Source organism: Cotesia glomerata, linkage group LG1 (genome assembly GCF_020080835.1).
Source record: "Cotesia glomerata isolate CgM1 linkage group LG1, MPM_Cglom_v2.3, whole genome shotgun sequence".
NCBI lineage: Eukaryota > Metazoa > Arthropoda > Insecta > Hymenoptera > Braconidae > Cotesia > Cotesia glomerata.
In genome coordinates this window covers 10,082,117-10,220,952 of record NC_058158.1, presented here as the reverse complement: position 1 = coordinate 10,220,952, position 138,836 = coordinate 10,082,117, and the positions used below count along the sequence as shown (strand labels likewise).

Sequence of the window (138,836 nt, the reverse complement as noted above, 5' to 3'; positions counted from 1 at the left end):
AAAATTTTGTCTAATAGATAAATCGATTAACTTCATTTTAAACTTCATTTAATTACCTTCAATTTAAGCTATTATTCGTCTAGTTTTGATTTTTTTTAATTAATTCCGGGATTTTGAAAAAATTTCTTAATGAACGTATTTCGGCTCTTTTTCTTTAAATAATTTTTAAAGCGTAAAAGATTGCTTAAATCTATTAAATTTCACACAATTATTTTCAATTTAAGTTTTGATACTTTTTTCAATTTATTTCGTAGTTAGAAAAATTAAAAAAAAAAACCAAGAATAAATTAATTTTTAGCTCTACATCGTCAAATAACTTTCATTTATTACAAATCCTATTTTTTAAGTAGATTTTTTTGAATGTTTATTTTAATTATTTAGTTATTTGCAAAAATATAATAAAAAATAAATTTTAGGACATTAATGCCTCTTTTTTTTAATTAAAAAATATTTTATTTTAAAATTCCGGTCTCTGTTTGAATGACTTGTAACGTAATAAAGCCATTAATTACCTCTTGCACTTAGAATAAAAGATTAGCATTTTAATTGATTGTTGACTTGCAGTTACGGGATATTTATTATTTACTACAAATTGTATGAATATTCTAATTAACTCGCTCACCATTCACTGTTTTGTCGGCAATAAATTATTTCATACGAGTGTTAGACAAGTCAACAATTATCTACTTTTTTTATTCTTCTGTTTGATGATTAATTGATTTTAAAGATTGTAAATTATTAATATTCAAATAAGTGACTCTTATTTTCTGCTATTTTTATTTTTTAAATGTTTAATGACTTAAAAAAAATTATTCTATTTATTTTCTAAATATTGGAGGATTAAATGCAGACTTTACTTTACGATAAACTCGGAATAATTTATCATAAAAATTTTATGAACATCTTAAAATATTTCACGTAAAAAATCTAATCATACTTTTTATTAATGTTAACTAATAAAAAATTTTAATTAGCTTGTTTTTATTAAAAATTTTTTTTAAATTGAAGGATAAACTTTTAAAAGGGTAAATTAATTATTTTTGAGTATAAAAAATCTTTTTTTAATTATAAAAAAAAATAAAATAAAGATTTATGGGATTACTTTTGATTATATAAATAATTTTTGCGGCAATTTATTTTATAATTAAGATGTATAGCGCACAGAATATCTTTGTAAATTTCTTAAGAATAAATGATAAAGTCTGACAATGAGAAGAAGTTTTAAATAGACAGGCCAGTGAAAGGCCAAGGCGATGACGATGAGTTACAATAAAATGTCATATCACGTGAAATTACAGTCGCGTGTTAGAGTTATACGGGACAAATTAGAAGCAACCTAATCAACTGTTATTACCACTTGCAATGTCTACAAAAGCCTGTGTGAAATAATCCTCCCGAGAAATTATGCAAATAAAAATTACTGACAAGTGTCAGCTCCTGAGCTCAAGACCACCTACTCATAGATCTATCTCTCCATCTCAATACAAATTAGTCTCAGCTTTCGTTAATTTACAATGATCTAATGTAATTTCTCTTTGATGGGGGTATATAAAATAAAGAAAAAGAGTTTACCTCTGTGACGAGAGTGCTGTCGTAGTCTCGCTTATCGTAACTCCACCCGTAGATGCACTTGGTGACGGGCCAGTCCCTTTTGCTGACGGGGGTGGGAAATTGCGCGGTCGAAATCCCGTCGTTCGCCAAATAGTTTACTTGGTGCAGCCATTCTTCTATTATCGAGGTGTAATTTACGTCGTACATAAAACACCTTGAGTACTGACGCTTGCCGTCTGATCTTACAGTGTAGGGTAACGATAACGCCTTACGTTCGTCTAGTGTCATGTAACTTGTTACATTTTCTAGCTCTGGTATCCTGCACCAATGATCTGGTGTTGCACTTACAAATACCTTAAATTTTTTATAATTTATTCTAATTATTATTATTATCCATATACTGCAGGGTAATTATACACTGATAAAAGGATTTATTAACTATTAATAATTTAATTTATTTAAAGCCAATTATTTAATTTATTAAATTTTAATAAATATTTTTTTCTCACCTCCGGGCGGAAAACGTCAATTTTCCTCCCGCTGCGCTAAACGAAAATACCGCTTTCCGCCTCCGTCGAGGAGAAAAATAGTATACACACCACGGGCAGTAAATAAGAAAGCCTCAGATCACATGTTTATTGACCTCGGCTTCGCCTCGGACAACAATTACATGTGATCTGAGACATTTCTTATTTTACTGCCCTAGGTGTGTAATATACTATTAACATTCAATAAATATTTATTTAGGAGGAAAGTACATTTATTAATAGTTAATAAATATTTTTTTGCTCGACGGGCAGAAAGCGTCAACTTTCGGCCCGCTGCGCTAAGCGAAGTTGCCGCTTTCCGCCTTCGTCGGACAAAAAAATAGTATACACTCCACGGGAAGTAAATAAGAAAGCCTCAGATCACATGTTTGTTGACCTCGGCTTCGCCTCGGACAACAATTACATGTGATCTGAGACATTTCTTACTTTACTTCCCTAGGTGTGTAATATACTATTTGCTCGACGGGCAGAAAGCGTCAACTTTCGGCCCGCTGCGCTAAGCGAAGTTGCCGCTTCCTGCCTTCGTCGAGCAAAAAAATAGTATACACTCCACGGGAAGTAAATAAGAAAGCCTCAGATCACATGTTTGTTGACCTCGGCTTCGCCTCGGCCAACAATTACATGTGATCTGAGACATTTCTTATTTTACTTCCCTAGGTGTGTAATATACTATTGTTGAGTGAATTTGTTTCGCTTGCAATATCATATGATATGAAGATTGCTTATAAACAAAAATCATTTTTATAAATTATTTGCATTAATTATATTACATTATAATAACGTTTATTGTAAAATACCAAATTCTATCACAGCTCATAATTATCTTTTATATTTTTAAATATTAAAAACGTTTATTTATTTAGTGAATTTAATTATTATCACGTATTCTAGCTGTAGGGTTATAAAAAGTGTCAAAAGAAAATTGCTATTTTTGCTTTTTATTTTAAATAAATATTTGTTAACAGTTAACAAATATTCATGAACCATTAATAAATATTTATTAACAGTTAATAAACTGTACTTAATAATCACTTATTAACTGTTAATAAATATTTGTTAACTGTTAACAAATATTTATTAACATTTAATAAATCGTATTTAATAAATAATTTATTAAATCCTATGATGTTAAAAAATCATTTATTAACAGTTAATAAAGTTTATTAAATATAAACAAATCCTTCTATCAGTGTATCATGTATGACAATTAATTTTTGATTCATGACAAACATATTTGGAATGCACTGCCAGCTAAAACTGTGGCTGTAGATAATTTTATTAAATTTAAAAAATCACTTTTTTCAAAATTATAATTAATAATTATAATTTGCAATTACCATTTTGATCTCATTTAAAATATTATTAAATTTCAAAGAACCAAATCAGGATATAGTAGACCTAATATAATAAATAATAATAATAGACTAAATAATAAATAATATAATAATAGTAGACCTTATAATAAATTTATGTTTTTCTTTTTATTTATTCCAATTTACAAAGTTTCGTCAGCATAATTCTAACTATCAGATAACTTATGTGTAAAATATACTAAAATTAATTAAAATAATTACAATGAACTTATTAAAACATTGTAAAAATTCAAACAAAAAATACCTTAAAATATTTCCAGAAAATACAAACAATAGTTATGGTCAAAAAATATTTTTAAAAATTGACAATTAACGTTGTAAATTGGAATAAATAAAAAGAGAAACATAAATTTATTTGGTCTACTATATCCTGATTTGGTTCTTTTAAATTTAATATTATTTTCTATTAATTTAACAATGTTGAATTATGACTAAATTATTTCTTTATTATTAAATCATCTATCTGTATTTCATTAAAATTTTATATTAAATTTATTTGTAAACCTTTAATTAATTAATTAATTTGTTTCTGAGTTATATTATCTTAATATCTTAAAAAATTTTCATCTAGTGTTACTAGAACCAAAAATGCGCTTATAAAAAAAATTGTACTTGTATTTTTAAATTTTTTGCTCCAAAAATTGAACTTTTAAAAATAAACATTGAAAACTTTCAAAAATTCGATCAATTATTTAATAAATTTTCTTTTGTTTTTAATTTTGAAATTTTAGCACCCTAAGAGTCTATTTTATAAAAATTAAAAATTTTTATAACTAAAATTAAAGAGATTCAATTTTTAAAGCAAAAAATTATAAAAGAAAAATAAATTTTCTTTTTTTTTTTCATTAAATTTAAACATTACTAACATTCATTTTTTTTTGACGCAATGATATAAAATTTTTTATACTATTTTTTTTTTATAATTTTTATTTTTAATTCATCCAATAAATTTGAAAAGTTTTAGAATTAATGAAAAAAATTTTTTTTTTTAAATTTTAAGTAAACAAAAATTTGTATAAAAATAAATAAATCGATAGTAAACAAAGCTTACCCATAATAAAAATAATTAGCATACCGGTTCGATAAAACACCGATAGCGTATAATAATTACATCTATTAAAAGGAAAACGACGAGCTAACAGTCAACAGTTATTATAAATTCGTCAATAACCCAACATAAAATTTTTTAATAATTTAGTGCTTAATTAAAATTGATTGAAAAGATAAAAAATAAAATAAATTACCTGAGAGAAGGCCAAGAAAGCCGCAGGTAGCGTAGCCGGTATGCATAAGAGATAGTACATAATATTTTGATATCGGCCCTTCTCACCGACATGCACCAAGACCTCATCAAAGTCTATGGAGCTCATTGTTCCAGGGCGAGAGGTAAGTGTGCTCTCGTCACATTTAACGACAGGTCGCTTATTGAATCTTGTCTCATCCTCCTACCAACTTGTCACTAACTTTTCACTTCTTTCTTTCATTTATTAACCAACTTATTCTTCAAATTCTAAATCCTATGTTGTCACTTTTAAAAATAATTAAATGCAGCAAAGTTTATCAAGCCTCGGAAGACCGTCACAGCTTATATTAGTGCTTGAATCCCTATCAGTACTTAAATTGGATCCTACACTGCTAATATAAGGTGAAGGTGTTTAATCAATCTTTAAACTATTATTTAATACTTTAAGAAACAGCATGTTGTAATTTTACTCAACTTTATAATTAATTAATTAATTAATTAATTAACTAATAAATGCACTCGCGATTGACAAACATTTTTTCTTAAAATAATTTATTAAAATCTCAAAAATAATTTAATTTCTCGTCCGCTTCCACATCAACTTTATTATTAAAGCGTTCTTGACGCTCACTTTTATTATTAATTACTGTGTAAAATATTAAAAAATAGTTAAATGCACTTTAATTGTTAATTGTCAATAAAATAACTTCTCACATATTTAAAATTTGAAATTTTATCACGTGTCAACCATTGTTGTCGGTCGTTTTTAAATTATTCGTTGTTTTTATCATTTTTTAAGTTTTAATTTATTTTTATTTTTTTTTTCTATTAAATATTAAAAATAATTTTATAAATAATCAGAGTTTGGGCGAAGTGGAGCTGCTACGGTCCGGGCTCATCGGATGGGAGTGAAGGCTCTGTAACATAACGCGCGAGAATCTCAAGTTAACTGAGAAGAGCGCTTTTAGAGAGTTGCTTTGGAGCTAAATAGTACCGAGTACAGAGCACAGAGATATGACGTGATGCGACTTGCACTATCGGCAACTAAACACTTACTGTAAGACTTTCGTTAATTTTAATTGTATTATTGCTTTTAGATTTGGTTATTTGTACTCGCTACTATTTACATTCTTATATTGTCTTATCAGGTATTACTACAAATATTATTCATATTTACTCCTACTAGATTTATATTAATTTTATATCTCTGCTTTTATGTATACTCATAAGTCATATTGGAGATTTCAATGATTTCATTTGCGTATTCTATTCCTTACTTCCTTCTGTTTGTACAACGGCTTTTCTATTTATTTTATTTTATTTTTAATTTTTTTTTCTCGGGAAAAATTATGAAAAATTTTTAAAATTCAAGAAAATTATCGTATAGTAGAATTTTGCTTTTTATTTAGAAATTTTGAGTAAATATCAATGCTAAAATTTTTTATCATTTTTTATTTTTTTTCTTATTTATTAAATATTAAAAAAAAATTAATTTTATTCGAGAAAAAATTTTTTTAATCAAGAAAATGATTTTAAAGAGTTTAATTATTTTAAATAAAATAAAATTCTCAAAAAATAAACAATTTTTGTTGGTTTAAAAAATGTGAAAGGAAAAAAAAAATTTCGATAGATTTTTTGCCTTCAAAAGTTGGAAAAAATTTTGGCTTTTTTTTATCTTTTTTTGATGTTTTTGATATATATATATATATATATATTTTTTTTTTAAGTACATAAAAAATGAAAAATTAAAAAAAACAGTTGAATATTAAAATTTTCTAAAAAATTTATGAATTTTTTTGAAAATTTGTTAAAATTGTGATAATAAATTTTTTTTTTAAGTTCATTTTTTTTATGTATTTTTCAAAAAAAAATTTATCAATAAAATTAAATAGAAATTTGGTTCAAAAAAATGAAAATGAAGTTAGCTGAAATTTCAAAATTTTTAGAAATGTTTTTATTGAAAAATTTTCAATTAAACAATTAAAAAAAATTTTTCAAATGTAAAAAACTTGAAAAACTACAAGTGCAATTTTTTAGAAATATTTTTTTAGTTGTAATTTAATTAAAAAAAAAAAATGAAAAATTTTCAGACGTCTGCTAACTTCAGTGTCATTCAAAAAAATGAAAATTAAAATGTTGGACCCCATTTGTAAATAATTACCTAAAATTTCTTCTCTTGAATAAAATAAATTTTTTTAATGTGAAGAAAAATTTTATTTTTTAATTTTGTTAATAAATTTTTCTAGAGAATTATTTAAAAAAATTATCTTAAGGTTGAACATTAAAATTTAAAAATTAATTATTAATAAATTGATAAATAAAAAAGAAAACTAATAATAAAATCTTAAAATTAAATTTATTTCGTTTAAAATAAACGATTACAAATTGAGCTTTAAAATTTTAGTGTATAAACCTTTGAAGCTAAGGTAAAGTGATGAAGGTAACGACTGGAATAAATTTTCCGTAGTGATGATCAAAGAATTACAAATATGGATTACTAGTAGTAAAAGTGTGACGTACAAGCGGCGGTGAATATCCGTGCTTGATATACTCCAACCACGGTGTCTTATCGTACTCATAAAGATCCACGAAAGCTAAGACACTAGCGAATAAAATTTATCTTAGCCTGAACTTCTAAGTCTCTAGTCTCTACAATGCTCTTGATATCGTAAATAATAATCAAGCGAGCTTTTATTACTCGAAACAACAGCGTTGACGTAAATTAGCGCATAATAAAAAAGTATAATAATAAGTAACCGTGAGATAGAATAAGACAAAGAAGGACATGCTCTGATTTCTCATGTGTGGGATAAGAGAGCAAAGCCGGTCCCTCTATTTACGTCATTGACGCGGTGGCGCGTGCCCAAACGTCATACAAATATGCGGATTGGAAAATAAATAACAAATATAATAATTATAAAAAAAAAACTAGAATTTTTATTGATAAAAAATTGCAAGCTTAGTTCGATAAATTTATAATTATTTATTAAGACTGCAGCAATTTATTTGAATTATTGATAAATAAGTTCAAGAATTAAAAAAAAAGCGTAATCTTATGACCTTGCTAATTGATTTTGTCACAAGAATGAACAATGTTGCTTCTCATCGCGTTTGAGCTGATTATTAAATCTTCGTATCACTTGATTGGGATTCTTCAGAAAACCGCTTAGTTTTTATTGCCATTTTTATTTTTATTTGTTTCGATTAAAATTATTAACAAGAGTGTCTGTTTTAATCGCAATAAAAAATAGTAATTGCAACGAGACACGATAAGAGATGGTATAAAATTAAGTGCTTTTAAGTAATGAGCATGTAGGATTAATTATAGTCATAGTATCTGATAACTAATTCTTACTCAATGTCGCTTGAGTAATTTCTTTAAAATTTTAATCATTTATTTTGATTTATTTCTCTGCAATTTTTTTCAATCATAATTCGTGGAAATTATTCTGATAATTATAGTATTGATCCGACATTTATGTAATTGATTTTAAAGCACACTGATAGAAAGATTTGATTGTATTTAATAAGCTTTATTAACTGTTAATAAATTATTTTTTAACATCATAGGATTTAATAAATATTTATTAATGGCTAATGAATATTTGTTCTAACAAATATTTATTTAAAATAAAAAGCAATTTTTTATTGATACTTTTTATTACTCTATAGCTGATGATAATAATTAAATTAACTGAATAACATTTTTAATATTTAAAAATATAAAAGATAATTATAAGCTGTGATATAATTTAGTATTTTACAATAAAAGTTATTATAATGTAATATAATTAATGCAAATAATTTATAAAGATGATTTTTGTTAAATAAATACTTATTAACTATTAATAAATGTACTTTCCTCCCAAATAAATATTTATTGAATGTTAAAAAATACTTATTAAAATTTAATAAATTAAATAATTATCTTAAAATAAATTAAATTATTAATAGTTAATAAATCCTTCTATCAGTGGACAGTTTCTGAAGAGAAGAGAATACAAATGATTTTTTATGCGAGAGCATTTGTATCGGTCAGTATCTTTTAAATAATTTTCCGGGTTAATTTAATTTTTCTTTGTGGTGAGAAATGATTTTATTGTTGGTTGATTGAATTATTTAAGAAGGTTGAAGGTTTTATTCAATAATTACTTTGACTAATTTTCAATTTTAACGCCCTATTCTGGGGGATTAATGATGTTAAATGAGGTTTTAATTATTTTAAATGAAATTTTTTGAAGATTATTGTTGAAAAATTACTCTATTTAAATGTAATAAATATTAATTAAATTAAAAAAAATATATGTTGCTTATATCAATGCTTTTTTCTTATGAAAAAAATTCAGTACAAATTTTTTATGTAAAATTTGAATTAAAAGGATTAATTTTGAAATTTAAATCTTAATTTTTAGTCCTATTTTTTTTTCAGTATTTTTGCATTGTTTAAAATCTTAATTAAAAAAATTTATAATTTTTTTTTCAACAAAAAAATAAAATTATAAGTGTAAAATTTTTCCTATAAGGAAAATTTAATAAATTTTTTTAACAAAAAAATAAAATTTTTCCTGTAAGAAAAATTTAATAAATCTTTATTACTTAAAATTTTAAATATTTATTTATAAGTTTATTTGTACTTGATATAAATTCTAAGTAGGAAAAATAACAATAAAAAATAACGGATCCATAATGTTGATTATACAGCAATAAAAGTAACTTTAGATTGTTATTACAAGGCCCTTACGTCCATTTTCGTATCTCGGTCACGTGTACGTCTTTTTATTAACGATCTTCTTGCAATTGCCATTGTGACGTCACAGAGTACAATTTTGTAATAAAATTCGTAACTTAAAATCTATATTAAAATTCTTCCTAAAAAAAAGAAACCAAAAAAAAAAAATCTTACCACTCAAAACTGCGGATCAAAATTCCATCTCTTGGCAAACATTTTCACGTCACCTCACAAAAATACAATAATTATTTTCGCTTTCACTGAAATTGTTTACTCTATAAACTTTATCCTTGCAATTTCTTAATATAAACAATATTGATTGAATATATTTATGGTAATTACGTTAACAAAGTGTAATTATTTTGAACGAGCGCGAATATTAGCCGGGGTAAAGCGGCACTCGGAAGTTCGGTCGTAGTCACGGGCACTCTTCAACGAATCAATCGAATCACTGCAACCTCCGACATCCGGCTTCAGTGCGCGGGTTAATACATCATTTCTTTTATTAATTCCCAGTATATTAATAATAAATAAAATTTAATTATAAATAAATATTCACATTATAAATTATAAATTAATTCAAAAGTAAAAATGAAATTTAAATAATAAGGGATTATTAATTAGTTAAAGAAGAAATAAAAAATAAATTAAATATTTATGAGCCGATCAAAATAATTTTTTAAATAAAAATAGACGCGGCAAAAAGAAGAATTTTCACTGAGGAAGAATATTGAAGTTGTAAAAAATAAAAATGCAATAACTATGAGCTATAGTATGTAGGTGTAACAAGTGTTACCCATGGCAATACAAACTGAAACTGAAACTGAATATAAAACAACGTGCTGGGGCCTACGATCTCCTGTACTGTCCTCACATCTATCATTACATTTTAAGGTCTCCCTTCTCCATTCTTCTCTCACTCCCTCATCACTCTCTATTTCATTTTTTTACGTCTCTTATCTCTTCGCGTCCCTCATTGTCCCTTATATGTACGATCCGATGTACCTACCTATACTTTACTAGTACAGATATGAGATGTAGGCACCACTCTCATCACAGTCACCAGACTATTAATAAGGGGTTCTTCAATACTCAACGACGTAACTTGTGTCGTGTACACGTCATACAATCTTTGCTGATTTATTTCTACACTGTTTATTATTATCATTTAAGTATTTACCAAAGTATTCAATAAAACCCTGCTAGTTTGACCTTAAGGGCTTTCTCGGGGTTGATTGCTTCTAATTTGCGTTTATAGAATTTTTTTGGCTTTTGCTTTTTTATGGAGTGAAAAAAAAAATTCTTCTATTAATAATTCATATTTTTTAAAAATAAAAATCGTATTTTTTTATCTGAAAAATTGGCCGAATTAATGAAATAATTTTTATTTAATTCAACTAAAATTTAATTTAAAAATATTTATTTTATTAACTTTTAAAAAATTATAAAAAATTAATTAAATTGTACAATTTTTATTTACATGACTTTGTTAAGGATTTTTATAAATACACGGAGAGAAATTTATAGGAACCTTTCCAAAAATTATGGAAATTATTCCTATAATAAAATGATCATTATAGGTATCAATCCCATGCTCATTATGGGAACCATACCCATAATTTATTGGAAACATTCCTATACAATAATGGAATAGCTTCAATATATCGTGTAACTAATGCAAAAAGGGCGCATAGTTTTGTTTTTTATCACCAATCGACTAGTTGACATATTCTTCGTCGAAAAATCAAGCATTGATTTCCTAAAGCTAAAAGGGCGTATGTCTCTAATTATGCGCCCTTTTAGCTTTAGGAATTTGAAAACTTTATGACTTAAAGCTAAAAGGGCTTATAAATTTTTTTTCTAAATAATTCATTAAAATTCTCTTTTTTAGCCTAAAAATTAAAAAAAAAAACGGTAGATTCACACGAAAGAGGCGTATTCTAACTCAACATACATTCTTTTAAAATTACAATTAAAAATATTTTTAAAAAATTGCAAAATATGCGTGATTGTATTAATTTATTTTTTATTTGAAAATTATTTCAATCCCATTAGTTTTCGATTAATTCAACTATCCATTGCTTGTATAAAAATAGTTAAAAATGATTATTTTTTCAATATTGTTTAAGTACTTAAAAACAGCCGATCCCCTCTTTTTCGCACGTCGCACTCACTGCAAGAAACGGTATTATCCTCGGTATATTCATGATTATAAAGCTATTGAAATTTTATGTTTTTCTTTTAAACAAATGAGAATTATGAAAAAAACACCCTGCTATACGAAATAGATAATTAAAAAATCTATTACGTAGCAGGGCGTTTTTTTCAAAATTCTTCTTTGTCTAGAAGAGAAATATAAAGCTGCAATCGTACGCGAAAAGAACAAGATGACACTGGATATCATCCCGGATTATACTGAGTAAAAAAAAATTTCAGATAGTAGTTAGTATAATCCAGATTACAATGAGTATAATCCAGATATCACGCAGTATAATCTGGATTTTTCTAGCTACTATCTGAAATTTTTTTTCACCAGGCCGAAGTTTAGGATGTAACGCAGTTGCGAGGCTCAGCCTAACTTGGCTTCCTGATTAGGTTGCAGTTTGGAAACCAAATTCGCAACGAAGAATCCAAAACTAATTCTTTCTTGATTTTTAGCTTTTTTATTATCAAGCGAAAATTAATAATAACAAATGCTTATTCTCTTATCTTCTTTTACTATTTTAAGTATATATATTAAATTTAGGACTAAATTTTTTAAATATTTCATGGATAAAAAAAAAAATTCTTTGTTGCTTTTATTTAATATTATTTTTATTATTTAATTTTATTTTTTCTGTAATTTTTTTTTGTTTTTTGGAGCGTTTTTTAATGTGAAGAGCTTTTTTTGATTGGTAGATTTGATAAGTCAAAGGGGAAGGAGATGATGGAGGAGTTAGATACACTAATCACACATAACACTTAACTTTACTTCACACTCGCCTTAATAGTAATTATAATAAGTAATTATTAATTATTAAAAATCGTACATGTCAAACGCGAGACTCGAACACGGTACCCGACGCACGAGGGCCCTATACCATACCGCGACGCTACGCCGATGATGAGCGACCTCTTACTTCAAAATACTTATAAGCACAACCAATGTTCGGCTTGCCTAATTTAAAACAAATAAGATTCGAATTGGGCTAGCCTGAGTTCGAAAAGCCAAGTTCGCTCCAAACTAGCAAAACTCAGGTTATCGTTACTTGAAACCAGTTCGGCGTTCCCATGATATATCAGACTTAAGGAATCCATGAAACTTTCTTAGTTACGTTCAAATATGGCAAGCCAAACATTTCGTTCTGCCTACCTTAGTTTTTATGAGGTACAACCTAGGCAAGCCAAACTTGCCACGAATTGGTTTTTCGGCATATGCCTCATTGAAATTTCTAGCCGGGTACATGAGACACCATGTTTATATGTACAATACACAAATACTCTCATAAATACACACTTTTATATGTATAGAACTAAAAAGCTTAACCTTGGAAAGACTTAAAGCCAAATATCTTCTCCCACTCCGTTTTAGAGTACTTTGGCAAGAAACGCCGAAGTTCGTCAAACGTTTGGAATGCCTAACTTGCAGGAAATTATAAAATCCAAAGGTCTACGGAAGTTCTGTTTACCAAACTTAAAGGTAATTAGGGACATTTATGGCAAGCCAAACTTTGGCAAATCTTTGGTTCCCATATAAAATGAAGATTGGCCCGATACTGGGCCAAGACTGGTAACCGATCTTTAAGTATCGGCCGAGTATCGTGAAATATCGTTGGGCCAGGACTGGGCGAGCATCGGATGGTAACACCCAGCCGATATAGGTGACTGAACGTCGGCCGAGCATAGTAATCAAGCATTGGCCGAGCATCGGCCAAGCATAGGCAAAAAAATAAAACTTTAGATAAAATAATTAAAAAATTTTTTTCGTTGTTTATTTTGGAATTATTATTATTCTGAGGTGATGAACTACTAGATGATAGAAATTAATTCTGAAAAAATTCGGATGTGGAGGGATTTGAACCTGGTTCGTCTGCGTGGAAGTCTCGAGCGATGTCACGGGTGCTGCTAACTGGTCTGATTGTAATTTTCTTAGTTTAATCATTTCAATGTTCAACAATCAATTTTTCTCAGTATAATTAAATTAACTTGATTGTTGTTATGAATTTTTCTATTTATTTTATAATTGAACAATTTCTGAATTTTAATGATAAAAATAACTTCCCAGTTTTTAAAACTTCATTTTTTAAGCAAGAAATTCAAAATTAATTAAAAATAAATGATTTATTAGTACATACTAGTACATATTAGTTTATATTTTGGTTAAACGTTGATTTAAAAATTGAAAACAATAATACAACATAGTAATGACTAATACGTATTAATTGTTTTCAAGTGTAATAAACAATTAGCCAGAGGATTGGCCAAGCAATGGCTGATAATTAAATCACATACCATTACATTATAATAAATATCGTACGGTAGCCGATGGCTTACCTAGACTAGGCCAGTACAAATCGCCAATGCTTGGCCGAACATTAAAGCCGATGGTTTACCGAGGCTAGGCCGATACAAAACGCTGATACTTGGCCGAGCATTAGTAGCCGTGCCTTGGCCAATGAACGGAAATCGTTGAGCATCGGCAACTTTGTATGGGTTATCGTTACTTCCAGCTAGTCAGGCATTCCAAACGTTCGCCGAAGTTCGGCTTGCCATAGATGTCCCAAATTACATGCCAATCTTCGTTTTGCCTAACGTGGATTTAAGAAGGCGCAAATTAGGCTTGCCTAAGTTAGGCAAGCCAAACTTGCTCCTCATTAATTCTTCGGCATTCCTCACTGCAATTTTTAGTCGGGAGGGACCGGCTGTGAAGAAATTTTTTTTTTATTCATAAAACTTTTTTATTTTATGTCTTGTGAAGCTATTTATCAAAATTTTTCATAAAAACTTAAATTTTTTTTATGTACCTTTTTAGCTTTACGCATTACTTTTCTAAAAGCTAAAAGGGCGCATGTCTTGAGTTACGCCCTTTTAGCTTTAGTATACTCGAATTTTTTTTTTTTTACAGATCTTTGTGTTTCGAGTGATTTCAAGAAGAATGACAAAAAAAATTTTTTTAATGCGCCCTTTTAGCATGGATCTCTACTAAGCTGTAGCTATGCGCCCTTTTTGCATTAGTCACGTGATATCTTACTATTGATCACGTACACCATTGTTAACAAAATCGTATAAATACCAGGTAGACTTTTCATTTTTCGTTAGTCTATTCTTTACCAAGTGCACAAATTTTGAACTATCAAATTTTCTCCAGAAATTCAGAATAAATCAAAATGAATTTCAAAATTGTGTTGTGTATTGTTTTGTAGTCAATTTTAAGTTTTGTAATCAGTTCAGACGGAGCTAGAATGTTTTTCGACGATAGCTCAATGATTGCTCGAGGTTTTGGAAAATGATCTGCTGATGACATTTATGAGGTAAGGAGTTAATTCCTGCTAGAAAAAAATCTTTTTGATGACTTTAAAAAAATTCAAAAGATTTAATGAAATAAATTTTTTCAGGACTCTGTTTCCATTGAAGACCAAACACAAATGTTTGAATAATGAGTTCTATTTATAAAAATCCTCAACAAAATCATGTAAAGAAATTTTGTACAATTTAATAAATTTTTTATGACTTCTTAAAGTTCATAAAAAATATGAAATAAAATAAACATTTGAAAAAAAAATTTTTTTTGGTTCATTTTTTGTGCTGGTTTTATGTCTAATGATGATATTGATGAATTTTGGTCAAAATTATTTTAGACTATTTAATTATAAATTGTTGTAAATCAAATTGACTAGTTAAACTTTTTTATTGCTAATCTATTGTCTCAAGTAAATTTTTAACTTCCCGCTAAGAAAATCGAAGATTTTCAAAAATCGGGAAGTTATTGGTTTTACCCCGTTTTACAAAAATCGAGTTTTCATCAGATCTCGACGTTTGAGGGTCACAGGAAGCTTCCCTGACTATTCCCGTGAGGGTGTCACTATGTCTGTATGTATGTATGTATGTGTGTGTGTGTGTGTGTGTGTGTGTGTGTGTGTGTATGTAAGTATGTAAACCTCTCATAACTATTGAATGGCTCCACCGATTCGATCGCGGTTGGCGCCATTCGAAAGGGCTTGTCCAAACTTAGATTTTGGATACAATTTGGATCGATTCGGACCGATAGATTTCAAAAAATTTTAAAAAAACTGAAAAAAAAAATTTTTTTCAAAAGTAGTATTTTTGGAATAACTTTCGAACGGCTTTATCGATTAACTCCAAAAACTAATCAGCTTTTAACCTTGAAAAACCACGTCAATCGTCGCCAATCCGGTCAAAATCGGTTCATTCGTTCGAGAGATATCGTGCAGGAAAGAAAACCCAAAAAAGTGATTTTTCGGAATTACTCCAAAATTTCTAGTTTGATCAATATGAACTTAAAAATTTTTCATAAGGCTTAAAAAACTACGTCGAATGCCGCCAACCACGTGAAAATCGGTTCATTCATTCAAAAGTTATTGCGGTTTAAAAACTCAAAAAATAGTGTTTTATCAATCTTCTATCAAACTTTTGAGCTTGAAAAGCTCAAAAGCATAGAAAAGTTATCTTTTTGAGCTCGAAGAGCTCAAAAACGTCGTAAATGTAATTTTAAGCGCCCAGGTATGGAATTAGCGGGAAGTCGCAGGGATGGTCTTCAGGGTCAACCGTTTTCCTAATTTTTTTTTCAACAGTACTTGGAGTTGAAAATAGTTATGTTAAAGCACAAAACTCACTTTTCAATCTTCAAGTAAGTCGTATAAATCGTAAGTTAACTCAACATTTTTCTCAGTTTATTTACTTACCTCAGAATATTTAGCGTGAGGAAATTTTGAGTCTTCTAATTTTTTTTTAAATATCTAAAATAAATAAATATGAAGTTAAAAATGGTGCTTTGTATTTTTTTGCTATCAATTTTTCATTTCGTAATCAGTTCAAAAGGAGTTCATGTTTTTCATATAGATGCAGGCGATTTAACTGTTCGAAATTTTGGTAAATAATCTACAAATTATATTGACGAGGTAAAGAGATCTATTTTTCGTTTATTAACAGAAGATAAGTATTAAAAATTTTATCCAAAAATAATTTATTTTATTTTGTTTTAGAATAGTCCGTCAGACATATTAATTTCAGGCCCAAGTTATCCAATTATAAATTTAAAAATATGGCTTAGTTAAAAATCTAAAATATATAAATTTTAAAGTAACAATAAAAATATAAGAGTAGATTAAAATATAATTGTCAAAATTTATCGATAAAAAATGTTTAAAAAAATAAATTTTAAAAATAAAAATAATGATCGATAATTTTAATTTAAAAACATTTAGAAAACAACAATTTTCTATTATTAATAATAAATGTCATAGCACGCTGTTGCAATATTACCGAATTATATTTTCTCGCGATCTCTAGGAGCATCAGTACATTATCAACAGTAATTTTATTGCTCAATATAACTCCACAAACATCCTTTAATTTAACAAACATAAAATCACTAGCAGCATGAAATAACTGCAAAACAATATTATAATCATAGTGAGCTTTTTCCAGCCTACCGTGGTATAAAAAGATCATCAGTTCATTAATAACGTCTATTTCATATTCTCCCTCAAGATAAATGCGCCGATCCTTAGAATCTTCACTCGATTCAGCGGCCAAAATTTTTTCCGCAATTAACGGACTCTGGGACGCCAGTATAATTATATGAGCAGAAATTTCAATATCTTTTACGCAAATAATAATGTCACTGTACTCAGTTTTGCCATGAAATTTCCGTATGTCTTCAAACAAGTTCGGGGACAATAATTCATCTTTGAATCCGTACCAAATTACTGAACAAAGGATTTTAATCCGATATACATGGCTGTCTGGAGCTGTTAAATTACAAACATTCCAGTTATTTTTCTGGCAATCGTCAGTAGCAAAAGGGATCTGAATTTTGTCAAATTCAACAATATCCTTCCACTCAGAGACGTCTTTGATTATCGGCGGAATATCCGCGACTTTTAATTCGATAGTCGCTATTGCTGATTTTGTGTAAGTTTTCATGATTTTTAATTTCAGCAAAGTACTCGGAGAGTTTATTTCAGCAGAGATGCAAAAATTTAATCCGGGCGAAGATTTTATTTCATATAAATTGGAGCTCAGTTGTTTTTTTTCTGAGCTTATCAGCATATTCCACTCGTAAGTGGACTCATTATTCATTTTAATTATTTTATTTTTCGACTCCATTTTTAATTATTCCAAATTATAATTATTAATCTTCTGCGATTTTTTACCTGTTAATTAAAATATTATTAATTAATTAATTCTTTAATCTATAGTATTATTATTAAAGGCAGTATTTACTTGTTCGTTCAATTAAAACTGTTGATTTTTCGTATTTATCTGGTTAATAATAAGGTCCGAAGGTCAGATCTGAAAAACGATTGCAAAATTAGCTAAAAATGATTTTAAATTGAAAACTATAATTAATGTTGGTGCAGAAGTCATTTTGTAAAAAAAAAAATTGATTCAAGCTTAATTAAAAATTTTTTTACACTACTATTGATATAAATTATCTTAATGATAAATTTATTTCCGCTATGGTTTGTTTATTAAATTATCTTATTATTTTAAAGAACACTGTGTTACACAAACTGGCAGCTTATCATTGAAAACAATTATTCTGTAGTACAATATTGAACGTTATATTATTGATACCTTCTTTTTAAAAATATAAATGTTTTATCTATGGATCGATCTGATAAACTTTAAAAAAATTAATTGCCAATGTCAGCTGATTATTTTTATTAGAAATAATAATGATAATAATTCAGATTTATAAAATTTTAATTTAGAATTTTTGAAGTAATTTTTAAAATATATTTCAGAAGAATTTTGTTGGTAATTCTTGAGAAATAATAACTACTCAAATTTCAATGACTAATGAGGTTTATATTTGTTAGTAAAGTGTAATATGATATATATTATGACTTTTTTGATAAAAAAAAATGAATTAAAAAGTATTAGGAATAAAAAAATTTAAATATTTTTCACTGCTTTAAATTTATTCTCTTGTAAAGAATAAAAATTACTCGTAATTTTGATTTTTTTTCTAATCAAAATTTACTTGTCAATTTTTTTACTCCAAGCGAAAAATTAGCAATAAAATAAAATATCTAGGACTTAGAATCACAATACTTTATTTTTATTTTTATTATTAAAATAAAAAATTAATTCTTAATTAACAATTTAATAAATTAACTTACATGTGATCGTAGAATATTATTTTTGTAACTAGTTTTAATTATTATAAATTAAACACTGAATTTATATTTTTTATTTAAATAATTATTAATTAAACTTTTTCAAAATTATTTAGTTTTTAAGATAAACTCACGTTAGTTTTGATTTTAAATCACGATTAGCGAGTCAGAACTTATTTAGAAGAAAGCGCAACGAAGAATGGCCGGCCGGTGAGATTTGAATTACGTTTAAGTTCTCTGCAGATATCAGAAGAAGGGATGGAGAGCTAAATAAATAAATCTTGGAACAAACTACATTTTTTATAATAAAGACCATCTAAAAGAATTTTTTTTCAAAAATATTTCACTCATTTTAATAAAAAAAATCGAATACAATTTTAATGCTAATATTAGAAATGATAAAAAATATTTTTTATTCCACATTATTGAGAAATTGCCAATTGGATGAATGCAACTCTCTTTATGATTTATATACGATAAGCGTATCATTAAAATTCACAGCGCAAGTTTTAAAAATTTAATTTAATTTTTATTGCATTGAATAACAATGTTGCAAATTGTCAGTATGTTTTTAGTATTTATAATTTGTTTTTTTTTTTTTTAATTTAAACTGAGTGTTATTTTTTACGTCATGGAAAGCGCATTAAATATTGAATGTATAAGTATGAGGTTCTTGGAATGAAGTCGTAAAACGTGACGACCGAATGATGAAAATTAATTCTAATGTAAGAAGTCTTTTGTGGCTACAAGTAGAAAAAAATTAAGCGGCATTATTGATTATTATTTTTAAATAGTCTCGCAAAAGTATTTTTGCTTTGAGAATTTTTATAGTCATAATTTATGATGAAATTTTAAAAAAGTTAACAATGTATGTGAAGAATTTCACGCTTCGTTTTATTAGGATATTTTTTTTAGAATTTTTATTATTTAATGTCTTGAAAAGACAAAATAATGTAACCTTCTCGCTAAATTTAAAAATATTTTTATTAATTTTTATTTTAAAAATTATATTGACCAGCTTCGCTGGCAAAGTTGTAAGATTTCTAATTAAAAAATACTGACATAACAATATTTAATATATTTACTAATGGAGAATATTTAAAATACAATTACATTGTATTTTTTATTTGAAGTTTATTTGCAGTAAGAATAAAAAATTTAATTGTATTTGAAATTACCCAAAAATAAAAATAATCGGTATTTAATACTGAAACAAATTTAAAGTAAAAATAAAAAGTTTCAATTTAATGATGTGATAGGAAATACAAATAAAAAATACTCGATGATCAAATTACTTTAATGAAATTATAATTAATAATTCTATTTAACATTTCGATAACGTATTAATATTTTTCATTTTTATCCATCATAATATAGGAACTATTCCCATAAAAGAATGGAATAGTTCCAATAAGTTTGTGTGAATAGTTTATACATTATTATCGAAACTATTCTTAAAAAAGTATAGGAAGATTCTTATACTATAATATATATTATGAATAGAGAAGAACAATTTTGTATCCGGAATTTGTGCCTTTTCAAGGTTTCATGTCATTCTCAACGATAGTTGATTTCTATTAATAAGTATTGAGGCTGGACTCGAAAATGCTCTAGCTCAAGCTGCATAATTAAGAAATGACGGTGTATCTTGTGAACTATTGACACCTTTAAAGATATAAGCTCATCCCGATGTTACACTCACTAATACCTTTCATTTAAGTACCCACATCATTTTTTCATATATTTATATGTATTATATATATGTATATATGAAAAATATATCAAAATGCATATGGGCACTCAAATGAAAGCTCTTGATGAGTGTAACATTATAATGAGCTTATATCTATAAAAATGTCAATAGTTAAGAAAATACAGTGCAATTTAATTAATAAAAATAATTAAGAAATGACGTTGTATCTTGTGAACTATTGACTTTTTTAAAGATATAAGCTCATCCCGATATTACACTCATCGAGACCTTTCATTTGAGTACTCACATCAATTTTTCATATATTTATATATATTATATATATGTATATATGAAAAATATATCAAAATGCATGTGGGTACTCAAATGAAAGCTCTTGATGAGTGTAACATCATAACGAGCTTATATCTATAAAAATGTCAATAGTTAAAAAAGTACAGTGTAATTTAACAAATATCCTGTGAAATATTGACATTTTCAAGGATATAAGCTCACCCCATTACACTTATCGAGACCTTTCATTTGAGTACCCACATCATTTATTTATATATATATATATATATATATATATATATATATATGTAAAATATATCAAAAATGCATGTGGGTACTTAAATGAAGGCTCTTAATGAGTGTATCATCGAGATGAGTTTATATATCTAAAAATGTCAATAGTTAAGAAAGTACAGTGCAATTTAATATGTCATTATTTAATAAAGCATAATTTCACTTATTTTTAATTCGCAATTTTCGGTAGTCACATAGTGACTGCAGGTTGCTAGTAAAACTATTAATTGACATAATAGAAGAGGTTTTTCTCATGATATTAAAAAACTTTTGTGAACCTTTTGAGGCGGTAAATTTTTTTATGTACATTCGAGTATGGAGTTCTAAAAAAAAATAAATTGAATTAAAATAAATTTCGATAACGGCTACACTGATAAAAAAATTATCTTGACTCAAGAGCCAAAATCTTGAACCAAGAATACCATTTTAAAGAAAATTGTTTTCTTGAGTCAAGAGAATAAATTCTTGAAACAAGAAAATTTTCTTAGAACAAGAATAATTTCTTGACACAAGAATTTATTATCTTGACTCAAGAAAATCATTTTCTTCAAAATGGTATTCTTGGTTCAAGAGTTTGGCTCTTGAGTCAAGTCATTTTTTTTATCAGTGTACTGAGGTCAAGTATTATGAAAGCATTTTTTTAATATTTGTTTTCCTTAATTATTCAGGCCAGTAATATTTGATATTGGTAAATTCGTAAAATAAAAATAAAAAGTTACTAGTATTTTATTTGTTACTAAATAAAAAATAATGTTATACTTAATAATGGCAAGAATTCTAAGTAAAAATAAGATATATTTTTTATTTTTCTTTTTTTTAATTACTAATTCAAGTAATACTTAGTAATGAAGAACGAATGCATTAAAAAAAGTACTCAATATTTTCAACTCTGTTCGCTGGTGATGAATAAAATTCATTGTCAGCGAAGTAACGGAAATCGCTTCTGATTAGAGAGTCGCCGGGCTCCAGCCTAAACATCGTGAGAGCTGGACTCCGACGTCCATAATTTTACATCCTAATGAAGCCAACCTGGAGAATAAATAATAAAAATCGTTTAATTGAAAAAACCAAATTTTTTAGAACGTTACAATAAAAAACAAAAAAATTATTTAAGGTTTTTTTAATTGTATTTTTTTAGACTTTTCTAAGAAAATAACTTTTAATTTTGCTTATAGCGCGTTTACTGCAAATGTTTATGAAAATTAAGTTAGCCGACATTTAAAAATTTTTAGATTTTTTTTTTATTGAAAAAATGATTACAAAAAAATAAAAAAAAATTTTCACCTGTAAAAAACTTTAAAAACTGTAAGTGCAATTTTTTAAAAATTTTTTTCGTTCTAATTTAATCATTAAAAAAAAAATCAAAAAATTAAAATCGTCGGTTAACTTTAGTATTATCAAATGTTTAATGAATTTTTTTTTTTTAAATAGAAAGTATTTACATTTTTTAACAGTGATAATTATTTTCGCAAATTTATATAAACATTTTTTTAATAAAATAAGTTTATAAAAATTTTTAAATTCAAAAACTCGCGCGCTTATTGCGCCAACATGGCGATTCAAAATGGCGGCCAGTTTAATCTGCAAATAAGTCCTACAGTGTCACTGTGGTCAGTGTTTACATTTTTATACTGTTTACAGTCTCACAAAATTATAAAATTGTAAATAAAGTGTTAAAATGCAATAATTAACAATATAATAATTTTTAAAATTAACTTTTAATTAGTTTTTAATAAAAGAAGAAGTTTGTGTCAAAAAAATTAATTTTTTCCAACATAACCAACCTGTCAAATGTTAACAACAAATATTTACAACAAATTACACTTAAGTTAGCAGTCAGCTGACTATTTTTAATTTTATTTAACAAAAAGATTATTTAAAATATAATTACATTTTTAAATATTTAAAATTTCTAAATGTCAATTTTTTTTTCTCATTTTTTTGCTGTAATTTATTTGTTAAAAAAAATTTTTAATTATCAAATATCTGCTAAATTAAATGACATTAAAGTTAGCTGTCACTTGACCAATTTTTATTTTTATTTAATAATTAAATTAATTCTAAAAAATTTTATGATACTAAAGTTAGCCGACGTTTTTAATTATTCAATTTTTTTTTAATAATCAAATTGAAACAAAAAAATATTTTTAAAAAATTTCACTTACAGTTTTTCAAGTTTTTTACAAGTGACATTTATTAAAAATTTTTTTGTAATAATTTTTTCAATAAAAAAAAAATTTTTTAAATGTCTAACTTAATTCTCATAAAAATTATTGTTAAAAAATAGGATATTTAATTCTTTAAAAATTCTAAATGTCAATTTTTTTTTCCACAATTTATTTGTTAGAAAAATTTTAAAAAATTGTTAAACTTCAGCTAAATTAATTTTCATCTAAATTAATTTTAATTTACAACAATTAATAAATAAAAGAAAAAATGGATCCAGAACTCCAAAAAATGTATCAACTCCAGCCACTGACAGCTTCTTTATCAGACTTACAAGGAAAGTGCGCTTTCCAGCAGGCTTCTCCGAGGAAAAGACACCCCAGAATAGCAGAAATAAACTCCGGTGACAGACCAGGTATTTCTGCATTGACCAATCCTGACAAACGTCGCCGGGAGGAGCTTAGAATAAAATCCCGGGTGATTATTGACAGAACTAAGTACATAGAGCAGTGGCTGCAAGCTCACAAAAGTGTCCAAAAAAATAATTTAACCACTTCAAACTGCTCCTCGCCTTCCTCGGTGTCTTCGTCAATCGTCTACGAGTCGCCGCCTCAATTAATAAGAAGCTCCAAGAAGAACCAGCGGTCGCCGCTGAAAGATTGCAATCAGCTGAAACGATTCAAGTCCAATGATAGTAATAGTGAGAAACTTAACGCTCAAATTAGACTGAATTACTCACCAGTGAAGAATAAAGCCAAAGAAAACCAGATTATTAATAAATCATCTCCGAAAAAAGTCTCCAAACACAAGAAGAATATTGTTGATCAATATGAAGAAAATTTAAACATTGAATCTTGCTTGTCGCCGATTTCTGTCAACCCAGCTGATGACAGTCCTTTGGAGATTATGGAGCTTAATTCTCCAGCTCCTTCATCATTATTCCTGGAGTCTGTTCACAGTGACTGCAATTCGCCGCAGGTATGACATTAAAGTTAGCTATCACTTGACAATTTTTTTATTTTATTTAACAAAAAGATTTGTTCCAAAAAATATTTTTTAAAAATTGCATTTTTTATTTTTTAAAAATTTTTATGTCAATTTTTTTTGCCATAATTTATTTGTTATAAAATTTTTTTAATTATTAAACATGTGCTACATTAAATGACATTAAAGTAAGCAGTTACTTAACCATTTTTGAATTTTTTTTTAAACAAATATATTTTTTCCAAAAAATTATTTTTAAAAAATTGCATTTTTTATTTTTTTTAAATTTTTATGTCAATTTTTTTTTCTTATTTTTTTTACCATAATTTATTTCTTATAAAATTTTTTTAATTATTAAACATGTGCTACATTAAATGACATTAAAGTTAGCAGTTACTTAACCATTTGTTAATTTTTTTTAACAGAAAGATTTGTTTCAAAAAATATTTTTAAAAAATTGGATTTTTTATTTTTTTTTAATTTTTAGATGTCAATTTTTTTTTCTTATTTTTTTTGCAATAATTTATTTGTTATAAAATTTTTAAAATTATTAAATATGTGCTACATTAATTTTCATACTGCAGGTTGAAGAAATCCAGTCGATTTCCTCGCCTAGAATTACTCAAGAGTGCATCAACATTGATGAGTCTGACACCAGCGTGGTTTGCGAAGAGAACTTGCCAAATTTAGACCTGACTATTCTCAGTGACAGCAATAAAACAATCAGTGATCTCGTTGGAGATTTAGACGGGTCTCTGGTTGATATTGATGAAATCCAATCAGAGCATTCTCACTCGTGCCGGTCGCTTAATCACACTATTGACTCTGATGAAACTTTTTTTTCAGAGGTTGAAAATGCCGATCGCACAGTTGTTGCTAATAATATTGACTGTGATGAAAAATCTGAAGATGAACGGTATAAAAAAGTTTCAATCGATGAAGAAGATAGTCAGGTCAGTCATGTGTCTGAAAATGAGCTGGTGATCAGCGAATTTACTTCTCAGTCGGTTACCAATGCTGACAGCGCCAAGGAAGTGCTCAGTATTGAGGAGACTAGTGACTTGCAGGAGACAAAAATTGTAAAAATAAATTGTAAAATTATTGAAAATGAGCTTGTTGAAGAAATGAGCCACATGTCTTCTCAGAAGATCTCTCAGGATTATCTTACACCTCCTCCGGAGGTTCAAGCCAACTCGACAGACCTGGATAATATTATTAGCATCAGTGACTCGCCACCTTCCAGACAATCCTCTAGGATAGAACGTGATACTTTTGTCAGAACTGTTATTAAGAAAAAGAAGAAGAAGAAACCTAAAAAGTATTTCTTTTTAATTTTTAAATTCTGCATTTGAAAATGCTCTATCTCTAGATACATAATTAAGAAATGACCTTGTATCTTGTGAACTATTTACATTTTTAAACAAATAAGCTCATCCCGATGTTACACTCGTCAAGACCTTTCATTTGAGTACCCACATCAATTTTTCATATATTTTATATATTTATATATATGTATAAATGAAAAATATATGAAAATGCATGTGGGTACTTAAATGAAAGCTCTTGATGAGTGTAACATCGGGATGAGTTTATATCTTAAAAAATGTTAATAATTAAGAACTGACCTTGCTATCTTGTCAACTAATGATATTTTTGAAGATATAAGCTCATCCCGATGTTACACTCATCAAGACCTTTCATTTGAGTACCCACATCAATTTTTCATATATTTTATATATTTATATATAAATGTATATATGAAAAATATATGAAAATGTATGTGGATACTTAAATGAAAGCTCTTGATGAGTGTAACATCGGGATGAGTTTATATCTTAAAAAATGTTAATAATTAAGAACTGACCTTGCTATCTTGTCAACTAATGATATTTTTGAAGATATAAGCTCATCCCGATGTTACACTCATCAAGACCTTTCATTTGAGTACCCACATCAATTTTTCATATATTTTACATATTTATATATATATGTTTATATGAAAATGCATGTGGGTACTTAAATGAAAGCTCTTGATGAGTGTAACATCGGGATGAGTTTATATGTTAAAAAATGTTAATAATTAAGAACTGACCTTGTATCTTGTGAACTATTTACATTTTTAAACAAATAAGCTCATCCCGATGTTACACTCGTCAAGACCTTTCAGTTGAGTACCCACATCAATTTTTCATATATTTTATATATTTATATATATGTATATATGAAAAATATATGAAAATGCATGTGGGTACTCAAATAAAAGCTTTTGATGAGTGTAACATCGGGATGAGCTTATATCTTTAAAAACGTCAATAATCAAGAAAGTACAGTGCAATTTAACAAAAGTAATTATTTAATATAGCAAAATTTTAATTTTTTATAGCTCACAAGTCACGGCAGTCACATAGAGTGACTGCAAGGCTGCTAGTTTATTTTTTATAAGAATAAAAAAAATTGATAATCAACTAACTTTAGTATTGCTTTAAAAAATATTTAATATTAATTGTGATATTTTTTTTTTTTCCAGAGGATCGCTGGTTGAAAGATTGCAAACTCTTGTTTCAAGGAAGATATCTTCAATACGAATTTGGCGGCACCAGATGTCTCAAGATCATCTGAAGACCAATTCGCCGTGTGTTACTGTTCAGATAAATGAATGCACCTGGCGGTACAGCAGGTACATTATTGATGGACGGATTATTAAAGATGATAATGATTTAATTGGTAGATCTGTTAGAGAAAATTCCTTATTAGATAAAAGTGCGACTATTGATAGTAATAATAAAAATTTGTCAAGTTCGATTAAACTGCTGCTAGTTCCAGAGATAGTTGGTAAAATTAATTTTGAGGATAAAAATATTATTAAAGTATACCCACCGTGGGATATTGTTGACCCAAATGAGGTTTTTTTAAATATTTTTTATTTTATTGTCACTGTGGACTCTAATGTAACTAATCATGAAAATTTAGGGAGTAAAATGAAACTTGTAAAAGAATTTAAGTGTCCTTGTTTAAAGGAGAAGAAACTATCTGAAAGTTGTGAAGATAAATTTAAAAGTTCGAAAATTAATTTTATGCAATATTTATTCCAAAATTAATTATTTTAAACTGTTAATTTTATAAATTAGATATTTTTATATTGTTGATTTTGTAAAACTAAAAAATTTTTATATTTCACTTTTAATTTGTTATTTTACATAAATTTTGTTTAAAATTAATTACAAAATTTTAGGAAAATATTAGTTTCTTATAAGAAATTATCATGATAATTATTTTAATTAAATTTAGTTAATAAAAACATGTAAATATTTAATAATAAGTTTGTAAAATATGTTGAAATATATTTATTAATTAAAAAGTATTAAAATTTATTTATAATTATTATAATTTTTTATTATTTATTCATTTATTTATTATTCTTAGATCAAAATTGTATTTTTTAAAAATTGGCGCCAGAAATTTAAAAAAATGTTTCTGCGCATGCGCGAAAATCGAGATTTTCATTGGTCATTGCGAATTGCGCTCAAGTTGGATGCTGGCTTCAGATCAGTTGCGAGTTTCGAGTGAAAGTGATGTTAAAACTTAACAAATCTTGTGAATTATTAAATAATGACAGTTTTTAATTACATTTCAGTGTTAATATAAAATAAATAATATAAATAGTGTCAAATATTGAGTTTTAAGAGTGATAAATAATTTAATAAAACAAAGTTTGTGTTCATAAAATTTTTATTTTGTTTTTAGTGATCAACAATTGGATTTGACAAGTATTTTTGGCAGAAGTAAGTTAAAAAATTGTATTTATTTATTTATTTATATAATTATTGTTTTATATTTTTGAGTTTATTTTACATTTTTGTGACAAAAATAATTTATGAAAATAAAGTTAGCCGACATCTAAAAACTTTTATAATTTTTTTTATTAAAAAAATTGAAAAAAAATTTTTCATTTGTAAAAAAGTCCAAAAACTATAAGTTCAATTTTTTAAAAATATTTTTTAGTTCTAATTTAATAAATTAAGCAAAATCAAAAAATCAAAAATGTCGGCTCTTTATTATAATAAATAATTTTCATTTGAATTAATGTCGGTCAAAGCGAGCGCGTTCGCGCATCAGCCAGTAAGGCGAATTTTCGTGATTCCAATCAAACTAAACACATACATATGACATGACTCATATGTGTCTAAATCAGCTGACAGCTGACACAAGTGAATTACGTTCTAAACCTACAAAACAAATCAATTGTTTAGTGTTAATAAGTTATAAACTACATAAGATATTTTTTATTAATTTTAAAAACTGTAATTGCTTCTAAAAAGTAAGTAATAAAAAGTATATATTATTTTTCTGTACTGGGTAATTATCATAACCTTTATTTTTTATTTTAATTATATTTTTTTTAAGTTCTTTAAAATATTAATCATTAATAATAATTAGCTCGACTGTAATTTATTTCAAAATAAAAAATAATGTTTACTTGTGTATTAATTGATTAACTTGCCATTTTTTAAAAATAAATCAAAACTTGCCAGTTTTTAGGAACAATGTCGATAGCACAAGATCGTCCAGAACTTAATGAAGAAGTTAAATTATACAAAAATGCAAGAGAAAGAGAAAAGTATGACAATCAAGCTGACTTGTATGCAGTTGTCAACACTTTACAGAACTTGGAAAAAGCTTACATTCGTGATTGTGTCACTCCCAAAGAATATACAGCAGCTTGCAGTAAACTCCTGGTGCAATATCGAGCTGCTTTTAAACAGGTACAGGAATTAATTAATAAAATAGTAGACCTTAATTTAAACATAGAGCTTAATTTAAAAGTAGAGAATACTCTGAAAGTAACAGATACTTGATGATTTTTTTTTTTTTTCAATTAAAATACATTATAAAGAAAATTAAAAAAATTAGATGTAGAAAATTCGAAAAATCGTCAATGCAATTTTGGACTAATTTATTTTCTTAATAACAAAAAATAAAATAATCAAATGCTTGCTGATTAAAGTATTATAAGAAATGTCTTAGATTAGATAAGGGTAGAAGCTAATTATTGATTTAGTAGCTTTCAATTAAGATAAAATTAATATTTTAATGTAAATTTTGGATGAATAATTTTAAAAAGATTTTTGAATTTAATTAAAAAAAAATTTTTTTTTATATTTGAGCTACTTAATTATATACTTACAAGGTAAAAGTCCCAGTTATTAACACTTGCAATTTTATTTTAATTAAAAAAAAAAGCAAACTCCAATAAATTTATAAATACAATTTGTGAATTATAAATTTTTAGATGATTGTTTTTTTGAGAATATTTTATTTTTTTAATTAAAATAGAATTACAAGTGTCTAACAACTAGGCCAGTGTCAGTAACTGGGTCTTTTACCCTATGTTCAGTTTGATTATGAGCTTTAGGTATCTCACGACAGAGCTCAAGTTATTTATTTTGTCAACAGAAACTAAGTCCCCTAAAATTAACAATCACGTAGCAGGTTGTTAGTTTTAATTAATAAAATCAATAAATGACATTATACAAATTTATTCAGTACAAAAAACAATATTAACTAATATTTAAGTTCTCGTCCATATTCAAAATATTTTAAATAACTTAATCTTGAGAATTTGGACAATAAATAAAGATGTTAGATTATAAGAATTGCAATGGTTTACTGATTCATTTCAGCTTTATCAGGCGAACTAAAAATCAAAAAGTTTTAGTTAATACAAATATTTGGCATATAAAACAAAAATAAATAAAAATAACAATAGTTACTCCTGTTAACATCCTCGTCTAGTTTTTAAAAAGTCAACAAAATTAACTACTTAAATTTACAGGTGCAAAGTGATCAGTTTCCAACAATAGATGTCTTCGCAAAAACATATCGACTTGATTGCCCAGCAGCTCTTGAGAGAATAAAAGAAGACAGACCGATTACAATAAAAGATGACAAGGGAAACACATCAAAATGTATCGCTGATATTGTTTCTCTATTTATAACTCTGATGGATAAATTGCGCTTGGATATCAAAGCTATGGATGAACTCCATCCTGAGCTGCGTGATCTTGTCGATACGATGAATCGCTTGAGTATTTTACCGAGTGATTTTGACGGAAGACAGAGAGTCGCTGATTGGTTACAGACGTTGAACAATATGTCTGCTTCTGATGAATTGTCAGAGTCGCAAGTGCGACAATTAATATTTGATCTTGAAACTTCGTATAATGCATTCACTAAAGTCTTACATAATTCTTAAGAATAAAAAAAATTATTTTTTGTATTTTAAAATTATATTTTTAACCGATACTCAAAAATTTTCTGTAATTACTAATCACAATTTAAAATATTGAAATACAGTGAATAGAATCAGTAATTATCAGTCTTATTTTTATATAATTTGTAAGAGTACTTTGCTTTAAACTTGACATAAAAATTTTTTATCTGCAAATAAATCTTGGAAAGAAACTTTCTTTTAAGTTCTTGATAAAAAGTATTATTAAAAAATATTAATGGACGCTAAAAGTTACATTAGATTGCTTTAAATTAAAACGTTGTATCTGTCAACTTTTAAATTGCCCAATTAATAGTAGTTCAATATGATCGTACTTGTTATAAAACTTTATTGAAAAATTGTTTCAATTTAAAAGTGCTTTAATATTCAAATTAATGTATGTAAAATATTGATTGTATTAATAACAAGTCAGTATATATTTTATGAACTAAAAAGTTTTAATGCTTATTAATATTACATAACTTTTTGTTTAAAAAAAAATTTTTTTAATTATGACAATCACAATTTTTTTTAACAAGTTCTATAATTGAAGAGTTGAAGAGGACGACTCAGTAGAATTTTTTTTAGCTTTAATTTGATCATATTCAGAACCTAAGTATGTTTTTTTTATAAATACATAAAGCAAAGTTTTATTTAATATAATGAATTGAATTATTACTAGAAAAAAAAGTCAAATTAATCTAATTCATAATAGCCACCTTGCAGACACTATGTGAACTATAAATAAATATAATTTTGCTTTATTAAATAATGACTTTTGTTAAATTGCACTGTACTTTTTAAACTATTGGCGTTTTTAAAAATATAAGCTCATCCCGATGTTATACTCATCAAAAGCTTTCATTTGAGTACCCACATGCATTTTTGATATATTTTTCATATATACATATGTATAATATATATAAATATATGAAAAAATGATGTGGGTACTTAAATGAAAGGTCTTAATGAGTGTAACATCAGGATGAGCTTATATCTTTATAAATGTCAATAGTTGACAAGATAGCAAAGTTAGTTCTTAATTATTGACATTTTTTAAGATATAAGCTCATCCCGATGTTACACTCATCAAGAGCTTTCATTTGAGTACCCACATGCATTTTTGATATATTTTTCAAATATTCATATATATAATATATATAAATATATGAAAAATTGATGTGGGTATTCAAATGAAAGGTCTCGATGAGTGTAACATCGGAATGAGCTTATATTTTTACAATTTTCAATCGTTCACAAGATACAAGGTCGTTTCTTAATTATGTTAAATTGCACTGTATTTTCTTAACAATTGACATTTTTGAAGATATAAGCTCATCTTGATGTTACACTCATCAAGAGCTTTCATTTGAGTACCCACATGTATTTTGATATATTTTTCATATATATATATATATATATATATATATATATATATGCTATATATATATATATATATATAGCTATATATATATATATATATATATATATATATACATATATACATATATATATGTCGGAGTCACATTTTCAGGGGCGTCAGAATTCAGTGGGCTTGGCGGTGTCATATTTATTTATTGGACAATAATTTAAATATAACACTAACTCGTATAAACAATACAACAGCTACGGATATTCGTAATACAATAAATCGGATAATAACTAATTATCGAGATACAATTTTACAGTAAAGCGCTAGGCAATAAGTCTGAGAACGAATCCGGGGTCAGCAGGATGTATGCGGTCTTTACTTGATCAATGCTCAACGAGAACTACTCGTCTCAGTACCCTAAGTACTTCTTCTCTCAAAAAATATTTCGACAGCCCTCATTGTCTGTCGATATCTTTAACTGTATACTTATTACTTCTATCCTGTGACCTCGGCTACGTTTGGTGACCATTGTCACTCCGGACTCAAGCCCATCGCCATAACCATAAAAATTATAATCGGCTTAAGTTATAAATAATTATTAAATATTCTATGCTTTACAATTTTGCTTGAAACTAACAGACAAACTAAAATATTGGGAATTTCCCTATCTCTAGGAAAACCCAGCTCGATATTATCTCCGACACGGCCAACCTGACGATCACACGTCCTCGGGTGCATATCTAAATATTTTATTACAAGCCATGTCATTTCTTTTTTTTTTTTTTTTTTTTTTTTTTTTTTTTTTTTTTCTCATTAACATTTCTTTATTCAGAGGTTCATTCGAGCTACGAAAACTCTCGACTATCAAATCTAACAAACTTAGTTTCTTAAGGATGCCTTTTCAAAATTTCTACGATTTGTCTATCCCAGCGATCATGCAGGCTATATTCATCACCACCCCAGGTATAGACCCTTAGCACACAATGGTCTGCAACTGTATATCGCATACAGCAAAACTGTGTACTACCATAGTTACTCAACTATGTACACCAGTCTTCAAAACCTTTCCTACATTGTCAACCAATGACACATGTAGTACAACTTATAATTTTCTCCTCAGGCCCCCGCTACCTCACCAACTGCCCATCGCGCCCTGACAATCTTGGCAACCAAGATTGATTCAAATCACTCTGGATTCGCAGTTACGACTACAGCTTGGCGCAAGTAGTTTGACCCCCAGAAGCAAAATTTTTCTCATCGCCACCACATCATCTACTGCCCATCACACTCTGGCCAAACCACCATTGATTTGCCATTATGACCTACAGCCTGATGCACGTGGTGCGACTTTAAACAACTACCATTAGTGCTCAGTCTTCCCCCCCGGTGGTTTCTGACTCTGTCTCAGAGTCATTCTGAGAAACTTCCTGTTCATCACCTTCATGATCATCTGGTATATCCAATTCAATAGGAATATGACTTTCCGGCATTTTCCTCAAATTCTCGTGACTATATTTATAAGTCCTATTATTGTCTAATGACTTCAAAGTATACCGATCACCATCGAGAGTTTCCGCCACTACAAATGGACCTCTAAACTTAGGATCAAGCTTCGTTTGATTTATTTCTTCGTTCTTAATTAACACAAAATCTCCTACTTTAAATGGTTCAATTCTAGCTTTATTTTTATCAAATCTATACTTATCGTATTTAGCATTTATTTCTATATTCTCAATAGCTTTTTGTCGTACGTCAGAGATATCAATTTCTTTATCGTCTTGATCAACTATCATACCAAAAGGTCTAACTACTCTGCCAATTAGCATTTCTAACGGACTAGCTTTAGTAACTCGATTAGTAGTAAAATTAATTGCTAATTGAATTTCGTTTACAACTGCTTGCCAAGAGTTTACACTCGTTTCGGCTGCAATAAACATACTTTTTAGGGTACTCATTACGCATTCTACCTGGCCATTAGCTTGACTTGAACCCGTAGCTACGAGATGTAATTTTGAGTTTTATGAGATACAATACTCTTGAAATTCTTTACTTGTGAAACATCTACCTTGATCTGCAGTTATACGGGTCGGTGGGCCAAACAATGATATAGCATTTTTTAGAGCCTTAATAGTATTGACACTATCTATTTTTCGAGCATGGTATAATAAAACAAATTTAGTAAAAGCATCTATCAACACGACAACGTACTCTTTTGAATCGTTTTTTTTTTACCCGTTAATTTACCTGTGATATCCATGTGCACTGTATGCCAAGGGATGCTGGTCTTAGGAATAGGATGAAGCCCTGCTTGTACTTTGCCTTGAGCTTGACTTGGAAACTTTACAGGTATAACAGTTATCAATGAATTTACGAACATACTTCGTAATTCCTTCAAACTAATAATACTCGCAAACCTTGTCAAGTGTTTTCTCCCATCCTAAGTGCATAATTGACTCATGCACATGATTTATTACCGACTACCTAAAAGCACATGGAACAATAGGTAAACATAATGTTTTACCTCGCCTATGGATTTTTCGGTGGAATAATCCAGACTGTAATTCATAAGTCTTAGCTACATCGGGTGGCAACTCATCGTTTTCTAATTCTTTCACTATCATACTAATTTCAGAATCGCGACGTTGTTCAACTAAAAGCCAATTATCTGAAATTTCTGCCAGGTTAATATGTTTTTCTACAATTTTGTTTCGATTCGTACCTGGCTGTTTTATGATAGGATTTCGAGAGAAGAAGTCAGCGTGAGCCACACGCTCGCCCTCTCTGTAAACAATATCAAAATTAAAAGTCTGTAAGAAAGCCCACCATCGATGAACCCTTGGTGTTAGATCGGCTTTCTTCCGGGCAGCTTTTAACGAATTACAATCCGTTACAACTACAAACGATCATGCATGTAAATAATGACGGAAGTATTTAACGGCATTAAATACAGCTAACGTTTCCACTTCATACGAATGATACTTCGATTCAGCCGAGCTAGTCGCTTGACTCTAGTACTCTACAACTCGATTAGAACCATCTAACTTTTGCATTAATATGGCGCCATAGCCCTCGGAACTAGCGTCCGTATGCAGTTCAATAGGAAGATTTGGGTTAAAGATCATCAGCACCGGCTCGTTAGTCAATGCTGCGATTACCTTTCGACGAACGTTTTCATGGACTTCTGTCCACTCAATATCTCTTTTGGTACCTGAGGTCAGTCGATATAAGGGTCTCATTACCTGCGAGAACTTGGGAATAAATTTACGAAAGTAAGAAGAGAGACCGATGAATTGTCTCAACTGAGTCACTGTTTGGGGTGCAGGTAGCATGGTCAATGCTTCTATTTTACGGGAGTTAGGTCGAACCTCTCCAGCGGAAATCTCATATCCTAAGTATTGCACTGAAGTTCTGAGGAACGAACACTTAGAAAAATTGAATGAGAATCCGGCTTTGATAAGAATTTTAATAACTTTTCGGAGTCTTTCTAACGCTTCCTCGATTGTTGAGGCAATAACCATGATATCGTCTAGATACACGATAACCCATTGATAAGCGAGATCTCCAAGAGCTTTCATAACAGCTCGTTGAAAAACGGATGGTGCATTTTTCAGACCAAATGGCATGGTCAGATATTCGAACTGGCCATCAGGCGTGACAAACGCCGTTTTCTCAATGGACTCTGGATGGACAGGGATTTGGTGAAACCCGCTGGCCATGTCTAAGCACGTGAAATATTTTGCGTTAGAAAGTCGGGCTATCTGATCAGCAATAAGAGGTAGTAGAAATTTATCGTCAATAGTATTATCATTTAATGAGCGATAATCAACACATAGACGGTCTGAACCATCTTTCTTTTTAACCAACAATATAGGGCTGGCAAAAGGTGAACAGCTGGGACGTATAACATTTGCATTTAATAGTTCACCTATTCTTTCTCTTACTACCTGTCTTTCCTCAGCACTAAGACGATACGGTCGCCTTTGTACAGTTACATTAGGGTCAACTAAACGTATTTTAAGTTCCCCAGTATTAACCCGAGTATTTGGAAAACCTTGAATAAAAGAGTCGGTATGTTCCTTTAAAATTGAAATAAGTTTTTCTCTACTATCTTCATTTACATCCGCATCTACATTATTAAAATCAATCTTTCTATCGGACTCGACTTTATCGCATACATTAATCTTTTACTTTCAAATAGACTAAAACTATCTGCTGAGATATTTATATCAAATCCTTGACCAAGAATTTCACGACCAATCATAATGTCACATTTCAAATAATCATCAGGGATGACATGCAATAAAATCTCTAACGTATGGCCATTAATTACAATTTCAGACAAAATTTGTACAGTACTATTTACACCGACATTTCCAATGCCCTTTAAAATTATTAAATTATTTTTACGTTTACCCGCAAATTTAGCGGCAAAACTTTCTTTAATTAACGAGCATTCAGCTCCCGAATCAAACCAAAATGAAAACGACTCACCACGATGTATTAAGGAACCTGACGGAGCTGCCACTGTGCAGAAATCGATTCGCCGCTCTCTGAAGTCCTTGCTTCACTTAGTGCAATAACTAACGAACTACCTTCCAGAGGACGTTCCACTAAACACATATCCACTGTCGCGCACCAAGCACACGAATCCGCGTTTGAATTTTCTGGGTTAAATTTCGGTAGTAAAAATACTACGACTCGGTGACACTGATTTTGCCATAGCCTTTATTAGCTCCAATAAGACTTTTGTTTTGCATTTCCAAAAGCAGTTTAAATTGCTCAGAGGAAGATGCAGCAGATGATCCTGATCCCACTTCTGATGTCGGAGTCACATTTTCAGGGGCGTCAGAATTCAGTGGGCTTGGCGGTGTCATATTTATTTATTGGACAATAATTTAAATATAACACTAACTCGTATAAACAATACAACAGCTACGGATATTCGTAATACAATAAATCGGATAATAACTAATTATCGAGATACAATTTTACAGTAAAGCGCTAGGCAATAAGTCTGAGAACGAATCCGGGGTCAGCAGGATGTATGCGGTCTTTACTTGATCAATGCTCAACGAGAACTACTCGTCTCAGTACCCTAAGTACTTCTTCTCTCAAAAAATATTTCGACAGCCCTCATTGTCTGTCGATATCTTTAACTGTATACTTATTACTTCTATCCTGTGACCTCGGCTACGTTTGGTGACCATTGTCACTCCGGACTCAAGCCCATCGCCATAACCATAAAAATTATAATCGGCTTAAGTTATAAATAATTATTAAATATTCTATGCTTTACAATTTTGCTTGAAACTAACAGACAAACTAAAATATTGGGAATTTCCCTATCTCTAGGAAAACCCAGCTCGATATTATCTCCGACATATATATATATGAAAAATTGATGTGGGTACTCAAATGAAAGGTCTCGATGAGTGTAACATCGGGATGTGCTTATATTTTTACAATTATCAATCGTTCACAAGATACAAGGTCGTTTCTTAATTATGTTAAATTGCACTATACTTTTTTAGAAATTGACATTTTTGAAGATATAAGCTGATGAGCGATGCGATGTCATCGGGTTGCGATGTTATACTCATCAAGAGCTTTCATTTGAGTACCCACATGTATTTTGATATATTTTTCATATATACATATATATAGTACATATAAATATATGAAAAATCGATGTGGGTACTCAAATGAAAGGTCTTGATGAGTGTAACATCAGAATGAGCTTATATCTTTAAAAATGTCAATAGTTCACGAGATACAAGGTCATTTCTTAATTATGTATCTAGAGATAGAGCATTTTCGAATGCAGCCTAAGTACTTACCATCATAAATTAACTATTGGTGAGAATGATATGAAACCATGAAAAGGCACAACTCCAGGTCAAGACTTTTCCAACGATACCAAATTTAACACTAAAAACTCATTTTATCATAAAAATACATTAGCCACAAAATTTTGCTTATCCTTTTAATAATATAGATTATTTTCTATCTAGCGTTTGACACTTTTGTTAGAGTTTTTAATTGAGTTAGCGAAAACGAAAAATAAAAAAAAATGAACAGAAAACTAGTTTAGAGTTTGAGTGGAAAGGTGGGGTAATACATATATTGGCTGATTTTACAGTAGCGATTAAAAGTTTGACAGTATCGTTAAGGTAGTGGCTCAGGTGGTGCCTGAATTGGATATACATTGGAGCACTTTAGAAGCTATAGACCCGTGTAGGAGTTTATCGTGTATCTGAAAACAGGAGATGTGTAGCAGGCTCCTCTCGCCGGTTAATTTGCGTCAGAAGTGCAGGAGGGGACGGAGCAAGCCTTTGATGTTCCACGAGACGGACTTTTAGAATCGTATTTACGTGGCGGGTACCCGGTATGCAAATTGTGCGGAGGGTTAGAGGTAAAGTGAACCAGTGAACGAAGTCCTGGCATTCGTTTCCGGCACCATTACCCACCGTCTAATACGAGCCACGAAATACAATAACGGCTTGGAACTATTGACCAAACTAAACTAAATTAAAGCCAACTAAACCAACAACAACCAACTTCTCTCCTCTGGCTCCAGCTAGACAACTTACACACAACAGGCTCTGAGAATTGCTGACGACGGTTTTGTTGTAGCTTAAGGATTTGCATCGCACAAGAGTGTCAACCTTCTGCCTTTGATATGCACAATACTTATATTTAATGCATGTATTTACGTTTTAATTTTTTATTTCAATCACAAACACTCATACAATTGATACAAATATTTACATATTAGTTTCATTAGTTACTAGCAACCTTGCAGTCACTATGTGACTGCCGTGACTTGTGAACTGTAAATAAATAAAATTTTGCTTTATTAAATAATGACTTTTGTTAAATTGCTCTGTACTTTTTTAACTATTGACGTTTTTAAAGATATAAGTTCATCCCGATGTTACACTCATCAAGAGCTTTCATTTGAGTACCCACATGCATTTTTTATATATTTTTCATATATACATCGACGGTCTAATTAGCAATTTGTCTAACTCCTTATTTTTTAGAGGGTGATTTTTTAACATTTTGATGTAGCAATAATTCAATTATAAATTATTTGAATATATCAAACCTAAATATTATATCTCTATTAGATAATAATGATATTAAATGGTTTTTTAAAGTGATAATATATTTTGAACCAATTGTTTTTTTCGTACAAATAGAAGATTCTCTAAAATGGAGTTAGACAATTTGCTAATTAGAACGTCGATATATATAAACACTAGCAGGTCGCCCAGGCAACGCACGGGTATTCAACAAAAATGTTTAAATTAATTATGATGTAATATAGCCCATGTCGCCCGGGGATAGTGTAGCTTCCCAAAGGTGAAAAAATTTTTTAAATCGGTTCAGTAGTTTTGGAGACTATTCAATGTAAACAAACAAACAAATTTTTCCTCGTTATGATATTAGTATAGATTATTTTTAATTTAATATTTTTATTTTAAAATTAATGGTTTTGAGTTTTGATATTACGACACATAGGCTGAAAGATCTAATTCAAACTAATTCGCCGTAATTTGCGCAAATTCAGGCACAAATCAATTTTTTTTCAAATAATTTTATTTCTCACTGTATTAAAAAAACTTTCAAGAAAATGAAGACAGATATAGAAATAATAAATTTTAAATTTTTTCTTAAAAAAACTTCTTATATGAGTTTACATCTCAACGATAAGAGTCGAGCTTTAAAGATATCAAAGCAGTCTTTTGAGGCTTAGTCGGGTCAAGAGCTTTAAAAAATACTTCAGTATTTAGGTTGTGCTGTTCATTATATACAGCTAAAACTTGAACTATCGGACTACATTTTCATAACTGGGTCTAATTTTTTTCCAACAAACTAGTAATTTTTTTTTAACGATATTCAATATAATGAATCCAATATTTAATAAATTCTTCCAATTTCTGAGGTTTCAAGTTCTCTTTGAAAATTCAGCCGCTGACAATTCATCATAGGCGATACTAATTGCAAAGTTTCAAGCCACACGATATAAATTCTCGATCTTAACTTATAATTTCATTAAACATTAAATTTATCTTCTCGAAAGTGCTCCCTTCATACCGGAGTGTTAAATAATGCTCCCACATATTGCATTGAAGGAGTTTATTTTCGTTGTGCGTCAGTACATAGTTATCTCGCGGAAGTTTATATAATACAAGGCAGATAAGTGAATGGGTAATGCAAAGTGTAGATGGAGACAAACTTTTCATTACGCTAAATACATAGATACATAAAACATACAGATGTCGGGACACAGTAGGTATATATATGTCTGTATTAAACGAAAGAAAACTTATATGTCCCAAAAGACGTTACGCAAAATCCAGGGCTTGAGCCACCAGTCTATTTTCCAGCGATTTATTTATTGCCGGATATAGTCTCTCGCCTTGGGCAGTAATACTTTAGAGAAGAGAAAAGATTGAAAGTCCCAGGCGATTCGTAACCAGTAGCGACAGCGTTGGGAATTTAACGTACACTTTTTATTTGGTGAAACGAGGACACGGCAAATAATTTTTTTTTTCACCCATTTATTAATTTTTTTTTCTACCGAAAGTTTAATTTCAAAATTTTTTTTTCTTTCCGCATGAAATGTACAAAGAGATGTTTTAATATGCTTCGATAAATTTATAGAAAGGACACTAAAGTGGCTGGATAATAATCTTAAAAGTGGGAATCAAGCCAGGTCCACATTTGTTGGAGTTGGACACGATTTTTGGATGGTCCGCTCTCAAGACGTATTACCGAGAACACGCTGGAGATATCTGAAATTGATCCGGCAAGTCGAATAAAACGAGTACCATGCGGAAAATATAAAAGTGAAATATCGTTTTATATCTTCGATAGCTTTGCGGTATCCCTCAAGACCCAGAATCTCATATTTTTCCTTTTATTATTTCGCTTTTTTCTTTATTATGTATTTTTTTATCTTTCTTCCGGGTTTTTATCTGAGATTTCTTGTTTTATCGTAACATTTAATCTTTTTTTTTGCAAATTCTTCGGTATCAGCTTAATTTATTGATTAGATTGAAAATAATTAATTTTCTATCTAGAAAAACTAGCAACCTTGCAGTCGCATAGTGACTGCCGTGACTTGTGAACTACAAATAAATAAAATTTTACTTTATTAAATAATAAATTTTGTTAAATTGCACTGTACTTTCTCAAATATTGACATTTTTAAAGATATAAGTTCATCCCGATGTTACACTCATCAAGAGCTTTCATTTGAGTACCTACATGCATTTTTGATATATTTTTTATATATACATATATATAATATATATTTTAAAGTTATAAGCTCATCCCGATGTTACGCTCATCAAGAGCTTTCATTTGAGTACCCACATGCATTTTTGATATATTTTTCATATATACATATATATATAATATAAATAAATATATAAAAAATTTATGTGGGTACTCAAATGAAAGGTCTTGATGAGTGTAACATCGGGATGAGCTTATATCTTTAAAAATGTCAATAGTTCACAAGATACAAGGTCATTTCTTAATTATGTACCTAGAGATAAAACATTTTCGAATGCAGCCTAAATACTTATCATCATAAATTGACTATTGGTGAGAATAATATGAAACCATGAAAAGGCAAAACTCTAGGTCAAGACTTTTAATAATATAGATTACGAAAAACATTTTTTGGAGAAAAAATTAAATGAATAAAAAATAAAATATGTAAAGTAAAAACAAAAATATAAACACAAATCGTGTGGATATAAAAATGATAATATACGTAATGTAATCAAGCAATTTCCAGCAAAATTGAAATAATAACTAGAGTTGAAAGTGATGAAAAAATTGAAAAAATGAGATCTCTGGTGTCGGCACAATAACGACGTGACCTCTAGTGAATGTAGAATGCACCAAGTGGAATTTCCCTGTGTATGTCGCGTCGTCGCTTGAAGCTGGACAGTCTCTTTTCACCGCTACTCATCCCTTTCATTTCTTTTTATCCTATTTTTTTTTTCATTCATTTTTTATTTTAACCTTTTTTATCTCACTACACTTCCTCTTTACATCACTTATCTTTTTTTTATTTATTTATCATTATTTTTTTTCAATTCGCGTAGCTTAAAAAGCATATCGCAGCGTGTAGACGTGAGATGCCTTGGGAAAATGTTCGATACTCCGTGAAAAAGACAGACTGATAATAGCCCCCACATGTATATAAAAGAACGAGCCAATTTTCAGGACAGTCATTGGCATCGACAAAGCGCGTTATTGACGACCAAAAAAATTCACATTCGTGCCAAGAATCTATCCAGCATAATTTACACTTTACTAAAGCTTTTTTTTCGACATTACATTAGGAAAAAAGATTTTTTTCTCTTCATTCACTTGTTCATTCATTCCTTTTTTCTTATCAATCCATTTATACTCTTTTTTAGATTGTTATCGCCCTTGTCGATAGGATTTATTACTATTATTATTATTTTTAACTTCCCGCTGAGAAAATCGAAGATTTTCAAAAATCGGGAAGTTATTGTTTTCACCCCGTTTTGCAAAAATCGAGTTTTCATCAGACCTCGACGTTTGAAGGTCACAGGAAGCTTCCCTGATTATACCCGCGAGGTTGTCACTATGTCTGTATGTATGTATGTATGTATGTGTGCGTGTGCGCGCGCGCGCGCGCGTGTGTGTGTGTGTGTGTGTGTGTGTATGTATGTATGTATGTATGTATTTATTTAATATGCCAAGGCAATTAGCCGAATGGCAAAGGTTTGTACATAGTTTTATAAATTTTCACTTAGAATTTTAATACAAAGTAATAAACTTAGGTGTAGGTGTACATCAAAATCTTATTTATAAAATAACAATTATAATTTTATTTTAGATTTAACTTTTGTTTTAATTTAGATTTAAATTTGATTTAATAAATAACAATGTAATATTTATTCTAATCCACGTATTTAACAATATAATGGTAGTTGCTTTGACTAGTAAGTAACAATAGTTTGTAAGAATATTAGAATATATACAGAAGCCAACGTGAAGGTAATTTACTGAAAGTCAAGTTCCAAGAAATAGTCATAGATCTTTATTTTAAACACTTCTAGACTGCTTGCATTTGCAATTTCTGCAGGTAAATTTTGCCACAAACGTATTGTAGTTACTACAAATGAATTTTCAAGATAATTTGTAGAAAAATTTGGCAATTCAAAATTTACATTATTCGTTTTTATAGCTAATCTTTCAGAACGTCTAGCTTCATCTTCAACAAATAGTTCCCTAAGGTAACTAGGTTTTCCTGTTTGCAATAGTTTATAATAATAAGTGATTAAATAATATAGACGTCTTGACTTGTGTGTGTGTGACTCGCTTATAACTTTTGAACGACTGAACCGATCGGAACGTACTAAACGGCGTTCTAAAAAGTTCCCTCAAACTCAAATTTCCTGAGAATTTGAACCGATTCGGACCGATAGATTTTGAGGAATTTTGAAAAATCTAAAAAAAAATAAAAAAATCATTTTTGAAAGTGTTTTTTTTGGAATATCTTTTAAACGGCTCTATCGATCAACTTTAAAAACTAATCCATCCTTAAGCTCAAAAAACCACGCCGATCGTCGCTAATCCGGTCAAAATCGGTTGATTCGTTCGAGAGATATCGTGAATGAAAGAAAACTAAAAAAAGTGTTTTTTTGACATAACTTCGTCATTTCTTCTCGGATCGTTTATGATGATATAGAATAATTTCAGAGCTTAAAAAACCGCGTCGATCGCCGCCAAAAACGTGGAAATCGGTTGATTGGTTCGAGAGATATCCTCGATAAATATTTGGAAACAAGTGTTTTTTTTAACATAACTCCGACATTTTTTGAAATAACTTTTAAACGGCTGCACTAATCAATTTCAAAAACTAATCAGCCATAAGCATGAAAAAATTACGTCGATCGCCGTCAAGCCGGTCAAAATTTGCCAATTCGTTCAAGAAATATCATGCACGAAAGAAAACCAAAAAAAGTGTTTTTTTTGGAATTACTCCAAATTTCCTAGTTTTATCAATTCAAACTTGAAGATTCATGAAACTAAAAAAATTGCGTCAAATACTGCTAACCGCGTGAAAATCGGTTGATTCATTTAAAAGTTAGTGTGGTTTGAAAGTTTAAAAAATATTGTTCTATAATACTTCTATCAGACTTTTGAGCTCGAAGAGCTTAAAATAACACATAAATTGTATTTTTGAGCTCGAAGAGCTCAAAAATGTCATTAGTGCAGTTTTATGCACCTAGGTATGGAATTAGCGGGAAGTTGCACGGATGGCCTTCAGGGTCTACCGTTTTTCTAATTTTTTTTTTTTTTCATTTAATAGTTTAAGAATAAACAGAATTGCACAAAGGCTTTATTACTTCAGCAGAGTGATTGCGATACCGATCGACGAGCCAAAGGCTCCAGCGGTTAATTTCGATTCTCGATTTTACCCCAGGGAACTCATTCAGAGTCGCGGGTAAGCTGAAATAGCCGCGGGCAATAGTTGGTGCTCACACTCTGCCGGACAAAACCGAATATGTTTCCCTGGAGAAAACAAACTGATGCTACAGTAGTGTTCTATAAATGCCATACATTACTGCTGATGCCTATACATCCTGGTAATTCATGCTTTGACCGTCTGATTCTCACATTAGCACCATTTTTCAGTCACTAATTGATGGCTCATTCATATCATTGTTTAATTCCAAGTGAGTTGATGCACGGAAAAAAGTAAACTGTAATAAATAATAGTCGATTTATAAAAAGTAATGATCAACTGGAAACAATTACCATTTCAAACAGTAAAATCATGATTTTAACAATCACTCTATAATATTTATCATTTAAATACTACAATTTATTATTTACATGAAAGAAAATACTACTTCATACAGAAATATTCGCTATGTGAAAGTCCAAAATGTTAAAGGATAATAATTAAGAATTTTGACTTTGATATTTATCATTTCGTAGCTAAAAAATGATCGCATGATATGTAAAAAATATAAACTACAGTTACTAAATTTCTATACAAACAGCGTCAATATTTACAAAGTAAAATGGTAAATTTTAAACGCAACGCTAAAAATCAAACTATAATTATTGATGTTCTGGGATTGGTAACATATATATTTTAAGAGTAGAATTTTTACTGTTTCAAATGTTAAATTCTCCGAATGTAAGACCTTCCCCTTCTCCTAATAGTATGGACTATATATTGAAACGGCAATTTTTACTGTTTGAAACTGTAATTTTTTAAGATGAGAGAGTCGTTATTTACTATAGTGACAGCTACTAATCACATTTTCGATATTAAATTATAAATTGTGGCTTTTACACTTTTTACATTAAGTTTTGTAATATTTACATTTGTGCCACCTCGATGTCCGCTGTACTGTTTGAAACTATAAATATTAACCGGAGTCCGAGTGAATTCTACAGTTTACTTATTTCCATGTGGTTTTACTGATGAATAATTCTTAAGAAACATTTAAACTTTTCAAATAAAAAATCCAATTTAATAAAATCACGCAGAATAAATTGGTTTGTCGTGCAATTTTTTTCAACTACTGGTCGCTTTTTTCGCTAATTGAAATTATTGAATTAGAGGCGAAACTATTATCGATAAAACGAAACAAAAATAACTCTACTGGAACTATTTATACGGTTATAATCGAAAGATAGTATTCAATTTACTTGATTTACTTTCGATGAAAGGTAATAAAAAATTCTACTAATTGTTGGAGAGAGGAAGTGAAAAGTTTTTTGTAACTTCACACAAATTTCACCGCGTAAAAATGTCTGAGGATTATTTTAACTTAAAAAACTTTAGCAGTGTAATTTTTCAATTGAATGTTCCGTGGATTGTAAATTTGACAGATAAATTTTTTATCTTCAACCTTTTTTTATATATATTTCATTTTATTTATCGAAATATATAATCCAAAGCATTGGTCGTATCTCGAAGCAACATTTGTCAGTGATTTGACGAATTTACGAGCCTGATTTTTCTTTGCTTTTATCTTGTTTTTATTTCTTTTTCACTCTTACCTTCCTTCATACTTTCCGAAGCTATTTGTACTCGTCTCAGTACCTAAATAAATCAGTTCCGTATCCTTGAAATTTAATACACCAGCTAAATCTCCGGTAAAAATTCAGGATAAAGTTTTTCTTTTATTATTTAAAAAAATAAAAAAACCTAACAATTTTTTTTACTCTCGAGCGCAAAAATGTGTTTTAAAACATTTTCTTACTCAAATAAAATAAAAAAAAATTATTTCTGCAGGGATCGAAGGTACGTTTCGTTTATTATCAAAAGTTTTGAGTTATTATCAAAAGCTCTTTTGTAAATACACTGACAGAAGAATTTGTTTACATAAAATAAAGCTTTATTAACTGTTAATAAATATTTATTAACAGTTAATAAATTATTTATTAAATACGATTGATTAAATGTTAATAAATATTTGTTAACAGTTAACAAATATTTATTAACAGTTAATAAGTAATTTATTAAGTACAATTTATTAACTATTAATAAATATTTATTAATGGTTAATGAATATTTGTTAATTGTTAACAAATATTTATTTAAAATAAAAAGCAAAAATAGCAATTTTCTTTTGACACTTTTTATAATCCTACAGCTGGAATTTATGATAATAATTAAATTCACTAAATAAATTAACCTTTTTAATATTTAAAAATATAAAAGATAATTATGAGCTGTGATAGAATTTGGTATTTTACAATAAGTGTTATTATAATGTAATATAATTAATGCAAATAATTTATAAAGATGATTTTTATTTATAATCAATCTTCATATCATATGACAATGCAAGCCAAACAAATTCACTCAACAAAATATTTATTAACTGTTAATAAATATTTGTTAACTATTAATAAATATACTTTCCTCCCAAATAAATATTTATTGAATGTTAAAAAATATTTATTAAAATTTTATAAATTAAATAATTGTCTTCAAATAAATTGAAATATTAATAGTTAATAAATCCTTCACAGTAAAAAATTTTGCCATTGCGTCAAAAAATTTTGTGTTAAACATTTAACACTTTTTTGTGTTAATTTAACATTTATTGTGTTAAATTAACCCAGAAAAGTGTTAAATTAACACAAAAATTTTTAACACTAAATTTTTTGACGCATTGACGCAAAATTTTTTACTGTATTCTATCAGTGAATATATTTATTTGTGTTATTTATAAAAATAAAATATTAGTTTTGTAATTAAATTATTACTTTCGACTTTGATGTACAATAATAATAATAATAATTATAAGAAAAGAAACATTATAGAGTTTTTGATATTAAAAACAGTGACGAGAAGGCTGTGATAAAAAATGAAATGAGCGGTAATGGGCAACGGAACGTGTATAACAGCCGAGGGTTCTGTTCTTTGGACAATCAAAGTTGCGTTGGATATTCCTGCGCGTGTCCAACATCATATCAAGTTGCACAAAACTCGTTAAAATTCCGCCGGTCTGTCTGTTCTTGCATCCGCACAATGCGGAAATGATACGCTGTTGTGGCATTAGAGGGATGAGAAGATAAAAAATAAAATAATAAAAGCCCAGATAAAAATAAAAGCAAAAAAAAAATTAAAAATAGTACTAGTCTGTAGCTGACTTTCTCATCTAATTTCTCTTCAACGTTTTCCTTTTAAATTTCCCCAAGCTTTTTCTTCCTTTATAATTTTTTCCTATTTTACTATTTCCAATTGTGGATTACGCTGTCTCCACTCCTCAGACACTCAACTCTCATTACTAATAGGTCAGAAATCATCTCCGGTTCTGCAATTCCCTCCTACTTTATTTCCTCTCTTCTTTTTACTTGGTTCACTTCTCATCCGTCTATTTTCATTGTTTTAAGCTCTAAAGTAGTCATTATAAAAACAGTTGAAATGAATTTTTTTAAAATAATAAATTTTATTTATTAAACCAAACAAATAACTTTGTTTCAAATAATATTACTCAGCAAAAAGCTTTTATTTTTACGCTTTTATTAATTTCAATTCAAATTAAACAAAAGAATATTTTTTTTTTTTTTCATTTTATTTAATAACAATTGTTTCAATAATCCTTTTTATTTTCATCCGCGCGCATTTTAATGTTATTAAATTATTTTTTTTTCATTTAAAAAAAAAGTAATTTTTTATTAACTACAATTAAGAGGTAAAAAAAAATAATTCGTACGTTTTTGTAATTAAAAATTTGGAAAATGTGTAATACATTCTTTAATAAATTATAAAATATTTTAATTCATAATGGAATGTATATCAGCGAAAAAAATCGAGAGCATTAAAAAGAATAAAATAAATATACATTAAACGTGAATTAAAATTCCCTTTGGAGCTTTCATATAATTCGTTCAATATAAACATGGACCCCTAAAGTTTGTTCAATGGTTATAACCCACGTAATCGAAATATCATAAAAGCTCTTGATTCAACTGCACCCCATAAAAGCGTCAAAACTTATCCATTGTTATTTTCGAGCTTTGTATATTTATATAAAAGCGAACATACTATTTAAATAATAAACAGATGCTTTTATATTTATTTTTTAATGATAAATAAATTTATTATTGTAAATTACAATAATTTATACGGTAATTTTTGTCAATTAAAATAGAGAGAGAGAAAATTTAAGCATGAGATTGTGGGATCACACATTTACAATACGATTGCCCGGTAATTACCAGACCACGGTATAATTGCATCTCACCGCCTATCCGCGCGTATTGTGTGGGTACTGATCGAAATTCAATTATACATATTGGACATACCAATCATGGATAACGTTTTTTATTGAATTCCAAATGCTGGTAACATTTCACGTTTTATAACCACTTGGAGCTGATAAAATCAAAAAAAATAAATTCGAAAAAAAAGAAATGAGTCCAGCCAGATTTTCAACACTTTAATCAATTATTTCGACTAACTTGCGTTTTTTTAAAAATCGATTATCGACTTTTTTATATCGGCTCTAGATAAATAATAATTATTATTATAATAATTAAATTATTATTATAATAATTAAATTATTATCGGCTCTAGATAAATAATAATTATTTAATTCAAAAATAAAAAGCATCAATTTGAAGATTAAATAATAAAAATGTCCCTATTTCTTCCTTTCAACAAAAAAGTAATAACTTACGCGAGTAAAAAATTATTAAAATTATTTTGTAACTACTACTTTATACTTTATAACAATCTCTTGACTTTTAAGTAGGGATTGAAAAGTTTTAAGTAACTTAATCCATCTTTCAATTTTCATCATTATCAGTTTTTAAAGAAAAAATCGAATAATTACTTTCCAAGAACTTTAAAATTAATATTGACTTTTTTCAACAATAATACATTGAATTAAAAATTATTATTCACACGTGAATGATGAAAAGTTAAATTCAAACAATGCGCTAGGATTTAGGGTAAGGCTTCACGCTTTATAGATCGTTTTTCATGGGTTTATGTTTATGGTAAAACCACAGACCCTCATTTTAGTGTTTAAAGTGCCTTTTATAGCGCTAAAAAATTTTACACGCCGAGTATGAATTTTAGATCCTCTAAACTTGACATCAAAATCATTTTAATATTTTAAAAACTTTTATTATTCTTATATTAAATATTCGATTATTTATCAGAGTTTATTTTTTTATCCACAAAATTAAAATTTAGCTAAACTTCTAGTTAGATAAAAATATGCATGGGAAAAATTGCTAAGTCAAGGCAAGAGTAATTGTTATTCGCCGGAGAGGGAAAAATGATGAGAATTTTAATTACTTTAGACTAGAGTTTAAAATTTAGAACACGGGATATTTGATGAGGTAGATATAAAAAAATAGATTTTTTTTATATTGATTAATTATCCTAAAAGCTCAAATTTATCAATTAAAGTGAGTGTATGAGTTCGATGAAACGCAGACTGATTCTAATGAAGATTGAATATCGATCGAAAATAATAAAGTCACTTGTACCGAATAACCATAATATGATCAACGTAATAGCAGTGGATACTTACCCAGAATTAAGAGGATGTCTGTGATTGGTAGGTGAAAATACTATATTGCAATATTCTTGATGTATATCTATATACTTTCCTTAGAAGGTGGTTCAAGTTCCATTTCAAAGTTTCAGTGGTTAGCTCCTTATTGCAAGAAACTTTAGGGAAAACCAAAGTCAAAGTGACATTATCCTTTGCTTAAGATCTCATACAGTATATATATATATATATATATATAACGTATTTATTGTGAGACAAAGTTATTCACACATCTTGATTTAATGTTAAAAGGAGTTAATTAATTAATTCCTGAATAAATTTCAATTTATTTTTGAGTTCTAATTAATTTTACATTATCAGGTAGTTAAAAAATTTTTTGATTGTTTTCTCGATTTATTTTACTAAAATTTTTCTGCTATTGATCGTCACAAAAGTACTACGCATTAGTACGTCAGTTTCAATGTGACTGTTAAGGTGGACAGTCAAGCTTATTGCTAGTTTACAACAGGTTGTTGAAGGGTTGAAAGTAGTGATCAGATTCAAGACAATTGTGCTTTTTTAATTGGATTAATTCGACCACAGGAGTAATTACGAGTATGAAAATAATATAATGGATCTCCATTATATTAATTTGACGTTTAAATGAATATTATCACTAATTGAGTAAGTTTTTTTTTCCATCAATTTTTTTTTAATAATTTATTGTTTAGTTATATTAATTTTAATTTAAAAGGTTAAAATTAGAAAAAATAAAAGAGAAAGTATATTCAAATTGTCATTAATGTAGTTGATTTTTTTTTTGTCAAAGACACGGCAGTGCGCGTGCCAAGCACATCTGTGACGTAAAAAGATGGCAGCACTAGTAAATTAGCTCGCTTTACCGACAATATAAGGTTAAAAGTATCGACTATAAGATTTGTTTATCGGAAAATAATTCTAAAAGTCTGTAAATTTTCTGTTTCAAACAAACTCATTCGTTTTGTACTCCTTGTTTGCTGACAATGCTATTGCAGCATCATTACTCACCATAATCCACAAAATACCGGCTTGGAAAAGGTTTATATGTTTCAAAATATATGATTAAATATATTGATATTATAATGTGATATATGGAACGATATATAAAATCATATCTATAATTTTGCCACAATGATATAAAAACATATATTGTAAATAAATATATCATTTTCATGTATAAACCATATATTCATCAATATATTTGGTTCATGTATCCACGATCCATACGTGTATCGGTATAACTTTTTATATAATGATACCTTATACTTAAAATAATGTATCGATAAATATATGGTGTCACATATATTCTTCATATATTATACATGATATATTATATATGGTTTTTATGTATTTGGTAATATAGCAGATGATATATACTAAACAATATATGGATCACCATATATTAATGAATATATTATTTAAAATACATGGTTCCATATATAGAATAAAGTTATACTTTTCAATATAGACAATTTTGCCGCCATATATTCATCACTTATATGCAATATATTGTATAATATATTTTTAACGATATATAGTATTTTCATGCGGGTAACGAGGCCCATAAATTTTTGTAACGAATGATAGTACTTTAGTGGTTATTTGTATCGATTGAAGTATTTACATACCATTTTTTAAAAACGATATTCCCCTGACGTAATTTGATGAAATGAATTCAAAGGATTAAGAAATAAATTAGCATATTAAATTCATTTAATACTAGTATTTATTATCTACTCACCAGAATAAATATTACTAGCAAGTGCATGACTATGCATGATTGTTGAAGAATTATCCGTTATATTGATACAAATTTAATCGCATCATAGGTAGTAATCGTAAATAAAGTAAATAATACATGTAATACCTATAATACACGTTTGTGAAAATCTATTATAATTGTGGTGATTAAAAATTTTGATTGTTTTCATAAATTATGTTCAAAATCCAACCAAGTGAGAGTTGATTTCCTGACTTTGCTATTGGTCGATTTTTAAATCAATACTTATTCCTTATCATCAAGTGTTTGCAAAAGAAAGAAGTAAGATACTGCTGTGTTCAAAAACTGTTTAAAAATAAAAATAGATGTAAAAGTTTTGTAGCAGATAAAAAAATCTAATTTTATTCAAGCTTATTTTCTGACACTTACTGTGATGAAAATTTTCACAGAAACAACTGAAAAATTACAAGCGGTTAATGATAAAGGCCTTTGGGTCAGGAGCATCACAATAGAAGTCATCAGTCGTTTTTTTCCGTACCAATTCGCAGCATAAACTGCATCTCTGTAAACTTCGCTCTATCATAAATAAAAACGTCCTTAGTTTCCAAAATATTGAATTTTGCACTAAAAAATTACCTCTTCAATTAAACAAGAGCCACTCCAAGCATAAATGAAGGTTTGTCCCAATTTCAAACCTACGTATGCAACCAATAATGACCCTTGAACAATAGTTACACTTCTCATCTGTAATTACACATTAAATATTCAAAACATCCGATTAAAAATGATCATTAATCACTCAAAATTTTGAGATTTAAAAAAATTTTTATTATTTAAAAAAAGTTTGCGCGCCAAATTGATAAAAAATTTAATTTATGAATAGAAAATACTTGAATATAAATATTTTTAAGAAAAAGTACTTGAAATTAAGGCCTAAAAATTATAAGAAATGCAGCAATACAAAAATAAATCAGGTATAAAAATTTTGCAGTTACTGTGTTTTAAAATTGAGCAGCCGTACATACCTTTGAAATTTGAAAAAGAACTGTGCAAAGAACAATAGCGTTAGTAGTAACACTAAATAGTATTATAGGGCCCCAAATTTTTTCCAAAATGTCTCTGCATCTCATCAATCTTTCGTACTGCGCAACACATTTTTCTATGACTTTATTATACTCATTATTATCTTCATCATCCTTATCATCACTTTTGATGTGCGTAATATCATAAGAAATTTTACGAAATTGTGCAATCATTTGAAAGATATAAAACGGAAACAATATGTCAACACTAGTGGACACGAAAAACATCGCCAACCCCGAGCAAGTTTCAAAAATAAAATGAAGTTGGTAAACAATTCCATTGGACGTTATCTTCCACGGATAGTTGCATGGATATATAAGCGGGTACTTGGCGACTTCTATATGATGAACAGAAGCTTTTATGACGAAGCTCAGAGGAAGAAGAATGTAAGACCCCAAGCAAGTGGCAACACAAATAGTCAATGACCATGATACAAGCTTAAACACGTTAACGTCCTTTAAAACGATGTTCGACAGCCTTGAATCCTTCAGCAATTTTCTAAAGTACGGATGAAGATGTCGGTGTAATTCCGTCAATTCTTTGTGGTTTATTTTCATGCTCGCTATCTTCAGAATGGTGGTCACAAAGCTAGTGGAAATGCTCAGGCCTTTTGAAACGAGACCAATGTTTGGAAATTTCTCGCGGACCCACGAAAATACCAAGAGCGATATTATTAAATGCAGTGTCATCGGTATATACGGCACAAGAAGATATAAAATACTTGGGCTTTCATACGGCCAAACTCCTACTACTGTTCCGAGTCTCTTTGTCAATTTATACAGCGATCTATAGTCAGACATTTTACTTTTAGCCATTTTTAGAAACAATAAAGTCGAGTGCGTTTCTATCTTAGGCTTTACAGTTACAGTGAAGAAAGTTTTTTCCACGTAATGTCAAAAAGTTTATAAAATATACAAATTGTCGACGATTCGATGCGTATAGACTTCAAACAGTTTTAAAGTTACTTAAAATATTATGGCTTATGGCTCATCATTATAATAGTCGTTTATCGATCCGAAATTTTGCACAATGCAACTGAGAATTAGTCTTAATCCAACCATCGTTTCTGACAGATCTCCTTTCAACAGCCTACAACTATGTTAACAGTGCAAATGTATACAGTAAAAAATTTTTTGTCATTGTGTAGAGTGTTAAAATTAGTGTTAAAATTATTAAATCGACACATAAGAATGTTAAATTCTACACACTAGAGTGTAATATTCAACACACAAATTTTAACACTCTACACGATGACGAAAAATTTTTTATTGTGTTGATGATCAGATTGAAAGTTGAATTACCATTAAGGAAAAATTATTGGTTTATTAAACTGAAGAAAAATAATTCTATTTTTTACGTAAGTTTTTTTTAATGGTACTTATGAAAAAAGTGATTAGAAGAGCAGAGTAAAAAATTTATTTGAAATTATTGGTATATTATTAATGCTTACGATTAAGTGGGATCTAATTATTGTAGTACATGGTGTGAATTATCTATTCTCACAAGATATATTACGATCGGTCAATAATTGCATTACCATAAATTACATTTACACGTTATCTGATTCTGATTAACACATTTGCGCAATAAAGTGTCACTATCGTCGTTAAAATCTTGGTGTGAATGCTAAAGCAGTGAGCAGTGTCGCGTAATTGTTCACTGATTTGAAATGTAGAGAATGTGAATTTATAATCGACAAATATACACCGCGGAATTCGAGATAAATTTACAATTATGTAATGAATTGCGCGGCATTTTCACTCGTAGAGAAAAAAAAGTACAGAAGGAAATATTTGTGCTATTTAATAGCGCTAATCTTGACTAATAGCTTGATAATAATAATAATAATAATAGCTAAATAATGGTGCCGAAAGTATATATTGTGAAGATTAGTGACAGTAACGATTGTTTATTATAATAAATTTTAAATTACGATTTTTGTGCGGAAAAAAACTAAGACTTTTACAAAAAATAAGTCATTATTCTATTCAAATAAATTTTCAGTCTTTTATGTTTGAATTTAAGAGTACAAAAAACGTCACATCGTATAAAAGAATTGTTGCTAAAAATTTTATTTTATTACACCAGTGTCGTTGTAAAAAATCATTCATTTTATTTATTCTTCGAGAGTCTGGAGGAGGAAAAAGTACGAAACAGTTGTGTTTATAACCATTTGGAAAATTTCAACTGAGACGACCGAAAAATTGCAAGCTGTCAAAATTAGCGGTCGTTGGGACAAAATAATTACTATCGATGTCATGAGACGTTTGTTTCCATACCACTCACAAGCGTAAATAGAATCTCGACATTCGTCAGACTGTAAATTAATAATTAGTCTTTTAAATAAAATTTTTTTGGGCTTTCAAATGTTAAGGGATAGTTTCAATACTTCTAAGGTGAGGCAACTTCCGCTCCAAGCATACATGAAGGTTTGTAGTACTTTGAGTGCTATCCATGTGAAAATTAGTAGCCCACGTCCGAAAGAAATACTTTCCATCTATAAAAATAAAAAAGAAATTTTTTTTTATCTTCTAAAATTATTAAAAAAAATGAAAGTTTTTTTTGATAATTTTCTAAAATTGTTAAAACAAAAAAAATGAAATTTTTTGTTGATAATTTCATTTTAAATTATTGTAGTTTTAATGGAAAATATGAAAAAAAAAATCAATAATCATTTTGTGATAATTAATACAGCTTATGGAAATTTTTTTCCAAAGGATCAGTATAATTATTTATTAATAAATACCTCAAAATAATTTTTCTTACTTGCGTCGTTTGAAAAGCAATTGTACACATAATAACAGCATTCGTAACCATGATCCACAACACAATAGGACCATATAGCCGCTAAAATCACGAATTTTTTTGTTAAATTATACAATAGCTTATATACAGTAAAAAATTTTGCGTCATTGCATCAAAAAACTTAGTGTTAAAAATTTTTGTTTTAAACATTTAACACTTTTATGTGTAAATTTAACATTTATTCTGTTAAATTAAATCACAAAAAAGTGTTAAATATTTAACATAAAATTTTTTGACGCAATGACGCAAAATTTTTTACTTTGTACATTGTATAAAATTACCTGTAACATGTCTCTTGATTCTATCAAAATTTGATACTGGCCAATGCATTTCCGTAAAATACTCTGACTATCACTTTCTTCAGTTAAATTTTTGAAACAATAAGAAATCTCGCGCAATTGACCTATCATTTGATAAACATAAAACGTAAAAAGACAGTCGACGCTCAGAGTTATAAAACACAGTGTCACAACTGCAAATGATTCTATCGCGAACTCAATTTCATAAACATAACTATCGGGTGTCACTTTCCACGGAAATACACTGGGAAAAAGCAGCGGGTATCTCACCGGATGAATATTATTTTTAAGTTGTTTTATGACAATATTCAAAGGAATAATAAGTCTCATTGCACATGACAAAGTAACAATGAATGTAAATACAGCAGACAAATATTTAACAACTGAAAATCTTTTTAAAACAAATTTTGATAGTTCTGAATCTTGTAAAAGAGTAGTAAAATATGGATCGAGATTTTTGTGCAGCTGGATTGCGTCATCCTTGTTTGCTATGAAGCACGCAACCTTCAAAATAATTTTTTTATTGTTATTATCATATTATCTTTTAAACTGTTAGTAATTAATACCTTTATGATCGTCGACATGAGACTTATCATAATGCTCATCCCTTTAGTAACGAGATCGATGTTTGTAAAATTTTTTTGTACGAACCCAAGCATCCCGAAGCATAAAAAAAAGTTTACGAGTATCTGTATGTGCGGTAGGCAGTTGTAAAATATATTTGGCTTGTCATATGGCCAAAGACCCACGACTATAAGTAATTTTTTGATTATTTCACGGTAGATAATGTACTCGGAAACTTTTTTCTCCTTCATGATAAGATAAGTGGACGAATTTAAGCCTGATTAATAATTCGTAAAGGGTTAGAGGCTTTGATGGTTTGAAAAGTGTCCTAAAAAGTTCACTAGTCAATTCAACTTGTTATAAAATCCAGCGCATGCTTAGTTAAGGCTATCATTTTTGAATCGATTTAATGAAAAAAGCTTTTAGAGAAAATTGTTAGTTATTAGTCCGATAGTTTGATATTGATTTTAAAATTTCGGGTTGGGTGATCATTGGAGCGTTAGTTCAAATTCAACTGCCAGTTTGCACAGACCGGGAAGCTTTATATTTTCAATTGGTAGGTTCTAGCTGGTATAAATCCATAAGCGGTTGGGGATTTCGAATTATTTCTAATTTTCGTGTAATACTCATTGATAGTAATGGTCATTGATAGTGTGCTGAAGTTTCAAAATTATTTCATGGGTGAGATTTAACGAGTATTGTTTTATTTTTTTGGTAAGTATGTGTGCATCATTATTAATCAGTTAATTAGGACAATAAAAATTATAGGCAATATAAAATTAATTTATTCAATTATTATTTTTAAAACCGGAGTAAAAGACGTTTATTTTACGCTTCAGATTTTTATAGGGATTTAAAATGTAAAATATTATTAGATATTTTTGTAGTCGAATTATTTATCCAAAAATTGAAATTTTTAAGTTTGTATAAATTAAATAATAGCAATTAATGTATAGTTAATCCGAACAAAAACAGTTTCACTGTAAAAAATTGCGCCAAGTCCACGTTCATAAGACTATTAAGAAAAAAAATTTTTTTTTTCTTTACAAAAAGATGTAAAATAAAAAAATTAAAAAATCCAAGTAACCGATATGATTTTATATAATTTTCGGAAATTAAAAAACATATTGTTGTAAATTTAATAATTAAAGAAATAATTTTGGAACGTATTTAGTGTGCGTGGTTGCAAAATATTTTACTTTTTATGAAATTCATAAAATCTATCTACTAGGACTTGAAAGAATTTGACATTAACAATGACGCACACCAAGTATAACCATGCATTATTTTCAATGACCATGATTAATTAATACTGATAATATAACATATAACGTATTATTATAAAGTATTATTGAAGAAAAAAAAGGTCTGTAGAATTAATAAAATTTTGCAACCTGAAAATATCGTTCTGCTTACGGTAAACACACTCGGTAGTCTGGCGCTCCGTTTACAACGGATTTGAACGGAACTTGGCGCCAGATTCTACCTAATCTGTGGATTTTAATATTGTATTTAATTTGACATTTTTGAAATAAATTGTCATATAATGAAACAATACAGTATGGACTTTATAATTATCGAATAATATTATTAACATTTTTAATGAAATACTTCCCGTACAATTTTCGGCTCCGTCTTGGTAAAAATAATCAATGAACAAAATTTTTTTCCTGCAATTTTTCAATTCATCAATTGCTCAACGTCATTTCAAGACTTTAATTCTTTGTTATTAAGTGATTGTAACAAAATATAATATGAAATTGCTTTATCAACAATCTGTAATATAAAATTTTATTTTTATTTGTAGTTACATATAAGAAAAAAAAAAATCAATTCTCCAACAAAGCAGGACAGTAATTACACCTTTTACTGAAAATAAAAAGAAAAAAAAATGAACATTTTTTGTAATTACCGTTACACAATTAGTAACAGAAAGAGTTGAAGAATTGAAAATTGTGATAGCCAACGGCTTCTGTGTAATTATTATTACTACTGAACTCATTAAATGTTTTTTCCCCTGCCAGTTAGCAGAATAAACAGCATCCTTGTAATTTTCACTCTATCGAACAGTTATCGTTAATTAAAATTGCAATATACGATGATTAATTTTGCTTTTGCTTACCTCTTCTGTCAAACAAGAACCACACCATGCGTACATAAACGTTTGCAATAATTTTAATATTACATATAACGTAAACATAATGCCTTGAATAATTGTTATAGTTTTCATCTGTAAGTTTCAATTGAATTTAATGCTCCACATTATTAATTTTGATTTTAAATAAATTTTTTTTATACCTTTGATATCTGAAATAATAAAGCACAAAGTACAATAGCATTTGTGCCCATAATCCAAAGTACAACGGGACCGTAAATAGCTTCCATAAGATTGACACATTTGATCAATTTTTGATACTGGATTATACACCTGTGAAGAATGTATTTTCCACTATCGTCGTCGCTGTCAATATGCGTGATGCAATAAGACATTTCCCTAAGTTGGCCAATTATTTGGAAACTATAAAGCGTAAATAACGAATCGACGCTCGTTGTTACAAAAAATAATGCAAATGTCCCACATGTTTCTAGTGTAAAATGGGCTAAGTACAAAAATCCACTCGCGTTAATATTCCACGGATAATTTCCGGGGTATATCAGCGGATATTTCTTTATTTTAACATGATGAACCTTGCAATTGATTATGAAGATCAGTGGAGCGATAATTTGAAATGCGATAACTGCAAAGACCGTGAGAGTTAGAACCCCTGATAGCAATCTGAAGATGTTTACTTTTTTTAAAATATGCTTCAAATTTTTTTCATTTTTCAACAATTTCTCAAAATACGGATCCAAATTTTTGTGCAGTTCCTCCATATCTTTATGTTTTATTATAAAACACACCACCTTTGAGATGAAACACAAGAAAATTAGTTACAATTATGAGATGATTTCACTTGTTATTTTGTGTAAAATAAAAAACTGTAACCTTCAGTATGGCTGAGGTAAAACTTGTCATGACACTTAAGCCCCGTGTAACAAGAGCAACGTTAGAAAAATTTTCTAATACAAAGCCAAACACAACTAATGTCATTCCCAGACTTAAAAACCCCTGTACGTATGATAAAAGCCGATATAACATATTTGAATTACTGTACGGCCATAGTCCACCGACTGTTAATAATATTTTAGTAAGATCATGAAACGCTCTGTAATCTGATATTCCGTTTTTAGCCATATTTCAAAGACAAAGAAGTCGATCAAATGTAACTCAAAATACACAAGCTCTGATAATGTTCGATGATTTGTTTTTCTTCGAAACGTTATAAAAGTTTACAATCAAATTATTTTATGCGTTTGAAATTATAAGTAAATTTACGTAAACTTTTATGTGAGTTGAAGTTTTGCAAAGTATTATACTAGATTATGTTTATTGTCCAATTATTATTATAAATTGTTTTTTATTGATCGGAAAATTTATATACAGTACAGGAGCATCAGTTTTAATCCAACCGTCGACTTGAATGATCCATCTATTCACTTTTGTAGTTGCCTATCTACTATAATAGCTTTGAAGTATTTTATGCGTTTTCTTTGTTTTGTTTCATAAGCATTATAAATTTTAATAATACTACCGTGAAATATTAGTAATTTTTACCTGCTTATAAGCTTTAAGTCATTTTTAAAGACAGATCGAACAATATAATAAAAAATTTTTTTTTATGATAAAATGGTGAACATAATTTTTTATTTTATTGCTATAAACAAAATAAAAATGATGATAATATTGACAAACAAGTGTTATAGTTTCGAAAGTGAACTGTAGTTAACAAAAATTGATTACTTGTAAGTACAGAATTGTTCATCTTTATTTAAAATTTTAAAATTCAGAACGACAATTTAATTTTTATCATTAATTTAAATACAAAAAAATATACTTAACTTTTTATTTCCTAAAAATAATACTATTATAGATAACGCTGATATTATTTTTCTTCGAGAGTCTGGAGGAGGAAAAAATAGGACATGGTAGTTTTCAAAACCTAAGTGATAAAAAAAGTGTTTAACTATCTCAATAATAATTAATTATACCGTAAATTTCTAAAACATAAAATATTTTACCGCAGCAAAAATATTGACATCAACAGTTAGAAACTTAAGAGCAGTTACAATCATCGGTTTCTGCGCCATCATTATTATAATTGAATTCATAATCTTTTTACTTCCGTACCAATTGATTTTGTAAATAGCTTCTCTGAAATCTTCGCTCTGCTCCAACAAATCGAGATGAAGTTCTCAATTTTTCCAATTTTTACAATATTACCTCCACGGTCAGTGCTGTCCCGCCCCATGCGTAAAGAAACGTTTGTAGCATTTTAGCCACAACGTACGCGAACATCATTGTCAGTCTCAAAGCCGATATAGTTGTCATCTGCAAATAAACTTTTCATTAAATAATCATAAATTGAAAATGATTAAAAAAATACAGTACCTGCATGATTTTAAAAATGAGGACACACATAATTGCTGCATTCGAGAACATTACCCACAAAATAATCGGGCTATAAATCTTCTCAATAATTTGTTTTGCTCTGATCAATATTTGATATTGATACACTGCTCTGCGTATAACTGAATCTTTACTTTTTTCATTGTATCCCTCAGTGTGGGTTATACAGTAACCCATTTCCCTCAACTGTCCAATTATTTGGAAAATGTAAAACAAATACAACGAATCCATGCCTGCTGTTATAAGAACGAGAGATGTTGTCGCCAGCGATTCAAAAAGATAGGTCAGTTTGTATGCCCATCCGTTTGAGGATGTTGGCCATGGATATTTGCTCGGGAATATCAGCGGATATTTAACAATTTTTCCAGACTTACGATACTCAATTGCCATATCAACCAATGGCTGGACAGCCAATGTCGATAAGGTCATAAAGACGCCGAAGGAAAACGACCAGCTTAGAAATTTGAACATCCCAAATTTTTTGAAAATAATTTTTTTCATCTGACGGTCTTGGGCTAATTTTGTAAAATATGTATCTAACGTACGATGCAGTTCTAATATCTCTCTGCGATTTATTAAGAAGTATGTTACCTTAAAGTAAAAAATTTATTTATATTTTTTTTTTATAATAGATTTTATCTTGAGTTATACCTTGAAACTTGTTGACAAATATGAGCCTAAAATACTGAAGCTTTCTGTTAGAATTGTCAAATTATTAGCGTATAACCGGACGAAATTGAATATCGCGAGAAACACTCCGAAGTTTAGCGGTAGCTGGATGTAAGATAGTAGGCGGTAAGGTAATGAAGGATTTTCCCTTGGCCAAAAACCTACGGAAGTCAATAGGCCTTTTATGATTTCACGGAAGATCAAGTAACTGGAAATTTTTATTTTAAACATTTAGTTGGTAGCTTAAGTGAAAAGTTAAAAGATAGAAAAGGATATGTTGAACTACTGGAGCAGCAATACAATGTGGAGAGATAGTTGCAGCACTTATAGCGCAAAAGATTGCTTTTCAGAAAATAAAATTGTGTTGGAAGCTTCGTGATGATTTTTTATTGATTTGGGAAATACAGCTCAAGGATAAAATTATTTTCTATCGTGATAATTGTTTCTTTATTGATCGAAAAGTTTTTCATGCTTCGGAGCGACAGTCTTAATCTGCCTATTAGCGTGAAAGGGTTAAGTTTGGATTTTTTATACGTTACATGCAACAAGTACAAGTGTCAGGTCACAAATTAATGAAATTTTGGCGCCCAACGTGTTTATTATCTCGCCAATGATTTGAGTAAAGTGTGTGAATAAATATTCAGCTGTTGAAGAAACATTTTGAAAATAATAGTGACAAATTTTAAAAGCAGAAAGTATTGAAGTGTTTAATAAGATCAAAAACAACTGGAAAAAAAATTTATACTGCTAATCCTGGGAACCATTTCTGGCGAATCAAGAAATACAGCGTGTATTTGAACAACCTTTGTGTGATTAAAACAATTTTTTGTGTGTATTTAAATAACTTGTGAAAGCGAAACATATTTTATGTGAGTTAAAATGCTTTTTAACTGAACCAAAAACGTTGATGTAAATTTGTGGTGACTTAAATATAATGAATTAATTTGACCTGTCTACAATTCACTCAAATTTTTCATTTACTGATCATCTCAGCCCAATTTTAACAATAAAGTCAATTTTTTGAGACTTTGAGCTAGTTCGAAGATCTGGAGCGTGGCAAGTAACATACTTAGGTGTAAGCAACCTTGTCAAAAACTATCATATAGTGCATTTGATGTACGAATTCAATTTATTACGATAATTGATATAAAAAAGTTTTTTAGCTGATGAATTTATTTTCAAGTGAACAGCTATTCAAAAATGTCCATGGTATTTTTGAAAAAGTTATTATTTTTTCAATTTTTCTCGTACGTTGGGCATGTTGCCATTATTTAAATTGAAAAAATTGAAACACAAAGTTCATTGACTCTATCACGAAATTTTCTCCGTGTATTAAAAATAATTTATTGAACAAAACTAGTACATTAAATATTAAATTATTATAAATATATGTTTGCGATGAATCTCTAAAATTATTTGCGATGCTGTTGTGCTAATAGAACCAATAATTTATGTTAAATGTTTTTATGATTCCAGAGACAAGCAATTCAAAATAATGATTTGGATATGCGAGGATAAATTATTGAATAAATATAATATTACGATGTGAACACTATTGATTTTAATTGATCTCATTGCAATGATTATCAAGTAGACGAGGGATTCCCTGAGACGGTAAGTCATCATTCTTTCTTGTAATAACATCCTTTGATTAATTAAGTATTTTTTACGTAAGATTTCGTGTTATCCCTTAGCTACAAAAAGGTTCTCGACTGGCTAATCGAACTCAAAATTGTAAGTTGTTTAGCTTTTGATCTTCTTTGTGGAGAATCAAAAATTTTTTATTGCTCGCTATCAAGCGTTTGTAATAGAAAAAAATAAGAAATCGTGGTATTAACAACCTGAAAATTAAAAAAAAAATTTAACACTCGATTTAAAAATTTTCCTCCATTGTAACATCGATGTTATCATCGATAAAAATTTTTTTAACAGGCCAATTGTTTGAGTACCGAAATAAACATTCTCAGAGAAACAATTGAGAAGTTGCATGCATTTATACCCAAAGATCGCTGAGTTAAACACATGACAATTAAAACCATAAAAGGTTTTTTTCCCTGCCAGTTAGAAGAATAAACAGCATCTTTGTAATTTTCACTCTATTGAACAGTTATCGTTAATTAAAATTGCAATATACGATGATTAATTTTGCTTTTGCTTACCTCTTCTGTCAAACAAGAACCACTCCATGCGTACATAAACGTTTGTACTAATTTTAATATTACATACGCCGTAAACATAAAGCCTTGAATAATAGTTATAGTTTTCATCTGTAAGTTTCAATTGAATTTAAGGCTCCACATTATTGATTTTGATTTGATATAAATTTTTTGTATACCTTTGATATCTGAAATAATAAAGCACAAAGTACAATGGCATTTGTGCCCATCATCCAAAGTACGACTGGACCGTAAATAGCCTCCATAAGATTGACACATTTGATTAATTTTTGGTACTGGATTATACACCTGTGAAAAATGTATTTTCCACTATCGTCGTCGCTGTCAATATGCGTGATGCAATAAGACATTTCCCGCAGTTGGCCAATTATTTGGAAACTATAAAGCGTAAATAACGAATCCACGCTCGTTGTTACAAAAAATAATGCAAATGTACCACATGTTTCTAGTGTAAAATGGGCTAAGTACAAAAATCCACTCGTGGGAATATTCCACGGATAATTTCCGGGGTATATCAGCGGATATTTCTTTATTTCAATATGATGAACCTTGCAATTGATTATGAAGATCAGTGGAGCGATAATTTGAAATGCGATGACTGCAAAGACCGTGAGAGTTAGAACTCCTGATAGCAATCTGAAGATGTTAACTTTTTTTAAAATATGCTCCAACATTTTTTCATTTTCCAACAATTTCTCAAAATACGGATCCAAATTTTTGTGCAGTTCCACTATCTCTTTATGTTTTACTATAAGACATACCACCTTTGAGATGAAACATAAAAACATTACTTATAATTATGATTTGAGTTAACTATATTGCGTATGATAAATAATAGCCACCTTTAATATAGCTGAGGCGAAACTCGTCATACTACTTAAGCCTCGCGTAACAACAGCGACGTTTGAAAAATGTTCTAGGACAAAGCCAAAGACAACTAACGCCATTGCTAAATTTAAAAAAATTTGTATGTATGGTAAAAGTCGATATAATATATTTGAATTACTGTACGGCCATAGTCCGCCGACTGTTAATAATTTTTTAGTGAGATCATGAAACGCTCTGTAGTCTGATATTCCATTTTTAGTCATATTTCAAAGACAAAGAAGTCGATCGCGTGCGTAACTCGAGTTGTACTTTCGCTGATAATATTAGATGACTTTTTTCTTTCGATACTTTATAAAAAAGTTCGAAAAAAATATTATACAGTCGAAATTATAGGTGACTCTACGTGAAGTGAACAAACTTTCCAAAGTTTGAGACTTATATAACATTATGCGTAATGTATTATTATTGTAACTTTTTTTTTATCGATCGGAAAATTCGAACATCGAATAGACGCTTCAGTTCTAATCCAACCGTCTTCTTGGACAGTTCATCTATTTAGTTTTTTCCAGTTGTCTACACAGAGTAGACTATCGCATTCTATATAATTTTCTTATTACATTTTTCGAGGATTTATAATTTAAAAAAATTCTAAGTAATATGAAGTTAAACGTTAAGTGTGTTTTTAATAGTCGAACTTAAAATATAAAAATTTATTCCAAGGATCAAATGGTGAGCATATATTTTTATGTTTGATTATTATTAAAGTATAGTTGTTATTATAAATATATGAACGATGATATTACTAAAAAATAAATGCTCTAGTTTCAAACTTAAACAAATTTCCATTTATTAGATCTTTATATCGTAAAATAAAAATTAGTAAATAATTATTTAATAAACAATTATTAGTAAATAATTTTTTATTCACCAAAAATACTATTATGATTAATTACTCAAAAATATAACAAAATTTACTTATTATATATAACACGAATATTATTTTTCTTCGAGAGTTTGAAGAAGGAAAAAATATGAAATAGTTGTTTTCATAACCTAATAAAGAAAAAAATGATTGATTAATCATATTAAGCATAGTAAATTATGAAACAAAAAATATTTTACCATAATAAAAATATCAACAGTGACAGTGGAGAAATTAAGAGCAGTAACAATCATCGGTTTTTGCGCCATCATTATTATGATCGAGCTCATAATCTTTTTATTTCCACACCAATCGATATTGTATACAGCTCTTCTGTAATCTTCGCTCTGTCGCAACAAATCTCTCAAGTTAAAGATTAAGTTCTCAATTTTTTCATTTTTGATGATATTACCTCCGCCGTCAAACAGGTGCCACTCCAAGCGTAAATAAACGTTTGTAGCACTTTTGACAGAATGTACGTAAAAATGATCATCAATCTCACAACCGGTAAATTTTTCATCTGCAAATAAACGTCTTATTAAATGATCATCATAAACGAAAAATAATAAACAAATATAGTACCTGCATGAATTGAAAAATGAAGACACACATTATTACTGCATTTGTGCACATTATCCATAAAATTATTGGACCATAAATTTTCTCAATTATTTTCTTTGCTCTGATCAACGTCTGATATTGATACACTGCTTTGCGTATAACAAAATCTTTACCTTCTTCATGGTGCCCATCTGTGTGGGTTATACAGTAACCCATTTCCCTCAATTGTCCAATTATTTGGAAAATATAAAACAAAAACAACGAATCGATGCTCGATGTTATACAAAAGAGAGATGTTGTCGCCAGCGATTCGAAAAGATACGTCAGTTTGTATGCCCATCCATTTGAGGATGTTTGCCATGGATATTTGCTCGGGTATATCAACGGATATTTAATGCTTTTTCCAGGTTTATGATGCTGCATTGCAATATCTATCAGTGGCGTGACAATCATTGCCGATAAGGTAATAAAGACGCAGAAGAAAAACAACCAGGTTATTAGTTTCAACGACGTGAATTTTTTGAAAATAATTTTTTTCATCTGACGTTCTTGGGCTAATTTTGTAAAATGTGGGTCTAAAGTACGATGAAGTTCTAACGCTTCTTTACGATTTATCAAAAAGCATGTTATCTTAAAGAAAAAATTTTATGTCTATTTTTTCTTGATAATAGATTTGGTCTTTACCTTGAGAGTCGTTGACAGATAAGTGGTCATAACACCGAAGCTTTTTGTTAGAAGTGCCATGTTATGGGCGTACAACCGGACGAAATTGAATATCGCGAGAAACATTCCGAAGTTTAGCGGTAACTGTATGTAAGATAATAGGCGATAGGGTAACGAGGGATTCTCACTCGGCCAAAAACCTAAGGCCATCAATGGTCCTTTTATGATTTTGCGGAATATGAAGTAACTAGATATCTTTTTTTTGAACATTTCGTTGGTGGTTTGAACAAGAAATAACGAAAAGAAGAGAAGGAAAAGAAAAGTATAGAACGAGTTGTAAGTTAAACTGCTGGAGAAGCAATAAAATGTAGAGGGGAAATTGCAGTGAATATGGCACAAAAGAATACTTTTCAGAAAACAAAAGTATGTGTAGAAGCCAGGTGCATCTCGTGATGTTTAAATCGATTTGGGAGATAGAGCTCGGGGAAAAAAATTATTCTCTGTTGAGGTAATAGTTTTTTTATTGATCGGAAAATTTTTTATGTTTGCCGGAGCGACAGTCTCAATCTGCCTGTTCGCTTGAAAGGGTTGACAGACAAGTTTATAAGTGATAGAGTTATCGGGAGTCTTATAGCTAGTTTGCAGTCAAGAAGGAATTCATTTTTATGGATAAAAGTTTTTAATTGTTGCTAATGGATTTTGTGGAACTATTTTTTAATACCTCAGGTAACTATGATGACACCGTTGATATTATAGACGCTTGTTATACTTATAATTTAATAGCTCGATAAAAGCTAGACTATACAATCTTTGTTATTTTGTCATAGTTTTGAGTTTGATTCTATTTTTTACCCTTCAAATAAGAAACTTTTATTATAGTTCTGAAAATTAGTTGCTTGTCACAGTGAGTTTTAAATATTTTTTCCAAGTGTATATTTTTGAACTTTTTTTATGCTAAAATATTTATTTTACTGCAAACTTATTTAAAAAAAAAAAAAAATAGAATAATCATTCAAATATAATATCCATCATATCAATTTACTGAACTTTTACATTATTGACCATTTTAATAAATGTCATTCATCTAAAGTTTGTAACAAGAAAAAGTATGAAACTGTCGTATTAAGAACCTGAGTAAAAAAATTGTTCAGCCAATAAATTTATTTTAACTTAAATAATTATCTGGAAAAAAATAATCAACACAATAAGATTTTATACCTTTTCCATTTGTATAAGTCTAACTGGTTGTGATTAAGATAATAATTATTTTTTACCAGGATATTGTTTGGAAGAAAAAAAAAGATATACCTTTACAAAAATGTCAACTGAGACATGAGCAAAACTGCAAGCATTCAATGTCAATGGTTTTTGACTAAGTGTAATAATTACATGAGCCATTATATTTTTATTTCCGTACCAGTTTGCAGCGTAGACAGCGCGTCTGTAAACTTCACTCTGTTCTTAAGTAATATAAATTTGTTAATTTTTAATGATGTCCTCTTACCATAATTTATATTTCAAAATTACCTCTTCCGTCAAATTTGATCCGGCCCAAGCATACATAAAAGTTTGTATTACTTTAATTCCAACGTAAGTAACAATTAACATTCCTCGTATAATTGATATACTTTTCATCTGAAATTGTTAATCATCCTCACTAATGAATTTTAAGCTTTAAATAAATTCCATACTTGCGAAACTTGAAATAACAATGTGCAAAGTACAACGGCATTTGATGCCATGATCCACAAAATTGTAGGTCCATAAATTTTCTCAAGAATATATTTAGACCTTATTATCTTCTCATACTGATTAACACATTTGCACACCACCTCCTGGCTGTCATCTTCGTTTTCAATGTGTGTGATGCAATAAGACATTTCGCGTAGTTGCGCGACCATTTGAAAAACGTACAATGTAAATAACGAGTCGATGCTACAGGTGACAAAAAATAGAGCCGACGTAGCTAGCGTTTCAAAAATAAAGTGTATTTTATAAACGAATCCATTGGAAGTTATTTTCCACGGATAACCGCTCGGATATATCAGCGGGTATTTAGTAATCGTTATTTTATTAAAATAACAATTGGTTATGTACACTAACGGGCCAATAATGTACGCTGCCAGACAAGTAAAAACACAAAACGCCAATGACCATGATAAAAATTTGTAAACTTTAACTTTTTTCAGCACAATTTTGGTAAGTTTTGAATTCGTCAATAGTTTGTCAAAATACGGGTCAAGATTCGTATGCAGTTCTACTAGTTCTTTTTGGTTCATCACTAAACAAACGACCTGAATTAAACAACACATTAATTAGTATACTTTTCTACTGATTTATTGGTAAATACCTTCAAGATAATTGTAATGAAGCTAGTCATAACACTCAATCCGCGAGTTACCAGACCAATATTAGAAAAATGGTCAAGCACAAAACCAAAAATCCCTAAACCCATTCCCAAACTTAATAATATTTGAATGTATGGCACTAGTTGATAGAAGAAACTTGGATTTTCATACGGCCAAAGTCCGATAATGGTCATAAGGTTTTTAGTAACTTTGCGGTACGTAATATAATCAGATACATTATTATCAGTCATCTTTACAATTTATCCATAGGTAGATAATCAACAAATTGCATCGGGTAATTTCCTACTATGCAGTATCCAATGTTTTGTAGGAAAATAATTTGTTTCCTTGTAGTAAATATTGCATACGGAAGTATACTATCTTACATTGTATCAATTTAAAGAAAAAAGAAGCTCATATATAAAATTACCTGTATTATTGTAATCATTTATTTATTGATCGGTAAATTTATAATGCGTTTCCTGCGTCAGTCTCAACCCGATCGTCAATTTGTGCAAGTCATCTCAGAAGTTACCTATTGTCTTCATTTATGGGATATTTTATTATTTTTTTACTGGTTAGTTTGATTAGTAATTTAGTGTAAATTATGTGACTAAAAATTTGTTTAATGTGCTTTAATTGTAAATATTTTGAGAAATAAATATTGGTTATTTTTACTGATACACTTTTTTTGAAATCTATTTTTGATTTAGCAATTAATCAACTATTTTTTTTTTCTATTATAAATTAGTTATGAAAACGCATTTTAATTTTTGTTTGGAAGTTCGATGAATTTTTGTGAGTGAAACATTTCCATAAAAAATATAAAAATATGACTAATTTTTTGAACATGGTTCAAAAATTTGTACTTTTTTTGAACCTCAAATTTTTTATCAAAATTCATGTTCATTTCTGTTATTTATCACTCGTGTATATTTTCAAAAGACTTTTATTTTGAAAAATAGAATTTATTGAATATCAAATTAACAATTCACCATCTCAACAAACTAATAATAGCAACCATCACTGATCCAGAGTTTGTAGTAGGAAAAAATACGACACTGTTGTATTAAGCACCTTACCCAAAAACGTAAAAATATTTATTTACAACCTTTAACTTATCAATGCTTAATCAAATTAATATAATAAAAATTACCATAACAAAAATATCAACTGAAACCACGCCAAAGTTGCAAGCAGTCAGCGTCAATGGTTTTTGAGCCATCGTAATAATTGCAGTAGTAATAAGACGCTTGTCTCCGTACCAATTAGATGCGTAAACCGCATAACGATATTTCTCACTCTGTAAAATATTTTTTTCAATCAAAAATTAAAAATTAAAAATGAAATGTTCAAAATTACCTCTTCAGTTAAACAAGAACCGCTCCAAGCGTACATAAAAGTTTGGACAATCTTCAATGTAAAGTATGTGGTGAATAACACTCCTCGTAGCATCGATATACTTTTCATCTGAAATTTTTTTTAAATCTGCACTGATAGAAGGATTTATTTGTATTAAAAAATATTTGTTCGTATTTAAAATGATTTATTTGTATTTAATAAATCTGATATTCATTTATTAAATATTAATACATTTTTTTAAATACTAAGAAATATTTGTTGAGGACTAAAAAGTGGTCTCTAATAAATGATTTATTAAATATTAACAAATATTTTTAATTATAAACAAATCCTTTTATCAGCACAGTAAAAAATTTTGCGTCATTGCGTCAAAAAGTTTTGTGTTAAATATTTAACACTTTTACATGTAAATTTAACATTTATTGTGTTAAATTAACACAAAAAAGTGTTAAATATTTAACATAAACATTTTTAACACAAAATTTTTTGACGCATTGACACAAAATTTTTTACTGTGAGTGTGTCATGTGTATATCGTTGAAAATATTTCATACCTGCGTTATTTGGAACAGTAGCGTGCATAGTACAATTGCGTTTGTTCCGATGATCCACAAAATTACGGGCCCAAAAAGGGTTTCAATTATTACTTTAGCTCTTAATAAATTCTCATACTGGTCAATACACTTACGGATCACAAGATCTTTGTCCTGATTATCATCAATGTGTGTCATAGAATAGGACATTTCACGCAATTGGCCAATCATCATAAAAATATAAAGGGTAAATAAGGAATCGATACCCGTAGTGACAAGAAGCAATGTCCATGATGCGAGTAATTCAAATAAAAAGTGAAGTTGATAGTAAAATCCACTTGGTGGCACTTCCCAAGGATAACTACTCGGGTAAATCAAGGGATACTTTACTCCCGTGAGTTTATAATGCTGTATTATGAAAATTAATGGGTTTATAATGTAAAAACACACGGAAATTAAAACACAAACAGTAAAAACAATTGATAAGTTTGTAAAAATTTGAACTTTTTCCAAAATAGGTTTTGTTAGTTTTGAATTTTCAAGCAACGCAGTGAAGGAAGAGTCAAGGTAATTGTGCAACTCCTTTAAATCTTCTCGATATGTCGACATACATTTTAGCTGCAACAGTATTTTTTAAAAATTAGTAAAATTTTATCCAAAAAATAGATTTCAAAATTTTTACTTTTAAAATAACTGTAATGAAACTTGTCATAATACTTAAGCCACGAGTAACCAGGCTGACACTGGAAAAATGTTGGCGTACGAAACCGAAAATTGCTATCACGATTCCTAAACTAATGATTAATTCAATGTACGGTAGGATTTTGTAGAAATAATTTGAATTTTCGTAAGGCCAAAGTCCTGCAAAAGTCAAGAGACCTTTGGTAAGCTTGTGAAACACAATATAATGAGACACTTTATTCCCGGTCATTCTTAAGACTTGTAGAACTCCCTTGTGGCCATAAGTAGAGAAATTGATTGATAATCAGCAAATTGCATCTAATGATTCTCTACTGCGCAATGCTAGATGTTGGATTATGGAGAAAATTATTTTCTTGTAGTAAATTGGAGTAGATAAGTATATTCTTTGAAATTATCGGGATCAATTTATTAGAAAAAAGCTAGAGATTAAATTACTCTTCATTATTGTAATCATTTGTTTATTGATCGGTAAATTTATAATGCGTTTGCTGTTCAGTCTTCGTCTGTCCATCAACTTGTCTAAGTTACCTTATCAGTTATCAGTTACTTATTGACATTATTAAATATCTTAATAAAGTAAATGAAAATGTTTGATGATAATTTTAGTGAATATAATCTATTGTTTCAAAATTTGGTCATGAGACTTTTTGAGTAACATCTGTAGTTAATATTGTAGTTTTTTATTAATTAAAAAAATTTTTGAAGTTTTTGAGCTTTAATTATATTTTAATACAGCAAAAATAAGCCCGTCAAATTTATACTATAAAAATAGTCATTAATAAAATTTGAATTGTAACTAATTTTTTCGGTTCTAATGTGAGTAATAAATTAAAGCTTGCAAATTTTTCACAGACATAATTTCAAAATTTTATAAATTTGTGTTTTAGTTCGGCGTTAAAATATATTTTTTTTTTATTTTTTTATGACAATTAGAAGTTTTTTTCCAAAGCTTCATACGAAAAATGAACTTTAAACATAATAAAATTCAAGTCGACTATATTATCTATTTTTTTCACTACAGTAACATTTCATATATTAACAACATATAAAATTTTATGTACTTTATTTTGAATTTGAATTATTTTCCTCAACAGTTTGCAGTAGAAAAAAATACGAAAGCGACGTGTTTAATACCTGTAATAATAAAAAATAGAGTAAAAAATTAACGATAAGATTTTTATAAAAAGTTACCATCACGAAAACCTTAACATTGATAATTGAAAAATTGCACGCTGTCAAAACTAAAGGTCGTTGTGAAAGTATGATGACAATTGAAGTCATTAATTTTTTATTTCCATACCAATTGGAAGTATACACTGCATATTGACACTTTTCACTCTATTGGTGAGTAGACAAAACAAAGTTACTAAGATCGTGGAATACTTGGGTTATTACCTCTTCTATTAAGACTGAACCGCTCCATGAGTACAAAAATGTCTGAAGAGTTTTCAGTGACAAGTGCATAGAGAACGCTAATAATTGAATGATAGATTTTCCAGAAACAGTAAAAGTAGCCTGTAGCATTAAATCCCTCGTTAAGCATTTCATCGTTTTTTAAATAATCAAATAACTCACGTGTGACAGTTGGAATAATACTGTACAAATAATAAGAGCATTAGTGACCACCGTAATGAGGGCTATCGGGCCGTAAATTTTTTGGAGCAAAGCTATGTATTTTATTAATTTCGCATAATGATCGACGCTGTCTGATAATGAATTTTTATCTTCACCAGAAAGCGAAATATTGTACGAAATTTTGCGCAAGCGTCCAACAATTTGGAAAATATATAACATGAATACAGTATCTACGCTTATTGTTACTGCTGCCAAAGTGTAAGCACCAAACACTTCAAATAAATACTGAATCTGATATCCGAGTCCTTTTGCAGGTCTGGCCCAAAGGTAACTTGTCTGGTATAATCCAGGATAATGAGTCACGTTTATGTGATGATGATTCACGTAAAATATCAAAAACAGTGGAATACACACATAAAATAATGATGTAAAAATAATGATCACTGTATGAACTTTTGTTATGTATTTAAAAATACTGACATTTTTCAAAATAAATTTTGATATTTTGAAACCCTTCAACGTTTCTTCCAAATAAGGATCGAGAGCTTTTTGGAGATTATTCAGATCTTCTTTGTTAAGTGTAAAGCACATTACCTGAAAAATTGAATTAGTGAGATCAAATTTACTCTTTCGTACACTGAGAAAAAAAATACTTTTATTAAGAAAATTTTCTTGATACAAGAATTTATGTTGTTGAAAATTTTCGAGAATATATATTCTTAACTCAAGAAATTGTTAAATTGATTGAAATAATTTTTACTTAATTTAAATAAAGCTATCCTTTCGTTTATCTATTATCCAAAGATAAATATTGATGTTCTCTCCAGAAATTAATAATTAATAATAATAGAATATTTGATCGTCAGCGAGTTTCTTGAGCCAAGAAATTGTTAGTATTTTTTTTTCTCAGTGTAGTATTGAAAAGAAATAAAATAGAATTTTTACCTTGAATATAACAAATAAATAACCCGTTGCAAGGCTTAAGCATTTTATGACAATAGCCAAATTTGAATGATTCTCGTAGATATATTTCAGCATACCAAATGCGATAGTAGCGCAAATCGCAATTTGTTTGTAAGGTATAATTCGATAAAATAAGCTCGAATTTTCGTAATACCACAGTCCGCAAATTGTCATGAAACTTTTAGGCAGGGAACGGAATTTAATGTAATCGTTTTTTTCGCTTTGAGACATTGTGCAAAGATATATTATAAGAGTGAAGTTTTTGAACAGCCAAATTGCACTATTAAATTAAGTATAGAGGATTGTTTTTTGCGTGATAGCGGAACAGTACTTGGAATAGTTATTTCTTATTCAAAATTATATATTAGAAGTAATAGAAAAACTGGAGAAAGTTTTTTCAGAGCATGCATATCTATCATTACTGTTGTAGATTTTATCGATCAAAATTTTTTCTTCTAGAACCTATTGTGTACCTCAGTCCTATTTTGACCTGCTCGATTAACAGATCTCTCAGAGTATTCTTTTTTTTTTTACTATTCTATAAAAATTCATTAATCTGAGGTAATGTTAGACTTGATGCAAACAAAAATGTAATAAAAGTGAACGGAAACGTTTAATTACATTCAACTATTTTGTGATGTTTGTGTAAATATGTTTTTTAATTATTTACTAAAATTATCTGCTAAATATATTTTTCATATTGTATGTCAATATTTGGCTTTGAGTATAAAAGATTAATTAATGATTCTCGTCAAGTGTTTGTAAAAGAAAAAAGTATGACATCGATGTTTGTAATATCTGTAAAGAAAATCAGTAGTTCTATAATGTAAGTAAATAAAAACAAAAATATAATATTTAAGGAAAAATTACCATAACAAAAATTCGAACATTAACAGTTGTAAAATTGCATGCTGTTAAAAATAAAGGTCGCTGTGAAAGTATAATGACTATTGAACTCATCATTTTTTTGTTCCCGTGCCAATTTGCAGAAAACACTGCATATTGACACTTTTCACTCTGTCGATGAAAAGTTTAAATGACTTTCATTTCTAATAATTTAATTACATTAAATAATTTAATTATTACCTCTTCTGTTAAGCATGAACCACTCCATGAGTACAAAAATGTTTGAGTTACCTTTAGTATTAGGTTTAACAGATATGATAGTCCTTGGATAATTGATTTACCAGAAAAACCTCTTACCTGAAATAATCTCACTTGTTATCATATATTAATAATTGAATTCTGATTTAGGATCAAAATGTAACATTTATTGTCTATATATCATCTAGAAAAAATTAACAAAATTTTATTTCATACTCGTGGTAAAAAAAGTCCATATTTTAGTGGTAAAAAATGTTTTTCGGAAGGAATTCCTAGTATAGCTAGCTAGTACCCACAAAAAATTCCTTCTGGGAAATTTTGAGAATTTTTTTCATTATTTGTTTAAGTAATATCAAAATAGATCGTTATAAAAACCAATTTTTATCACTGTACATTCGATTCTTCGTTATTTTAAATTAATTTTTACACTTTGTTATTTTTAATAAATGTGAAAAATCATTGTCTAATTTTAAAGAAAATTGACTAAGTTTTCTACTTATTTGACGTGAAATATCCAATTTTTTACTAAATAAAAACAAAGTGTAAACTTTAATGCAGTTGATAATAAAAAATTATCTAGTAATATATTATTTTAAAATTTATAACATACGTGTGTTAATTGGAATAATATTGTACAAAGAACAACTGCATTAGTAGTCAACAGTATCAGTATTATTGGACCATAAACTTTTTCAAACGAATCCTTGTATTTAATCAAATTTACATATTGAGAAACATAAGTCGATAATGCATGACTTTGGTCACTTTTCTTGCCAGTATTCGTAACATAGTACGAAATTTTACGTAACTGTCCAATCATTTGGAAAACGTACAACATAAACGTGGTATCGATGCTTACTGTGACCGCGTTTATAAACACTGCAGTAGCAAATTCAAATGAAAAATTCAGTTGATAAAATAATCCTTTCGCCGGCCTCTTCCACATGTAACTAGCTGGGTACAGCAAAGGATATTGAGTTACATTAATTTTATGATAACTTATGTATGAAATCATGTATGCTGGAATGCTCATATAAAAGGTCGTAGTAAGAACAACACTTATTGCATAAACTAGCGAAATAGATTTAAAGATACTGATTTTATTTAGAATGAGCTTTGATATTTTAGAATCTTCTAGCATATCATCGAAGTTAAGGTCAAGAGCTTTTTGAAGATTTTTTAAATTTTCTTTATTTAAAATAAAACTTAACACCTACAACATTTAACGTATTATTAAAAAAATGTCATATCAAAATATGTTTGAGCAAAATTTTACCTTGAAACAAGTAAACATATAACCGGTCACAAAATTTAAGCAATTTACGACAAAAAGCAAATTTGAGTGATTCTCATAGATGAATTTTAGTATTGCCATTATTAGAGTTACAATGAACACTATTTGTTTGTACGGTATGAGTCGATAAAACAAACTTGTAGTTTCATAATGCCACAGTCCACAGATGGTCATGAAACTTTTTGTAACTCCGCGAAATTTTACGTAATCGCTTCTTTCAGGTTGAGACATAATGCAAAGAACTAACTTTTATGGACAGCTAATCGCACTGTTTGATGTATTATGTGGTGCGTTGTCTTTGTGTACGCAACATTGACGTGGTTCCGGAAATCATAATTTCCTATTTAAAAATTATATGCTAGAAGTTACATACTAAGTTCAAAAAGTTTCTTCAAAACTTATACTCTCTACTATTGTTGTTATAGATTTTATTGATCAAAAATTTTTCTAACGCAGCTACGCGTCAGTCATATTTTCACCATCCACTCTAACAGATCTCCTATTTTTTCAAATTTGTAGTGAAAATTCAACACAAGAATCGTGAAATTGATACTATAAAAAAATACTATAAAATATCTGGTAACTAAGAATGATTTATAAAAATTTTAAGTGAATGTTAACTTATATTATTGTGGATTTTAACATTTTTTTGGTATGTAATATATTTTTGAACTTTCAAAAAAGATAAATTCTTTATTTTTATTAAATGTATTTTGCCAAAAGTAAATAATTTTCACCGATTTATTGATAATTACGTATCTGTACGTATAATTGTAAGTGATGATTGATTTCTTCAAGAATCCATCGCTTCTAGTAGAAAGAAATAAGATAACGTTGTATTCATAACCTTTAAAAAATAAAAATAAGTCATTACATGCACAAAAAGCAATTGTTTCTCAAAATTTACCATCACAAAAATTTTAACAGACACAATAGAAAAATTGCAAGCAGTCAGAATCAATGATTTTTGACAAAGAGTCATTTTGACATTGGTCATAAGATTTTTATTTCCAAACCAGTTTGATGCATACACCGCGTCTTTATAATTCTCGCTCTGTTAATAAGTGATATTTGAGTTGAAAAACTTCAAGAATAGTTTCCAAATTACCTCATCAGTTAGGTAAGAACCACCCCAAGTATACATAAATGTCTGGATTACTTTCAGAGTAATGTAAGTAGTAAATAACAATCCTCGCGTGATGGATATGCTTTTCATCTGAAATAAATAATTTTAATAAATTTTTTTCTTAAGCTAAAATTTGGATCAAATCATTTTTACTGTAAAATATATTAATAAAACTAAAATTTATTGAAAGCACAGTCAAAAAAATTTTTACCTGTGATATTTGAAACAATAACGAGCAAAGCACAACAGCATTTGTCGCCATGATCCATAGAAAAATAAACCCATAGATTTTTTCAAGTAACACCATGCATTTCATCAATTTTTCGTACTGAACAACACACTGAACAACACTATTATTTTTATCGAAACTATCGAGGTGTGTGATGCAGTACGAAATTTCGCGCAGCTGCCCCACCATTTGGAAAACATACAGATTGAATAGAGAGTCGACAGAAGCGGTCACAAAAAACATAATTAGAGTCGCAATTGATTCAAAAACGTAATTTGCTTTGTAGACCCATCCATTCGAAATTATTTTCCAGGGATAAACACTCGGGTAAATTAACGGGTAATTAGTCAGCTCAATTCCTTGCTGATGATAGTGTAAAATTACCAACAAAGGCATGAAAATCAAAGCACACGTAGCGATAAATGCAAAGAATGTCAGCCCCCACGATAGTAATCTGAAGCTGTTAACATCTTTTAAGATCAAATCTGTAGACTTGAATGTTTTTAACAAATTTTCCACATACGGGTCGAGGTGTTCATGGAGCTCCGCTAGATCCTCGCGATTTATCGCCAAACACATCAACTTTTGACCACATGTAACAAATAATAAAATGAATTTGATCGTCTCTGTTTTTTGTCGTCAATATTTTCAACAAATACCTTGAACATTGTTGTCAAATGACTTGTCATAACACTTAGCCCGCGAGTCACGAGAGCAACATTTGAAAAATGTTCGCGAACGAACCCCAATATTGCCAACACCATCCCTGAGCTTACAATGATCTGCAGATACGGCCAAACTCGATAAAAAATAGACGAATTGTGGTAAGGCCAAAGACCTCCGGCTGTAAGTAATGCTTTAGTCAGCCCACGATATGTTCTATACTTGGAAAGACTGCTTTCTGACATGTTAACAAAGAAATCGTTTATAGTAATTTAGAAAAGACTAAGCTTTATGATAATGAAGAGATTATCCGAGTAATTTTCTTCGTATAAATCCAAAGTTTAATATGGTAAAAAAATTAATTTACCGATCACATGTAAATTTAAAGTTCTCGCTATTATAATAATAAATTTTAAAAAGTTTTATTCTACTGACAATTACAGTGATAGTTTTTCGATCGATCGGAAATTTTATAATGGATCTCTTAGCGTCAGTCTTAATCCAGCAGTCATTGGGAATAAGTCTTGCTATAAAACTTAATCGTAAAATACAAAGTTCAAAATATAAGAACAATGTTTTCAAAATTGAATTTTTTGTGTCTTGTAAAAATTTTTAATTTTTTTTGTTTCAGTGTTGGATCAATTATACGCATTTTAAAAGACTAATTTCTGGAGAAACTGTTTACTGGTGAGTTTATATTCCTAAATTATATTAAAATTACAATTAATAAATGTCGATTCAATACGGTAGACAATAATAACTTTAACAATGGAATTACTATCGTTCATCATATTAAATATTTGATAATGAACTACGTTTCGGCTTCAAAGGTTTTTAGCAATAAATAGTATGAAATAGTTGTGTTGATTACCTGTAGACAGATAAATCAATTATCACTAATTAGTTCAAATTGAAAGTGATTATTTAATACTCACTGACACAAACATATCTATTGATACTGTTGATAAGCTGCAGGCAGTTAATACCAGCGGTTTTTGGGTGAGCATCATTAATATCGAAGTCATCGTACGTTTATTCCCAAGCCAATTGGCTGCGTAAATAGTGTCTATTAAATTTTCACTCTATTGCAATAAATATAATATGAACTGAAAATTTTAGAGCTGTTATTGTTTAAAAATTTGTTTTATTCACCTCCATTGTGAGTTGCGAGCCTGCCCATGCAAAAATGAAAATTTGAGTCAGTTTTAAGCCAGCGTATGCTGCACAAATCACTATTACTGTAAAAGGTATGGTTTTTGCCTGTAAAAATTCATAATTAGTTTTTAATCCATGATTGGTATTAAAAAATTTGTTTCAAAATTTGAATTTAAGGATTTAATTCAAAGATTTGATTCAAAATTTAATTCAAAACAAAAGGATTTGTTTCAAAATTTGAATTTAAAGATTTAAGAATTTCATTCAAATTTTGAAATAAAAATGATTTTACAATGAATTTTAAAAATGTTTTAAATTTCTTTAAAAACATTCAAAATAAAAAAAAATAAATTATTTTTATCATTAAATTGATAATATTTACCATTATAATTATTGCAAAGAAAATATATTTGCAAAAAAAAAAAATTTTATACAATATTGTAAAAAAATTAAAATGACTGATGAAACTCAATTTTTTTTTTGCACGGGTTAAATTGAAATTATTAGTTTCATTTTATCACAAATTTTGCGTGACTATCATCTAAAACTGCTCCAATCGATATTATACAAAAATTTACATTCAAATCAACTAAAATGATGTGGTATGATATGATTTAATGCACATCATTTGTATTAATCATAAGTTCTAAATTTATGATTGAAAAACAATAAATAGATATTCTAAAATAGAGATTTCTTACATGAGATAGTTGAAAAATTACAGCACATAGTATGATTGCATTGGTACCCATTGACCAAAGTATTATAGGCCCAAAAATCTTTTCGACTTTCCTCCGACACTCCAGTAACACTTCATACTGTTGAACACATTGACGAATAACAGCATCTGCATTGCCCTGATCGAAACGTGACATGTGGTGCGAAATCTCACGTATCATTCCGATTATTTGAAAAACGTAGTACACAAAAACACTATCTATGCTAGCTGTTACAGTGATGATACTAAATGTCGTTAAGTATTCGTTCAAAAAATGACAATTGTACAAGAAACCACTCGCAGGATGCTCCCAAGGGTAAGCAGTCGGATAAATTAGATTGTATCTAATAGGTCGTTTTTCGAGTCTCCACTGGCTAATTATTGAAAGAATCGGTGCGATTGCATAAGAAGAACAAGACACCGTCACAAATCCAGCGGCAACTTTGCATAGGCGACGAAAATTTGATATTCCTTTTAAAATTATGTCCGAAATTCCAGATTTGTTCAATAATTCATCGACATAGGGATCGAGAATTTCGTACAAATCGTTAATGTCTTTTCGGTTGATGACGAAACATACTACCTTGCCGTAATTAAAACAGAAAGAATTATTTATAATATATATTTTTGAAAATAAAAAAAATTTGATACTATACTTTGACGATAATTGTAGAAAACCCGACGAGAACACTCAAACCTTTTGTAGCAAGGTGTATATTCGAAATGTGAGTTTTGAAAAAATTAATCACACCAATAATGGGAATTATAAAAAATGAGAGATGTAAAAATAACAAATTTTTGAAGAATATATTTGAATTTTCCGACGACCAAAATCCGATGATGCAGAGAAAACGTTTTACCATGATTCGAAACTTCATGTATTCTATTCGTTTCTCTGCAATCATCGTTGCAATCTATCAAGTAGAAGATTAAGAGCAGACTAATTCGAGCTGGTAATTCTTGGATTATACATGAGAAAATTTCAAGCATTAAGTATACTGGGAATCAATTTGTATTATAGAATCTAATGATTTAATGATCTAATGATTTATCTTTAACATAATCAGATGATTGGCGTAATAGTTGGAATAATAGAAATTATATTGATTCGATAATTATGCTCGGTGGTGGGGATGTTAGTTTCAGCTTGACTCTTCACTTGAGCAGATCGTATCATTATCATGTCATTTTCATTTGTCATAAGTCACAAGTATATCCCAAGTATGGATTTCAACTGGATGAAGTAATTTTCATTCAGTGGTTTTGAATTCGGTAAATTTATTTTTCATTTTTTGTTAGTAAATTTAAGTTCTCAAAAGTTTTATTTGTCTTTAATGCAAATTAATTAAATATTCACTCGAAAGGTTACAATTTTCCAGAAAGTTTTGAATTAATTCTTGTAAATACAATAAAACAGTGATAATTATTCCACGTATGGGTGCTGTGATACGTAATTTAAGTTTTCATTCCAAAAATTAGTATAAATACACTACGCATCTAAGATGATTTTTATTTTTGAGTTCTACATAACCAATAACGATATTCAAAATAATTTTTCAGTTTCAATTTTGGTTAATTGTGTGCGCTTAAGCATCAGGGTCGAAATTTTTCAGTAGAAGAAAGTATGATATCGTTGTGTTCATAACCTGAAGGAAAACAAAAAAATAATTATCAATTAATTATCAGATCAGGAATAAAACTAATCATGCATTGATAGAAGGATTTCTTAGCATTTAAGATTTCTTTGTATTTAAAAAATCATTTTTTGAACATCATTTCTGAAATATTTCTTAAATACTAAGAAATATTTTTTAAATACTGAGAAATGATGTTTAAGAAATGACTTCTTGAATACAAAGAAATCTTTTTAAATACTAAGAAATCCTTCTATCAGTGTGGCTGACGAATACAGACTGCTGAAAACATTTCAATTGATATCGTTGAAAAGCTGCAAGCTGTAAAAACCAAAGGTTTCTGGGCCAGCATTATTGTTATCGCCTTCATTCTGTCCTTACCCCCAAACCAATCAGCAGCGTAGATAGTGTCTGACAGATCGTCACTCTTTGAAATGAGTATTAAAATTTTGAATTAATTAAATTGGAAAAGTATAACAAGTTTGAGTTGATAAAATTTACCTCCGTAGTAAATTTTGATGCAGCCCATGCAAACATGAAAATTTGTGTCACTTTGAAGGCAACGTATGCTGCACACAAAAACATTGTCAAAACTGGTATTGTTTTAGCCTGAAAATTATTTAAAATATTAAAATTGATTTTTTTTCAATTCTGTAATTTAAAATTTATTTTTGAATTTCTTCTCACGTGAGACAGCTGAAAAATTAGTCCGCAAAGTACGACAGCATTAGTTCCCATCGACCAGAGAATTATCGGTCCAAAAACCTTTAAAATTATTTTTTTAGTTTAAAAAAAAATTAAATATGATTGAAAAATTGTTCACCTTGTCCATTTCGCTTCTGCACTCTAGCAACACTGCATATTGACGTACACATTTACCGACAATTTCTTGACAGTTTTCCTCAGTTAGAGACGAAATGTTATGTGCAATGTCACGAATCATACAGACCATTTGAAATGCGTAGTAAACGAACAAAGAGTCTACGCTGGAGGTTACTGTGATGATACTGAACGTTGTGAAATATTCATTGATAATTTGGCAATAGAACACAGCGCCAGTAGGGGCTTTTTCCCAGGGATAGATCACGGGGTAGAGGTGGTTCATTTTTATCGGTTTGTTGTGTCTCCATTGGTTGAACACTGTTACTAGAGGTATCACCGCATACAGAGTGGATGATGTTGTTACGCACCCGGTTAAAGTTGCACATAATCCTCGAAACATACTCACTTCTCTTAAAACATCATGCGACATTCCAGATTTTTCTACCAATTTTTCGACATACGGCTCGAGGAGCGAGTGTAGCTTGTTTATTTCTTTGCGCTTTATTATAAATGTTATCATCTGACAAAATATTAAAAAATTTAAGTATACTTTCGTTTAAAAAATTTTTTTTTTCATAAATTTGATCCTTAAATTCATATTTTGAAATAAATATAATTTTGGAATTAATTTATTATGAAAATAATTTAACTTTTCTATAAAAATGTTAAGGACGTTCCTAGACAAAAAAAAGACAGCAATAGGTCATGGCTATTGGTTTCTTTCTCATGCACTCACGTAAAATATTGAAGTCACTAACTTAAAAAATTTTTTATAAAAAAAAGAATACCGCTTGTTTATGTTATTTTTGATAAAAAATACTTGTATCTTTAATTAATGATTCTCAGTTTTTTAAAACAATCCTTAGAAAAGTAAGATTGATATTTAATAAAACGTTCGCTTGAATGTCGGTCAGCATAGGGTTTGTACACAGAAAAAAAAATTAACTTGAATCAAGTGAAAAATTCTTGAATCAAGTAAAATTTGCTTAAACCAAAAAAAATTTCTCAGTTTAAAAATTTTTCTACTCAAATCAAGAAGATGAAGTTCTTCAAAATTATTTACTTGATTCAAGTAAATTTTTTTTTCTGTGTATGTAAAATATATAAATTTTAAATGCTAACATTTGAAAATTTAGTGCCGCAAGGACTATTTTAAAAAATTTCTGCTCATAGAGGATAATCATGAGTATAAGTACTTAAAATTTCAAAAAAATTTTAAGAAAACGGTTTTTTCTCGGAACGTCCTTAAAGAAAATGGTGAGTCACTTTCATGAATTTTATTTTCTATAAATTCTTGATGAATTCATTATAAAACTATATTTGTTTCAAAAAATGAATTTAAAAACGAAAAAAAATTTTTTTTTCAAAGTTAAAATTTAAAATGATCAAAAATTAACAAGTTTTTTGTCCAAAAACTATTAATTTTTATAAAATATAAAATAATAATACTTCACTTTCATAATAACTGTAGAATATCCAACCAAAACACTCAAACCTTTCGTAGCAAGATTGATGTTTGAAATGTAAGTTCTGAAAAAATTAACTACACCGATTAACGGTAGTACAAAACCACCTAGATGCAAGAACGGTAATGACAAAAATAAAATACTCGAATCCTTCGATGACCAAAAACTGATAATTAACTGCAAGCGCCTGATCAAAGTTTGAAACCTGATGTACATTTTGCGGTTCTTGACAATCATTTTAGCGAGCTCAAACTCGATGACAGAAGAGGTTCATAGACTAATTTGAACTGACGTTGATGTTTTAAATTGAACGGTCGTTGACATGATAAAAAGTATAAAGAAAGCGGATAAGTGAGAATCAATTCTTATTATAAAAGTTAATTACCTACTCAGTAGCTTAAGTACAAATTGATGGTGGTTGCTGATTATAATCAGTGTAATAAGCGTAATAGCCATAATATTGATTCGAAAATTATAAACAGCAGTGGGGAACTCAGTGCAAGCTTAACTCTTTACCTGAACAGATCCTCTCATTATCAATTTATTTTTATTTCATATACGTGTACTTTCAGCTCGTTGCTGCTTGAAATGATCAATACTTTGTTTTTTGTTCAAATTAATTCAAAGTGATAAAATTCATGAAGAAAATTGAACAGTTAAATACTCCAAATTAATCGATTTATTACTTCCAGTAAGTAATTTATTTAAAAGTATACACAGTAAAAAATTTTGTGTCATTGCGTCAAAAAATTTTGTGTTAAATATTTAACACTTTTTTGTGTTGATTTAACAGAATAAATGTTAAATTTATACATAAAAGTATTAAATATTTAGCACAAAAATTGTTAGCATTAAGTTTTTTGACGCAATGACGCAAAATTTTTTCTGTGTAATTTTTTAAAGGATATTTCTGCACTTTTTTTCAAAATGGAAAAATGTATTGTTTGAATTATTTTTATTGACAAAATAATGGCATTTGATGAGCGATATTTTATAAAGGCGATATTTTATGAAACACGTCGATCAAATGGAAAATATAATACGTAAATAAGGCATCAATGCTTGATATGACAACAATGGGACTAAAATTCATTAAATTTTCATTGAAAACATTGTAGGTGTGATTAAACAGCGTATGGTGAATAGTTCTTTGAATACATTGTTGGAAGAATGAGATTTTAACTGACGGGTCGAATATGATGCGCGCATTGATCGATAATTCATACGATAAGAACAATAGCAAAGACAGATCAAGTGATTATCGATAAATTTCAATACTAAAAATTTAAAACGCTTTTCTGTAAAAATTGCTCTTATCAATTTTATTTAATATACCATAAAATTATTAAAAAAAAAAAAGAAACTATCAAGTCAATATATTGAACTAAATTATTAAATATACATTCAGCAAATTTGAAAAATAATAAAATTTTTAAGAGTCACTTTCAAAAGTTTTCAGTAGCAAGTAGTAAGATATCGTAGTGTTGATGACCTGTAAAATTAACAAATTAATCCGAGTATTACTTAGTTGAATTAGAGTTTAAAAATACTCACCGCCGAGAACATATCAATAGATACGGTTGAAAACTTGCAGGCTTTTATAATCAGCGGTTTCTGAGAGAGTATAATTATTATTGAAGTCATCAGTCGTTTATTTCCAAACCAATTTGCAGCGTATATTGCTTCGCGCAATTTCTCGCTCTGATGAAATTGATTAAAATTTGCAATATTAAATTACAAGGTCATATTCATCAGTAAGTTATTTTTGTACATAAAAAACTGAACAAAGAACACATTAATTAAGTGTTAACTATTTTTTTTTTGTACCAATTTGTCATATAATTGTTAAATATCTAAATATATATGACAAATTTTACTTTCTTAGTTCATATTTAAGAAAAAATAAAATAACAAGTAGTTCAAAAGAGGCGGAGAAATATTTTTTGTTTTAGAACTTTATATCTTTAATTTAACTTTCTGCTAACGAGACACTTTAGCGATCATGCGCCACCTGTTGGAAGTTTTCAACACTAACTAATTTAAAAATTATGTATGAACAATTTAAACATTTTTTTTTACGGATTTAGTTTAATATCAATGCAAGCTTATTGATAAATCTTGAAGAGTATTAATTGTAATTATTATTATTATTACCTCTGTCATTAAGCGAGACCCGGTCCAGCCATAAATAAACACTTGAGACAATTTTAAAGTCGCGTGTGCAGCACACATGACCATAACTGTTATAGAAACTGTTTTGGCCTGTAAAAAAAAATCAATCAATTTTTTTTTCTTCCAAAAAAATGATCTGATGCGGTCTTTACATTTGTAAGCTGGAAAATTACTGCGCAAAGCGTGATGGCATTTGTGTTCATCGACCACAAAATTACAAAGCCGTAAACTTTTTGCAGCAAGTCTCGGCATTCTAGCAGCAGCGCGTACTTTGACACACATTGATTGATAGCCGCTTCGGTGTCGTCATTCTTTTTCAGCGAAGTTACGAGATGCAGAATTTCGCGACTCATGCCGATCAAATGAAAGACATAGTAAGTAAATAGACTGTCGACACTCGAGGTGAGAACGATCATACTCAGGTTAGTCAGGTTTTCGATAAGGAAACAGAGGTGATAAGGAAAAGTATTGGGCGTGTTATTCCACGGGTATACTGTGGGTAAAATCGGTTTATACTTGATAGGGTGCATGTGATGCTTCCACTGCTTAATTATTGAAATTATGGGAACGATCGCGTAGAAAGTGCAGATAGTAGTCGCTAATGTTGTTAAGAAAATCGTTGCTCTTCGGAAGTTTGTAACTCCCTTTAAAACAACGCTCGATAATTGGGGCTTTTCCATCAAATTGTTGAAGTGTAAATCGACAATTGCATGGAAACGATTTATGTCTTTGCGATTGACAATCATGCAAATCCCCTAGTAGAATAAAAGATATTAATTAATATTGATTGTACACGGAAAGAACAAGATGACACTGGATATCATCCCAAATTATACTGAGTGAAAAAAAATTTCAGATAGTAGCTACACTGCAAAAAAAATTCTTGACTGGAGTGTAAATTTTCTTGGCTCAAGAAAATATTAAGGAAGGTTGAAAATTTCTTGAATGAAGTCAAAGTTTCTCGAGCCTAGAAAATTTTCTTGAGTCAAGAAAATTTTTTCTTGCTCCAAAATAATTTTCGTTTTCCTTAAAATTTTCTTGGCGCAAGAAATTTGTTTTTTGTGTGTAGTATAATCCAGATTACAATGAGTATAATCCATATATCACACAGTATAATCTGGATTTTTTTAGTTACTATCTGAAATTTTTTTTCACCACAGATATCACTGAGTATAATCCGGAATGATATCCAGTGTCATCTTGTTCTTTCCGTGTATCAGGTTTCATTTTCTTTTTCAGTTATGATAAATTTCAGGATGTAAAAATCGAAATATTTACATTATATCATGTTTGATTTACATTTTAAAATTAGAAAATTCACTGCTTTTATTGAAAAAAATTTTTAATTTATAAAATAAGACATAAAAAATTCAAAAATTATACTTAATTTTAATTTTTTTAATTCTTAAATTTTTTTTGCAATAAAAATTAATAAATATTTTTAACTTATTATAATTATTCTAAAGATTAGATTTAACGCTTTGTGATACTCACAAATGAAATAATTAAATTAAAAAAATTTCTTTAAGGTTTCAAACTTCAAAGAAATGACAAGATTGAATTAATTAGAGGCCTAAAATACTTCCCGTCAATTAAATTCAGTCTTCTGTAATTTAATCCACGAAAATCTAACAAAAAAGTAAAAATATGTAATTTATTTAATTTTTACTTCCTGAATTTTATAGTAATTATTAAAAAAAAACATTGTTAAAATAAAATACATCACACTTTCATCATATTGGTCGCCATGCCCATCAGCACACTCAAGCCCTTTGTTACCAATATCACATTCGTTATATTGGTGTTGATAAAGTTCAAAACTCCGATTGCTGGTATTATAAAACAAGACACATGGATGTACAATAATAACCGTACAAATGCATTCGAGTGTTCTGTTGTCCAAATACCCGCTAAACTTATCAAATATTTTAAAAAACTTCTAAATTTTTTGTATTCTACCTCCTTGATTTCAATCATTTTCAAAGACGAGACAGAAAGTCATAAAATAACTATTAATAGGCAAGATTGAATTGTTATAAAGAAATTGCCATTCTATCTATCATTTAAATGATACTTACTCGGGAGTACAAGATGTATAGAATCAATTAGCATCTATAAGAGTTAATTTGATGTTTAATACGTCAATACGAAGCACAAAAGACTGATGATAATTATGGTAATTGTTTTTATATTGATCAAAAAAGTCATTGGCATTGGTGGGGTCAGTCTCAGTTTTGCTTTCGACTTGTCAAGATCGTTCAGTATAAGTAGCAGGGGCCGCAATTCCAAATGTATGTACATACTTTTAATTGTTAAAGTTTAACTAAGTTAATAATCTATTTTACGGGCTGATTTTTTTTTAGTGTTTAAAAGAAGACAAAGTTGTTTTTTTAAATAAAATTTTGTGTTTTTATTGCCTTTAGTTTGTTACTTAGACTTTTGCATACAAAATTAAAATCTTTGAGGAATAAAATGTTCAAGAATTAATTTTAAAGTTATTCCAAAGTTTTATTTTTTATTACATATTTTTAAAAGTTTTCCTTTCACCCGTGTAAAAATGATATGATATTATTATGACGCTCATAATGAATATCATAATGAATCTCATATTTTGACACTAATATGAGATTCATATAAAAGCCATATCAATACATTTGAAACCAGTAATAAGTGAAATACTTATGAAAACGAATTTTTTTTTAACTAGATTATAAAATTTTTATTTTTATTGTTGGAGAAAGAAAATTTCTAGTAATTTGATTATGTTTTATTATAAAATTTGATCTACACGGATCGGTCACATGGGAATTCGTGACCAATCCATAGTGACAAACGCATAATTTCATACTGAAGTCATAATAGTATCTGCGTAAACTCATGATGGAATCAGGCTGAAATTTTTCAAATTCATTATGATATTGTTGCCTTTTATTCATAATTCAACAAAAAAAATTTTTTTTACTGTTGGAAATTCGTTAGGATAGTATCTCCATGATGATATTAACATAATTTCATTATGAAATCATAATGATATTGAATTGAATTGAAAATTTAATGATGGTCATAATGATATTGTTAGCCTTTTTAAATCGTGATATAAAGTTATTAAGTCATAATTACATACAAGAAATAATGCAAAATAATTAAATTAAAAAAATTTTTAGGACGATATAAATTGTTTTCAAAATAAAAAATAATTATCTTAAGACGAAAAAATTTTTTCAGTTAAAAATTTTTTTTAAAACAAGATAGTCAATGTTTTTCTAAATATTCTTCCAAGTTAAGAAAGTCAAGGAGGAAATTTAAGTAGTTCAATAGTATAGTGCATGATAAAAATACTGTTTTTCTCAATTGTTATACATTTCCTTTGATAAACAGAAAAAATGAAAATTTTACTAATCTACTTAATAAAGATTCGTTTTCACAGGTATTTTACTTATTACGGGTTTCCAAAGTATTGATATGGCTCTTATATGAATCTCATATTAGTGCCAAAATATGAGATTCATTATGATATTCATTATGAGCTTCATAATGATATCATATCATTTTTACACGGGGCAATTTCTTCGGAGTCAGTCTTTTTTCAATCGAAATCATTGTGTTTATTTTTTATTTTTTTTTTAGTAGATACAATCTCGCAATCAATCGATTTTTCGAGTGATGGGATAACTTTTCCAGGTTAATTTAATTAAATAACAAATTAAAGTTGTCACCGAGCTTTCGGCAATATAAATTTAGTTATTAGTCGATGTCAAAAGTTTTTAGTAATAAATAGTACGATATTGTTGTATTTATGACCTATAAAAGTCATAAAATAATTAGTTTATCTGTCAAATTATTGGATAATTAAATTAAAATTCAGTTTATAAATACTTACAGCCGAAAACATTTCTATTGAAACAGTAGCGTACTTGCAAGCTATTATAACTAAAGGCTTTTGAGTGAGCATTATTAGTATCGAATTCATCATTTGTTTATTGCCTAACCAATCAGCTGCATAAATTGCTTCTCGGAGTTTTTCACTCTGTAAAAAATATAAATTTTCAAAATTTTTCAACACAAATCATAAATAAATTTTTTTTTTTACTTTTTATTTAACTACCTCAGTAGTAAGACATGAGCCTGTCCATCCCAAAACAAATGCTTGGATTAATTTTAGACTCGTTAGAGCTACACATAATATGACTAATATCAACGGTATCGACTTAGCCTATTAGATAAATAAATAAAACATTATTTACATTAATTTTTTTAATAAAATTAAAATAATAAAATTTTTAAATAGATAATTAATAATGATTCTTACATTGGACAGTTGAAAAATGCTTATACACAATGTAAGAGAATTAGTTTTCATATTCCACAGTACAATCAAACCGAAAATATTCTGAATTTTCTCCCGGCATTTCAGCAATAATTCGTATTTAAAAATACATTGCTTAATAACAGCTTCACTGTTATCATTTTTATCGAGCGAAGATATCAGAAATGATATTTCACGCACCATTCCGATCAGATGAAAAATATAATAAAGAAACAATCCGTCAATTCCGGAGGTAATCACAATGAGACTAAAACTCATTAAATTTTCGTTGAAAATGTGTAGGTAGTATATAAAACTATTAGTCATATAATTCCAGGGGTATATTAGCGGGAAAACGTGATTGTACTGAATGGGCTTTGTATGCTGGTGCCATTGATTAATAACAGAAAGAACCGGGTAGGCTGCGTAGCAAAAACAGACGATTGTGGTCAGCACCGTTCCAATTATCGTTAGACGTCGGAAAGTTCCTATTCCTTTTAAAACTATTTTTGATAGTTCTGGTTTCTTTACCATTGTATCAAAGTACGAGTCGAGGAATTTATGTAATTCGATCACGTCTTTTTGGTTTATTAGTATACAGGCAGCCTGGTAATTAAAACAATTAGTATAATTTTTTTAGTAATTTTAGATTACAAATTAGTATAAATAAAAGTTTATTAATGCAATTTCGCGTAATTTTTGAAAATTTTTTAATTATAAGAAAATTTTTTTGCACCAGAAATATTATAAAAAATTATTTTCAATGTCACACTGATAGAAGGATTTCTTAATATTTAAGAAGATTTCTTTGTATTTAAGAAATCATTTCTTAAACATCATTTCTTAGTATTTAAAAAATATTTCTTTGTATTTAAGAAATATTTTTTAGTATTTAAAAAATATATATATTTCTTTGTATTTAAGAAATATTTCTTAAATACAAAGAAATATTTTTTTAATACTAAGAAATGATGTTTAAGAAATGATTTCTTAAATACAAAGAAATCTTCTTAAATTTTAAGAAATCCTTCTACCAGTGCACTAATTACGCAATATTGCAAAAAAATAATAATACTAAAGTTAGCCGATGTTTCTAATTTTTTATTTTTTTCCATTTATTCAATTAGACCAAAAAAAAGTTTTTTTTTAAATTGCACTTAAAGTTTTTTAAATTTTTTACAAATGAAATTTTTTTTCTTATTTTTTTAATAAAAAAATTTTTAAATGTCGGCTAACTTAATTTCCATAAAAAAATATTAATTATACTACAGAAAATGAAAATAATTAGAATATTAATTGACTTATATCACACTTTGAGAATATTTGTCGAAAAGCCCATGAGTATGCTCAATCCCTTGGCAACAACTTTGATATTGAGTATATTTACGCCAACAAAATTAAAAACTCCGATTACTGGGATGACATACCCAGCCAAGTGCAAATATAAAAGTGACCGTGCAAATAAATTTGACTCTTCTGTCGACCAAGCTCCTACTAAAGAGAGTAAACGTCTGATAAAATTTTTAAATTTATCATACTCTAATTTATCTTTGACCATCATCTCAGGCGTAAATTAACAAAATGAAAGGCCAAGTTAAAATGACTTTTAAAAATAAAAAATAATATAAAATACGGAGAATATTCCGCCAATTGCATCAATAAAACTTAATTTTCTACTCGATATCAAGCGGCAAAGATGATTGATGATAATTACAATAATAGTCACTGGTAATAGTTTTCTTATTGATCAAAAAAAGATTGTGCAAGGTGGAGAGTCAGTCTGAGTTTAGCTCTCAACCTCTGCTTATCTTTGCAAGGAAGGCTTTATATTCTGTTACTGACGTATGTATATACTTTTAATTGATCAACTTGTCAAAAGTTTTGCGTTATTCTATGTCTCGAAATTTTACTAACTGAATAGTTTTTGATGTTCAACAACAAAAAAAAAAATTTTTGAAGAAAAATTGTTTTGCACTTAAACACACCAGAAAATTGAAAGGTAATTTTTGTGTCTTAGTTATAATGAGTAAAATCTTTTTTTTTATGATCAATGTATATTTATTTTGATTTACTCAACAGTTATAGTTATCTGTAACTAATTTACGATTGTGAGAATAACAATGTGATTTTTAAGCGCCTTGTTCAAATGTTTTTAATAATAAATAATAGGATATGGTCGTGTTTCCAACCTGTAGTAAAAAAAGACATACTTATCATTTTATTTAAGAAAATTTGAAATAAAATTTAAAAAAGGGACTTACTTTTACGAACATGTCTATTGTGACGGATAAAAAATTACAAGCTGTCAAAGTGAGAGACTTTTGGGAAAGCATTATTATTATTGAAGACTTCAATCGGGTATTATGGAGCCATCGTGAAGCATAAACGGCGTCTCGTAGATTTTCACTCTATAAAAATTAGTTAAGCATCACAAATATGTATTTTTAGCTGATTAATAAAATTATTTTTACCTCGGTGGTGAGAAGCGACCCACTCCAGGCGAATATAAAAACTTGGCTTAATTTCAAGGCAGCATGCGCGCCGGCATAAACCATTGAAGCAAAGGGAATTGATTTAGCCTTTAAAATTAGTTGTTTAGAATAAAATTCAAATTTTTATTAAAAAAAAATTAATTCTTAATTTTTATTAAAAAAATTAATTCTTAATTTTTATTAAAAAAATTAATTCTTAATTTTTATTAAAAAAGTAAATTCTTAATTTTTATTAAAAAAGTAAATTCTTAATTTTTATTAAAAAAAAATTAAGAATTAATTTTTGTTAAAAAAATTAATTCTTAATTTTCATTAAATAAATTAAGAATTAATTTTCATTAAAAAAATTAATTCTTAATTTTTATTAAAAAAATTAATCCTTAATGTTTATTAAAAAAATTAATTCTTAATGTTTATTAAAAAAATTAATTCTTAATTTTTATTAAAAAAATTAATTCTTAATTTGTATTAAAAAAATTAACTCTTAATTTTTTTATTGAAGTTGATTGACTAAAAAAATATTTAATTGGATTTAAAATTAATGACTTACATGAGAAAGCTGATAAATGAGCCCACAAAGAACAATAGCGTTGACGTTCATGGTCCATAGAATAATAACCCCGTAGATTTTCTCAAATTTATTTATACAATCTACCAATATGTTATACTTATTAACGCATTCGCGTATTTCAAGCTCACAATTGTTTTCGTCAAACATGGAAATTCGATGGGTTATTGCTCGCAAAATACCAATCATTTGGAACATATAATAGGTGTACAAACTATCCACTGTTGATGTGATAATCGCGATGATTAATGTAAGAAAATACTCGTCAATTAAATGCAAACTGAATAGAAGAACATTTTTTTTGATATCCCAGGGAAAGACTGCCGGATAAGCAAGATGATAATTGATAGGCGAAACTTTATGACGAACTTGAGTTAAAATTGACAGAATTGGCCCGAGTGCGACTAATAGGCAGAGCAAAACTGTGAAAGTCGAAAGAAATGACGGAAATCGCCTAAAAATTGATACTTTACTCAAAATTTACTTGGACATTTCGGGAGTTTTCAATAATTCGTCAAAATATTGTTCCAGAGTTTCAGAGAGCTCATCAATGCCTTTGCGGTTTAGGATAAAAGTTATTCCCTTTTAACAAAAATAAATACGTTAGGATTTATTAAGATTTTCTTATCAGTCATTAACACACTTTTATCATTGTTGTGGAGAAGCCCAACAGCAGACTCAAAGCTCTGGTCGCGATAATTATATTCGTAATATTGGCAAAAAGAAAATTTATCGTACCGAAAACTGGAATGATAAAGAATAGTAGATAAATATGAATCAGCGATCGAGATAATAAACCCGACTCTTCTTTTTTTAACAACCCGACAATGCGGCGTAGTCGTTTGATGACGTTTTGAAACTTTACATACTCCAACTTTTCAGCGATCATGTTTTTCATGAAAGTGTATATCTCAGGGAGCAATTTAAAATAACATTTTCCAGAGAAAGAAAAACTGTATTGTTGCAAAGCGTAGAAAAAAAGCTAAGGAGTGCTCGGAAGCTTAATAATCGATCATTTAATATTGACGGCTTTGACAAATACGATTTTCGATTGCAACATAGTTGCAATAATTGTTTTTATATTGATCCTTTTTTCATACATTGACAGTTCAAAGTCTCTCTGTTAATCATACTTACAATACAAAATATTTCTTAGTGATTGATGAATTTTTGTACATTACCTGTAAGTGATTTTTATTTATCATACTCACAAAATGTCTCGATATTTTACCGAAATGATTTTGATATGAGTAGAAAAATTCTTGAACTAATAAATTTTTCTTGGTTTAAGAAAATTTAATTGATTCAAAAATTTTTCGTCTTGATTCAAGACAATTAAAAATTATTTTCTTGGTTCAAGAATTTTCCTCTCGAACAAAATTTTTTTTTTTTTCAGTGTCTTGGAAAATTAAAAAATTCCAAATTTTATTTTTGTTCTTAAAAAAAATTTGAACTCAAATTTTTACTCAAAAATTTTTTTACTCAACAGTTATAATTATTCATAACTAATCTTATATGATTGTGAGTGAAAATAACAATGTGATTTTTAAGCTCCCTGTTCAAATGTTTTTAACAATAAATAATATGATATCGTCGTGTTTCCGACCTGTAATAAAAAAACCAAAAATTTATTATTTAATTTTGAAAATCAAGTCATATTTGTATACTTACTTTAACAAACATGTCTATCGTGACATTTAGCAAGCCGCATGCAGTTAAGATGAGGGGTTTTTGGGAGAGCATTATTATTATTGAAGACTTTAATCGGTTGTTTCCAAGCCATCGTGATGCGTAAATAGTGTCTCGAAATTTTTCACTCTAGTTTTAAGAATAATTTAACAACTTATAAATATGTGCTTTTAATTGATTGAAGGAATTATTTTTACCTCGGTAGTGAGGAGTGATCCGCCCCAAGCGAATATAAATACTTGGGTTAATTTCAAGCCAGCGTGCGCCACGAAAAGAACCATTGAAACAAAGGGAATTGATTTAGCCTATACAATTATTTATTAAAATTTTTTTTATTTGTAAATTTTGATTAAAAAAATAAGAAAAATTTATAAATTTTGAAAAGTCATATTTTGCTTTTAAATAAATTGTTATAATTGAAAAAATAATTTATTAATAATATTAAATTTTTTGTTTTATTTTTAGAAATTTTAATTTATTTAAAAATTGAAATAACTTACGTGAGAAAGTTGGAAAATAACCGCGCAAAGGACAATGGCATTGACATTCATGGTCCATAAAATAATAACCCCGTAAACTTTTTCTATTTTTTCCGTACAATGTACTAATACTTCATACTTATTAACGCATTGGCGTATAATAAATTCACTACTTTTTTCATCAAATGTAGAAATTTGATACGATATTTCTTTTAACATGCCTATTATTTGAAATATATAATAAGTATACAAACTGTCGACGCTGGAAGTAATAAGAACGATAGCGATTGTCAGTAGATACTCGTCAATAAAATGAATACTGTACATGAAACTGTGTTTTGGAATTTCCCAAGGGTACACAGTAAGATAAACTAGGTTGTAATTTATTGGCCAAATTTTGTGACGAATTTGAGCCAGAATAGAAATTATTGGTACAATTGCGTAAGAAATACAGACGACGGTTATAAAAGTGGTGATAAATGTCGGCAAGTGCCTAAAAGTTGAGATTTTTTTCAAAACTATCTTGGAAAGTTCTGGCGTTTTTAACAATTCGTCGAAATACGGATCCAAAATCGCGTGCAGTTCGTCGACGTCGTTGCGATTTATAATAAAACATATTCCCTTGTAACAGAAAATAAATTCAACAATATTGATGGATGTAATTTAAAAGAAATAATTTTTGAACACACTTTTATTATTACTGTCGAGAAGCCCAAAAGTGTACTCAAACTTTTGGTAGCGAGATTAATATTTGTTATATTGGTAAGAAAAAAATTAATCACGCCGATTGTTGGAACAATAAAGAAAGATAGATATATGTGAAACAATGATCGGAATAATAAACTCGAGTCATTTTTTGTCCACAAACCGACAATGAAGAGCAGTCGTTTGATGACAGTTTGAAATTTGACATATTCCAACCTTTCTGCGATCATTTTTTCGATCGTGGAAGGAAAGTATGGTAATCAAGAATGTATAGTTCAGAGACCAATTAAAACCAACATTTGAAAGATATGGAGAAAACTACGTTGTCGTTAAGCGTATATACAAGAAAAAAATAGACGTTGCAACCTTAATAACCGGCGTTTAATATTGAAAGCTTTGGAAAATACGATTGTCAATTGCAACATAGTTGCAATAATTGTTTTTATATTGATCCTTATTTCATACATTGTAGCGAGACGCCAGTCTTTACGCAACTTTTGACCGAAGCAGATCGCTTTTATACAAAGTTACTGAGGGTCTTGATAAGTAGTGCACTGAAAAAAAAATGAACTTGATTCAAGAGAAAAATTCTTAAACCAAGAATATAATTTTGAAGAGGGTAATTGTCTTGAATCAAGACGAAAAATTCTTGAATCAAGTAAAATTTTCTTAAATCAAAAAAAAATTCCTTAAATCGAGAATTTTTCTACTGTTAATCATACTTACACCACAAAATATTTCTTAGTGATTGATGAATTTTTCTTCATTACCTGTAAGTGATTTTTATTTATCATACTCACAAAATGTCTCGAAATGATTTTGATACTTAAAAAAAAATAATTTTCTGGTGGAAAATTCAAAAAATCCAAATTTTTTTATTTTTGTTCTCAATGAAAAAATTTTATTTTTTTTACTCAGCAGTTATGAATATTTATAACTAGTTTTTGGTTATGAGTGAAAATAACGATGTGACTATATTTAATCTCCTTGCTCGAATGTTTTCAATAATAAATAATAAGATATAGTCGTGTTTCCAACCTTTAGTAAAAAAAACCCAATTTATCATTTTTTTTTTTTCATAATTAAATTAGATTCAATTATCAACAGTATACTCACTTTTACGAACATGTCTATTGTGACATACAACAAATTACACGCAGTTAAAATGAGGGGCTTTTGGGAAAGCATTATTATTATTGAAGACTTTAATCGGGTATTACCGAGCCACCGTGATGCGTAAATGGCTTCTCGAAATTTTTCACTCTATATAAATTAGCAAAAAAATTATTTTGTCAAAATAATACTATCTGCAATTTTTTATTTTTGGATAACAAAAAAATTACCTCGATTGTAAGAAGAGTTCCAGACCAGGCGTATATAAAAACTTGAGTTAATTTCAAGCCAGTATACGCCACGCAGAGGAGCATCGTAAAAAACGGTATTGATTTGGCCTATAAAAGTATATATTTTAAAATATAAACAAGAAACTTAAAAGAATTTTCAGTAAATAGAAATGGTTCTGAACTTTTTTTTTATTAATCTTAAATCAATCGATACTTATTGATTACTTACATTTGAAAGTTGGTAAATAACAGTGCAAAGTACGATCGCATTGACATTCATGGTCCATAAAATGATCACTCCATACACTTTTTGTATTTTTTTCGTACATCGTACCAGAATTTCATATTTATTAACGCATTCGCGTATTTCAAACTCACAATTTTTCTCATCGAACATTGAAATACGATACGATATTTCTCGCAAAATACCGATCATTTGGAACATGTAATACGTGTACAAACTGTCCACCGCAGATGTGATTAGAACAATGGCAACAGTCAGTAAATATTCGTCGATAAAGTGGATAAAGTGGATCACTGAATTTTTCGGAACCTCCCACGGATACACAGTTTGATAAATGAGATTGTAAGTGATCGGATAAGTTTTTTGACGATACTGTTGTATGATCGAAATTATCGGAACAATCGCATAAGAAATACAGCCGGTGATGACTATTGTCATAATTATTGTCGGCAGTCGTCTGAAAGTAGAGATTTTGTTCAAAACCTGCGTTGACATTTCAGGAGTTTTCAACAATTCGTTAAAATATGGCTCCAAAATTGTATGCAGCTCGTCGACTTCGCGGCGATTTATTATAATACACATTCCCTTGTAACAGAAAATAAATTCAACAATATTGATGGATGTAATTTAAAAGAAATAATTTTTTCAACACACTTTTATTATTACTGTCGAGAAGCCCAGAAGTGTACTCAAACTTCTGGTAGCGAGATTAATGTTCGTTATATTGGTAATGAAAAAATTAATCACGCCGATTGTTGGAACAATAAAGAGAGACACATAAATATGAATCAGTGATCGGAAAAATAAACTCGAGTCATCTTTTGTCCACAAACCGACAATGAAGAGCAGTCGTTTGATGACAGTTTGAAATTTGACATATTCCAACCTTTCTGCGATCATTTTTTCGAGCGTGGAAGGAAAGTATGGTAATCAAGAATGTATAGTTCAGAGACTAATTAAAAACAACGTTTGGAAGATACGGAGAAAACTACGTTGTCGTTAAGCGTATATCCAAGAAAAAAATAGACGTTGCAACCTTAATAACTGGCGTTTAATATTGAAAGCTTTGAAAAATACGAATGTCGATTGTAGCATAGTTGCAATAATTGTTTTTATATTGATCTTTTTCTTATTGTAGAGAGACGCCAGTCTTGACGCAACTTTTGACCGAAGCAGATCGCTTCCATACAAAATTGCTGAGTTTCGATAAGTAGTGTGGGCTGTGGAAAAATTTTTCGAGTTCGTCTCTCTGTTAATCATACTGACTCCACAAAATATTTCTTAGTGATTGATGAATTTTTGTACATTACTTGTAAGTGATTTTTATTTATCATACTCACAAAATGTCTTGACATTTCACTGAAATGATTTTGATATTTAAAAAAAAAATAATTTTCTGTTGGAAAATTAAAAAAAACCAATTTTTTTTATTTTTATTCTTAGTGAAATAATTTTATTTTTTTCTACTTAGCAGCTATGACTATTTTTAACTAATAATTTTTGGTTATGAGTGAAAATAACCATGTGACTGTGTTTAATCTTCTTATTCGAATGTTTTCAATAATAAATAATAAGATATAGTCGTGTTTGCAACCTTTAGTAAAAAAAAAACCCAATTTATCATTTTTTTTTTTCATAATTAAATTACATTCAATTATCAACAGTATACTCACTTTTACGAACATGTCTATTGTGACATACAACAAATTACACGCAGTTAAAATGAGGGGCTTTTGGGAAAGCATTATTATTATTGAAGACTTTAATCGTGTATTACCGATCCATCGTGATGTGTAAATGGCTTCTCGAAATTTTTCACTTTATATAAATTAGTAATAATATTATTTTCTCAAAATAATACTATCTGCAATTTTTTATTTGTGGATGACAAAAAAATTACCTCGATTGTAAGAAGAGTTCCAGACCAGGCGTATATAAAAACTTGAGTTAATTTCAAGCCAGTATACGCCACGCAGAGGAGCATCGTAAAAAACGGTATTGATTTGGCCTATAAAAGTATATATTTTAGAATATAAACGAAAAACTGAAAAGAATTTTCGGTAAATAGAAATTGTTCTGAACTTTTTTTTTATTAATCTTAAATCAATCGATACTTATTGTTTACTTACATTTGAAAGTTGGTAAATAACAGTGCAGAGTATGACTGCATTGGTATTCATGGTCCATAAAATAATCACTCCACATATTTTTTGTATTTTTTTCGTACACTGTACCAGAATTTCATATTTATTAATGCATTCGCGTATTTCAAACTCACAATTTTTCTCATCGAACATCGAAATACGATAGGATATTTCTCGCAAAATACCGATCATTTGAAACATGTAATACGTATACAAACTGTCCACCGCAGATGTGATTAGAACGACGGCGATAGTCAGTGAATATTGGTCAAAAAAGTGGATTAAGTGGAACACCGAATTTTTCGGAACCTCCCACGGAAACACAGCATGATAAATGAGATTGTAATTGATCAGATAAGTTTTTTGACGATACTGATGTATGATCGAAATTATTGGAACAATCGCATAAGAAACCATGCCGGTGGTGACTATTGTCATGATTATTGTCGGCAGGCGTCTGAAAGTTGAGATTTTCTTCAAAACCTGCAGTGTCATTTCGGGAGTTTTCAACAATTCTTCAAAATATGGCTTCAAAATCGTGTGCAGCTCGTCGACTTCGCGGCGATATATTACAAAACACAATCCCTTGTAACAAAAAAAAATCAAAATTTCTTGTTTATGTAATTGAAAAAAAAAAAAATAATGTTTTAAAAACACACTTTTATTATTACTGTGGAGAAACCCAGCATAGTGCTCAATGTTCTAGTTGCTAAATTTATATTTGTAATATTGGAAAAAAAAAAAAAATAGATCGTCCCGAAAGTTGGGAAGATAAAAAGAAATAGGTAAATGTGAAGTATCGATCGAAACAACAAACTCGAATCCTTTTCTGACCACAAACCGACGATGAAGAGCATTCGCTTGATAATATTTTGAAATTTTACATATTCCAACTTTTCAGCGATCATATTTTTGAATATGATAAGAAAGTTGGTAATCAAGAATGTATAGCTTACAGACCAATTTGAAGTATAACTGTAAAGGTACCGAGGAAACTAATTGTCGTTGAAGATAGGGACTTCTGTAGCCAGTTTTACAGAAACAAGAGACGGCTAACTTAATCGTCCATTTAACATTAATCGGTGCAACGAATGTAACTGTTAAGGGGTTTTACGCAGTTGCAAAGCTAAAAAAACAACATTTTTTTATGAATTTTTTCTAGACACAGTTTTTAATTATCAATTACAAGTGATGGTTATTTAAATAGAGCCTACTTTCAAGAATACAATAGCGCGTCAATCATGTAAAAATATAAATGTGCACCGCTCCTGTAGAAGATGTTCTGAACGACCTCTAAAAAAAAAGGCGCTTAGCGGTGATCTCCATTTCGGTGGTTTGGATTATCTGAAATCAAAAAATATGGTGAATTCTTTTACAGGATAGATTAATGTAGGTATTGGACGAAGGAATAAGAAAAATTTTGATTTTTGACAAAATGGCGCCTATTTGTAAAAAATTTTTCGTTTTTGTTGAAAAACAATTTTCCAAATTGTTAAAAAAAAAATAGTAATAATTTTTTTGAATCTTATTCCTTCGTCCAATACCTGCATTAATCTATCCTGTAAAAGAATTCACCATATTTTTTGATTTCAGATAATCCAAACCACCGAAATGGAGATCACCGCCAAGCGCCTTTTTTTTAGAGGTCGTTCAGAACATCTTCTACAGGAGCGGTGCACATTTATATTTTTACATGATTGACGCGCTATTGTATTCTTGAAAGTAGGCTAAATTTAAATAACCATCACTTGTAATTGATAATTAAAAACTGTGTCTAGAAAAAATTCATAAAAAAATGTTGTTTTTTTAGCTTTGCAACTGCGTATGACCCCTTAATGGGAATAATAGTTTTTATATTGACTGCGACAATCGTCTTTACATTGATTTTTCATTCTGTTTTTTGTAGTGGGGAGGTCAGTCTTGATACAACTTTCTAGCTGAACAGATCGTACTTTTTAAAGTTCCTCCGATTTTTAAGCGTAGCCAATATTAAATAAAAAATCAATTATGTGTTCTATGCTAAAAGTAAGTGATAATATTAAACTAAAAATCTTGAGAACGTGGACAGTAGCAATATGTTAAATTTTTAAAAAATGCAACGTTTCGTTTTTATTTCTAACTTCTTCAGGCATATTTTGAGGATGTTAACCTATGTTAAAATATGCCTGAAAAAGTTGGAAACAAAGTGAATAAAACGTTGCATTTTTCAAAAATTTAACATCTTATTGCTATTTTCCACGTTCCCAAAATTTGTTGTTTAATATTTCGTAAAACATGGATGAGAATCTACAAAGTAAGTGATATTTTTTTTCATGAGTAATAATTTTGTGGTTTATAAAAAAAATCAAAATAATTTTCTATGAATCAGTTTTTATTTTTGCTTGACAGTAATAATATCCTAAAACTAATTATTTACGGTTGCGAGAAATAATAACAATGTGATTCTGTCAAGCTCCTTGTTCAAACGTTTTTAGTAATAAATAATATGATATTGTCGTGTTAACAACCTGTTTTAAAAAATTCAAGTTGTTAAAAATAGATCCAAATTAATTTTCAAAAATATTTTGATATAACTTGCTATAAGTAATTAAATTGATGGTTAGAGCACACGCTATTGATCACAAGAATTTAAAACTCACTGCATAAAAAGTTTCGTTCCTGTCAACTTAATTACTAAAAACTTTTGTATTGTGATTTGATGTGAGTTAAAATTTTTTATGACTATAAGAATTCTTTGCAAAAGAATTAGTTTATTTTTTACAAGTGATATCATAAATACTAGACAGAAAAAAAATGTTCTTGAATCAAGTATATAATTTTGAAGAACTTCATCTTCTTGATTTGAGTAAAAAAATTCTTAAACTAAGAAATTTTTACTTAGTTTAAGTAAATTTTACTTGATTCAAGAATTTTTGGTTTTGAATCGTTAATTTTTTTTCAGTGTATTTTTGTGACTTACTTTCATGAACATGTCTATTGTAACATACAACAAATTATAGACAGTCAAAATGAGGGGCCTCTGACAGAGCATTATTATTATTGAAGCCTTCAATCGAGTATTTCCAAGCCACCGGGATGCGTAAATAGTCTCTCGAAATCTTTCACTCTAAAAAATAGCAGTAACATTAATTTCGCGACTTAGTAATTTGTTTTTTTGAACAAAAATTACCTCAGTTGTGAGGAGAGATCCGCTCCAAGCATAAATGAAGACTTGGGTTAATTTTAAACAAACATACGCTACGCAAAGGCTCAATGCAAAAAAAGGAATCGACTTAGCCTGAAAATTTAGACAATTTGGAAATATTCTGCATGATGTACAATTACAATTCCACGACAAAATATCCCCGACTAAATCTCCTTCAGACAAAATATCACAACACATAAGCTTGTGACCGTGTTATGCCCTTTTATCATAGATTTAGTGTGTGTTTATCCGAAAGTAGACTAACACCGAGGACATTGTGTCGGGGAATATTTTGTCGCGGTACCGTACAATTACAGAATACACTGATAGAAGGATTTATTTGTATTAAAAAATATTTGTTAATAGTTAACAAATCGTTTATTAGAGACCACTTTTTAGTATTAAACAAATATTTTTTAGTATTTAAAATGATTTTTTTGTACTTAATAAATCTGATTTTAATTTTTTAAATAATAATACATCTCTTTAAATACTAAGAAATATTTGTTAAGGACTAAAAAGTGGCCTCTAATAAATGATTTGTTAAATTTGTTAAATATTAAATATTTTGTAAAATATTAACAAATATTTTTAATTATAAACAAATCCTTTTATCAGTGTAGGTAACTTACGTGAGACAGTTGATACATTACAATACAAAGTACGATCGCATTGGTATTCATGGTCCATAAAATAATCGCTCCATATATTTTTTGAATTTTTTTCATACATCGTACTAGTATTTCATACTTATTAACGCACTCGCGTATTTCAAAATCACAATTTTTTTCGTCAAACATGGAAATACGATAGGACATTTCCCGTAAAATTCCTATCGTTTGAAACATGTAATATGTGTACAAGCTGTCCACTGCGGGTGAGATGAGAACAATGGTACTAGTCGATAAATACTCGTTGATAAAGTGTAAAAAGTGGATTAAAGAATTTCTCGGAATTTCCCACGGATACAAAGTGAGATAAATGAAATTGAAATCTATAGGATACAATTTATGACGAATTTGGTGTACTATAGAAACTATCGGTCCAATCGCATAAGAAATGCTGCCGGTCATCAGCATGGCTGTGATTAATTTTGGCAAACGTCTAAAAGTTGAGATTTTATTCAAAACTTGCTTTGACATTTCGGGAGATTTCAACAATTCGTCAAAATAAGGATCCAAAATTGTATGTAGCTCATCTACGTCTTTGCGATTTATGATAAAAGACATTCCCTTGTAACAAAAAAATTTTTTTAAATATTTGAACAAGTAATTAATAAAAAAAATTGCAATTAATTTATTTTTTGATGACACACTTTTATTATTACTGTAGAGAAAGCCAGAAGTGAACACAAACTATTGATGGCTAAATTTATGTTTGAAATATTGGCAACCAAATAGTTGATCGTTCCAAAAGTTGGAACGACAAGAAATGTAAGGTAAATATGAATTCGCAATCGAGATAGTAAATTTGAATTTTGTTTTGTCCACAATCCGACGATTGAGAGGAGTCGTACGATAATATTTTGAAATTGTACGTATTCTAACTTTTCAGCGATCATATTTTTGATGGGTAAGAAAAGTAATAATCGACAATGTTTAGTCTAAAGACCAATTTAAAGTATCATTTTAAAAATACGAAGAAAACTAATCGTTTTTAAAGCGAAGCCAGTGTATGTGAAAAATAAAACGAGCGGTTGCTAACTTAATAGCCCGTTTAAAATAAAATGCTTCAACGAATGTGACTGTTGATTGCAATAATAGTTTTTATATTGATTTTTAATTGTGTATACTGTAGTGGGGAGCTCAGTCTTGTTGCAACTTTTTACCTGAACAGATCGTTGCAATATAAAATTGTACAATAGTTATTCTGTTCAAATTTTCTTGTACAACTATAACAATTAATTTTAAGAACAATTTGTTTTTACAATAATAATTTATATTTTTTCTTTATTTTTTTACAATACACCGAAAAGTCGTCATTGTTGATAATTTAAAGTGTAAAATAACAAGGTGCTTTTTTGAATCTTATTACAGATTTTTACTCAAAAGTTTTTAGTAATAAAAAGCAAGAAACTGAAGTGTTGATGACCTGTAAAGTAAAAAATTAAATAGTAAAAATAAAAATAATTTGTGAATTTTATTTTTTAATTTATAAAACACTAGAATTATTCTAAATTAGTACTTACTTTCACAAACATGTCAATTGTCACATTCAATATGTTATACGCTGTCAAAATAAGGGGTTTTTGTGCCAACATAATGATGATAGTAGCTTTCAGCCGCATATTTCCTGTCCAATTAGCGGCGTAGATGCAATCTCGAAATTTTTCACTCTAATGATATTATTTTTTCTAAGAACATCCCTCAGAATATTTCGATAAATTTATAATTATCAATAATAACATTAATATACATATGTGGTTACCTCGATAGTGAGCTGTGTTCCAGACCAAGCAAACACATAAACTTTAGAGAAGCATGCGCGGAAAATAATATCAGTGAGACAACAGGTATCGTTTTCGCCTAGAGTAGCATTTATATTCAGTAAAAATGAAATTTTTAGTATAAAAAAAAGTAATTATTTACAAGTGGGGTAAATTTTTATTTTTTTGAACGAAATTTTTTTTTTTTAATTTTGATATTTTTTTTTAAATAAATAAAAAAATAAATAATTGAAAAAAAAAGTTGATTACCACAATTTTAACAAATTTTCAAAAAAATTTATAAATTTTTTAGAAAATTGTGATATTCAATTTTTTTTTATATTGTTCGTTTTTTTATGTACTTTTAAAAAAAAAAAAAATTTCTAAAGCATCAAAAAAAGATAAAGTAGAAATTTTATCCAAAAACATGAGAGCCAAAATTTTTTCCAACTTTTGAAGGCAAAAAAGCTATCGAAATATTAATTTTTTGATATTTTCGCATTAGCAGAATAAAAAAAATTAAAAAAATGTTCATTTTTCACCCAGACAAGGCCAAAAATAGGTTTGACCCCACTTATGAATAATTACCAAAAAAAAATAAATAAATAACATATTTATTTTGTATCAACTCACATGCGAAAGTTGAAAAATGGCCGCGCAGAGTACAACTGCGTTAACATTCATCGTCCACAATATTATTGGTCCATAAATTTTTTGAACTTGGCCACAGGCTCGTAACAATATCTCATACTTGTCAACGCACCGTCGTATAATTATTTCGCTATTTTTTTCATCTACCCTCGAAATATGGTACGATATTTCCCTTAACATTCCAATCAATTGAAAAATGTAGTACGTGAAAAGCGAGTCCAGGCTCGAGGTGATAAATATCATGCTGGCTGTGAGTAAATACTCGTCAACGAAATAAAAGTTGTAGAGTAAACTGTTACGGCGAGCTTTGATCGGATGAACTGTCAGAAAAATCAGGTTGTGCTTGATAGACCATTCGCGGCGTCGCAATTGATGTAGAATCGATAATATTGGGTTAATAACGTAGGAAAGGCACACAATTGTGACAAAGACGGTGATGAATGTTGGCCAGCGTCGGAAGGTATTGACGTTACTCAGGACCAAATTTGACATTTTTGGAGATTGGACCAGTTTGTCAAAGTACGGGTCGAGTACTGTGTGCGTCGTCGACTTCTTTTCAGTTGATTATGAAATACGTTGCCTTTTAATACAATATTTATTTTTAATACTTTTTTACGCAGATTAATAAATTGATAACCTTTTGTAATCATTACCCAGAAGTTTATCGTTTATTGCAAGTGTCTAAATTGAGCTATTAATTTTTTTTTGCTACAGTCGAGATATATTTTTGTTTAAATACATGAAAAAAAAAAATTGGGAATTCATTTTTTGATCACAAAATTTTATAAACAATAAATTTCGCGCAAAATTTTGTGGTCAGTGTATTTGTATGATAAAGTGAGTTTTTAAGGTTAAATTTGGATCAGTATTTAGGCTGCATTCGAAAATGCTTTATCTCTAGATACATAACTAAGAAATGACCCTGTATCTCGTGAACTATTGACATTTTTAAAGATATAAGCTCATTCCGATGTTACACTCATCAAGACCTTTCATTTAAGTACCCACATCATTTTTTCATATATTTATATATATTATATATATTAGGGTGCGTCAAAATTTAATCTTAAAAAGCAACCTTTTAAAATTGAAATTTTGAGGTTCGCTTTCAACAGGAGCTGTATTTGGGCATTTACTGATATATTTTAGTGTGTTACAATTTATTTGATATTCATAGAATTTTTTAACAGGAGTTTCGTTTGGCCAAATTTTTAAATTTTTAAATTCCAGAAAAATTGCTTCAACAAAACTCCTGTTAAACAATTATGTGAGCATCAAATAAATCCTGACACATCAAAATATCTCAGGAAATGCCCAAACCTAACTCCTGCTAAAAGCGGAACTCAAAATTCCAATTTTAAAGAATTGCTTTTAGAGATTAAATTTTGACGCACCCTAATATATATGTATATATGAAAAATATATCAAAATGTATGTGGATACGTCAATAATTCACAAGATATCTGTTAAATTGCACTGTACTTTCTTAATTATTGACGTTTTTAAAGATATAAGCTCATCCCGATGTCACACTTATTAAGAGCTTTCATTTGAGTACCCACATGCATTTTCATATATTTTTCATATATACATATACATATACATATATATATATATATATATATATATATATATATATATATATAATATATATAAAATATATGAAAAATTGATGTAGGTACTCAAATGAAAGGTCTTGATGAGTGTAACATTGGGATGAGCTTATATTTTAAAAAATGTCAACAATTAAGAACTAACGTTGTTATTTTGTCAATTAATGACATTTTCAAAATATAAGCTCATCCCGATGTTCTACTCATCAATACCTTTCATTTGAGTACCCACATCAATTTTTCATATATTTATATATATTACATATATGTATACATGAAAAATATATCAAAATGCATGTGGGTACTCAAATGAACACTCTTGATGAGTGTAACATCGGGATGAGCTTATATCTTTAAAAACGACAATAGTTCAGAAAGTACAGTGCAATTTAACAAAATTCATTATTTAATAAAGCAAAATTTTATTTATAGTTCACAAGTCACGGCAGTCACATAGTGACTGCAAGGTTGCTAGTCATTACTATTATTATTATTATTATTATTATTATATATATTAAACTTTTATTTACAACTGTTGCAAAAGAGAATAAATAAAGCCGCGACGACCACAAAGGGTTAACAGTTTATTTTTGTTTAAAGTTATATAACATTGCTAACAACACACTTTCATCATAACTGTAGAAAAGCCCAGCAGTGTGCTCAAACTTCTAGTTGCAAGACTTATGTTGGAAATATTGGTAATAAAAAAGTTGCCTACACCAACAATCGGAATTAAAAAAAAACGACAAGTAGATAGCAGTAACGATCGGTGGAACAAACTCGAATCTTCGTTAGTCCATAGCCGACAATGAACACTAATTTTTTCATAATGCTCCTAAATTTTACAAACTCCAATTGTCTGTCTAAAGCCATTGTATTGGAAGTACAAGAAAGTACAAGCACAGTTTAATAAGAGTCGTTGAAACTTGTCAACTTCAAATTATTGCCAGGTTAACGAGTAAAAGGTCACTTGCAAATTTAATTGTCCATTTAATATTAAAAACTCTCTGAGATATGACCGCTGATTGCAACATAGTTGCAATAATAGTTTTTATATCGATTTTTCATTTTATACATTGTAGAGGGACGTTTGTCTTGACGCAACTTTCGACTTGATCGAGCGGATCGTTTTAATACAAAGTTGCTGTTTTAAATCTTGAATTTTTTTTTGTAAGCTTTAATTGTGCGGTTCAAAAAATTTAGATGATTTATAAAAATGATTAAAAAAAATAAAAATTTCAACAATAATAATAAAGTTTTATTTTACACAGAAAAATTATTCGATATTATAAATAAAATTATTGTAAGTGAAAAATAATAGCTTGTTAAAGTCTGTCAAACTTTTTGGTCAAAAGTTTTCAACAACAAAAAGTAAGACACCGAAGTATTTATGACCTGTAAAGAAAGAAAAAAATTACTCGGACAAAAATAATTGAAGTACCGAGCCTTAAACTCAAGTAAAGTATAAGCGCCAAATTATTAAGTAATTTTTAAGTCTAAAATAGATTGAAAAATTTTTTCTATACACTGAGAAAAAAAATACTTTTATTAAGAAAATTTTTTTGATACAAGAATTTATGTTCTTGAAAATTTTTAAGAATTTATATTCTTAGCTCAAGAAATTATTAAATTGATTGAAATAATTTTTAATTAATTTAATTAAAGCTATTCTTTTGTTTATCTATTATCCAAAGATAAATATTGATGTTCTTCTCTTCAGAAATTAATAATTAATATTAATAGAATATTTGATCGTCAGCGAGTTTTTTGAACCAAGAAATTGTTAATTGAGTAAAAGTATTTTTTTTTCTCAGTGTATATTTGCAAAACTTTCAAAAATTTTTTTGCTACTTACTTTTACGAACATCTCAATAGTCACATTCAATAAGCCGCAGGCAGTTAATATAAGTGGTTTTTGGGCTAACATTATAATTATTGAAGACTTAAGCCGAGCGTTGCCAGCCCAATTAGCGGCGTAGATACTCTCTCTGAATTTTTCGCTCTAATTAAAGAACCAAGTGAAATTTTGAAGATTTTTTTGAGATTATAACTACGATTGATTACCTCAATAGTAAGCTGAGTACCAGACCAAGCATAAACGTACACTTGAACCAATTTTAGACTTGCGTGCGCTGCGAATATAATCATCGAGATGACTGGTATCGTTTTTGCCTATTTAAACAATTTTGGTCAGTTCAAATTTGTAAAATTTGAGCTTTCAAAGAGTGTAATAAATGAATTGCAAAGCACCTATTAATTAAACTTTCATTGACATTTTTATAATAAAATATAGTTGTAAAAAAATTCCTTCTAATCATTCTAGCTTTTTTGAGAGTTTATACCTTACAAAACATATGATTTTAAATTGAGTTGTTAAAATTAATAATAAAAGCTATTAAATTACTTTTGGCATCTAAGTTCATAATAAATAAATTTGAATTTAAATCCACTAGACGAGTTAAGTAGTTCTAAACATAAAACAGTATTATATAATAATTTTTTATGAAAAAATGATTATTATTCTAAAAGAATTGATAAATAACTTACAATAGATAGTTGAAAAATTGCAGCACAAAGAATAAGCGCGTTGACATTCATGGTCCACAAAATAATTGGTCCATAAATTTTTCTCAATTGATTACAAGCTTTTAGCAATACTTGATACTTGTCAACACACTGACGTACGATTATTTCACCATTTTTATCATCGATTATTGAAATATGATACGAAATTTCCCGTAACATTCCAATTAATTGAAAAATGTAGTACGTAAAAAGCGAATCTAAACTCGAGGTAATAAAAATCATGCTTATAGTCATTACGTACTCGTCAAAAAAATAAAAATTGTAGAGCAAACTGCTGCGGCGAGCTTTCATAGGATATATCGTCAGATAAAGAAGATTGTACTGAATCGGCCATACTCGATGTCGCAATTGTTTTACGATTGAAATGATCGGAATGATCGCATAAGACATGCATACAATTGTGACAAATGTTGTGATAAATGTTGGCCAGCGTCGAAAAGTCCTGACTTTACCCAGCACCATATTAGACATTTTTGGCGAATGCAGTAGTTTTTCAAAGTACAGATCTAGCACCGAGTGTAGATCGTTCGCATCTTTGCGGTTGATTATGAAACACGCTGCCTTTTAACATAATTTATTTTTTAAAAATATTTTTCATTAAAAATTTAATCCTTTTGTGATTGTAATTCTTTGAAAAAATATTTTTAAATAAAAAAAAAAAAATAATAACTCTTTATTAAAAATATTTTGAAGGTATTAATAAACCAAATTTTCGGATTATTAATCATTTAAAATTTTTTGAGCAGCAATTTTTGAACCACTGATTATTCAAAGCTTCTCAAAGAAAATTATAACTTCTTTAAAAAACATTTTTAGATCGACAAAAAATAATAACTTCTTATTAAAAATATTTTGAAGGTATTAATAAACCAAATTTTCGGATTATTAATCATTTAAAATTTTTTTAGCAGCAATTTTTGAACCACTGATCATTCAAAGCTTCTCAAAGAAAATTATAACTTCTTTAAAAAACATTTTTAGATCGACAAAAAATAATAACTTCTTATTAAAAATATTTTGAAGGTATTAATAAACCAAATTTTCGGATTATTAATCATTTAACATTTTTTGAGCAGCAATTTTTGAACCACTGATCATTCAAAGCTTCTCAAAAAAAATTATAACTTCTTTAAAAAACATTTTTAGATCGACAAAAAATAATAACTTTTTATTAAAAATATTTTGAAGACTTTAATAGGCCAAATTTTGGGATTATTAATCATTTAACATTTTTTGAGCAGCAATTTTTGGACCACTAATCATTCAAAGCTTCTCAAAAGAAATTACAACCACAAAGGGTTCGTAAAAAAATTTCAAAAGTTCAAAAAAGCATTTGAGAAAGTAACACACTTTTAAAGTAACAGTCAAAAATCCCAGCAGCTGGGTCACAGCTCTTGTTGCGAGACTTATATTAGAAATGTTAGTGATAAGAAAGTTACATGCGCCGATAACAGGAATTATGTAAAACAAAAGATAAATGATAAGTAATGAACGGTGTAAAAAACTGGAGTCTTCTTTTGTCCATAAGCCGACAGTGAATACAAGTTTTCTCATAATGTTTTTGAATTTAACAAACTCTAACTGCTTGTCTTGAACCATGATTCGAGTTATGGACAGAAATTGATAAATGTGTAGTTCAAAAAGCCAATTTAGAGTGCAATTTTAAAAATACAATTTGCTGAGAACCGTTTAAGAGCATATGGGCACCTAACTAATGTGGATGAACGGGTAGAAGGGTACTCGCAAACTTAATTGTCCATTTAATATTAAAAACTCGTAGGCTATGACTGTTGATTGCAACAATCACTGCAGTAATAGTTTTTATATCGATTTTTTATTTCTTTTGTTGCAGTGGGGTCGCCAGTCTTCTTTCGGCTTTCGACTTGACCAGATCGTATAGAAATAACGTTGATGTGGGCGTTGACAAGTGTTTTTTGGATCAAAAAAATTATTTTGAAGCAAAATACAATATTTTTAACATTACACATTTTTAATAATCAGCTGAAGCAATGTTAAAGTAAGTTTTCAATTTTTATTATCAAAACATGAATTCAAAAAATTGAAGTCAATTTTTTTGAAACTATTGAAGTATTTATATTTATTTGAACAAACGTAAATTATTTTAGAGATTTTTTATTAGTTATTTTCCGTGTGATAATTTGATTAAACTTCCGGCTCAAAAGTTTTTAGTAACAAGTAGTACGAAATAGTGGTGTTGATCACCTAAAACAGTGTGTTAGAGTTTTAGGTTGTTAATAAAAATATAAAAATGAAATTTATAGTTACCGCTTGAAACATATCAATAGACACAACTGCAAAGTTGTATACTCTTATCGTCAGTGGTTTTTGCGTGAGCATCACAGTTAACGACTTTATTAATCGGTTGTTTCCAATCCAATTTCCGTCGTAAATTGCTACCCGCAATTTTTCACTCTAGTGAAGTGAAAATTCCCGAGTTTAATTACATTTTTATTGACGCACATAATTCATGTTATATCAATGAGTATATGACATGATAATTAGACCGGCTAGTTACCTCACTGGTTATTCGTGTTCCTGACCACGAGTAGAGGAAAACTTGGATTAATTTCAACCCAGCGTGTCCTGCAGATAGTATTGCTACCGTAATAGGTATTGTGGTTGCCTAGTTTCAGGAAAAACATATCTATCATATACAAATAAAAAATAAAAAAAATACAAATTTTTTGAAGCAATGCAAAATTTTCATTTTGCTCAAAAACTATAAAAATTATGTCTCAAAATAATTTGATAAAAATAGGGTAATTATTTACAAGTAGGGTTTACCCTATTTTTGGACATATCTAGATGAAAAATTAACATTTTTTTTATTCTGCTTGTTTTTACGGCGCATTTATGATAAAAAATAATGTGAAAGAAAAAAATAAAGATTTTGATAGCTTTTTTGCCTTCAAAAATTGGAAAAAAATTTGGCTCATGTTTTTGGATAAAATTTCTATTTTATCTTTTTTTTGATATATTTTTTTTTGAAAAGTACATAAAAAAACGAACAATTTAAAAAAAAAATTAAATACCACAATTTTCTAAAAAATTTATACATTTTTTTGAAAATTTGTTAAAATTGTGATAATTTTTTTTTTATGCATTTTTCAATACAATTAAAAAAAAAATGAGAATTAAAATGATAAACCAACTTGTAAATAATAACCAATTATAGTTACTGTTATGAATAATATCAAATTTTGACTTAGTTTAAAAATTTTTTATTAAATAAATTTAAACTCACATGCGAAAGCTGAAAAATAACTGCGCAAAGTATGACCGCGTTTGTCTTCAATGACCACAAAATAATGGCTTGATATACTCTTTGTAATTTGCTGCAACACTCTAATAACAACTCGTACTTTTTAACACACTCCTGTACAGTTTCTTGAGGATCGGTATCTTCTTCAAAAAACGAAATTTTATGGGAAATTTCTCTTAAAATTCCTATCATTTGAAAAGTGTGATAAATAAAAAGGGAATCAAAGCTTCCAGTAACGAAAACAATACTGCAAGTTATCAATAATTCGTTGACAAAATGAAGGTGGTAGAAAAACGTGTTAGGAATTGGATGCCAAGGATAAACGGTGGGATAGATGAGATTGTATTTTATTGGATGAGTCCCGTGTCTCCATTGACTGATTATCGATGAAATTGGAGCGATTGCGTAAGAAATGCACGTCAATGTTACGAACGTAGTTATCAATATCGGCAAACGGCGGAAGGTTGTAATTCCGTTGGAAACTATGTTCGATAATTTAGGCTTTTTTATCAGCTCGTCGTAGTACGAATCGAGTGATTCGTGCAAATCATTTACGTCCTTGCGGTAGACTTGGATGCAAACTGCCTTGCAACAAAAAACAATTTTTTCATTATATTTAACTACAATTTATTTATGTTAGTTTGAATTTATTGGACGCACTTTCATCAGCACTGTCGAAAATCCAAACAGTGTGCTCATACTTTTAGTCACTAGTTTGACGTTTCCGATGTGTGTCATGAAAAAATTGAAGACGCCAATTGTTGGGATGACGAAAAAGGATATGTGCAAACATAGTAACGACCGAAATAAAAAGTTTGAGTTTTCGGATGACCAGAGACCGACAGTTGCGAGCAAACTTTTCATAACTCTTTTAAACTTTTTATACTCCAACTGTGCTACTGTCGTTGTGTCTGAGTCCATGTTTCTCAATTAATGCCTGTAGTTTAATAGTTGAGCTGATATTAAGTGGAATTGGTATAAAAATCGGAGGTAGATACAATTATAAATTGTTTTAACAAATTTATATTAAGTGTACCATCGTTTTTTATAAAACGATTCAGATGATTGTTTGTAATTGATGTAATGCTTTTTTTATCGATTAGAAAATTCTCAGAACACAGATGGGGTTAAATTCAGTCTTAGTTTAACTCTCGTATTGTAAAGACCTAAAATTTCTTAGTTTTTTGCTGCTTTTATTCAAAAGTTTTTTTTAGTTAAAAAAATTTGTGGATGAGTGAGTTAATTTATACGATAAATTCTAATTTATTTTTATTGTAATTAAAAAGTTCATTTGAAATTTTTTTTTGGATAAATTATTGTATTATACACTCAAAAAAAAATTATTTTCTACCTAGGAAATTTTTCCTTATGGATAAAAAATTATTATTCTTATGATTATAATAAAACGTAGTATTTTAAGATTAAAAAAACCAATTTTTTAAATCAAGAAAATTCGAGTAAAAAATTTAGTATTTTAGGTGGAAAAAAAAGTTTTTTTTTTTCAGTGTAGTGCTTTTGAAAGTTTGTTTAAAAATCAATTTTATTAAAATTAAAGATTTTGAGAATGAAAATAAATTTAATTTTATTTAAATATAAAAATATATTTAAAAATTAGTACTCCATTGGAACTTTTGACAGTTAAATAAAAAATTTGAACTTTTAAAAAAATATTTTTGATTTCACCAAAGTATTAATTATACAGGTACGTACAGATCGTCAAATTTTTAACCTTAATTTCATTAAAAATTCAAATTTTCAACCTTCTATTTCAAAAGTTCCAATCACTAATTTTCAAAATCAAATTAATTATTTACAAGACCTGATAATTGACTAAAGAAAAATTAAATTGAAAATAAGACTTTATTAAAATATATAACATCTGTCCATTTCGAATAAATTTGATACATATATAACTTATGCTTCATCAAAAGTGTTAAGAAGCAAAAAGTACGAAGCCGTAGTATTTAAAACCTTTCAACAAAAAAAATTAATCACAAAAACATCTAAAAGTGTAAGATGAAGGATCTAGCGTGCTTACCGATCCAAACATTTCAACAGAAACAATTGAATAATTGCAAGCCGTCAAAATGAGGGGTTTTTGGGCCAACATGATGATAATGTTCCGCATGAAGCTCTTGTTTCCAACCCAGTTAGCAGCGTAAATTGCCGCTCTGCAATCTTCACTCTATTCACGGTAAATAGAACATTTTTGAATAAAATGGCATTGAATGATTAAATTTTTGGACTTACTTCTGCAGTAAGTCTTGAACCAGCCCACGCGTAAATAAATACTTGAATCAACTTAACGCCTGCGTACGCTGTAAATAGAATTATCCTTCCTATAGATATGGAACTCATCTGACAAACAATACATGTCTCATATTTATATAGAATTGCATCTAAGTCTCCATGATTATAAAAAATATTTTACTTGACTGAGCTGAAAGGTAACAGCGCATAATATCACTGCATTAGTTCCCATTGTCCAGAGGATGATGGGTCCGTAAATACGCTGGAGCTTTCGACATGACGCTATTAAAATTCCGTACTGAAAAACACACCTTCGAACAACTAGGTCACTAGATCCTTTGTCGTCATTGTCTTCGTGGAAGTGCTTCATGCGGTAAGATATTTCCCGCAAAAATCCAATCATTTGGAAAACATGCAGTGAGTACAAATTATCCACAGCAATTGTTATTAAAATTATACTAAAAATGGCGAATGATTCGGTCAAAAAGTGCACTCGGTAGCGAAATCCATTCGGAGGTATTTCCCAATTATAAATTGTCGGAAATGGGAGGATGTATTTTATCTGGTCAGCTCCACGAATTAATTGGGAAATTATAAAAATAATTGGAATTATTATGTAAGACATGCAAGCAACAACTACGAAAAATATCGCGACGTAAGATAACCGTCGGAAGGTAGTTATTTGGTCCAATATTATGTTGCTCATTTTTGGATCACGGATCAGGTTGTTGTAATGCCAGACAAGCATTTTACGCAAGTCTTTTACGTCTTTTCGATTTAGGACTATTGCAAATCCCTTGAAAAAATATATTTGCTTAAAATAATTTAAGATTAAAAAATAACAGGACTTACTTTTACGATAACTGTCAGGTAACTTGCAAGAAGACTAAAACTCTTGGTCGCAAGAGAAACATTTGTAAAATTTGTCCTGAAGAAATTGAACACTCCAATAAAAGGCAGAATACATGTTGACATCTGCAAGTAAATTATTGAACGAGAAAATAGAGATGACTCTTCTGGCGACCATAGTCCTATTGTTGACAGTAATATTCTGATGAGGTTCTCGTAAGCTATGTACTCCGCTAATTTGGTTTTACTCATTTCTGAGTATCAATTAAGTGACGGTAAATAAGATAATTTCTTAAAGTTTTTGACAAAAATTACTCTGAATATTGTATGAGTCTTTGAAGAACATGTTCTGGGAATATATTTTTAAGTGGGCAATTATATTATTTTTTTATATTGTTGGGCAATTTAATAAAATAAGTTTTGAGGAAACGTAATATTTTGTTTTAATGGGTTAAATATTGATTGAAATGTAGTATAGAGAGCGCTAGAGTACCAGTCGAAATTCAACCATCTTCTTTAACAGATCGGGAGGTGTAATTTTTTTTGTGACTAGTTTTATTGATTTTTCTTTTTTCAAAAATTTACTATACAATTTTTTCGATTGGTAAAATTAGAGGTAAGATTTTGAAAAAATTTGGATATTGTGAAAAAATTTATTAAAGATACATTGACAAAAATGAAAATGATTTACTATTCACTAATTAATACTACGAAACTAATGAAAAGTGAGCGTTGACATTTATGTTAATGTCAACTTTTATAACAAGTTGAGACGAATGATTTTCAAAATAACTTTAAAATTATTTTCCATATTTAAATTATTTTCCAAGTACACATATTTTTGATTTATACAAATTGTATTATAACAATTAAGACTGCTCAGCAAATGTGTTGAGTAATAAAAAGTAGGATATTGTGGTGTTCAGAACCTAAAATAAGGTAAACGTTTAGTGATGTAAAATGAATCGTGATAAAAAATCAACTTACGGACATAAATACGTCCATTGAAACGGCTGTGAAGCTACAAGCCTGCAGTATAAGCGGCTGTTGTGATAGCATAATAATAACCGAGTGCATAAAAGGCTTGTCACCGACCCAATTAGCCGCATACATGGCGTCTCTGCATTTATCACTCTGATAATATGAAAAGTTAATTTTTAGTTATTAAAAAAATTTAGTTTTGTTAAATTTGGTTTTTATTTCTCAAGTACTAAAAAATATAATCTATACACTGAAAAAAAAATTAACTTGAATCAAGAGAAACATTATTGAACCAAGAAAATAATTTTAAAGAAATTCCTTGTCTTGAATCGAGACGAAAAATTCTTAAATCAAGTAAAATTTACTTAAACCAAGAAATATTTCTTAGTTTAAGAATTTTTCAACTCAAAACAAAAAGATGAAATTCTTCAGAAATATTTATTTGATTCAAGTTATTTTTTTTCTGTGTAGAGTAAAAATTAATTTAATTCAAAGAAGAGATCTTGATAAAAAAAAAATTTCTTTTTCTTAAATCAAATTAAATTTATTAAAACAAAAAAAATTTTTTTTGTATGATTCAAAAGAATTAAAATGCCTGAAAAATGATTTTTTGGTTTAGTAATAAAAAATTATTAAAACAAAAAAGCTTTTGATTCTAAAAAATTGAACTTTAAAGTTTAGTTTCAATTTTTTTTTTTAATAAGTGCTAAAATTAATTTTTATACAGATAATATTTAATTTTATTAAACGAGAAATAAAAGCATTTATAAATTAAAAGTTTTGGTACCTCAGCAGTTAAAAGTGTGCTCACCCATGCGTAAATAAACACTTGAGAAAATTTAGCCCCAGCGTATGTCGAAAATAAAATAATTCGGCTAACAGATATAGAAGTCATCTGACAAAAATAAACCCTTTGAAAATGATATTTATTAATACGTTCAAACACGTAATACTAATAACAATATTTTTACTTGGCTGAGCTGAAAAATAACGGCACAGAGAATAATAGCATTTGTGCTCATCGTCCAAAGTATCACGGGACTGTAAATTCGTTGTAGCTTATTTTTGCAATATATCAACGTTTCGTAGTAGTTCATACACTCCCGTACCACAACGGCACTCGGCTCTTTGCTCTGCTCATCAAAACCAATCATTCGTTGGGAAATTGCACGAAGAAGACCGATCATTTGGAAAATGTAGTGTGTGTAGAGGTTGTCCACGCCGACTGTTATGCAGATTACACTCAAAACAGTCAACGACTCGTTGAGAAAATGGAGCTTAAAGCGAAAGCTATTTGGCGGAATGCTCCACCCGTAAACTGCCGGAAATGGCAACATATATTTTATGGGCTTCACTCCTTTAATTGCTTGGCTTATCATCCCAACAGCGGGAATAATTATGTAAGACAGGCAAGAAATGGCGACGAATATCGACATTGTGTAAGACAGCCGTCGAAAAGTTGTTACTTGCTTCAAAACTGGTTTCTTCAGTTTTTTATTAGACAGAAATTTTTGGTAACTTGAGCCCAAAATTTCGTTAAGCTCATTCACATCTTCGCGGTACATTATTATGCAAACTCCCTTTAAAAAATAGTTCCAAAAATGTAAAATTTTAGAGAACTAAATATTACACAGTAAAAAATTTTGCGTCAAAAATTTTTGTGTTAAATATTCAACACTTTTTTGTGTTAATTTAATAGAATAAATGTTAAATTTACACATAAAAGTGTTAAATATTTAACATAAAAATTTTTAACCCCCCATAAAAAAACATATATTTCGAAATACATAAAAAATATATAAATATATATAAATTATGTATCGTAAATATATTATTAATAACTAACTTTTGGCCGATTTTCATATATATTTTAGATACATTCAAGATATATTTCTTTTATATTTTTAGCTATCTTTTTTTATGTTTTTTAAGATATATTTTGAATATATTTAAAATATATATGAAAATCGGCCAAAAATTAGTTTTTAAAAATATATTTACTATACATATTTTTTATATATTTTTAATATATTTTGACATATATTTTTTTTCCATGGGAGACACTAAGTTTTTTGACGCAATGACGCAAAATTTTTTACTGAATATTATTTTTGTAAAAAAATGCTTTCGTAAAATGTTTTACTTACTTTCAAAATAATTGTTAAAAAACTTACGAGTATACTTAAGCCTCTTGTTAGATAAAAAACGTTAGTAATGTATTTTTTCAAAAAATTAAAAATACCAATCATTGGTAGCACAGACGTGGACATTTGAAAGTAAAGAATTGAACGTTGTAACAAAGTATTGGGGTCGTTAGGCGAAGTTTTTAACCCGAGCATTGTCAGTATAAGTTTTATAAAATTTTCGTATTCTATGTAACTAGATATACTGTCTTGAGTCATTGTCGAATATAAGTTAAACGGCGATAAATAACAAAATAAGCCGATTACAAATCGTTTCTGGCAAAAAAATTATTCTTAAGTTTGTTAGTACTTATTGCATAAAAAATTCATAAAAACAACATTTAATTGGGCAATTTTGTACTTTTTACAATTTAATAAAGTTTTGAGACATAATAATACTCGTTTGTTTTAATGTTTCAAATATTGATCCAAAATTTAGTAGAGTGCGCTATAGTATCAGTTTTAATCCAACCGTCGACATGAACAGATCAGACTGGTATAAACTTTGCTTACTGAATTCGGTGGAAATAGTTGTCTTTTTTGTGAGTAAATTTGTGCGGCTGAACTATTACGATCAGAATAAAAATTTATTTTTAAAATAGCGCAGTTTGTTGTTAAATTCAAATCGTAAAACTCCATTCAAGACATCAAAATAAAATTCAAAATTGTAGCATGAAGGTAAAAAAAATATTTCTTTTGTACACTGAGGAAAAAAAATTTTTTTGTCCAGAAACAAATTTCTTGGCTCAAGAATCGTTTAAAATAAATTTTGGTTTTTTGACAAAAGAATATCAATATCTATCATGATAATAAAATATTGGCATTAATTTTGATAGATTAACAAACGAATAGCTTCACGAATTAAATAAAAAATAATTCGATCAATTTTTGAGACAAGAAAATGTATTCTTGAAAATTATCAAGAATATATATTCTTGTGAAAAGAAAATTTTCTCAAGAGTAATACTTTTTTTTCTCAGTGTAAAATAATTAATTTTTTATTAAAAAATTGTAATAGTTGATGAGGAAGCTTGAAATAAAATAAAATAAGGCGCGCAGTAGCCCTATCGGATCCGGCCCTTGCTTACCAGAGCATTGGACCGGGTTCGAGTCCGGCGTAAACCAATGAATATTTTCAATATTTAAGTGTATTATTCTGCTCAGCCCAAAAAATAAAACGAGTTTCAATCTCAAAAGTTTACCCCCTACCGTAGTCGCTCATGACCTCAGTAGTTTATGCGACTTTAAACAAATTAAAAAAAAATAAAATAAAATAAACAATTTAAGTTTTACAAACTTATAAATTTTATATGAAAAAAAAAAAAAAAAACAATTTTAAAATGATAAGTTTAGTGTGGTTACAGAGATGAAATTATGCTGACTTTAAATGCCATGTTTTATACTTCCTTCCATGCTCGTCTCGGTTTTTGCGGTGAAAAATGAAACTCTCGTTTCGGTCTAATGTTGCAATACTCTTCTGGCTTCTAACCTCTTGAAATCTGAGTCGTTCAATTTTTTTTTTACACTACCATCTTTACCGTAACAATATTCTTTTATAATTTATTATTCCTCTTTGAATACAAAGCTATCCTTTTCTCAAAATAAACATATCTCTATTACCGAGTATTATCACCTTAACAAACCATCTCAAGCCAAAATTACTTCGATAAATTTTAAAAACAACAATTTTTATAACCACATTTTTTTTTTCTAAACTGTACACAGAAAAAAAAATTTCTTGATTAGAGAACAAAATTCTTGGCTCAAGAAAATTTGTCGGGTGCCTGAAGGAAGACCGAAGTTGTGTTGGCCGAAGTAAAAATTTTTCGAGAAATTTTATTCTTGGTGGAAGTAATTTTTTCTTTATTCAAATTATCATAAATACTTGATACAATAAATTTTTATACTTGATCAAGATTTTAGATACTTTAGGGAAGCAGCGCCACCTACTTTAGTTGAGAAAAAAATTTTCTCACCTTGAGAAATATTTTTCTTTTGAATATTTGATACCCATTTTATATTATTTTGGCGTGCAATTATACATATTGAATGAAAAAAAATGATGAAATATTGTTTGATCTTCCCATTTGACATGTTAATCAATAAAAAAATTAATGAAAATTCACTTTTATCTTTATATTTAATTTTTTGGAGCAAACGAGAAATTTTCTCAAGAAAATTTTCTTCTATCAAGAACTAAATTCTTTGGAGCAAGAGGCTGAATTTTATCAAAACAACAAGATTTTCTTGACTTAAATAAATTTTCACGGATCAAGCTACGTATTTCTTAAAGTAAGAGAATTAATTTTGTTGGAATAAGTGAAATTTCTTGTGTCAAAAAAATTTTTTTTTCGCTCAAGAAAATAATTAAGAAGAAAAATATTTTCTTGGCTCAAGTGAACCTTTTTTTCTGTGTAAGTAAAAATTTCAAGAGACTTATGTTATTAAAAAGGTTTTTAAGGCTTTAATGGTTAATAAAAAATTCACGATCTTTTCCAAAGCCGCTGACACTATTAACACCTCAATATAAAAATTTAATTGAATATTCTCTTGGGAAAGAATAAAAAAAATGTTATAAGTTATAATTTATAATTCATAAAAATATTTACTTTTTAAATTTCACTAGCTCGTTACTAAAATAAATAATGGCATAAAAAAATGAATGCAAAAAAATTCTTTTGAATACTTTTGAACTCTTATCAACAATCACAAAAAATGTTATCTATAGGAATGTATCGAAACTATTGTGTAAGAACCCAACAAAGAATTTTTGACATTTAAATTTATCTGGGAAGCATGCAAAAGCATCGGAGCATCTACACGTTGAGATGTGCATCGAATACAAAGTATCCCTGGAGTTTTTCATCAGGAGCAGAGTTGATCATTCAAGCATTTTTCGCACACTTTGCTTCTAAAGTTAAGTCACGGTTACAACCGGGAAAAAAGGTCGACAGCAAAGTTACTGTTATGTATCAAGTTTCTAGTATTTTCCCGGGCTTGGGGTCTGAATGTGTATGGGAGTGTGGGTGTGTGACGTGGAATGCGTGAATTCGGGCAACAATAAGTTGGTGAAGGAAGAGAACAAATGAGAATGAATGAGAGTGATAATGTAGGAGGGAAGACAAAATTAGAGAGGAAATGAGAGAATGAGAGTTGTGCAAGACTATTATATAGAATGTAAAATAATAGACGAAGGCGCGTGGCGAACGAATGACAAGTTCAGTTTCTCTGTAGAGAGCCAGGAAAGCCCATCAGTGTGATGGCTTTTACTTAGAGCTTTGCACTTTCTAGCTCCCTTCTCTACGTAACCGAATACCAGAAGACAGGATAGCAGTCTGTCTGTGAGTTCTGTATATTTAAAGGCGCAAACTATTTGTTTGTAGTAGGAATGTCAAGTTGTATGTTTGTGACACACGACTATACTATACTACGTGCAGAGCGATTTACGCTTTCTACAAATGAATGAGGTTTAAATGGGATCCCTTGATGAGCTTCTCGAGAGTTTCGTTGTTCTACAATCTGTTTAGATATTGCATGTCGAGGAGACGCAATAAGTTCGAGAATAGGATGCCTCAATTAATTTCAGGGACACTATATTGTTGCGCTCAGAGTCAAGTGTTATCCTTTAACTCGAGCGTTAAATCCAAAATCAAAATTATTGTTTAATATTTAAATAACTTAATCTTGGGAATTTGGACAAGAAATGAAGTTATTGAATTATAAGAATTGCAACATTTCGCTGATTTATTTTAGCTTCATCAGGCAAATTAAAAATCAAAAAACAATTTTTAGTTAATATAAATCGACGGTCTAATTAGCAATTTGTCTAACTCCTTCACGGAAAAAAAGTGATACAAATTTTACGTCAGGTGATGCCATATTCGGTTCACTACTATAGAAAATGTTGTATCATAGTATAGTAAAGTATAGGATTTAATACATTAGATACAAAATCAGCGTCTACAGTGATACAAATTTTACATCACCTTTTTTTCCGTGTTATTCTTTAGAGGATGATTTTTTAACATTTTAATGTAGTAATAATCCAATTATAAATTATTTGAATGATTCAAACCTGAATATTATATCTCTATTAGATGTTAATGATATTAAATGGTTTTTTAAAGTGATAATAAATTTTGAACTAATTGTTTTTTTTTCGTACAAATAGAAGATTTTCTAAAATGGAGTTAGACAATTAGCTAATTAGAATGTCGAAATATTTGACATATAAAACAAAAATAAATAAAAATGATAATAGTTACTCTTATGGTTAACATCCTCGTCTAGTTTTTACAAAGTCAATAGATGTAATAGAGTAAAACAGCATCTTCATAATCTCAAACATTTTTTTAAATTACAATATTGTTTATTTAAGTTAAATTTTTCAGGTTTAAGTTCCATTGAACAAATTTTGATGGGTTCATTTTTATTATAAATCCTTAAATCATGTTTTTTATAATGAAAAAAATTTATTTATAGGGAATTATAAAATTTTAACTATCCAACATGTTCATAAAAAATGACGTACTTATGTAAAAAATTTTTCTGATATATCTAAATATTAATTTTGATATGTTTTAAATGAAAATTAGCTATAGCTGGCTTAATATATCCATTTCAAATTGAATATGGTCTAATATGTCCCTACATCACTTTTTGATCCAAGATAGTGTTAAAAGTAACCGATAGATGGCGTACGGTCGCTAAATCGTCTCCCTAAAAGAGTGTTAAGTTTGAGATATTAATATACAAAATAAAAATTATTTCTTTCACCTTTCCATAGAGTTTATCTGCAGTTAGTTTTTAGAAAAATAAAATACTACACTGATAGAAGGATTTATTTGTATTAAATAATATTTGTTAATAGCTAACAAATCATTTATTAGAGACCATTTTTAATATTAAATAAATATTTCTTAGTATTTAAAATGATTTGTTTGTATTTAATAAATCTGATATTCATTTATTAAATATTAATAAATCTTTTTAAATACTAAGAAATATTTGTTAAGGACTAACAAATGGCTTCAAATAAATGATTTGTTAAATATTAACAAATCTTTTTAACTATAAACAAATCCTTCTATCAGTGTAAGCTAATTTTTGTTCTATGACATGTTATTGATGTATACATTTTTTAAAAGAAAGAAAAATTATCATAAAAATTTATTTTTTATTCTTATGCGTAACCTGACATGGCCATTTACGACTAGATTAATCTATCTCTGGTGTGGTTTGAGTTGTTATGGTCTGATATGAAAATTGACCATGTTAGAAAATATTTTTAGAAAAATTTGTTATGAAAAAATTACTAATAAGTCATTTTTTTATCTTAAGAAAAAAAATGAAATTTTATACAAGTATTAAATGTTATATAGGAAAATCATTGGTCATATCATTCTTTAAGAAGCCATGCCTGAAGAACAACTGAGCTTTGTTCTTCCCCCACTCCAAGTTCGTGACTCAGAACATCGAATATAAAAAATAAGTTTCTTCTTTCAGTAAAATTTATAAGTGGATAATGGGCAATAACTTGCAGGGGCAATTTTTATAATGCTACAAAGTTTCTTTTAACCGTTTAGATGACATGCAGGCGCATATAAAAATCATTTTCCGTCATTATGGTATTATATAAATTGAGGGAATTACGAAAATTGCGCGGGGTCGATCAAGCTATAGCTCTGAGCAATTTTCTCAAAAAATCAATATCTTATATACACCCAGGAGCTCAGTTCTATCTTGGCTTTCATCGACTTCACTTCATTTACTTTGAGACTACATGAGCAGCTGTAAAGTGACAAAGCTATTGCTTCTTTTTTAACATTGTGAAAGAAAGCTTCGCGTCTGTGTTACTGATTTAGTTTGTAAATAACAATTCAGTTTTGAATTCTAATTTTTTATATCAATCAACATTTTTTTTATAAAATAGTTTTATTTTATTTTTTTTTTTCAATCTTTTAATTATTTTTTTTATCAATCCAAGTATTTAATAAAATTTTTTTATTTTTGTGAATCAATAATGAATATAATTTAATTTTTCGATACTTGTGTATAAATACCAGTGCCTTAATTTAATTAAAAATAAATTAATAGTTAATTTAATTTATTTTGAATAAAAAATTCAAAATTATCAAGCTTTTATCTCACGCTTGTAATTTTTTAATTTTTATTCAAAACCTTTTCACCCAAAATAACAATCATTATTATTATTACTATTTTTAAAAGTAACGCTTGACATTGTTTTATTACAAATTTCAATTTTAATACCGCTGAATCGTTCATTTGTTAATACCTTACTATGAATTGAAATGTTCATAAAATATAATGAGTGAGAACGGTCGAAAAGTGCATGACGCGCTTGCAGGTATATATACATTATTCGTATCCCAATTTAGTGTCGAATACAATGAAAAGTCAAGTGACATCCTGGAGTGTAATCTCTGCTTTCAAAGTGGGATCATACTGAACAATGCCTCAGACTATTTCAAATCGACATTTTAAATCGTAAATTTTAAATCGCCAGAATGAACTTTTCTGCTCATTCAAGCTGACTATTCACATTTTTATCACTGTCATTTTGTTTAATGAAAGCTTTCATTATACACTGAAAAAAAAGTATTTTGATAATCACAATACTTGGTATTTTGATAATCAAAATACCAAGTATTGTGATTATCAGAATATAAGTCAGTTCAAGACCTATACTCTGCGCAGTGAACTATAATATATACGCTGTCACCGACATCGACGTTTTAACACTAACAGTCAGTTTATTTGATTTATGCACTAGTAAAAATAGAATTCAACTAACATTTATTATATTAGCTTGAAAAAAATTTATTATTACACTTTTAATTTTAATTTTAATTTGTTTTGTTAGCTTTATAAGTCAATTGATTTGTCTCAGTAAAGTGAGGTTATAAACATCTAATAGTCTGTTATATTGGTATACTGATAATCAGTATACCTACACTGAGAAAAAAGTATTTTGCTACTAAGGATATTTTTTTTGATAATCAGAATACTTGGTATTGTGCTACTAAGAATACGTGGTATTTTGATTATCACAATTAGTATACTGATTTTCACAATACCTAGGTATACTGATTATCAGTATACCAATGTAACAGACTATTAGATGTTTATATAACCTCACTTTATCGGCACAAATCAATTGACTTATAAAGCTAACAAAACAAATTAAAAGTGTAATAATAAATTTTTTTCAAGCTAATATAATAAATATTAGTTGAATTCTATTTTTACCAGTGCATAAATCAAATAAACTAACTGTTAGTGTTAAAACGTCGATGGCAGTGACAGCGCATATATTATAGTTTACTGTGCAGAGTATAGGTCTTGAACTGACTTATATTCTGATAATCAAAATACTTTTTTCTCAGTGTAGGTATTGTGATAATCAGTATACTTATTGTGATAATCAAAATACCACGTATTCTTAGTAGCACAATACCAAGTATTCAGATTATCAAAAGAAATATCCTTAGTAGCAAAATACTTTTTTCTCAGTGTATTTCTCTTTTTATGTATTTTTATCACAACACTTAATCATTATTATCATTTTTTAATCATTATTATCATTTTTCTTGTTACAGAACCGCTTTTGAACTGGATAAAAAATAACGGAGAACCCAATTTTGTGTGAAACTAATTTTTCAATTCAAGGATCAAAATTATTGGCTAACAAACCAGATTAATGTCTATTAATTATTGTTATTACTCTTCATAACTCATGAGTATTATACCTTGTAAGTATATTTGTAAATGTGTAAGTATATTTACAACATTTATACGATCCGGGGTCATACCTTCATCCTTCTATTTCCTCTATCCTTTGAATACTTGTTTAATTAGGACAGCTTGGTTTGTAAATATCATTACAAACAAAACTTAATTATGATAAATGAGCAACTACTATGCACTAATTAATAAAAAAAAAATAGTAGGAGAATAATTGTTAGAAATACTTCATCAAATCATATTTATATTCATCTACGCCATCTATATTGAGTTGAGGAGCTGAGAGACGATCTGATCGTTTCTAAATAGTTGATAGGCGTCGCTTAGTTACCTCTATATTATTAATTATTATTATAATTATTAACATCACTTTTTGTTCTGTTTTCAGAGAGCTAATAGCTCACATTATATTCTCTTTCTGATTATTACATTTTTCATACATGTTAATTATCTGAAGAAGTATTAGATTGTTATTAGAAGATTTTAGATTACATACAGTTCACAATAAAAGTGTTTATTATTTAATAGTTTGTATTAAATAAAATATAAAAACTAATAGTACATTAATAATGTTTTAAAAATAAAATATGTTTAATTAAATTTCTTTCAGCAGAAAAAGTTTAATTGAATGAGAGTATAAAACATAAATAACATATCGTAGTTTATTTTAATTGTGACTGTTGCGAGTGTATCGAAACACAAATGAAATGCTGATTGTAAATAACATTCGCAGTCTGTTATTGTCACGAGTGTGCTTAAGGCACTTTGCTATGAGTGACTCTCAAATTAGATCTTGTGTACAAAGGTTCGCTATGATATACTGCGAATATTGCGTACATCAAAATTTAATTGCTTTGCAGTCATAACAAAATTTCACAACCTTTTAACCTCAATATGAAGAAAAAATTTAATTGAATTTATTACTCTCTGGCATTTTACTCAAAAACGAATAATTTTATTACTGAAAACTTTATTATTTTGTTCAATTTCATTTCTCGAGTAAAACCACAGCTTACTAAACTGAGCGAATGGTAGATAGATCATAGGTGAGTTGTTCTATAGACACGCTCTTTTTTCCAGGCGACTTTCATAAACTGCTGGCTACTGAGACTATCAATCAGGTTACGCTAAAATTTTGTTTGTATTCTTCTAGTTTCCATGTTCACGCTTGAAACCGAGATACTGTAGTAAACCAAATGTATATCATGTTAAATAAAAATAAAAGATATTTTTTTTTTATGTAGAGAGAAATTTTCAGTGTTATAACATTCAATTAGCTGATTTTATTGTTTTTAAATTAATTTTTCAACTGAATTTTTGTTTTTTTACGCAAGATCTCAAAATAGTTTTAAGAATGTCATTTTATAAAATTTAGCGCATTAAAAAAAATAAAATTGATACAAGACAAAAAACTCTTGACTAAAAAAAAAACATTTTTAAAAATTAAATTAAGGAAAAAAAATTTTTAAACAAAACTTTGATTGTAATTTATGTAAATTTGAGTTAATTCAACATTTTTTTACTTAAATTCAGTTAATTTTTTTTTAATGCATGAATTTTTAACGATTTAAAGTAAATAAGTGTGAAAAAATGACTTGAAAAATATTTTAACAAAATAAATCTTTAAATAAAAAATTTAACACTTTATTTCACAACAAAAATTCAAAACTATATTGAATGTATTGTAACTAATTGCTCCAAAACAAACTAAACAGCAAAACCAAAGTTACTAACTTCCTGTTTGAACATTGTAAAGTCTGTATTGTAGATATTTACTATTTGAACATTTCACAACAACGAAAACATATAATACCATTGTTGATTACAGTGAATTCCCTGAAGTCGAAGTCATCACCGGAAAACAACTTCGTGGGCATGATTTGATAAATTTATCTTGTTAATAAAACAATCTGCTGATTTAACTAAACAAATATAAGTCAATAAAAAGTACATCAATATTATAATTTGTATATCTGCTCAGCCTATTATATAAATTGAAAAGCATCATTAAAAATTGATCCGCTTTATTGCAGAACAACAACGTAAAACAAAGTTAACGACGTTTCAATGAATTGGTCTGATCGTTGTCAGCTCGTTAGTGCCCGTCCTCTGAAAGCTCGTTAACTTTCCATTAATCTTCAATTTATGGAGTAAAATAGCTTATCGGCTCGCAGCAATTGCAATCAATGGTTCTGCGGTCTCGGCCGACCAGACTAGTGTCTCTATCAAATTATTGGCTGTCTGCTAATTTACCTACCAAGAAAATTTATTTGAAAATGTTTAAAGCTCAAGAACGTGGAGAAGGAAAAGGCGTGAAAAGCCAGAAATGAAATAAAAAATAAAGTAAAGAGTAGGGAGCCCAAAGGTGTTGCGCGTGCTCGAGACAGAGTCGAGAGGATGCAGACAGACGATGATTATCCCTGCAAAACTTGCCGGGGTCGCATATGCACGAAATAAATTTTTCTTCTTCGAAATTTTTCTTTAAGGAAGTTCGAGCGTAACTAATGAGTCAAAATAATGTTAAAATTTTTTTTTAATTTTAGTCCTCCCAATATTCGTCAAAATTCTTTATTTTAATTTAAAATAATTTAAACAATTTAATAATTGATGATTTTTACTTATTTAATAAAGTAAAGTAATAAAATGACTTTAGTATTTATTACTTGCCGGAATAAATAAACAGATTTGGCAATAGCGCGCTTAATTATACCCATAACAGAGATGTGGATGAGTGTGTGAGTAAAACATTTCTCTCTCTGTAACTATATTTCTATCCTTTTCTATTTTCTCAGCTGTTGACGCGATGTTGTCAAATCTTTATTCGAATAAATAGCTGACGGTAAACGAGTTACAAACATAAAATTTGACTTTAAATATTTCAAAAATTTTATCGGTAATGTATTATTCTTAAATTGTTTTTATATTTTGTAATAATTCAAGTTTCTTGTGTAGTTTTTTATCCGTTAAAGATGGGAGGTTAATATTGAAAAAAATAATTAAAGTCTCGACAAAACGTTTGTCCGTTGAAAGAGCCCGTGTATAAGGAGATAAAATATGTGATTTTTAAAATTTAATATCTAAGTAACTAAACGGTGAATCTTTTTAAAACTTTGGGATTAAATAAATGACGTATTTATTTATACGTATACTTAATTTCAAAGCTCAAAGTTGGAAATTATTTTTTACATTAGATTCGCTCTAACGTCCTTAATTTTATTAATTTATTTTTTTCTATGAATAAATAACTTATATAGAAATCGAAAAATGGTCAAATAAAACAATGTAAAAATTTTGAATCGAATAATATTTGATGTATTCACTAAAGTTACTTTCTCTCGAAGTAATATCGAAAAACTTTTTCTACTTCTATGTAAATCTGAATTGGTCTATTTTTACGCTAGTTATTATTAAAAAATAGACATAGTAAAGTGTTCTTTTATCACTTCTGTAATATTGTCACAAAGTTTGTTAGATTTGACTTATTTTTTTTTTATTATTTGAAAAAAAATGCCTTATGATTATCATTATGATTGAAATCGTACCTTTAACTCTTGAAGTAAAGTAAAAAAAAAGGTTTATTACATAAAAATCGTACTGTTGAAGAGATCGATTCACTTTGATATTTATTCATATAAAAATTCAAATTAAAGTTTGATCTTTGATGTTTCTGATTGATCTTTTCGTACGATTATATCAAAGTGGATCTAATAATATCGCAATTGCATTGATTTGATTGCTACCATACCTCATACCTTTAGCATTAATATATTTGTAAATAAAATGCAATAAAATGTTTTGCTATTAGTGTGTATGTTTAATTTTTGAATAAATGTATCAAATACTGTTTTGTATCGAGAAATAATAAATAAAAGTATAAAAGTGTACATACAAATTTTTATGAACATGTACATGTATGTATGTTATATATAAATGTAGATACTTGTGTATTATATTTCAGAGCGTGAAAAAAGTAAAAAAATGAAGCGAATAAGTAAAAGAGGGTGAACTATAAGAAAATGCTCTTAGAACCACAATAGAGACAATGTCGCTCAGTGGACGTTTTGAGACAATAGAACTTTATGGGCAATAATAGTCATTGCGATATCGGTCAATGGAGCCAAGATAATGCCAGCAAAAGACAAAAAGGACCGAAAAAAAGACTAAATAAAATAACAAAATTCGCATCTTCAGCTCAAGCTATTCAAGGATCGAAACGAGGCAAGAACCCTTATTTTTTTTATTTTTACCCGATGATCGCCGTCAAATGATAATGTGACACAGGCTTTTCCTAGAGCTTACCGCTAAATTTCATGGACAATAACCTTCCGGGATATTTTTTACTTTTATTTTGGATAATTTCATTTTTTATTTATTTCAAACCATTGGTCAAGTTATTTGTCCGAGACATTAACTTCATTACCATATTCATGATAATATTATAAGTATGAGCCATCTACTATACGAAAAAAAGAAAAATTACAATATATAACGTAACGTGGCGCTTTGTGATAAAAACTGGAAAAATTACAGTTTCAGATTGTAATTATTACAGATTTTGTAAAAAATTTAAATATTACATTGAAAGCTCTGAAAATTAACATTCAAAATTTGAATTTAGAAAAATCTTATTTTAAACTATAATTTTTCTAGTTTTGGATACAACGGGACACTTATTACTATTTATAATATAATTTTTCGAGTTTTCTTTTTTCCGTAATATTTTTATGATTTTTACAAAAAGTCAAATGATTTTTTAAACAGGAAATTTTTTAATAAATTAAATATATTAAATATTAAAATATTAAATATATTAAATATTTAATTTAGTTTTGAAAATTTGGTTTAAAGAAATTTCTTTTTTGGGATTGACAAATATTGAAAAAGATCAAAATTTTAACTTCTTTTTCAATAATGAACTTTTTTATTATTTTATCCTTCTCATAAATTTGTCAAAAATAAAATTTAATATTTTTTTGCTTCATATTAATAAAAAAATCAACAAATAACGAACTTTTGGACCATATTTTAAGAAAAAAAAAAGTTTTATTTGTACTCTTAAAGTTTAAATAAAATAATATCAAAACTCCAAAATGATAAAATTATTTAATGATCTAAAAAAAAAACTTATGAAAAATGATAACCTTTAAACTCAGAAAAGAAGACAAACATATAAAGCATATTTAGTGCTTGAGATAAGGAAAAACAAAGTTAACTTTAAAACTAAGGTTAACCATTTGAGGAAAAGTTCACGTAATATAGTTACTAAAAATAAACATAAGTAATAAACGATAAAATCAAAAGCAACTGGATATAATTCAAGTCTTGGATGAATTAATCCAGGCGTAAAGTTAGGAGTTTCATTCCATGAATACAAAAATACATAAAGAATAAATGAAATGAGAGTAGTCTGAACACTACTTTTTACAGTACAACCACGACGTCTCGACATCAGACGTCGCGCTCAGCTCTGACATTACAGTACCAAGAGTAGAGAGTAGAGAGTAGGAAATAAAAAGAAAGCAAAAAGGGTCGATGCCTTCGCGCATACTTATGTTTAAGACATGTATTTGTATGCGGTGATAAAGCTTAGAGAAAGAGGAAAAAAGGAGCGAGAGGCTGGTAATAAAAGAAAAAGGATGTAAAAAATAGAGTAGAAAAGTAAAGAGTCGGCTCCAATTACGGCGTTTAGAGAAGGCTCCAGTACTATACATACCCTGCGATTCCAGAAGAGTCTTTGCGCGAAGGGTGAATTCCATCGTAGCGACTCCCTCAGCCTCTACAGAGGAGCCTCGAGGTATCTCTACCGTCCGCCGTTCTTATTCTGCATCGCGACTTTTTCTTGCTGGTGCCGGGTGTGTAATATATAAAAAATCTATATATACACAGAAAGAAAAATTTCTTAAATGGAGAACAAAATTCTTGGCTCAAGAAAATTTGTCGAGTGCCTGAAGGAAGACCGAAGTTGTGTTGGCCGAAGTAAAAATTTTCTTGTAATTCTATTCTTGGTGGAAGTAATTTTTTCTTAATTCAAATTATCATAAATACTTGATACAATAAATTTTTATATTTGATCAAGATTTTTAAATACTTTAGGGAAGCAGCGCCACCTACTTCAGCTGAGAAAAAAATTTTCTCACATTGAGAAAATTTTTCTCTTGAATATTTGATACCCATTTTATATTATTTTGGCGTGCAATTATACATATTGAATGAAAAAAAATGATGAAATATTATTTGATCTTCCCATTTAACATTTTAATCAATAAAAATATTAATGAAAATTTACTTCTATCTTTCTATTTAATTTTTTGGAGCAAGAGAGAAATTTTATCAAGACAAGAAATTTTACTTCTATCAAGAACTAAATTTTTTGGAGCTTCGAGGCTGAATTTTCTCAAAACAACAAGATTTTCTTGACTTAAATAAATTTTCTTGGATCAAGATACGTACACAGAAAGAAAAATTTCTTGACTGGAGAACAAAATTCTTGGCTCAAGAAAATTTGGAGCCTGAAGGAAGGCCGAAGTAAAAATTTTTCTTGAAATTCTATTCTTGGTGGAAGTAATTTTTTCTTAATTCAAATTATCATTAATACTTGATACGATAGATTTTTATATTTGATCAAGATTTTTAGATACTTTAGGGAAGCAGCGCCACCTACTTCAGCTGAGAAAAAAATTTTCTCACATTGAGAAAATTTTTCTCTTGAATATTTGATACCCATTTTATATTATTTTGGCGTGCAATTATACATATTGAATGGAAAAAAATGATGAAATATTATTTGATCTTCCCATTTGACATGTTAATCAATAAAAATATTAATGAAAATTTACTTCTATTTTGATATTTAATTTTTTGGAGCAAGAGAGAAATTTTCTCAAGACAAGAAAATTTACTTCTATCAAGAACTAAATTTTTTGGAGCTTCGAGGCTGAATTTTCTCAAAACAACAAGATTTTCTTGACTTAAATAAATTTTCTTGGATTAAGATACTTTTCTTAAAGCAAGAGAATTTATTTTGTTGGAATAAGTGAAATTTCTCATGTCAAAAAAAAATTTTTTTTTGCTCAAGAAAATAATTAGGCAAAAAAATTGTTTTTTGACTCAAGTTAACCTTTTTTTTCTGTGTATAATACTCTGCGTACAGTAGTAAGGTACTCATATAAGAGTATTCTCGTTAGATTTTCTCCATTCAGTTATATTCGCTTTACTTTGGCGCGACTCTGCAGATGCGAACAGACATCTACATCACACACTGAAAAAAAAAATTTTTTTCCACCTAGAATACTAAATTTTTTACTCGAGTTTTCTTGATATAAAAAAACTGGTATTCTTAACCTTAAAATACCACGCTTTATTATAAGGCTAGTTTTTTGACAGTGAGAAAACGGTATTCTTATAGTTAAAAAACTTTCATATTTTAACCATAAGGAAACATTTCCTTGGTAGAAAAAAACTTTTTTTTCAGTGCATGGTTATTTCCTTGCTTTCGTCTCCTCCCGTCTCTGTCTCCTTCCTGTTCCTGCGTAACCTGTTCACGCTCCTGGTTCTCAAATCAATCTGGAGCTGTCTGCGACATCTGTTTACAAGAGGATGTTAAAAATTAGCGAGTAGCATATATACAAGCGCAATTAACACTCTCGCCAAATGAAGATCCAACTTGAATATATCTATGTTTGCTGAACACGTCTTATGAGAGGCATACGGCACTTAGTAGACTAATTATTTTTATGTTTATTTTAAAAATGTATTCTTAGGAAATTAAATTAATTGAAAAAAAAAATTGACGGAGATTATTTTAGCGGTAAGCTGGAAAAAGTTACTCGGTAAGTAATTAGTTAATAAATAATTTCAAAGTCTCACTCTGGGTGGTAGTTCTTGAATTATTTCGAGACTCCTAGTTTATGATTCACCCTCGCTGTTCCCTGTTGATCCAACTTTTTCTTGGCAATTAATTCCGTTAATTTATTCATATTAATTCCGGGATTATGCGCTGAGAAAGAATTTGAAAGATGTTAATAAATTAACCGGAACTTATTTCTTGTTATTAACATGTTCGAGGATTTATTCAACTATTTGTCTGTCTGTAAAAATTTTTTGATATTAATTATAGAGGTGAAAAATTTTTTTTAGCTTTGAAAACAAGTATATAGATTGTAAAAATTAGTGTAATAATATTGTAATTAGTGAAAGTAATTCACGTTAACTCTGAAACAAAGTACATAATTGTATTATGTGCTGCAAATAATGAAGATAATTCCAGATAAAAGTAAAGTTGGCTAACGTCATCTCAAGTCTGAAATCATGTTTCAGACTATGTTACCTACTTTACTTCTCATAATTACCGGCATTAAAACTTTGAGTTTATATGCCTCGAGCGGTTGAAGTAAGACGATTTAATACCAACGGCACATGTGGATATTCTGCTGTTAAGGTGGTTGCTTTAAGTGACTAATTTAGCCTTTGCAGACATTTTGAAAAACAATTTGGATGAAACTTAGTTAAATAAATATATAAATTTAAAGCAACTTTGCAGTCACTATGTGAATGTCGTGACTTGTGAACTATAAATAAATAAAATTTTGCTTCATTGAATAACTTTTGTTAAATTGAACTATAATTCCTTAAATATTGACGTTTTTGAAGATATAAGCTCATCCCGATGTTGCATTCATCAAGAGCTTTCATTTGAGTACCCATATGCATTTTGATATATTTTTCATATATACATATATATATATATATATATATATATATATATATAAATATATGAAAAATTGATGTGGTACTCAAATAAAAGGTCTTGATGAGTGTAACATCGGGATGAGCTTATATCTTTAAAAATATCATTAGAATGACAAGATAGCAAGGTTAATTCTTAATAATTGACATTTTTTAAGATATAAGCTCACCTCGATGTTACACTCATCAAGAGCTTTCATTTGAGTACCCACATGAATTTTTGATATATTTTTCATATATACATATATATAATATTTATAAATATATGAAAAATTGATGTGAGTACTCAAATGAAAGGTCTTGATGAGTGTAACATCGGGATGAGCTTATATCTTTAAAAATATCATTAGATGACAAGATAGCAAGGTTAATTCTTAATTATTGACATTTTTTAAGATATAAGCTCATCTCGATGTTACACTCATCAAGAGCTTTCATTTGAGTACCCACATGAATTTTTGATATATTTTTCATATATACATATATATAATATTTATAAATATATGAAAAATTGATGTGAGTACTCAAATGAAAGGTCTTGATGAGTGTAACATCGGGATGAGCTTATATCTTTAAAAATATCATTAGATGACAAGATAGCAAGGTCAGTTCTTAATTATTGACATTTTTTAAGATATAAGCTCATCCCGATGTTATACTCATCAAGAGCTTTCATTTGAGTACCCACATGCATTTTGATATATTTTTCATATATACATATATATAATACACATAAATATATGAAAAATTGATGTGGGTACTCAAATGAAAGGTCTTGATGATCGTAATATCAGAATGAGCTTATATCTTTAAAAATGTCAATAGTTCACGAGATACAAGGTAATTTCTTAATTATGTATCTAGAGATAGAACATTTTTGAATGCAGCCTAAATACATATCATAATAAATTGACTATTGGTAAAAATGATATGAAACCTTGAAAAGACACAAATTCAAGTCAAGACTTTTCCAATGATACCAAATTTAACCATAAAAACCCATTTTATCATATAAATACACTGGCCACAAAATTTTGCTAATTCTCTTAATAATATAGATATAAATGTGAGAATTAAAGCTTATTTATATAAAGTATAATTTATATAAATGTTATAAAATTATGTTTGCAATTTTTTAAAAGTATTTTTTCAGAACTAATTTAATAAAATTAAATTTATGATAAAAAAAAATCATCACTTACCTAATATTTATTTTTTTCAGACGGATAAAATCAAGATGCCTTGAAACTATCAAAAGAACATTTGAAAACATGAAAAGTAAAAAAGAAACAAGAAACTGTTAAAGATTATTCTGGAAGAACGGCGTGGTGAACGAGAAAAGCCTTTCTGTACTTGACATTTGTTGCTATAACATCGCTGAGTTTGAGGTAAAAGTTTTCTTGATGCATTTTAACTCTAGATGCTACTTTAAATCGCCAGGGAGTTGCTAACATCAAGCATCCATTTACATAGGTTTAACATATAAAGAGCACCGTAGGCTGAACTAGTCTCGGAGATAAGATACATCTGCATGAACAACGTCTAGACAATAAACTCCTGTGTGCAACGGAATTATGTTAGGATGTTTATCCAAGCTATTGTGTTGCAACTAACAATAATACCATTATCATTACATATTTTCCTTAGACATACAAGTCATATCTAGAAATAATACCATATATTATGTTCAAGCTAATTTATTTTACACGACTTCACACCCGTGAGATATCATCGTAATTTATTTATTTGCTGTTT

At 28.5% G+C, this 138,836-nt stretch overlaps 23 protein-coding genes, 1 long non-coding RNA gene and 1 pseudogene across 34 annotated transcripts in view; 2 read left to right on the top strand and 23 right to left on the bottom strand.

Annotated features, from left to right (window-relative positions):
• LOC123275198 (organic cation transporter protein-like) overlaps nt 1-5,246 on the bottom strand; it is an 18,523-nt gene extending 13,277 nt beyond the window's left edge. Inside the window, exons 1-2 of the mRNA XM_044743148.1 lie at nt 4,717-5,246; nt 1,573-1,905 (exon numbers count right to left, since the gene is read on the bottom strand). Of these exons, the coding sequence (XP_044599083.1) occupies nt 1,573-1,905; nt 4,717-4,842 (459 nt within the window). The 5' untranslated portion in view covers nt 4,843-5,246. The remainder of the gene's footprint in view (nt 1-1,572; nt 1,906-4,716) is intronic.
• An 11,591-nt stretch (nt 5,247-16,837) lies between these two features.
• On the bottom strand, nt 16,838-19,066 carry LOC123262511. Of its 2 annotated transcripts, none has more exons than XM_044724767.1 (3): nt 18,923-19,066; nt 17,890-17,958; nt 16,838-17,819 (listed from the first exon to the last, which is right to left on the bottom strand). In XM_044724767.1, exon 3 carries the CDS (start codon nt 17,770-17,772, stop codon nt 16,855-16,857), a length of 918 nt encoding a protein of 305 aa, XP_044580702.1. In that variant the 5' UTR covers nt 17,773-17,819; nt 17,890-17,958; nt 18,923-19,066; the 3' UTR covers nt 16,838-16,854. The 2 variants fall into 2 exon arrangements, with proteins under 2 accessions (XP_044580702.1, XP_044580698.1); XM_044724763.1 differs by lacking the exon at nt 18,923-19,066 and adding an exon at nt 18,792-18,830.
• A 3,958-nt stretch (nt 19,067-23,024) lies between these two features.
• Nucleotides 23,025-30,595, top strand: LOC123274525. Its single transcript, XM_044742185.1, has 6 exons — nt 23,025-23,059; nt 23,463-24,210; nt 24,801-25,534; nt 26,744-27,302; nt 28,749-28,979; nt 30,050-30,595. Exons 2-6 carry the CDS (start codon nt 23,503-23,505, stop codon nt 30,467-30,469), a joined length of 2,652 nt encoding a protein of 883 aa, XP_044598120.1. The 5' UTR covers nt 23,025-23,059; nt 23,463-23,502; the 3' UTR covers nt 30,470-30,595.
• Nucleotides 30,596-51,641: 21,046 nt separating this feature from the next.
• Nucleotides 51,642-53,852, bottom strand: LOC123273587 (odorant receptor 4-like). 2 transcript variants are annotated; one of them, XM_044741028.1, is made up of 4 exons: nt 52,679-53,849; nt 52,290-52,397; nt 52,083-52,229; nt 51,642-51,998 (listed from the first exon to the last, which is right to left on the bottom strand). In XM_044741028.1, the coding sequence occupies exons 1-4, from the start codon at nt 53,549-53,551 to the stop codon at nt 51,939-51,941; spliced, it is 1,188 nt and encodes a 395-aa protein (XP_044596963.1). In that variant the 5' UTR covers nt 53,552-53,849; the 3' UTR covers nt 51,642-51,938. The 2 variants fall into 2 exon arrangements, 1 of the variants encoding a protein (XP_044596963.1); XR_006511330.1 differs by having other exon boundaries at nt 51,908-51,998; nt 52,083-52,222; nt 52,679-53,852.
• A 972-nt stretch (nt 53,853-54,824) lies between these two features.
• Nucleotides 54,825-57,196, bottom strand: LOC123273512 (odorant receptor 4-like). The gene is made up of 5 exons (XM_044740918.1): nt 56,407-57,196; nt 55,823-56,344; nt 55,503-55,583; nt 55,126-55,233; nt 54,825-55,053 (listed from the first exon to the last, which is right to left on the bottom strand). Exons 1-5 carry the CDS (start codon nt 56,653-56,655, stop codon nt 54,853-54,855), a joined length of 1,161 nt encoding a protein of 386 aa, XP_044596853.1. The 5' UTR covers nt 56,656-57,196; the 3' UTR covers nt 54,825-54,852.
• A 703-nt stretch (nt 57,197-57,899) lies between these two features.
• Nucleotides 57,900-60,038, bottom strand: LOC123273407 (odorant receptor 9a-like). The gene is made up of 5 exons (XM_044740809.1): nt 59,391-60,038; nt 58,703-59,308; nt 58,527-58,634; nt 58,317-58,463; nt 57,900-58,180 (listed from the first exon to the last, which is right to left on the bottom strand). Exons 1-5 carry the CDS (start codon nt 59,637-59,639, stop codon nt 58,112-58,114), a joined length of 1,179 nt encoding a protein of 392 aa, XP_044596744.1. The 5' UTR covers nt 59,640-60,038; the 3' UTR covers nt 57,900-58,111.
• Nucleotides 60,039-60,340: 302 nt separating this feature from the next.
• Nucleotides 60,341-65,176, bottom strand: LOC123274513. The gene is made up of 10 exons (XM_044742158.1): nt 64,600-65,176; nt 63,916-64,521; nt 63,740-63,847; nt 63,530-63,676; nt 63,369-63,421; nt 61,563-61,812; nt 60,894-61,502; nt 60,726-60,833; nt 60,524-60,670; nt 60,341-60,444 (listed from the first exon to the last, which is right to left on the bottom strand). The coding sequence occupies exons 1-10, from the start codon at nt 64,846-64,848 to the stop codon at nt 60,388-60,390; spliced, it is 2,334 nt and encodes a 777-aa protein (XP_044598093.1). The 5' UTR covers nt 64,849-65,176; the 3' UTR covers nt 60,341-60,387.
• A 405-nt stretch (nt 65,177-65,581) lies between these two features.
• LOC123274503 lies at nt 65,582-74,563 on the bottom strand. Its single transcript, XM_044742149.1, has 16 exons — nt 74,197-74,563; nt 73,252-73,845; nt 73,072-73,191; nt 72,880-73,014; nt 72,742-72,810; nt 71,443-71,592; nt 70,996-71,382; nt 70,442-70,549; nt 70,236-70,382; nt 69,082-69,330; nt 68,835-69,025; nt 66,753-67,185; nt 66,090-66,698; nt 65,920-66,027; nt 65,708-65,854; nt 65,582-65,638 (listed from the first exon to the last, which is right to left on the bottom strand). Exons 1-16 carry the CDS (start codon nt 74,443-74,445, stop codon nt 65,582-65,584), a joined length of 3,753 nt encoding a protein of 1,250 aa, XP_044598084.1. The 5' UTR covers nt 74,446-74,563.
• Nucleotides 67,760-69,696, bottom strand: LOC123273521 (odorant receptor 4-like). Of its 3 annotated transcripts, XM_044740929.1 has the most exons (5): nt 69,082-69,445; nt 68,423-69,025; nt 68,259-68,366; nt 68,040-68,186; nt 67,760-67,861 (listed from the first exon to the last, which is right to left on the bottom strand). In XM_044740929.1, exons 1-5 carry the CDS (start codon nt 69,328-69,330, stop codon nt 67,808-67,810), a joined length of 1,161 nt encoding a protein of 386 aa, XP_044596864.1. In that variant the 5' UTR covers nt 69,331-69,445; the 3' UTR covers nt 67,760-67,807. The 3 variants fall into 3 exon arrangements, with proteins under 3 accessions (XP_044596864.1, XP_044596873.1, XP_044596879.1); XM_044740938.1 differs by lacking the exon at nt 67,760-67,861 and having other exon boundaries at nt 68,046-68,191; nt 69,082-69,696; XM_044740944.1 differs by lacking the exon at nt 67,760-67,861 and having other exon boundaries at nt 68,046-68,172; nt 69,082-69,696.
• LOC123273560 (odorant receptor 4-like) lies at nt 70,015-72,352 on the bottom strand. Its single transcript, XM_044741004.1, has 5 exons — nt 71,657-72,352; nt 70,996-71,592; nt 70,442-70,549; nt 70,236-70,382; nt 70,015-70,156 (listed from the first exon to the last, which is right to left on the bottom strand). The coding sequence occupies exons 1-5, from the start codon at nt 71,903-71,905 to the stop codon at nt 70,103-70,105; spliced, it is 1,155 nt and encodes a 384-aa protein (XP_044596939.1). The 5' UTR covers nt 71,906-72,352; the 3' UTR covers nt 70,015-70,102.
• Nucleotides 74,564-74,843: 280 nt separating the features above from the next.
• Nucleotides 74,844-77,185, bottom strand: LOC123273426 (odorant receptor 4-like). The gene is made up of 5 exons (XM_044740829.1): nt 76,595-77,185; nt 75,929-76,531; nt 75,301-75,417; nt 75,085-75,231; nt 74,844-75,012 (listed from the first exon to the last, which is right to left on the bottom strand). The coding sequence occupies exons 1-5, from the start codon at nt 76,841-76,843 to the stop codon at nt 74,953-74,955; spliced, it is 1,176 nt and encodes a 391-aa protein (XP_044596764.1). The 5' UTR covers nt 76,844-77,185; the 3' UTR covers nt 74,844-74,952.
• A 131-nt stretch (nt 77,186-77,316) lies between these two features.
• LOC123273550 (odorant receptor 82a-like) lies at nt 77,317-78,964 on the bottom strand. 2 transcript variants are annotated; one of them, XM_044740984.1, is made up of 5 exons: nt 78,627-78,964; nt 77,950-78,549; nt 77,721-77,828; nt 77,520-77,666; nt 77,317-77,459 (listed from the first exon to the last, which is right to left on the bottom strand). In XM_044740984.1, the coding sequence occupies exons 1-5, from the start codon at nt 78,873-78,875 to the stop codon at nt 77,406-77,408; spliced, it is 1,158 nt and encodes a 385-aa protein (XP_044596919.1). In that variant the 5' UTR covers nt 78,876-78,964; the 3' UTR covers nt 77,317-77,405. The 2 variants fall into 2 exon arrangements, with proteins under 2 accessions (XP_044596919.1, XP_044596928.1); XM_044740993.1 differs by lacking the exon at nt 77,520-77,666.
• Nucleotides 78,965-79,046: 82 nt separating this feature from the next.
• LOC123273454 (putative odorant receptor 92a) lies at nt 79,047-105,469 on the bottom strand. Of its 4 annotated transcripts, XM_044740869.1 has the most exons (6): nt 105,067-105,469; nt 104,384-104,983; nt 103,737-103,844; nt 103,527-103,673; nt 103,051-103,074; nt 79,047-79,477 (listed from the first exon to the last, which is right to left on the bottom strand). In XM_044740869.1, exons 1-6 carry the CDS (start codon nt 105,310-105,312, stop codon nt 79,442-79,444), a joined length of 1,161 nt encoding a protein of 386 aa, XP_044596804.1. In that variant the 5' UTR covers nt 105,313-105,469; the 3' UTR covers nt 79,047-79,441. The 4 variants fall into 4 exon arrangements, with proteins under 4 accessions (XP_044596804.1, XP_044596795.1, XP_044596812.1 ...); XM_044740860.1 differs by lacking the exons at nt 103,051-103,074; nt 103,527-103,673; nt 103,737-103,844; nt 104,384-104,983; nt 105,067-105,469 and adding exons at nt 79,566-79,712; nt 79,783-79,890; nt 80,487-81,086; nt 81,160-81,775 and having other exon boundaries at nt 79,047-79,501; XM_044740877.1 differs by lacking the exons at nt 79,047-79,477; nt 103,051-103,074; nt 103,527-103,673; ... (1 more) ...; nt 104,384-104,983; nt 105,067-105,469 and adding exons at nt 79,630-79,696; nt 79,783-79,890; nt 80,487-81,086; nt 81,160-81,775.
• LOC123273500 (odorant receptor 13a-like) lies at nt 81,807-84,768 on the bottom strand. Its single transcript, XM_044740906.1, has 6 exons — nt 84,414-84,768; nt 82,961-83,479; nt 82,825-82,902; nt 82,639-82,746; nt 82,418-82,564; nt 81,807-82,149 (listed from the first exon to the last, which is right to left on the bottom strand). Exons 1-6 carry the CDS (start codon nt 84,660-84,662, stop codon nt 82,090-82,092), a joined length of 1,161 nt encoding a protein of 386 aa, XP_044596841.1. The 5' UTR covers nt 84,663-84,768; the 3' UTR covers nt 81,807-82,089.
• LOC123273446 (odorant receptor 13a-like) lies at nt 85,808-88,592 on the bottom strand. Its single transcript, XM_044740848.1, has 5 exons — nt 88,326-88,592; nt 86,750-87,352; nt 86,580-86,687; nt 85,980-86,126; nt 85,808-85,917 (listed from the first exon to the last, which is right to left on the bottom strand). The coding sequence occupies exons 1-5, from the start codon at nt 88,572-88,574 to the stop codon at nt 85,858-85,860; spliced, it is 1,167 nt and encodes a 388-aa protein (XP_044596783.1). The 5' UTR covers nt 88,575-88,592; the 3' UTR covers nt 85,808-85,857.
• On the top strand, nt 88,820-130,862 carry LOC123273579. Of its 2 annotated transcripts, none has more exons than XR_006511329.1 (5): nt 88,820-88,888; nt 112,879-113,043; nt 128,192-128,344; nt 130,165-130,283; nt 130,370-130,862. It is a non-coding gene; the product is annotated as an uncharacterized LOC123273579 (long non-coding RNA). The 2 variants fall into 2 exon arrangements; XR_006511328.1 differs by lacking the exon at nt 88,820-88,888 and adding an exon at nt 102,470-102,860.
• On the bottom strand, nt 89,855-92,485 carry LOC123273476 (putative odorant receptor 92a). The gene is made up of 5 exons (XM_044740898.1): nt 92,216-92,485; nt 90,907-91,509; nt 90,703-90,810; nt 90,478-90,624; nt 89,855-90,398 (listed from the first exon to the last, which is right to left on the bottom strand). Exons 1-5 carry the CDS (start codon nt 92,462-92,464, stop codon nt 90,342-90,344), a joined length of 1,164 nt encoding a protein of 387 aa, XP_044596833.1. The 5' UTR covers nt 92,465-92,485; the 3' UTR covers nt 89,855-90,341.
• On the bottom strand, nt 92,945-95,197 carry LOC123273435 (annotated as a pseudogene).
• On the bottom strand, nt 95,431-97,413 carry LOC123273539. Its single transcript, XM_044740958.1, has 5 exons — nt 96,821-97,413; nt 96,153-96,752; nt 95,850-95,957; nt 95,635-95,781; nt 95,431-95,569 (listed from the first exon to the last, which is right to left on the bottom strand). The coding sequence occupies exons 1-5, from the start codon at nt 97,064-97,066 to the stop codon at nt 95,510-95,512; spliced, it is 1,161 nt and encodes a 386-aa protein (XP_044596893.1). The 5' UTR covers nt 97,067-97,413; the 3' UTR covers nt 95,431-95,509.
• Nucleotides 97,721-99,724, bottom strand: LOC123273545. Its single transcript, XM_044740972.1, has 5 exons — nt 99,078-99,724; nt 98,409-99,008; nt 98,180-98,287; nt 97,953-98,099; nt 97,721-97,874 (listed from the first exon to the last, which is right to left on the bottom strand). The coding sequence occupies exons 1-5, from the start codon at nt 99,321-99,323 to the stop codon at nt 97,815-97,817; spliced, it is 1,161 nt and encodes a 386-aa protein (XP_044596907.1). The 5' UTR covers nt 99,324-99,724; the 3' UTR covers nt 97,721-97,814.
• LOC123273570 lies at nt 100,154-100,991 on the bottom strand. Its single transcript, XM_044741013.1, has 3 exons — nt 100,553-100,991; nt 100,324-100,431; nt 100,154-100,241 (listed from the first exon to the last, which is right to left on the bottom strand). Exons 1-3 carry the CDS (start codon nt 100,982-100,984, stop codon nt 100,239-100,241), a joined length of 543 nt encoding a protein of 180 aa, XP_044596948.1. The 5' UTR covers nt 100,985-100,991; the 3' UTR covers nt 100,154-100,238.
• On the bottom strand, nt 109,715-112,856 carry LOC123273484 (odorant receptor 4-like). The gene is made up of 5 exons (XM_044740905.1): nt 112,377-112,856; nt 110,988-111,587; nt 110,505-110,612; nt 110,296-110,442; nt 109,715-109,835 (listed from the first exon to the last, which is right to left on the bottom strand). The coding sequence occupies exons 1-5, from the start codon at nt 112,623-112,625 to the stop codon at nt 109,776-109,778; spliced, it is 1,164 nt and encodes a 387-aa protein (XP_044596840.1). The 5' UTR covers nt 112,626-112,856; the 3' UTR covers nt 109,715-109,775.
• On the bottom strand, nt 113,118-115,260 carry LOC123273396 (putative odorant receptor 92a). The gene is made up of 5 exons (XM_044740798.1): nt 114,970-115,260; nt 114,292-114,894; nt 113,563-113,670; nt 113,313-113,459; nt 113,118-113,249 (listed from the first exon to the last, which is right to left on the bottom strand). The coding sequence occupies exons 1-5, from the start codon at nt 115,228-115,230 to the stop codon at nt 113,190-113,192; spliced, it is 1,179 nt and encodes a 392-aa protein (XP_044596733.1). The 5' UTR covers nt 115,231-115,260; the 3' UTR covers nt 113,118-113,189.
• Nucleotides 116,156-117,720, bottom strand: LOC123273418 (odorant receptor 4-like). The gene is made up of 5 exons (XM_044740821.1): nt 117,412-117,720; nt 116,741-117,355; nt 116,560-116,667; nt 116,348-116,494; nt 116,156-116,280 (listed from the first exon to the last, which is right to left on the bottom strand). Exons 1-5 carry the CDS (start codon nt 117,658-117,660, stop codon nt 116,224-116,226), a joined length of 1,176 nt encoding a protein of 391 aa, XP_044596756.1. The 5' UTR covers nt 117,661-117,720; the 3' UTR covers nt 116,156-116,223.
• LOC123273382 (odorant receptor 13a-like) lies at nt 118,258-120,835 on the bottom strand. 2 transcript variants are annotated; one of them, XM_044740785.1, is made up of 5 exons: nt 120,537-120,835; nt 119,361-119,969; nt 119,177-119,284; nt 118,396-118,542; nt 118,258-118,337 (listed from the first exon to the last, which is right to left on the bottom strand). In XM_044740785.1, exons 1-5 carry the CDS (start codon nt 120,789-120,791, stop codon nt 118,278-118,280), a joined length of 1,179 nt encoding a protein of 392 aa, XP_044596720.1. In that variant the 5' UTR covers nt 120,792-120,835; the 3' UTR covers nt 118,258-118,277. The 2 variants fall into 2 exon arrangements, with proteins under 2 accessions (XP_044596720.1, XP_044596725.1); XM_044740790.1 differs by having other exon boundaries at nt 118,400-118,542.
• Nucleotides 130,863-138,836: the final 7,974 nt, after the last annotated feature.

Coding starts and splice junctions, on each gene's coding strand:
- LOC123273407 (XM_044740809.1), bottom strand. CDS start 59,639: ATGGCTAAAAACGGAATATCAGATTACAGAGCGTTTCATGATCTTACT. Junction 58,635..58,702: donor TATTATTTCAGATATCAAAG/GTATAAAAAAAA, acceptor TGAAACTTACAG/ATGAAAACTATAACAATTAT. Junction 58,181..58,316: donor CTGTTACTAATTGTGTAACG/GTAATTACAAAA, acceptor TTTATATTACAG/ATTGTTGATAAAGCAATTTC.
- LOC123273545 (XM_044740972.1), bottom strand. CDS start 99,323: ATGATCGCAGAAAGGTTGGAATATGTCAAATTTCAAACTGTCATCAAA. Junction 98,100..98,179: donor GAACTCTTCTTACAATCGAG/GTAATTTTTTTG, acceptor TAATTTATATAG/AGTGAAAAATTTCGAGAAGC. Junction 97,875..97,952: donor CAATAGACATGTTCGTAAAA/GTGAGTATACTG, acceptor TTTTTACTAAAG/GTTGGAAACACGACTATATC.
- LOC123273446 (XM_044740848.1), bottom strand. CDS start 88,574: ATGATTGAAATCAAGGAGGTAGAATACAAAAAATTTAGAAGTTTTTTA. Junction 87,353..88,325: donor TGGCGACCAATATGATGAAA/GTGTGATGTATT, acceptor TTATTCTACTAG/GGGATTTGCATGATTGTCAA. Junction 86,127..86,579: donor GGTCTCGCTTAATGACAGAG/GTAATAATAATA, acceptor CAATTTCATCAG/AGCGAGAAATTGCGCGAAGC.
- LOC123273521 (XM_044740929.1), bottom strand. CDS start 69,330: ATGACTGATAATAATGTATCTGATTATATTACGTACCGCAAAGTTACT. Junction 69,026..69,081: donor TCATTACAATTATCTTGAAG/GTATTTACCAAT, acceptor TGTTTAATTCAG/GTCGTTTGTTTAGTGATGAA. Junction 68,367..68,422: donor TGTTATTTCAAGTTTCGCAA/GTATGGAATTTA, acceptor TAACAATTTCAG/ATGAAAAGTATATCAATTAT.
- LOC123274503 (XM_044742149.1), bottom strand. CDS start 74,445: ATGTCTCAAAGCGAAAAAAACGATTACATTAAATTCCGTTCCCTGCCT. Junction 70,383..70,441: donor GTTCTTGTTTAACTGAAGAG/GTAATTTTGAAC, acceptor AATATTTTACAG/AGTGAGAAATATCGTTATGC. Junction 69,026..69,081: donor TCATTACAATTATCTTGAAG/GTATTTACCAAT, acceptor TGTTTAATTCAG/GTCGTTTGTTTAGTGATGAA.
- LOC123273382 (XM_044740785.1), bottom strand. CDS start 120,791: ATGACTCAAGACAGTATATCTAGTTACATAGAATACGAAAATTTTATA. Junction 118,543..119,176: donor GCACACTTTTAACTGCTGAG/GTACCAAAACTT, acceptor TCATATTATCAG/AGTGATAAATGCAGAGACGC. Junction 118,338..118,395: donor CAATGGACGTATTTATGTCC/GTAAGTTGATTT, acceptor ACCTTATTTTAG/GTTCTGAACACCACAATATC.
- LOC123273550 (XM_044740984.1), bottom strand. CDS start 78,875: ATGTCAGAAAGCAGTCTTTCCAAGTATAGAACATATCGTGGGCTGACT. Junction 78,550..78,626: donor ATTTGACAACAATGTTCAAG/GTATTTGTTGAA, acceptor TGTGGTCAAAAG/TTGATGTGTTTGGCGATAAA. Junction 77,829..77,949: donor TATTGTTTCAAATATCACAG/GTAAAAATTTTT, acceptor TATTTATTTCAG/ATGAAAAGCATATCCATCAC.
- LOC123274513 (XM_044742158.1), bottom strand. CDS start 64,848: ATGACTAAAAATGGAATATCAGACTACAGAGCGTTTCATGATCTCACT. Junction 63,848..63,915: donor TATTATTTCAGATATCAAAG/GTATACAAAAAA, acceptor TGAAACTTACAG/ATGAAAACTATAACTATTAT. Junction 61,813..63,368: donor TTACAAACGCTTGATAGCGA/GCAATAAAAAAT, acceptor AGCTACCAACTA/AATGTTTAAAATAAAAATTT.
- LOC123273454 (XM_044740860.1), bottom strand. CDS start 81,408: ATGATTGCAGAGAAACGAATAGAATACATGAAGTTTCGAATCATGGTA. Junction 79,891..80,486: donor TAATTTTTCAACTATCTCAT/GTAAGAAATCTC, acceptor GAATTTTTACAG/GCAAAAACCATACCTTTTAC. Junction 79,502..79,565: donor CAATAGATATGTTTGTGTCA/GTGAGTATTAAA, acceptor ATCTGTCTACAG/GTAATCAACACAACTATTTC.
- LOC123274525 (XM_044742185.1), top strand. CDS start 23,503: ATGGATCCAGAACTCCAAAAAATGTATCAACTCCAGCCACTGACAGCT. Junction 24,211..24,800: donor GTGACTGCAATTCGCCGCAG/GTATGACATTAA, acceptor TTCATACTGCAG/GTTGAAGAAATCCAGTCGAT. Junction 25,535..26,743: donor AAGAAGAAGAAACCTAAAAA/GTATTTCTTTTT, acceptor TTTTTTTTCCAG/AGGATCGCTGGTTGAAAGAT.
- LOC123262511 (XM_044724767.1), bottom strand. CDS start 17,772: ATGGAGTCGAAAAATAAAATAATTAAAATGAATAATGAGTCCACTTAC.
- LOC123273484 (XM_044740905.1), bottom strand. CDS start 112,625: ATGGTTCAAGACAAGCAGTTAGAGTTTGTTAAATTCAAAAACATTATG. Junction 110,443..110,504: donor GTACTCAGCTTACTATTGAG/GTAATCAATCGT, acceptor TTCTTTAATTAG/AGCGAAAAATTCAGAGAGAG. Junction 109,836..110,295: donor CTATTGAGATGTTCGTAAAA/GTAAGTAGCAAA, acceptor CTTTCTTTACAG/GTCATAAATACTTCGGTGTC.
- LOC123273539 (XM_044740958.1), bottom strand. CDS start 97,066: ATGATCGCAGAAAGGTTGGAATATGTCAAATTTCAAACTGTCATCAAA. Junction 96,753..96,820: donor TCTCGACAGTAATAATAAAA/GTGTGTTCAAAA, acceptor TTCTGTTACAAG/GGAATATGTTTTATTATAAA. Junction 95,570..95,634: donor CGATAGACATGTTTGTTAAA/GTAAGTATACAA, acceptor TTTTTATTACAG/GTCGGAAACACGACGATATC.
- LOC123273500 (XM_044740906.1), bottom strand. CDS start 84,662: ATGATTGTCAAGAACCGCAAAATGTACATCAGGTTTCAAACTTTGATC. Junction 82,903..82,960: donor GCAGAAGCGAAATGGACAAG/GTGAACAATTTT, acceptor ATAATTTTAAAG/GTTTTTGGACCGATAATTCT. Junction 82,150..82,417: donor CAATTGAAATGTTTTCAGCA/GTCTGTATTCGT, acceptor GTTTTCCTTCAG/GTTATGAACACAACGATATC.
- LOC123273476 (XM_044740898.1), bottom strand. CDS start 92,464: ATGATGGTCAAAGATAAATTAGAGTATGATAAATTTAAAAATTTTATC. Junction 90,625..90,702: donor GCTCATGTCTTACTACTGAG/GTAGTTAAATAA, acceptor TATTTTTTACAG/AGTGAAAAACTCCGAGAAGC. Junction 90,399..90,477: donor CAATAGAAATGTTTTCGGCT/GTAAGTATTTAT, acceptor TGACTTTTATAG/GTCATAAATACAACAATATC.
- LOC123273512 (XM_044740918.1), bottom strand. CDS start 56,655: ATGAAGGAGAAAAAAGTTTCCGAGTACATTATCTACCGTGAAATAATC. Junction 55,584..55,822: donor AATCAAGAGACATGTTACAG/GTAATTTTATAC, acceptor TCGTGATTTTAG/CGGCTATATGGTCCTATTGT. Junction 55,054..55,125: donor GAAGTTGCCTCACCTTAGAA/GTATTGAAACTA, acceptor ATTAATTTACAG/TCTGACGAATGTCGAGATTC.
- LOC123273426 (XM_044740829.1), bottom strand. CDS start 76,843: ATGTCTCAACCTGAAAGAAGCGATTACGTAAAATTTCGCGGAGTTACA. Junction 76,532..76,594: donor ATATGTTTACTTGTTTCAAG/GTAAAATTTTGC, acceptor TAAATGTTGTAG/GTGTTAAGTTTTATTTTAAA. Junction 75,013..75,084: donor ATGTTCGAATTTTTGTTATG/GTAATTTTTCCT, acceptor TTTTCTTTACAG/ATATTACAAACATCGATGTC.
- LOC123273560 (XM_044741004.1), bottom strand. CDS start 71,905: ATGACCGGGAATAAAGTGTCTCATTATATTGTGTTTCACAAGCTTACC. Junction 71,593..71,656: donor TCATTACAGTTATTTTAAAA/GTAAAAATTTTG, acceptor ATACTGTTGCAG/CTAAAATGTATGTCGACATA. Junction 70,383..70,441: donor GTTCTTGTTTAACTGAAGAG/GTAATTTTGAAC, acceptor AATATTTTACAG/AGTGAGAAATATCGTTATGC.
- LOC123273396 (XM_044740798.1), bottom strand. CDS start 115,230: ATGGACTCAGACACAACGACAGTAGCACAGTTGGAGTATAAAAAGTTT. Junction 114,895..114,969: donor TTTCGACAGTGCTGATGAAA/GTGCGTCCAATA, acceptor TTTTGTTGCAAG/GCAGTTTGCATCCAAGTCTA. Junction 113,671..114,291: donor TTATTTTTCAGCTTTCGCAT/GTGAGTTTAAAT, acceptor TCCTGAAACTAG/GCAACCACAATACCTATTAC.
- LOC123273418 (XM_044740821.1), bottom strand. CDS start 117,660: ATGAGTAAAACCAAATTAGCGGAGTACATAGCTTACGAGAACCTCATC. Junction 117,356..117,411: donor ACCTGACAGTTATCGTAAAA/GTAAGTCCTGTT, acceptor TATTTTTTCAAG/GGATTTGCAATAGTCCTAAA. Junction 116,281..116,347: donor CTGTTGAAATGTTTGGATCG/GTAAGCACGCTA, acceptor TTTTGTTGAAAG/GTTTTAAATACTACGGCTTC.
- LOC123273570 (XM_044741013.1), bottom strand. CDS start 100,984: ATGGTTTCTTATGCGATTGTTCCAATAATTTCGATCATACATCAGTAT. Junction 100,432..100,552: donor TTATTTACCAACTTTCAAAT/GTAAGTAAACAA, acceptor ATACTTTTATAG/GCCAAATCAATACCGTTTTT.
- LOC123273587 (XM_044741028.1), bottom strand. CDS start 53,551: ATGGCTAAAAGTAAAATGTCTGACTATAGATCGCTGTATAAATTGACA. Junction 52,398..52,678: donor TTCTTTTTCAAATTTCAAAG/GTATGTACGGCT, acceptor GTGTAATTACAG/ATGAGAAGTGTAACTATTGT. Junction 52,230..52,289: donor GCTCTTGTTTAATTGAAGAG/GTAATTTTTTAG, acceptor TATTTATGATAG/AGCGAAGTTTACAGAGATGC.